The sequence below is a fragment of the Hoplias malabaricus genome, chromosome 18, assembly GCF_029633855.1.
Source record: "Hoplias malabaricus isolate fHopMal1 chromosome 18, fHopMal1.hap1, whole genome shotgun sequence".
Taxonomy (NCBI): Eukaryota; Metazoa; Chordata; class Actinopteri; order Characiformes; family Erythrinidae; genus Hoplias; species Hoplias malabaricus.
Genome location: NC_089817.1, coordinates 22,320,233 through 22,442,128, shown reverse-complemented (window position 1 = coordinate 22,442,128; position 121,896 = coordinate 22,320,233). Strand labels below are relative to the sequence as shown.

The 121,896-nt window shown below is 38.4% G+C and overlaps 1 protein-coding gene across 1 annotated transcript; it reads right to left on the bottom strand.

Moving 5' to 3' along the window:
• Window positions 1–458: 458 nt before the first annotated feature.
• auts2a (activator of transcription and developmental regulator AUTS2 a) lies at window positions 459–114,820 on the bottom strand. The gene is made up of 17 exons (XM_066650412.1): window positions 114,446–114,820; window positions 114,064–114,225; window positions 113,637–113,837; window positions 60,800–60,848; window positions 21,947–22,460; window positions 20,749–21,011; window positions 19,241–19,452; window positions 16,856–16,900; window positions 16,457–16,552; window positions 16,177–16,248; window positions 15,196–15,225; window positions 14,066–14,137; window positions 13,013–13,151; window positions 11,971–12,048; window positions 7,501–7,584; window positions 5,587–5,836; window positions 459–3,658 (listed from the first exon to the last, which is right to left on the bottom strand). Exons 1-17 carry the CDS (start codon window positions 114,818–114,820, stop codon window positions 2,452–2,454), a joined length of 3,849 nt encoding a protein of 1,282 aa, XP_066506509.1. The 3' UTR covers window positions 459–2,451.
• Window positions 114,821–121,896: the final 7,076 nt, after the last annotated feature.

Genomic DNA, 121,896 nt, shown 5'->3' with positions numbered 1-121,896 from the left:
ATCTGATACTATACCTTCTTTCAATTTTCTGCCTGTTTGCCTTTTAGCAGCCTCTTGGCAGCTTTCACTGCCAGAGGCTATTTCTTCCACTGGTTTGGCCAATGTCTTCATTTCCCGCCCCCTGACATTACATTAGGTAGAATCACGCCAAATTGACATAGTTTTCTTAGCTCGTTCCACTTTGAACACTCCAATGTAGACTAAATTCCATGAAATCTCTTCTTGTAGCTTTTTTGTCCTGTGAATACCTGAACCCAATGAAGATTTGGTACTCAACTGAATAAATAATGCAAAGTGTCTGGATAATTCTATTATTTTCAGCATGAAATGTAATGTTCAATTTCTAATTCTTTCACTAACATGTTTCAGTGCAAGTTTGTTGGGGATTCTTGCCTTAATATACATATAGTCATAAATATCCAGGCAAAGAAATTTCACATTTTTTATTAACATGACACAATTTACATAACACAAATTTAATGAGCATGCTTAAGATTCAGTACCATTTCCTTTTTTCTTCCTTTGTACATAATCTAGAAAGGACTCAATGTTTACATACATGTTAAACAGCAAAAAAGATGTTAACAATCTCTTTGCAATACATGTTTCCTACCCACTACTTATTCAGTGGACATTTTCAATGTTTGATTTATTAAAAAACAAACAAACAAACCAAAAAAAAAAAAAAACCCCACTGCACAACATCAGAAATTTACAATTTTAAAGCGCACATCTAAACCATTAGTAGACTACTAAAATAGATCTCTGCTCATCAAAAACAAACGGTCTGTCATTTTACACTTGCGTTTTTCACTTTGTAGATAACTTACGATAGCACTTTTGATACAATTTTCAACCAAGGGGAACTACAGTTCTTGCTCATTACACAATGTTTACACTCCTTGCCATAATGAAATGTGTTCTCTTGATTTTGGTGTATTCCTTTTAGTAAGAGCTGTCCTTTAAAATACAAAAGTTTACCTTCATGAAAAGACACAAATGTACTAGATTGTCACTACTGGTTCACAGATTCCCAACTGAGAAAACACCTGAACACAATAAAGTTTCTGTTCATCGTCTGAAGTAAGTTTTGAGATATGTTTTTTCATAGTACCAGGCTTAATATACACTGACCCTCAACATATTTGCTCACATGCATATCTTGCACTAATGCTTAGCAGTAAATTTCAAGCTACCTACCTACCCACATGTGATTTTCTAGTTAGAAATTCAGAAGCAGGTAGGTGTCTTGATAGATATTCCAACAAGTCATCATTCCAATCCAACTTTGAGATTTGGGTGAGGAGGACTTCTAAAAATAGATAAACCCTATATATTATTTTTATATATAATTTTTCTTCCGTTTTTGTCTTGGTGTAAGAAGAAAAGGTTGGCAGCTTTAGATTTGTTTTAATTTCTGTTTTTTTAGGAATTTAAAATGTTCTTTTTAAATTTTCCCAAATGTGATATGATTGAAAAAATTGTACGTTCTATAAAACTGCTATATGTGAGAACAAATTGACACCCAAATAATATCCACTGTGCTTGGATGATTATTCTGTTCACATGAGCCCTCTCATTATCTCAGTGTGTTTTAACTGATGCCAGAAATTCACCTGATGAACTCTGTGGCATCTTACATTGTCTTACTGTGGGTTTTCGTCCTTTAAGTTTAAAAACATCAGAAACAACAGCTGTATGTCAGTGAATGATATATGTGCATTTGTTAGGGAAATCCCTCAGCCAGGTATGGCTTTGGGCTGTAATTTAGAATTGTGTTGGGGATGTTTTGGAGAGAAAACAACTTTGAGAGTAAGAAAGGCTAATGCTGACCCTCACACACATACACACATGCGCACAGAGTATGAGTGTCAACTCATGAGTTGCATAGTTAAAAAGGGAAAAGGACAGTCTCCTGGAAAATTTGAACCGTACCAAAACAGTCTGACTGCTGTATAATGCTAACCCATTCTGAGGGGGGGGGGGAAGAAAAAAAAAAGATTCCCAGTTTATTCAAACTGTTCAAAGTAAAGCTTTCATGACAACCATTTGCATATTTGATTTTGATTTTACCCTTAATGAGTCTGCACATTCACTATACACGTGTGCACATTTTTCCAGGTTTCAATGTATTGAGGTACCTATACATTTCAAAAATTATTGTTTTGATATTAATGTTTAGAGACATATTCCTAATTGCTTAAAATCAGACCATTGAAATTATATTAACACACAAAACAGTAGCAAATTGAACAAAAGTTTCTGTACAATCTCCACTTTTGATCAGCACACTTTTTTGTTGTTTTTGTAAAAACAAAACAAAACAAAAAAAACCCCTAAACCAACTGTAATTGACAATCTACACATAGCAATAGTCTTCTCTGCCCAGTAAAAAGTGTTTGGTTCCTGGTTATTCATCAGTCCAATTCATAAGCATTTCTTGCCGTGCCTTTACCGTGCCTCAATGTCTTTGTGTGTATGTGATGGTGGTCTGTCTCTAAGGTCTGAACCTAGGGGAGTGGTCCGTCGTGGAGAGCCTGACCTTGTGCCCAAGGTGGGTATAAGAGGGGGTGGGGCACTCAGTGATGCTGTTGGTGGAGTTTTATTAAGGATTCCATTTTGATGGGCTGCAGTGGCCACAGCTGTGGATGGGCTGATGCGGGGGTAGTGCATGCTGGGTAGCCCGGGAGTAATAAGGCTAGGGTGGGGATGATGTCCATCTAGTGCAGGATGATGCATGGGGTGTAGTCGTCCATGCTCATAGTCTTCTCGCAGCATGTGCAATCTCTCACGTTCCTCCAAATGCGCCCTCTCTTGCTCCCTTCGCTGTTCCAAGCTCAGCCCATGAGGGTTGTCACGGTTAAAATCGTGTGGTTCACGGTCCCGATATGAGCGCTCGGCCTCATAAAGCCGGGGTGCAGTGAGCCGGTGAAGAGGGTCATTCCTCAGGATCAAGTCCCGAGTCAAAGGGTCCCTCCTGTGGATATCCAAGCCTCTGTAGGGATCTCGCATTGGGTCCCAGTGAAAGCCAGGATAGGGAAGCCTTTCTGTACCTGGTATAGAGCTGATGCCCATGAAGGGGGCAACCATTCGAGTCCTCTCCAGGTTGCTGATACTGTTCATGTGATGCATGCTGGCCATACCAATGGGCACAGTCATTGAAGGGGTGGGGTTTAGACTGCTAGGGGCCGAAAGAGCTTGAGGGGTGGATCTCTGTTCTGGGGATTTGTCTGCACTTACATCCTGGTCCTCCTTTCTCTCCTCCTTAACTTTGACCTCACTGTTCTTCTTTTCATACACGAGGTCACCTTTCTTCTCCCCAGCTTCCCGGTTCAGCCCACCATTCACCCTCTCCAGCCCCGTTGGTCGCATGTATGGAGACTGATTAGTTGTCTTGTCCTCAGACAGTCTCCCATCATGAATGATGGGTGTGTCTTTGCCACCATGGTGATTTTCTTTGAGCTTCTGCTCATCTGTGCTGAAGTCTTTCCACTCAGAGTGCTCTCTCTCTCGCTCTTTATGTTTCTCTTTTTCTCGTTGCTCACTGGGGGCAAGTTGGTTCCTGGAGAGGTCAGATGGCCGGGAGTGGTTCAGCAAAGTAAGCGGATTGATGGGAATAGGAGATGACTGGCTTGCTTGCCGTTTCTCCACATTGTCCCTTTCAAGAGAAAAAGAACAGAAAACATCTCCAAGTCAAATATAAAACCTCATTTAATTAAATATCACAGAAGTATATATTGGTTTAATTTATTTATTAACTCTAGTAAGCTAAATGGAAACATTTAAGGTTAGATTTTATTGTTTCAAACTTAAATTTGAATGGTTTGTTTAGGAACATTAATTTATATCAGTGATAGCGAGGTCTGTAATAAGTTTTTGAAGACTACACTTTGACATGTTTTTGCTGTTATCAGTCCTGTATTGTACGCTTAAATATTTACACCTTACTGCAGTTTAAGAATTACAATATGTTATAACAAGTGAAATGTTCAAAGACAAACCTACACTGTCCAACATTAAACATTTATTTATGCTTTTATACAGGAATAATCTAAAACCCCTTTTTATATTCAAGATCTTTATAAGGATCCTTTTGTACATAATAACTAGTTTACTGAGGTGCTCTGGTCCCCTGACTCAGTGATTGGTCTGGGATCACAGATCAGTGTTGTTTGAGTGGTTTAATATCCAAAAATGGTGTGTACTGTGCATTACACACAAAAACACACACATGGAACAACCATGTGAGTGTCATTAAAATATCACTATAGTGCAATCATTGGTGGTTTTAACAAAAACAGGAGTGGGGCTATTAAGAAAAAAAAATAAAAAAATTAAATCTGTTTGTGTAATCCACAGTTCATGTTAATCCTTTTTATCAGTAGTTCACAGGATGCAGCTGGCAGTACGCTGTTGGAAAATACGGTACAAGGTACTCAGTAAGAGCACATCTGCTTTTGCCCAAGTTTTGTCAAACCACATAAATGAATGAATGAATAAAGTATATGAATATAAACTTTGTATTGTTTGTTATAGGATTTATTTAATGTTTCTCAACAGTATGGTTTATGCAAGTCGTTCTCAAACTTTTTCTATCATTCTCCATCTCAGACAAAACGGAATTTCCGTGCCCCACCTGTACCATATTGCCCCCAAAAAATTGTGATAAAGTACACATGTAAGTTTACAATTTTCTAATTTATTTAAGTAACATAACTTCTGTCTCTAACTCAGTAGCTTAACATTATGACACCAGATACAACATTAACATCAATGTTAGAGAGTGAGGCTGTGTCCCAAACAACACACGATGGGACTTCACATACTACACTACAGAAACACTGCTAAGGGTGGTGTATATTCATACTATTTAGAACAGCAGTGTGCATTCTGGGACACAGCCAGAGACTAACGTTAACTTGATGCATGTTTAGAGCGCTTTCCCACAACTTGAACACAACTAATATTAACATTAACCAAGTCTCAGATCGTCCTCTTTTGCCCTAACAGTTATATACCAGTTGCTTTTATAACTGTAATTATCTGTCATTGTTATCTGTTGTGCTCTCGTTACTGACCTCAAGCCTAGAGCTAGTAAAAACTAAGTTTATAAACCAGACTCTGATGGTGAATCGGAGGCCAGTGAAGCTGATGGTTAGAGCAGCTTTTTATTTGAACAGGTGCATTAACGAAAGCTGAAAGTAGACCCACAGTGTCTGACTCATTTCCAAAACGAATAAACCTCAGTGGCGCATTTTCAAAGTAAAGGTTTGTGAATAAAAGCATATTTTGGTTCCAGGCAAGCTACGCTTTTCTGGGATCCCATCTAATGCTCTTTTCTTATGTTTAATGGCTATTAATGAATCCATTGTGAGTGGGTGCTTATTACTGAGTAAGCTTTATAGGCAAAACAGAAAGGCTTTAATAAAGACAGGCTCATTAATAAAGAAATGCTAATTTCTTTAGATTCCTTGCGCCTCACCTGCAGTACCTACACGCCCAATACTTTGAGAAATGCTGGTTTAAGCCAAGTAAATGTGCATTTTCACATGTATGTGTGTGCATGCATGTACTAATCTAACTTACCGCTCTTTGTCATCCTTGTTGATGTCCTTGTCCCTCTTTTCTAATTCTCTGTCCCTGTCTCGGTCTCTGTCCTGGTCTTTTTCGTGTAAAGTGACTGATGTGCTACGCTCTGAATCCCCAGGTTTGAGCCAGGGTGGGGGAGTAGGGAATGAAGGTGGGGTACGGTGCAGTCTATTCCAGGGCTCATGGGGGCTGTTGAAGTGCTGCTGTACATTAGCTGTGTCTTTATGGCCATATGGAGAGTTGGATGCTGAGAAAAGGAGGTCAAAATTAAAATAAGCAACAATTCAAGCAAAAATTTAAGTAAAAATGAACAACAATACATTTTCTGAAATTCAAACACCACAGCGTGTAGTCTCAAAAACAGCAACATGTTTAAATTATAATAAACTTTTTCTGTCTTTGCATAGAAATAACCTCTTGAAATTTGCTCTTTCCTATTTTTAGGCTGCTAATTTTTCTATTATAAATTACATTGAAAAGACATTGCATTATAATGACCTCTCTTTTGTCCATTTTATCACTGTACACAAAGCAGACATTATTTGGCTGATAGACTGTCCACAGCACAGAAATGCCAACAACACGGTGGAAGTGTTTTAGCGTGTGCTACACTCGTAGGAGCGGATCAGACACAGCAGTGCTGTTCGAGTTTTTAAACATTGTGTCCACACAGTGGCAACTGTATTAGATACACCTACCTCATTGGTCCCCCTTGTAGATTTAAAAGTGCTAACTGTAGCTCACTTTATATTATAACTCTTTATCACTAGTCCACAGGATGTTGTTTGGTAGATATATTTGATCGGTGGACCCTTCTCAGTTCAGCAGTAACAGTATCAGAGGTGTATAAATGCACACTAATGCACCACCACCACATTCATGTCACACCAGTGCTAAGGAAAAACCCTCAAATAATACCTGCTCTGAGGTATCTCTGTGTGGGAGGGATCCTTACTACAGTCTGTATTTGTAGAAGTACAAATTACAACATGCGTTGACTACAAATTGGACAATTGCTTCATTCAAGTGGTGTTGGATTTATCAGAAAAACGAGTTTCCAACGAGAAGGAACCACTATTTTCAACGTAGAGGAACAGTGCACCAACAGTAAAATATCAAATAATAATGCATGATTTGTACTTAATTCTAATATTAATGTATTTTTTTTAACAGCCACAACTAGCACATGTTGTTTTGCTGTATGTTTGTTCCAAAACACCCAAAAGCAATAAAAGAAACTCTGAAAAAGAAGCCATGCCCTGATATGTCCTACATAGGGCCATATTTGTAAATTTGCTGTGCTCATATATGTGACTGCATAGATTTCACATATGATTTGCCCTTTTACATGTGTACACAGCTGGAGAGTTTCACACATACAACTCCTTAGAGTAATGTATGGAAAAATCCTGGTTTAGTGTGCATGTGTAGAATGGGCCATTGAATTTAGCAGTTATGAGTTAAAATGTACAACTTAAAAAGCTAAACACATCCAAGACAAATTGGTAATTCACACTAAATTAATAAGTTATTTTCTAATTATGTTAATTAAAAAAAATCAGTTGACCCATTGGGTAACTTGACCAATGTCCTGTACTATGAAATTACTTAACTGAAATTTTCATGATAAAATATTGAAAGATGCAATTCAACCCTGGTTATTGTTCACTGAAAAAGGTTCAGGTTGTTTGTGCCCACTTGTGCCCACTTGAAAAGTGTTTAGTGTTTTTGTCATAAATTGTTGCTGAGTCAAGTCAAAGTATATTAGAAAAAAAAAACCCAACAACCCCAACCCCAAAAAAACCAACATCTACACATCTACTTAGTTGATTGTATTATTTTTTCTGCTCTGTTTACTGGTTTATCAATCAACCATTGATTAACTGCTTGATTAAAGTACTAGACACTCACTAAGTGCTGGGTTTCCCAGTCCACCAAATGCTGTAGTGCTTAATGCTCCCAGACCTCCAAATGATGGTGGTCTGTTGAAGGGTTCTGAAAAGGCGAACAGAATGAAACAGAATTCAGAATTATGAATTATAGAAATTTATAATGTTCAATAAATTAATGTTACATCAAATTATGTAAGCTCTAGTTTGGAAATAATTACACTTACATATTCACACACAGAATATCACTACTTATTGCATTAAGTTTATTTGAGAGAGCAACTGCAGACACAGAAGAAGAACCTGAGTAAGTGCATGCTTGTGCATTCTGTATTTATTTACCAACTCAACTGATCTTGTGGACTTCCTGTGCTGTGGCTCCAGACTGCAAGTATCAACTGAAACCCATTCTAAAGGTGTTAAGTACCACTACTGATTCAATTAGGGAAACAATCAGCTCGAGGGAGTTTCAGCTGTGACCACTCCCTCAGGCCTTTTGTTCTCTACCAAACTGTCAGTGGGCGGTCTCAGTCAATCACCAACACAGGACAGCTGTGTGAGATCTCCATTACAAAAAAAGAATGATCCCTCTGAAGCGTCAGCCTTTGTGTTCAGCCTTTCTGGGGTAAAGACATAACCTGTCTCCCAATCGTGTCCCCCGAGCGAGGCCACCAAACAAACAAACTAAGCCTAATTTTCCTCTTTCCACAATGTGTCCCTACCGCATCTCTCCTCTCTCTGGAACTCGCAGGCACTTCTACTTCCACAGACGGAAACGAAACCTTGATAACCTTCACTCTCTATATCACACATCCACACCCATAACCAATTCCTTCTCAATAGGTCTATGGAACTGTCAGTCTGCAGTAAACAAAGCAGACTTCATCTCCGCCTATGCAAAGCATCTTTCACTAGACATCCTAGCCCTCACTGAGACTTGGATCAAACCGGAAAACAGCGCTACCCCCACTGCTCTCTCCATCAACTACAGATTCTCCCATACGCCACGGCCTGGTAAACGAGGTGGTGGTACGGGGCTGTTGATTTCCAACACATGGAAATATACCCAGTTCGAATCATCAGTCTCATACAGCTCCTTCGAATTCCATGCCATCCTGATGACTGCACCAGTAAAAATGTATGTGGTCATTGTATACCGTCCCCCAGGGCAACTGGGTGATTTCCTAGAAGAACTAGACACGCTGCTTTCATCCATCCCTGAACATGACTGTCCCATGCTCATTCTCGGTGACATGAACATCCACCTTGACACTCCGGCTGCTGCTGACTTCTTCTCTCTGACCCACTCCTTTGAGCTACAGCAGGTATGCACCCCCTCAACTCACAAAGCAGGTAATGCACTTGATCTCATTCTCACCAAACACTGCCTAATTAACTCTGTAAATGTTTCTCCTCTACATCTCTCTGACCATTACTTTATTCAGCTCAATGCTTGTCTCCCTCAGCAACCCACTGTGTCCGCTCCCTCTGTCCCCTTCCGGCGCAATCTCCGCAACCTATCTCCCACCCACTTCTCTGCCCTTGTGACTTCTGCTCTCCCACCCCCCAGCACCTTCTCATCTCTTGAGGTCAATGACGCCACAGAGTCACTCTGCACAACACTGAGCTCCTGCTTAGATCGCCTGTGCCCTCTGACTACCAGACCCGCAAGACCCATGCAGCCCCACCCGTGGCTTACTGACTCCCTTCGATCAATGCGCACTAACCTCAGAGCTGCTGAGAGGAGATGGCGAAAAACAAAAGACCCATCACACCTGACACAACTACAATCCCTGCTCTCAGCCTTCTCAACAAATGTCACCATTGTAAAAAAGAAATTCTACCAAGACAAAATCAACAACACTACTGACACCCGGAAGCTGTTTTCAACCTTCAAGTCTCTGCTGAACCCTCCACCTCCACCCCCTGCAACCAACCTCACCGCTGACGCATTTGCTGACTTCTTCACCAGCAAAGTTGCTGCAATCAGCAGCCGGTTTTCTGACCCTTCTACACAGCCTCCGGCTCCCCCTTCGAATCCTCCTAAACCTACTGCTTCCTTCCCTTCTTTCACTCCTCTCACAGAAGACGAGGTATCAAATCTTCTTAGAGGTGGCCGTCCCACATCCTGTCCACTGGATCCCATTCCTACCACCCTACTGCAAACCATAGCCCCGTCCATTGTGTCTGCAGCCACTCATGTAATCAATTCCTCACTAACCTCTGGAACATTTCCAAACACCTTCAAGCAAGCTCAAGTAAGACCTCTACTCAAAAATCCTGCTCTTGCTCCTTTTATAGTAGAGAACTACCGACCAGTCTCCCTCCTACCCTTCCTGTCTAAAATCATTGAAAGAGCTGTCTTTAAGCAGGCAACAAAATTCCTCTCCCAACATAACCTTGACTCGAACCAATCCGGCTTCAAGAGCGGCCACTCAACGGAAACTGCACTTCTGTCAGTAATGGAAGTTCTTAAAGATGCAAAAGCAACAGGTCAATCCTCAGTTCTCATTCTGCTCGACCTATCAGCAGCATTTGATACGGTCAACCACCACATCTTACTAAACAAACTCAGTGACATGGGCTTCAAGAACAATGCACTCTCCTGGTTTGAGTCTTTTCTCACTGGACGATCCTTCAGGTTGTCATGGCTTGGACAAACATCAGCGCGACACCACCTCACCACAGGTGTGCCCCAAGGCTCAGTGCTGGGACCCCTCCTCTTTGCCTTGTACACCACCTCTCTAGGCCCAATCATACATTCGCACGGCTTCTCCTATCACTGCTATGCAGATGACACACAGCTCTATTTATCCTTTCCTCCAGGAGACACTTCAGTGGCAACTCGAATCTCTGACTGTCTCTCTGACATATCTACATGGATGAAGGAACATCACCTCCAATTGAATTTATCCAAAACTGAACTACTGGTCCTCCCAGCCAAGCAAGCTATTCTCCACAACATCAGCATCAAGCTAGAGTCCCTATCAGTGGCTCCCACCAAGGTTGTAAGAAACCTAGGTGTCATGGTTGATGACCAGCTGACCTTCGCAGATCACGTTACCGCTGTAGCTCGATCATGCCCCTTCTCCCTTTTCAACATAAGGAAGATTAGGCCATACCTAACTCAACATACAACACAGCTCCTCGTTCAGACGTTAGTAATCTCCCGTCTAGACTATTGCAACGCCCTCCTGACAGGTCTTCCGGCCTGTGCTGTGAGACCGCTACAGATGATCCAGAATGCGGCAGCAGGCCTGGTCTTCAACCAACCAAAAAGAGCACATGTCACGCCCCCTATTAGTTGAGCTGCATTGGCTACCCTTAGCTGCTCGCATCAAATTCAAATCACTAATAATGGCCTTCAGAGTATTCACTGGTTCTGCTCCCATCTACCTCAAAACCATCTTAAAACCATACGTTACCGCCCGCCCTCTCCGTTCCTCAAAGGAGCGCCAACTAACACGACCAACCCCCCGTACAGGTCAGTCGAGGCTATTCTCAGCTCTGGTACCATGCTGGTGGAACGAGCTTCCAAGCACTATCAGAGCAACAGAAACCCTCTCTGCATTCAAGAAATCATTGAAAACCCAGCTCTTCCGAGAGTATCTTTTGCACTGAATGTCTTTCTTTAATGCACTTATTACTTCCTGGCATATTGCACTTAATGTAAGGTATTTTGTATAATTTGTGCTGTAGTTCGAATGTTAGATCCTCTTGTGTAAGTCGCTTTGGATAAAAGCGTCTGCCAAATGCATAAATGTAAATGTATTTGTTTTCATTCTAATTTTAGGATTTTTGTTTGTTTGGAGCTCAGAAAAATGGCGTTTTAAATGTAATTTCCTTATTTGCCTAAAACCTTTGCAGAGTATTACATTTTAATATATTTCTGTGACTGCACTATGCAAAAAGTTAAAGGAAAAAAATTTGGAAAACTCCTTGTTTTCATTTGTTGCCTATGAACAGCCTATACTGTTCAGATGGAAAGACTGAACACTACATTTTGGTAAATTGCTGTGAGTGTTTAATGGCATTCACTGATAAGGGCATTAGTGAATTCAGGTACTAATGTTTAATGACAGTTCTGAATAACGAGGCATTCCTACAAATTCAAATTTAAAAGTCCAGCAGTCCAGAGAAAGAAATCCCATTGCTACTGATGTCTGACATTGGGTGAAGGTGACTCATATGGCTGCTTCAATATATAATATTTCACATACAGAGCTTTTCAGTTGTTTTGGGTTAATACAGAAACTGTGTGCAAGACTAATGTGTCAGAAATTGGGTCACTTCAAAGCACCTCAACCTGCACTAATAGGGCAATTAGGGTGTCTGGAATCTTACATATTCAATCAATTGTATGCACAATGAATGTCTAAAATATGTTTCCAACTTTAGGAAGATTCTGGTTTATCTGCATTCACACAGAAATAAAAAACAATATTATGTGCCATACAAATACAGTGATGGTTATTTGAGAGAAATACTTCACCTAAGTGGGGTGCAGGTGCAATGAAGTTGCTGGGGTGATGTGAGGGGTGTCCAAACGGTGCTGAGGGATGTGTAGAACCTTAGAGATAAAAGATTAGCATCATATTTTCGTTGTTCTTTTCCAAACATTTCTAGAATAGCAAGCAACAAACTTAAAAAACATTGTTTACAGTTACTTATAGCTAAATAATTGACAATGTTATTAGGTTTTAAAAAGTGTTCTACATTTTAATCAGTTCATCACAATAATAAACAATTTTTTGAGAAAACCTAGATTTTGTGTATACAACTGATTAGGGCATTTTTTAATGAAATTATATTCTGCCTAAATGACAGAATTCAAAGCATAACAAGGATATTATTCATTAATAAGGATAATATTCATTTATTCATTCATTCATTATCTGTAACCGCTTGTCCAGTTCAGGGTCGCGGTGGGTCCAGAGCCTACCTGGAATCATTGGGCGCAAGGCGGGAATACACCCTGGAGGGGGCGCTAGTCCTTCACTGGGCAACACACACTCACACCTATGGACAATTTTGAGTCGCCAATCCACCTACCAACATGTGTTTTTTTTGGACTGTGGGAGGAAACCGGAGCACCGGAGGAAACCCACGTGGACACGGGGAGAACACCAAAACTCCTCAGAGACAGTCACCCGGAGCAGGAATCGAACCCACAACCTCCAGGTCCCTGGAGCTGTGTGACTGCAATACTACCTGCTGCGCCCCTGTGCCGCCCGGACATTATTATTATTATTATTGTATAATAATAATAATAATAATAAATATGTGAGTAGTCTTTTTAAAAATATTTGACACAATTTAAATTATGGAAGCATGAAAACCTTTGAAGTGGACATGTAAAACTGACAACAAAAGCGGTCTGAATGTTAGATATTGATATTGTGGACAGAAAATACATTCACCAAACATTATTAACACTAATATGTTAATAATATCACTAAACATGATCGTATTTAGGATGTACAGAAAGTACGCTGTACAACAGTAATGAAATTAATGTTCTAGCTTAGACTTGCCTGCTGAGAAAAGTGTAGAAGGTCGTGCCAAGTCATGGGGGTGAGGGATTGCACCAAACAGAGGGGGACCTGGTGGACGACTCAGGAATTCTGGTTTGAGACCAAAGTCCAGCTTATGAGGATCAACCTGCATCTGCTGCTGGAGGATGAAGGGAGAGAGCAAAATGAGGATAAGTACATTTTGTAATGCTTTAATTACATTCCTTCCACTCCAATTTAACTGATCAGAAAAAAAAGTTATTTGTTCAGTAACATTGGCAATCCTTTCATAGATTTAGTGCTAAATGAAAAAAATTGTTTATTAGGACATCACTCATGTTTTGAGAAAAGTAAAATTTATATTAATATTAGCTCTCCAAATTAATTTTGAGTTCTTCATGCTGTTTCATATTACTGTGGGAATTCAACAACTAATAAGAAGTGAAGCATAAAGAAACAAGGTACGTAACAGTAAAACAAAGTGAATTAATGTCATTATTAAAAGTATTTTTGAAATACAATTGTTTTTATTATTGGACTTCTTTCTAGTTTTAAAGTTAAATATTAGTTTTCAATTATATTTACAAAAGTGAAATAAAATTGCTCATTTCAAAAGGTGAACATTTTTCTTTAACATGATGCTTTAAAAAATGTAATTACAAAGTTCCTGCACCTTTAATGTATTTTTCTTTCATGAATACAAAATAGTAAACGGCAAATTATTCAAATTATTTAAATAACTAGTATGCAAATTCATCTTGGTTCAATGGCTATTTTAAACCATTAGTAGCTACCTCACGCCAACAAATATATTCTAAATTCAATCTGATATAATACGCCACTCTTCACTTTTACATACTTGAGTATATTTATTAGATAGATATGAATAGATATTAATACAGAGCTGCAATCTTCCATTTTTGACACCATACCCAGAGATATATATTAATTTCTTTTTACTTTTCCACCCCTGGGAAGCGTATGTACAGGCATAAGAATGTCTAAAATGTGTTTCATTATGAGTGTAGTGTGAATTAGGAGTATAGGCATTTTCTGTATCATCTTCATACTCACCTTTCCTTTCTGTTGGTGGTGATAGATTTGCCAGGCAATATGAACATGCATAGCACACCATTTTCCTGGTTTCTAGGGAAAGGGGATTTTTAAGTAAAATCTTAATGAATTATCATAATAATTTTAAAGCAATTTAAACCCATTTGTTAACTGTAGATACATTTGATTGATACAAACAGTCACAGGTTTAGAATTATTAGTTTGTAAGTATGACTGAAAAACTAGTTTTTGCTTACTTGCAGTTTGCATTGACTTTATATTTTGTTAACTTAAAATGAGAGGAATATTTAATTAAATGGGAAGAGCCATCCACAATTTTATATACATCTATACATAGGGCAGAATACGCTTGATTGATAAGCCTATCTAAGTATTAACAGATAAGTCAGTCTGGGTATATGTTTTTGGATGTTGAGGACACACCATAAGATTTAGGGACTATATGACCCTATAAGTTAAGATTTTGCCTTAATCTGCATTTTGCTCTTGTCCATATTGCATCAAGGTCCCATTTTAGTCTGCATCAAGCAGTAAGCATGAAACATAGGCAATGACACACACCATGGCGTGTCTTTTTTTAAAATAATTCCCAATCCCGCCTTTTTGGCATTAGTCTAAACCTTGAAAATGTGCATGTGCCCTTCATTTACAAAGCAGCTGAACAAGTAACAGTCCAAAGGTATTGAAACATAGAGAGTCATAATGTGAAGATTAACACCAAGAATTGCAATATCCAAAATTGGGTAAAATAAAAGGACATAATATAAGTCCTGGAGATGAAATGAGACATATGAAATCAACACAATTTTAAATCTACAATTATAATAAGGTACAATTATGCTCCCTAATTAAAGTTTCTGAATATATACCTTTAAGTCTAACAGCAACTTTAAGCTTTGATAATGAATCTACTAATCCGTATAATAAGCTTACTGCTGAGCTCAGGGAGATAATTAAAACACAAATTTTGCTGCAGTAAGTGGGCCGTGGTTAGACACCAATAACAACCACTTGCATACTAATGTGCATTTATTTTCAAAATGAATACAGTATATGAACTTATACGTTTTAGAACAGGTACTAACACTGGCAAACTATATATATGTAAATTTAACTGAATGGACACTTACCCTGAGAATGGGTCGGAAAGCATCTGTCAGCTGGGTTGTGGGGTAAGGTGTTGTGGGTGGTGGGGGGTTGACAAAGGTTGTGGAGCAGTTGGGGATTCGGGGGTGAGCAAAGATAGGTACATGGTTAAAATCTGGTCTCATATATTTACTAGAATTTTATTATTGCTTCATGACTACAAATGAAAATAAATAAAATACTAAATTAACCCTTTGTAACAAAAAAAATGTTTTGTTTCTGACTTTGCCTCAATGCTGCCAACAAATTGCGTTGAAAGATGGAACAATTATATTAGACAACTAAACTAGATATTTCAGAATTTTGTGAAACTTTTTCATTTTAAAGTATACTGAGAACTTTATTTTGCATACTTTGATCAACATTGGTTTTTATATTACTGAATCAAAACAAAAGCAAAAAAGTAATTATAATCATACACAAGATATGATGTAAATATCTTATGGCAATCCATTAGAGCTTCACATAGGGCCCACCCCACTCTCTTCCCACCAGCAGCCCCACATAATTTCTATTGTTCCAATCCTACAGCTACACCCTAAGTTTGTTGTGGTCATTTATGATCTGATCAGCAACCAGCTACCATTAACATCTACGTTTACACATTGAACCAATCACATGACTACCCAAACCACCCACTGCATCAATAGCTCTTCAAAGGGGTCATCAGGTAGGCACCTCCCCGCGTCAGTTTCGCTGAATTAAGCTGACACGTCCAGAAGGCTCACCGGTACCTAGCCCCACTGGCACCGTTAGTGCATGCCCAGTCATATTATAATGTAAAAGTAAGAAAGTAAATAAAAATGCATGCCTCTGGATATTATACTACATAACCTACATGTATTTTCTGTACTGTACTGGACTGGGCTGCCAATTCTGTAGCATTCATTAATTAAATGAATTCATTAAGTGTTGAGTCATTCAGTAAGTGTTTAAAAGTGACAGTAATAGAACAAAACTCATACTCTATGGTCTTTTTGAAGAAGTGCGTGAGGGACTGCTCCAGGTCTAGCTGCCACATCTAGAGGATTAGTTGTCTGGAAAACACAGACACAAACACATTTACATGCATAAATATGGATAATGAATTATCCTCATTATTAAATACTGACTATTGATTTACTTAATTTAAAAAAACAAATGTTGTGAAGTGCCAAATATTTACCCTGTGGTACTTAGTAAAGTAAGCTAAATCTGTTGTGTCACAGCATATCATCAATGCTCCAATATTTTACAGCTATTTACCTTGGGCTGAAATGCTCCCTGCAGGGATCCAAATGGTCCCGTGGATGAGAGGACAGGTGGAATTCCAGGCACAGCGGTCGGAAAGGAGTGGAAAAGCTAAGAAAATTCCAGAAAGGAAAGAAAATCAAAGAAATGTGTGGAGTTTGGATAAAAGTGTACAGCTTCAAATATTAGATAGGACAGAGTTTAAAGAGTTCTTAATGTGACTTAATACAAATGAATGACTGAAGCAAAACTGTATGACATCCTAAACTATTATTGATATTATGAATCATCAGCACAGAAACAAGCAATAAGCAAAAAGTATGTGAAATATAAGAAATAATATCTACAATGATCCTGTGAATGTGAGCATGCGAATGCTCTACTACTACAAAGTAAAATCATGCTGCCACTTACACTCTGTCTGTAGAAGGGGTCCACTTTTGTAGGGTATTTATCAAACTGTAGAGAGAAGAAAATAATGGAATATTAGATGTTAGAAAGGAGTTTGTATTTAATTAAAAAAGTACATAAAATATTAAAGTGAATAAATGTGCCTAGACCACTTTAGCTAATTAGACTCATATGGGTAATACCAATCTCATTAAAGTGTATGACCATGAGGATGAGAGTATGCACAGCAAAACCAAAAAAGCCACATACACAGCTTGTTTAAAGTGGATTGAGGGACATTACTTTACTCATACTATTTACTCATACTAAACCTTTATACAGCCATGAGCAAATAGGTCTCAGTGGCCTTTCAGAATTGTGAAATTCAAAAGCCTCTTGAAAATCCTCTGAGTCCACTTAATGTAAGCTAGGAGGACTCTGTGTGGGTTAAGAATTGGCTGCAGGGATGCATGTGACTGTGTGTGTACACAATAATCATCCCAGCTGCCTGCCCCAATCAAAACCTCCTCAAATAAACTCTCATTATGTTCTCAAGGCCTGGTTGGAGCCTAAACAAACTGCTTGGCACCCAGTCCTGCCAAATGTGAATTAACTGCACAAAGAGCATGATCCATTTTTGGCAGCAATTAATTATTATTCCTATAATTCAGTGTCATACAATAACTGTAAAAGATGTACAGGGTAAAACAGTCAATATATACATATATAAGCATTAGTAAGGACAGATAGGAGCATTATTATTAAGTGGTGAGTATCAAAATATTAAAATCACGATATTACAATAAATATAGTACGTTCAAGAAATAAACATAACTTTGCAGTGCTGAAAATGCTGAAATTAGTTAAAATCCCATTGCAAATATTACTAAACTCAGTATGCCACAGCCAAATAGCATCACAGTTAAAATTAAGCAGGTCCAAACAAAGAATAAACCCCATTTGAATATCCCACTGAAAAGTAAGAGAAACCATTATGCAAGTGGTGTTTTTAAGATATTTCATTTTCTTTCTTGTTCAGTTTAGACCATCAGCAAAAATGCTGAAAGAAATTGCATTATTTATTTGCTGATCAAATATGCTTTTGTAGTGGATTTTACGAACACAGAGAAAAAAGGGCTGTAATGCATGGGGCAGCTATCACATCCCCATTCCTTGAAGAAGCTAAGAGGAGAAAGCTAAATGGACCATGGACAGTTCTGCTGAAGCTGCCGTTGACCAGCTGTGCGCATTCAGCCCAGAGGTGTGTCAGCTTGCACAGAAAGAGAGCTAAGCCAAGTACTGGACTGAATAATAAAAGGGCAAGGGCCAGAACGGGCTAACTGTGAAATCAAATCTCTCCCTTTGGAGAGCCACAGTTCGGATGAGGTGACACCTGGTAGATCAATTGTGGCAGATGTTGTTTCCTCATGGCCTATAGACCCAAGAGCTGAGCACTGGTGTGGGGCAATTTGGGGTCACGAATATCTTTCATGAGCTCTGCCAGCTGTCTACTGTCCCAGGTGTCACTGCAACATAGAAATGTTTTGTTTACTACTGTGACACATACACTATAAAAAAGGGCACAGGAAGCCGTCCCTGCATCTGGGAACTGGTATATTCACTTGGCCATGGAAAACATCCCAAATGGTGCTTTTCCACTTCATGGACCCTATGTGACTTGATCTGGCTGGGCTCTTTTGGTTTTAAGACCTGGTCCCTGGAAACGGGTACTTTTATAGTCCAGCCATAAACTCTGAGGTTCTGTTTTAGAGCTTTTCCATCAAGGGACTGGTTCCGTTCCTGATTCTTGTTTTACCCAAACATCTAATATGTCAATAGGAAATAAAAGCAATATACATAAACACTTCCATGATACCATTCTCTACTGCATGTTTTTTCCAATCCCAGTGCCTATTACACAATTTTATCATTCATTCATTATCTGTAAACCACTTATTCAATTCAGGTTCGCGGTGGGTCCAGAGCCTACCTGGAATCATTGGGCACAAGGCGGGAATACACCCTGGAGGGGGTGCCAGTCCTTCACAGGGCCAGACAGATATACACACACATTCACTCACACACTCACACCTACGGACACTTTTGAGTCGCCAATCCACCTGTAACGTGTGTTTTTGGACTGTGGGAGGAAACCGGAGCACCCGGAGGAAACCCACGCGGACACGGGGAGAACACAACAACTCCTCACTGACAGTCACCCGGAGCGGGAATCGAACCCACAACCTCCACAACCTACCTGCTGCGCCACCGTGGCGCCCTACAATTTTATCACAATTTTAATTATCTATTTGTCAACTCCCACCCCAAATCCCACCAATGAGTACCATGACAGATATTTTCTTAAAGTTGTGTCCTACTTATCCTCACATTTGGAGCTGGGGTACGCACCATGGGTGGTGCAGGCGTGGGCATGATGGCGTGGGGGAAAGGTGTAAAGGTGTGTTGATGTGTGTGTTGATGTGTGTGCTGGTGTTGATGCTGATGCTGGTGTTGGTGGAATTCAGTGCGTAGATATGGTGGAGGGCCCAGGGATGCACCACGGTCTGCACTTTGAGAAGCCAGAAAACGTGTGTTCAATTCCTGCCGGAGAAGGTCTTGCTCTGTATGGAATAGAAAAGGGGGAAAAAAAGAGCAAAGTAAAATAAGCCCTGTTTTAAGGAAACAAGTGAACATTCTAAAAGGCAGTTCTTTCATTTAGATGACCCATATGGTCTCAAAGCAATAAATCAAACAAATAATTTTAACCTCACAAGAAACCCTTAGCAAACAATATTTAGTGATTAAGTGATTATCAGTTTTACACAATTGCTGCTCAAATTGCTTTCCAGACCACGAATGAATCCATTAACACTGCATATTACAATATTGCATATTGTACAGGACCAGTGTATTAATGCAAGTGCCATATTCTATGCTGTTATTTGGCCAGGCATCAACAAAAGTGCTCTGAAAAATGGGAAAAAATGATTAGGAAGGCTGACTTCTCAATAAATTGCCTGAAATAATGAACAATACATCACTTTCCCTGCATACAACAGCTGAAAAACAAGAAGCGCATTCAGTTGCAGACAGAAATATTTCCTCCCAAATATATTAAGACTCAGAAATGAATCTCTTTACTGCAGGAACACTGTATAATCTATGTTTACAGTATACTGATAATGTGCTCTATTATCAAACATGTGTATGTTTTAACATTTTCACTTTCATTACGCACTTTTGCATGAAACCTTGAGAATTGCTAATCTTGGTAAAATCACTGACCACTTAAATTACCTCATATCTAATGGCTAATGTGTGGCTGCCATTGCATCATTCAGGTGTTGTACACTGGTGGTGTTTCTGTGCATAACCATAATGGATTTGAAACAAACAAATGACAGTTAGCTTTAGGGGGTTTATTAAAAAAAGGGAAAACAAAACAAAACAATAAAAAAAAAACAATTACCCAAAATTATAATTTGTAAATAAAAACAAATTTTGCATTTGTTGCCTGTAACACTCAGAGAGGTAACAGGTGAGGATATTATGATGGGGTATATAAGAAACATCAATCAAAGGCTCAATCTTTACCAACAAAAACAGATCTTGGCTCAGCACTTTGGGAGAGAATTGTCAAAGTGTTCAAAATTTTTTTTTTCCAATGCAAGATTGCAAAGAATTTAAATATATATATTTATATGTTTTAATATATATATGTATATATCTGTACCACTCCTCATGAGAAAAGCCATATTTAAAGTTGAATATAGTTTTGGATCAATTTCTCCTACTTTTTCCCCTCATTCATTACTGGGCAAGTTATTACATCACTGAGGTCCACATGCTTGCCTACCTAATAGGCAAAGTTGAAAAATTAATAAAGACAATTATGTGGAGGGTGGCAGCTGTTATACCTGAGTAAGTACTTCCAACTGGGTGTCCAGGAACTGGCAGTGTGTTTGAGGTCAGTGGAGGCGGAGGAGGCAAAGCAGCAGGAGGGGCAAACATATTGGGGTGATGAGAATGTGTTGTGGGATGCAGGGAAGGGGGGAAGGAGTGGGGTGCCCTGAGGTTGGCTGGCAGGGGCAGGGAAAAGGGTGATGATTGCCCAGGGGGAACAGCTTGGTGCTGTGGGAGATGAGGGGTAGAAGGCTTCCCTGGTGTACTACTCCGGCTACTGTGAAAGAGATACAGTGTTACCACAGCTAAGGCTAAACAAATAAGACAAACTTATTGGATGGTAATTTGATTTTGATTGTAAATATAAATAAACCCTAATATTGGTTATAACAACATTTGTGTATTAGAAAGTAGTACACATAAATGGGTAGAAACCAAACTACATATTGTTAGCAATATTCTCAAAGTTGTAACTCGATTGTAATCTTTGGCATTACAAACACTCCAATATATGTGGTTTTGTCAAATCAAGAAAACAATATACTGGACAGAGCAATATATTGTTTGTTAATCATTACAGCAATGTTGGCTTTTCGACACTAACAATGCAGTATTTATCAGTATTGAAATCTGTCACTGTTTTGTTTCAAGTGACATATAAGTCAAAATTTATCTGTTTCTTCAAGTTGTTTATTATTTTTATGAAATTGTGGAGATTCTGAAATATGGTATATATTATTCATAAAATATTTAATTCACTACAGTAATTTATATTTACATTAGCAATTTATTATAACAAAGAATTTATACATAATTTATATATAATTTATATAATTAATATATAATTGGAAAAATGAGCATGAAATTTGTAATTAAGAATATAAGTAGCCAGAAATCATCTTATCACTTATTGGCTGAAGCAAACAAACAGCATTACAGTCAAAGATTATTCTAGTAACCCCACAGTTACTTTAATTTTTTTCCCCACTGTATTATAGCGACAGCTTTTCACACAACTCAGCTTCTAAGCCTAGGGGCCAACTTATTATGTCATATTATTTATAGACATGCTGAGCATAAATAATTATACCTGTATGCTGTTATTTGATGCACCCTGTTATGGATGGATTTGCACCATAAACAGTAACATAATTTATAATGCCTACTTTATAGCATTCACGCTATTTAGCTCCAATTTAATTTTACACTCACCTCACACCATTAAAGTTGCAGGCAGAAAGTGGACGTGGGTGGCACCTTGAAGGTGACTGATACTGGATTAGCTGAGTGCGGTTCTGTTGATTGGGTAATGCAGGTGAGGCTGGATGGTGGTGTAATCCTGGATTCGGGGGGAGTCTGTAGTGAGCAGGAGGCCCGGACAGGTGCCGGGGCCTAGTAAGAGGGGCCTGTGAGGCCTGGACCCCAAGTGTGAGAGTCAGATTAGCAGGAGGTGAGGGGTGTTTAAGTGAGTGCTCTGGTTGTGAGAGCTCAGCTTGAACAGGGTTGACAGGTCTGTGTAAGGGCAGGAGGGCTTGGCTGACAGAAGGGTGTTGTAGGTGCGGGAGGTGATGTAGCTTGGGCTGGGCAGAAAGCCCCACAGTATAGGGGGTTGCCAGGGAACTGCCCTGAATTTTCTCCTGGCTACGCTCTAGGCCTGACACTTTGGGCGCAACCAGGCCTTGCAGCTCCTGGCTTGCATTGGTGGTAAGCTTATGAATGCCAAAATCTGGAACACAGAGAGAACAAGAGAAGGAAGAGACAGAGAATGAAAACCAGAAGGAAGCAAGCAAATAAAGGCACAAATAGAACTAGAAAATGAAAATGTAGTTCCTGCAGAAACTGCAGCTCCTTGAATTCCCGAGAAACTCCAGAGTATCAGGTCTGAATATGTCTGGAAGTGCACCTTTCACACATGCAGCACCAAACAGATTTTCTGTGTCAGAGGCATTCTCACAGCAGGAAACGTGCTGCATGTTTTACGTTGCGCCTGTGCAGAGCATGCAGGAGAATTTTCTGGGACATTAGCGGCTCCATTCTCACACAATCTGAATCTGACTTTACTCTGTGGATAAAGGATAAAGTCTTGTAAATTGTAGATGTGTAAAGTGTAAAGTGTAGAAAGTTTCAACTTCTGTATCCAAGGTGGTCACTAAGGTATGTGTATTGTGACTGTTAATATGTGTGTGAGCCCTGTGAAGGACTGGCACCCCCTCCACGGTGTGTTCATGCCTTGCGCCCAATGATTCCAGGTAGGCTCTGGACCCACCACGACCCTGAACTGGATAATGCCTTTTAAAGGTAATGAATGAATGAATGAATATGTGTGTGAGTCTGTGTGTACAGTGTGCGAGTTACTGTTTGAAAAACAGTACAAATGGCCCAGATATCATTTGGAACTGGTCAGCAAGTAGTACACAAAAGCGGTCCACACTTTTCCTCAAATATTGGAAAATCTTCCAATCTAGGCTAAAACATTTCCTGTTCTTCTGAGACTTTGCTTAGCACTGCTCATCTTGCCTTTATGTCTTTAAATTTCTAATTTCTTTTTCTTCTAATTAAAAAAAAATATATATATATATTTACATTATATTTAAAGTTTTGCAATATCATTACTGCACTTAAAAATTTAAGTTTTAATTTCATGTATTTATTTATTTGTTTGTATGTTCAATTTCTGATTCTTATGATAAATGTTATCCTAGGATTTAGTAACTCCTTTGAGGTTAAAAATAACTGCTAGAATGGATATCCCAAGGAGTTATAGTACGCATTAATACAAAGTAAAATATTATTTAGTTAATATGCTGCTATTCAATGGGTGATAGCGGTAACATTTTAGTGCTCCTCCCTATTCTGGCTGCTGGAAATTGTTCATTCTAAGCTTTAACAATGCCTTGGAGGTTTTCAAATGGAATATTACAAGGACTGAAAAACAGCTTAAAGCTTGGCATTACTTCAAAGTAAGATATTATTCAGTTACAGCTGTTTTTCATTTGGTGAAATTGGTTTCTTCCTCAGGGTGCTGGAAATGAGTTTAGTAAGATGTTCTGCCAAGTTTTATCAAAACTTAGAGGTTTTAAAATTTGCTAGCACTTAGTTTTCTGTTTCTTTGCTTCTTCTGATTTAGAAGAAAAATATGACCATGTCATTTATAGTGAGTGTTTCTGATCAAGCCATGTGCCAGTGTGACTCAATCCAGTCAGGGTAGTAACGTTAACAGAATTTAAATCAGTATTTGTAAATCTTGAAGACAGCGAAAACTTCAACTTTGTGTTTCTAAAGAGCAGTCTGCTGGGTGTAAAATGATCAGTGGAATATTTATAATGTTGCATAAGCAGATTCATGAAACTGTGTCATCTGTTTACAAGTGCACTTTGCAGTCTGAGGCGGAGGTTGCAAGATCAGTTAAATATATTAAATAAAACTGGTCCAAGGATTGAGCCTTGTGGGACTCCTTGGGATACAGGTTATTACGAGATCATGCCTTGTTGCTTTGTTTGTCTCTGGTCCTGTTTCCTTTTTTTCCCCATGTACTGTCTTGTCCTTGTGTAGCCACGCCCTTTGACCTAGTTACTCACACCCGTGTTTCCATATGTCCTATAGGCCTTGTATTTCTCCTTTACTCCTATAATTTGGTTTCTAGTTATGTGTCATTTGTGTATTCATATTCCTGTTTGTTATATACAGAATTCCTCCTTTTATTTTGTCTTAGTTCTCTGTTTCTAGTGTGCGTTAAGGTGTCTCAGTATAGTGAGTCTCTATCCTCTTTAGTTGGTTTTCTGTTGTGAGTACTGTTTATTGAAATGAACACCTCTGCACTTACTTTCACCTCCCTTTTATGTGTGTTGCATGACCCAGGTATTAAATCTGATTTGTGGTTACTGAGTGCGCCACATTGTTGAATGTCCAAGATTATTCTGAGCCCATTTCATTGATTCAATGTTAAAGCCAATTAGTTTTCAAGTGTCTTAGAACAAGTGCGTGGTTAACAGTGTTGATAGCTTGTGTTAGATCAATATTAATGGAGGCACAGTGCTTCTTGCTGTCTATGGCCATGTAGAGATAAATATAAACCAATAATGTAGCAGAGATGGTGCTGTGTCTTTGTCTAAAGACAGAATGGTTATTAACAAGGCAGAGTTTTCATACAGAAATTATTTAAGTTGGCTGTTCACTTGCTGCTGTTAGGTGCTGTTAAGCCGGCATCAACTCATGGCAACTCTTTGCATAGTTGTCTTAAAAAGTATCTGGTCTCCCTCCAATGGCTAAAACTCGAAAGTGATTTTGATTTGCTGTAATAATTAAGGCTGGGACAAAACATTTAGACAGTGATATATTGTATAATTTTTGTTACGTGCAATACATGGCATCAAATATCAATAATTTTACTGAAACTCAGGCCCTCTAAACTCCCCGAGACATGTCCTTCAGTTTGACTTACTAGAGTCAATGCTTCATTACTCCACATGGGGGCACTAATCAAATTATACCAAGACATGTTAATGGCAGAAGTTTTCCAATTTATGATACTTTATGGCTGTTTTACAACACTGGAATTATCACACACTTGCAAGGCAAGATAAGCTTTGCACATAATTCTGTTTCATATTGTCAAACTGACCAAAAATATATAATTCCTGGTATTTTCTTATTTCGGAGTATGTTACTCTCTACATTTACACAGATACCATGATGTATAGTAAAATAATTGTCTTGCAATATATCAAGTACGGCTGGAGCCAAATATATGGATATTTGTTCGTTGGGTAGGTAAATGGTTTATAATTTTGAGATTTGGATATTCCTTTTTTTCTGATATGCTACAGCAACCCACTTACAATGAAGCATGGCAAAGCTACAGTTCATTTTTTTCAGCTTTACACCTCAAAGAAGCTCTGGTTTATTTGTGTACACTCTGTGCTCTTAGTGGCACTGTGTATGCACGAGTTAGCGAACAACTCAGATATCAGAGCCATGCTGGGTGTAAATAGTGCAGTTTTAATTTTACAGCAGGCGCTGAGAGCTGATTTTCTGAACAATAGGGCTGGCCCCAAATATTCGGGTATTCAGATATTTGTTCATTGGGTATGTATTCGGTTTCTAATTTTGAGATTCGGATATCTATGGATAAATGTGATTATCAATAAAAGCAACGCTCCACCACATTCAGGCTCCAGCAGTAAACACATTGCTCTCCTCACTCCACCCATATTCAGGCTTATCAACATAAAAGTTTGTGCTAATGAAGCCAAAAACTTAGTCATATAAAACAGCCTAACATGCTAAAACAATACACTTATAACAAAGCGAGACGATGCCACCATTCATTTAGTCAGCTTTGTGTCTGAAATTAGAGCACCTCCCCTCAAACTGGTTAAATTGTGTATACTCTGTGCCCTTAGTTAGTAGGTTAGCAAGCTAAGTCACACTTTGAGCGCGGAGAAAGGGATATTAAAATAGGGGTAGGAAACAGATTTTTTAATGTATTCGAATATTCGCCAAATATTTCACTGCCCATCTCTCACATCCATATGATGTGAACAATAAGACCAAAGTTTGAGGTTGTTAGACTGTTATATACAAAGTCTTTATTTTATATCAAAATTCATTCATTATCTATAACCGCTTATCCAGTTCAGGGTCGCGGTGGGTCCAGAGCCTACCTGGAATCATTGGGCGCAAGGCTATATCAAAATTGCAAAGTTTAATTTACTTCCTTCCTTCTTGTTCCATTCAAACTGTTGCTTCTAGGTTTGCTGGGCATGACAAAGACTGGGTTCAAAATCCAAGGGGCAGAGTGAGAGGGGCAGTGTTATTTGCCTGAACGCTTGGAGTTAATCTCCGTCTAGTGAATCTGGAAATTCAATCAACTTCAGCAGCATCTTGTAAATGTTTAAAAAAGAGCTCATTATGAACAAATACTGGACAGTGTTTCTCTCTCTTTGTTTTTCACATTGTTTTAACCCCATGTTCTATCTCTGGCCATTCCCTTGTTTGGAATTCATGTGGTTGATGTTGTGGACAATGCCAGGTTGATAGCGATAGCACCCCTCAGCATACCTGTGTCATGGCTTGGGATTGGTTCAAGTGAATGACACCCTCTTGACAAGATGTTTCTGGGAACGTGACCTGGATGTCCGGCTGTAGTTGACAAAGCACCAATAGATATCAGTTTGCTATTTTCTTGGCCATTCTAAAATCTAAATTACATTTATGATAATATCCTTCATCCTTTGCCATTTCCTGAGGTTTGTTTGCTCTTCCAGCAGGTCCAGCTTCAGCTGCAGTCTCCACTGAAGGACCTTAAGGGATATTTTGTTGGCATGCAGGGTGATTGTGCTGTAATTACCTCAGTGAGTTGGATTACCTTTCTTTAATGCATATATAAACACAGATCTTTTCCAATATGTTGGTCACTGTGCTATATTCCAGACTTCTTGGCAGAGCATTGTTAGTATTGAAACATCTGCATCTGACTACTGCTGTAATTCAATGGGAATGTCATCAATTGCATAGGCTTTCTTATAATGATGCTTTGTATTCTTTGCAGCTGTTATTGATCTCCCCCTCATTACTGGGTAGGGGTGGGTGATATGACAAAAATACAATATCATAATTATTTTTTCGCAGGAACAAAATCTTGAATTTATCACAATATTTTTCATGCTGGTGTCACTCCAGGTATTTTAGATTTCAAAGATATTGAAATGAATCTTTAGTGCTCAGAATATGATCAAAACAACAAAACATTAACATTCAGGAGCTTTTCTAAAATTATTTGGGAAATCTTCCTGTGGAATATTGAAAGACCCTAGCCTCTCCACCTCACTCACTACCCTCCTGTGTTTAAATGGTCTCAGTAGGGAAAAGGTAGACAGTGAAAGGGATCTAAGCTTTGGAAACCTATTTATTGTTTTGATTGTTGTTTATTTCGATTGCTGTTGCCATATAAAACTGTGTTGTCTCACAGTGCGCGTTTGCTGTGTCGTCTCTCGTGGTGCATGGTTGCTTCCCCACCTCCTTGGCTGAGCATCGCCTCTGATTGGTCTACAAACTTGATTGACGTTTCGTTAAAGCTGAGAGCCCAAGCTATATGGCCATAGCAGAGATCCACATATTTTTTTATGTGTTGTACTTTATTTTGAACTGTTTTTTTTTCTTTTACACAAACAAGTTCAAGTTCAAGAAGTTTATTGTCATTTCAGCAGTATACAGTCTTTACAGTACACAGTGAAACGAAATAGCGTTCCTCCAGGACCAAGGTGCTACATAAGACAATACACAACATTAAAGTGCGACTAGTGTAAAGCTAGTGCAACATGAAACAGTGCACATGCATTAAAGTGCAAAGGACATAGAACACAAAACAATACACAACATTGAAGTGCTACTAGTACAAATCTAGTGCAACATAAAACAGTGCATACACATTAAAGTGCAAAAGATATGGCTAAGAAAAATACAAAACAATGTCCCTACAGTACAATACAATACAATGTAATACAAGACAAGGCAAAAACCATAAGTACGGAGGGGGTGAAGGAGAGAGACACTGCAATTTAAAGTGTATTTGTACTGTAAACGGTAACTGGATGTAAACATGATGTAAACCGGATATGTGAAAACAGTACATTCATTTACAGTCCAACAGACCAGTGTTTGTGTGAAGTGTGTGTGTGTGTGTGCTTCTTCAGTCCAGTCTCAGTCTCTAGTTGTTCAGGAGTCTGATAGCATGTGGGAAGAAGCTGTTACGGAGTCTGGATGTGAGGGCTCGAATGCTTCGATACCTTTTTCCAGACGGCAGTAGGTTGAATAGTGTGTGTGAAGGGTGTGTGTGATCTCCCACAATGCTGAGTGCTTTGCGGGTGCAGCGAGTGGTGTAGATGTCTGTGATGGAGGAAAGAGACACACCAATAATCTTCTCAGCTGTCCTCACGATCCGCTGGAGGGACTTGCGATCTGCCCCAGTGCAGTTTCCAAACCAGACAGAGATGCAGCTGGTCATGATGCTCTTGATGACTCCTCTGTAGAAAGTGGTGAGAATTGGAGGGGGGAGATGAGCCTTCTTCAGCCTTCGCAGGAAGTAGAGGCGTTGCTGGGCTTTCTTTTTGATGTTACTGGTGTTAGTGGACCAGGTGAGATCATCCGCTAGGTGAACACCAAGGAATTTGGTATTCCTGACAATCTCCACAGCAGAGTTGTCGATGTTCAGCGGCGAGTGCTCACCCCTTGTTTTTCTGAAGTCTACAACCATCTCTTTGGTTTTGTCCACGTTCAGAGACCGGTTGTTGACTTCACACCAGTCAGTTAGCCGCTGCACCTCCTCTCTGTATGCTGACTCGTCGTTCTTACTGATGAGACCCACCGCAGTCGTGTCATCAGCAAACTTGATTATATGATTTGAGCTGTGCATCGCTGCACAGTCATGGGTCAGCAATGTGAACAGCAGTGGACTGAGCACGCAGGCCTGGGGGGCTCCAGTGTTCAGTGTGATGGTGCTGGAGGTGCTCCTACCGATCCGGACTGACTGAGGTCTCCCAGTCAGGAAGTCCAGGATCCAGTTGCAGAGAGAAGTGTTGAGGCCCAGTATATTCAGCTTCCCGATCAGATGCTGAGGAATGATGGTGTTGAATGCTGGGCTGAAGTCTATGAACAGCATTCGGGCATATGTGTCTTTCTTGTCCAGGTGGGTGAGTACCAGGTGCAGCGTGGTGGATATGGTATCGTCCGTTGAACGGTTAGGACGATACGCGAACTGTAGAGGATCCAGTGTGGGGGGAAGTAGGGTTTTGATGTGCCTCATGACGAGCCTCTCGAAGCACTTTGTGATGACCGGTGTGAGTGCAACGGGACGATAGTCATTGAGGCAGGACACAGAAGAATTCTTAGGCACCGGGATGACGGTGGTGTTCTTGAAGCATGTTGAAACAACGGCGCTGCTAAGAGAGATGTTGAAGATATCAGTGAGGACATCAGCAAGCTGGTCTGCACATTCTCTGAGCACTCTGCCAGGAATGTTGTCTGGTCCAGCAGCTTTCCGCGGGTCGACTCTGCATAGAGTTTTCCTCACATCGGCTACAGTAAAAGACAGCACCTGGTCGCTGGGAGAAGGGGTGGACTTTCTCGCCGTTACATTGTTCTGTGCCTCAAACTGTGCGTAGAAATGGTTCAGCACGTCTGGTAGGGAAGCATCTCTGTCACAAACAAGTTCTGGTTGGAGCGGATGGTGATGGTCTTGGAGATGGTCACATCATCGATGCACTTCTCTATGTAGCTGGTCACTGATGATGCGTACTCCTCCAGGTTTATTGTGTTGCTGTAAGTTGCAGCTTCTCTAAACATGTCCCAGTCAGTGCACTTGAAACAGTCCTGAAGAGTAGAGATTGCTTCTGATGGCCAGATTTTCACCTCTTTCAGGATAGGTTTCGATCGCCTGATGATGGGTCTGTATGCAGGAATTAGCATAACAGACATGTGATCTGAGTGTCCGAGGTGGGGGCGGGGCTCTGCTCTGTACGCATCTGGAACGTTTGTGTAAACAAGATCCAGTATGTTCGCTCCTCTCGTAGCAAAGTTCACATACTGGTGGAATTTAGGGAACACTTTCTTGAGATTTGCATGATTAAAATCTCCAGCAACAATAAACAGTCCATCCGGGTGTGTGTTTTGGAAAACACATGAAGATTACTAACGTTTGGATACGATAGGATTGACGGAAAGGCTCAAATTTGGTCTTGATTTGAAGGGGATAACTTACGCAAGCGCTGGTATCCTTTGTGTGTGTTTGTAGGCTGTTCGGGCTTCATGGCACCAGATTTTTTTTTTTGTGAGGAAAATATCTCATGTATGGAATAACAATTTCTTTTGGTTTTAAGTCAGTAGTCGCACATTTTAGAGTAGTGGCTTACATTATCGTTTTCCCGAGAGTCTGCCCATTCAACTGATGTGTAATATGTACACAGTATGTAAACAACTTATAAGACCTTCTGAGGACTGTTTCTGCATTAGCACGATCCTACAATCTTCCTGTGAAAGTTTATAGTGGACAAATTCTTATCGTTTATGATCTGATATCGTGATATCGCACACCCCTATTACTGGGCATGAATTTTAAGCATTTTTCAACATTCAGGTACAGAGTTTGAAGTTCTTCTTTAGCTTGTGTAATTTTAAGAAAACCGTGTCCTACCCTGATATTATTGGTACCCTGATACGTTTTTTGACATCATTTTGGCCTTAATTCTTTTTGCTTCAATTGCCAGGTAGTCTTATAATCTTCAATCAAGTCTTTGTTGATGTATTTCCCTAGTTCTTCCAGTGCTCTGTCATGTTTTCCATGCAATAAAATAATTTTTGGGGCTTCTCTAAACACTTTTATGTTCTATTTTCCAACTAACTGGCCATTTCTTTTTCTCGGTATCAGTTTGCACTTTTGGTCAATAACAGCTTGCACTTGTTTATAGAAATTCTTAATCTTTTGCATATATTGTTGGTAATGACAGTTCAGTACAGATGCGTGTTTCTTGTAGATGAACAAAGACCAAACAACCACTGATTACTCTGTATTTCATTACAGCCTTTGTGATTTTGTTTTTCCTGACAATGAATTTGTTTCCATTTCTTTTGGTTAATCAATAATTCATCATATGTTTTGTTTTATTTTGTTTTTATATAAACAAATTTGGTAATATTTCAAAATGTACTGATTCCAAATATTTTACTGACCATTCATGCACACAACCCCCACCCCCCAAACATAACAGGATTTATAAAACCTTAGGAATTCACACCTGTAGTTTTTCTTGTTTATAAAAAAATTTGCTCAGGTGAATGAGCTGCATATCATGCCATATTACCACCCAAAAATATATATGTTTAATGCAAACTGGTAACTCAATATTGTTATTGTCTTAAGAAAAACATGTATCTCCATTTTTTTTACATCATTTGAACAGAACAGATGTCCTTCACAATGTATGAGACTTTCATGATAAACAGACCAATAGATTTTGGTGTGAAAAATGGGGGACAATTGCAGAGTGAAAAGCAAATAAGAGGATTGTCACAGAATGTGAGGTAGAAGTTCTCAAGACTGAAATCTGAGTTCAGAAAAAACATATTGTTTGTAAATACGCTCATTGACTCTTGAACATGAAAAAACATGAGCCAAAAGAAGTAGTCTATATGCAGCTACTATGGAGCGGCATTATTTAATATGGACTTTGTGTGAGAATGCTAATTTGCATATTTTGCTGTAATTACTTTCTGTACCAAAGGCACTGTCATTTCCCTCTCTCTATAAATGCTGCTGATGACTCTTTGCATATAATGGTTCTTTTTAATAATAATGATAATGGGCAATTATTTGTCACTGTACAACAAAATGCGTCTTCCGCATTTAACCTGTCTGTGGCAGTGCGGGGGCAGCCATCCGCTGTGCTTGGGGAGGAATTGTGTGTTCAGTGCCTTGCTCTGAGGGGCACTTCAGCCATGGGTGTTCCCACCAGTCTTTGGGATTGAACCGGCAACAAGCCCGGTCCTCTAATCTTCAGGCCACAGCTGACAAAGCTTCTGTAAACATGCTGTAGAGTATTTTTTTTATAAATCTTAGCTTTTGTGTAGATTGTGTGAGCAAATTTCAGACCCGCATCTATGTGAACACATCATGTATAAAAGGCCCCAGATGATTTTTGCATCATCTCCTTGGAGATGTAATCCATCAAGCTGCTGAACACTAGAGCCTCCAGGCAGGTAGGGACACCTCTATCCAGACAATCTTACTCCAGCATCAGATTAGACAGGATGAACAGTTGTTCATCTTGGCATAAAACCATGCCATAGATTTGAATATTCTAAAGTTCTGACAGCCTTAACAGAACAGAATAAATAAAAAGAGAGCCAGAAAACTAGCACAGACATGAAGGCTGCCTTATCCACTACTCATGAATATAGTTAAGGGCAGGGACGTATATAGACTGGTAAATTAATATCTTTGCTTTGGGTTTAGCTCCCTCTTCACCACTAATAATCCAGTCCAACTCCTGCATTACTGCAGCTATTTATGGGCAATCTCATGATGACCCTCTTCTCAACACTTGTAAACAAGACACTTAAACTCTTCAACTTGGCATAGGCTCTTACCCCATACCTGGAGAGAACAAGTCATCTTTTTCCAGGAGTTAGATGTACTGATCTTCATACCAACTGTTTCACTCAGCTGCTAACCCCTCAAATGCATGCTGAAAGCTTTCATATGAAGAAGCCAGAAAGACAATATCTGCAAATAACAGAGATGACACCTCCAAATGACAGAAGCCCTCCTGTCGCAGTTCATGCCTTGCCTACTTGTCTGTGAATGTCAGGAACAGGAGTGAAGGCAAGACATAACCCAGACACCCACAATGAACAAGCTTGACATACTGCTGAGAATACGAACACAAGGACTGAATAGCTTGCCTCAGTGGCCCTTACACCATATGCTCCTGGAGCATCTCGCCAGACAAAATATACTTGGGGACACTGTCAACATCCAAGGACTTATGCAAATTTAATGCTGTTTGTGCCAAACCAGATTCCAAAAAGTTGGGACACTTAACAAATTGTGAATAAAAACTGAATGCAATGATGTGGAGATGGCAAATATCAATATTTTATTTGTAATAGAACATAGATGACAGATCAAAAGTTTAATCTGAGTAAATGTAACATTTTAAAGGAAAAATATGTTGATTCAAAATTTCAGTGTCAACAAATCCCAAAAAAGTTGGGACAAGTAGCAATAAGTGGCTGGAAAAAGGAAATTGAGCATATAACGAACAGCTGGAAGACCAATTAACACTAATTAGGTCAATTGACAACATGATTGAGTATAAAAAGAGCTTCTCAGAGTGTCAGTGTCTCTCTGAAGAAAAGATGGTAAGAGGATCACCAATTCCACCATTGTTGTGCAGAAAAATAGTGCAGCAATTCCAGAATGGTGTTACCCAGCATAAAATAGCAAAGTCTTTTAATTTATCGTCATCAAACTTGCATAACATCATCAAAAGATTCAGAGAATCTGGAACAATTGCTGTGCGTGAGGGTCAAGGCCGTAAAACTCTACTGGATGCTCGTGATCTCCGGGCCCTTAAATGTCACTGCACCTCAAACAGGAATGCCACTGTCAAGGAAATAACAGAATGGGCTCAGGAATACTTCCAGAAAGCATTGTCAGTGAACACAATCCATGGTGCCATCCGCCGTTGCCAGCTGAAACTCTACAGTGCAAAGAGGAAGCCATTTCTAAGCAAGCTCCACGAGCTCAGACGTTTGCACTGGTCCAGGAGTCTTTTAAAATGGAGTGTGGCAAAATGGAAGACTGTTCTGTGGTCAGATGAGTCACAATTTGAAGTTCTTATGGAACACTGGGACGCCATGTCATCCGGACCAGAGAGGACAAGGATAACCCAAGTTATCAACGCTCCGTTCAGAAGCCTGCATCACTGATGGTATGGGGTTGCATGAGTGCTTGTGGCATAGGCAGCTTGCATGTCTGGAAAGGCACCATTAATGCAGAGAACTATGTTCAGGTTATAAAACAACATACGCTCCCATCTAGGGCTGCAACATCTAATCGATTAAATCGATTAAAATCGAGTGTTAAAATAGTTTGCAACTAATTTAATAATCGATTAGTTGGGTCTAAGTTATTATACACATAGGTACAGTTGCTACACGTGACGAACTTTGGAAGAAGGGTTTGAAAAATGAGGTCACAGCAGAGGATAATGTTAGCACAATCAGAGAGAAAAATGTACGACCCAAGTCATCAAAAGTATGGGAACACTTTACATTAATGTCTTCAAGGAACAGCGTTAGGTGCAAAATGTGCACAGCTGATCTCGCATGGCACGGCAGCACAACATCACTGCATGAGCATCTGAAAAGGAAGCCTGTTGGAGCTGTGTGTGAAAGAGATTTATGTATAGTAAGTTAATTCTACTTTTTCTCTCACTCAATGTTACTAGAGCCTGCTAGAGTATCCAGCTAGCAAGGTAGATCTGGGGCGATTCTGGCTCAGGCTCGGCACTGTCGGCTGGCTGCCGTCTCGGTGTGAATGCGGCACGCTGCATCTGGCCCAGTTCCGGCTGCACGTTGGCACTGTCAGCTGGCGAGGCGATTGCCATTGCAATTAGCACACTACACTGATTAGAGCATTTTATTAAATACTGCGTATTAATCGTATGTGGCCCACATCTAAAAATAAAAGAAAATACTGGTAACTGTCTGGAAAACGATGTAATAAATGTTAAATAAAACAATCATTATTTTAACTTGTTAAATGTCATACCGTTATAGGTAAGCTCTGTATTGTAATATTTTAGAATATTGATGTAATGACTGGGACACGAACGACAGAAATGATTATGATAAATAGGGTTAATAAGGAGACAGTGCCGTGCGGAAGGGAGGAAATTGTTATTTAAGTTTTTGAAGACGACAGCTTTAAAATGAATGAATCTGAATGAAAAAACAGAAGGTGGCAGAAGCGAACCGCTGTAAAAACACATAAGAAGACGATGAAGATTCGCGCTCTTTCCTGTGATCGCGGCGCGCGAGCAGCTCTCACTGGCCTCAGGGAACAGCTTCATCCCGTAAGTATTTCAATTTAACCTTATATTTTCTGGTACATAAGTATTTTGCTATCGCCCAAATGTAGTTAACATCGTTAATGTTACGTATGTTATTCTATAAACTGCTATACATTACATACCTAATATTGAACTGTTTTTTTTTTTTTTTCAAATGACAAACTTTATAGCTAACCTGTTTAACTCTAGCTAGCTCTTTTTTTCCCTCTGATATTGAAAACATTTAAATTACATGACAATCGCTCATACATGAGTCACAATTGTGGTTTGATGGCGTATTTTACAAGACGATGTGCGCATTTTTGTGGGTTTTTGTGTCACACAGAACCGCATACCTCAGTATAAGAAATAAAATAAGAAATAACTGCTTAAACACATTAAAGTACTAGCTAAGTTAAAATACATTCTCAATCTCAGTGCTGGTTTTTGGTGTAATGTAATGTTTTAAATATATAATTCCACATACACTAATCCTTTATTAAGGAGTAGCAGGTTTGGCTAGTTTGGGCTAGTGATTAATGCACTGTAAAAAATCTAACTTCAAATTTAGTTGATTATACTTGAAATAGTGTGTTGGGAATAGAACTCAATTGTGTGATAGTTCATCTAACTCGAAATGTATTGTTCTGCTCAACCTGTAGGCACAACATAAAAAATGTGTTGAGAAAATTTGTTTGGAAAAGTTGCTGATCAAGATAAACCTGCGCATGCTCTGTTTTAGTCATGCGCATGCTCAGTGGGAGGTTCGGGAATACGCGTGAAGGACGGTTGACTCCTCTTTGTTGTGGCTCGAAGTTTGAAGTTCAAAATTGAGGTAAATAACTAGTTCACAAAGCATTTTAAAGTTACGTTTCTAGTTTTATCTTAAAGCCATATGTGAGGGAAATTGTCGTGGCATTGTTATATTAGCTAAATTTGCCACCTCGACGGTAGCCATGGAAAGTTTGATTATGAGCTGTTTGTTTCATTTAGTATGTGTAACAAGCCTAAGTGATTTCTTTAAGTTCTATTTTGAAAATGTTAAGTTGGCATCTTGTTGGCTGGCTGTTTTTTCTGTTCCTGCACCTTATATACCGGAATAGGTAACGTTATATTGAGCCTCAGTGTTTGCTGAGCTGTTTAATGTAGAACGAAAAATTCAGGAAGCTGTCTACAACAACGCTCCTTTAGTCTGATATCATTTATATGAAGGCAGCAGGATATTATTACAAGATTAAGCCATAAAAGATACAAAAATAGCCGTATTGTCTGAATCGGTTCAACAGATGCACAGAAATGAATCGGTTTGGTAAAAACGTTTCTCATTACTTTTCCACATTAGGAATAGGCTTAAATAGTGTTCAGACCTACTATTTGTTTTTTGTTTTGCTTTTAAAAAGTTCGTAGGTGTCTAACAGCACTAGTACTATACCTAAAACTATACCTAGCAACGTCTGTTTCTCAAAACATTTAGCTAAATGTATATATGTGTGTGTGTATGTGTGTGTGTGTAAATAAATTACAAACACATTAAATAATGGAAGAAGAGAGAAAGGCAATGAGGGCTGAGATGGATAAAAGGGGTCCAAACGTGAGTTGGAGCGAACCTTTTTTTTTTGCGGCGGAAGGAGGTTGTTGAGCAGGAACCTTTGGTTGGTCTGGTTCGAGAATGATGGCCAACACTGTTCTTGGAGAGTCAGGTGAGTAGTGTGTTTGTTTGCTGTACTTGTGACTCTGGCCCATCTCAGCATATTTTTCTTTTATAGTTTTTGTAGGATTGTTTCACACTGCAAAACCTAGTGTGAACCAATCTAGTTTACTTGTCTAAAATGATACTTAACTTTTTTTTCCCCCGAACAGTTCCAAAACTCTTATAATGCGAAGTCATCAGCTGTTTGGATTATTTATTTATTTACTTTTTTTTTTTCTTATTTACTTATAAACCAAGAAGTGTACAGCATTGTCCAACCACAGTAATGTTGTTTAAAGGCAACAAGTTTTATCGCCAACACTTGCCACGAAAGCGTCCCAAAAGAGCAATTTTCCTGTGGGCGATTTTTTTTGGCCTTGGGATGACGGGATGGTTTTAGTCTGGATCCCTGCATAACTATTATCAACTGAACCAGTGTTTAGAAATGTACAGGCTCTGTACATAATGACTGATAATCTGTATTCTCTATTGTTTACTTCTCTCTCTCTCTCTCTCTCTTGATATGCAGTGAGTTTCGTAGAATAACTGCCATCAACCTGAAGAGTCAGTTGCATGGTGCACTGGACACATGTGCCAAAACTCCTTAAACTGTAGAGTGAAGGTGGCGATCTTGACTGTCCTAGATGATCATGGAGGGGCTCCATGTTCTTCCCCAGATGCGATTGACTTCTCTATTGAGCTTGAGGAAAGTGTTGTCGTGGAAGGCATCAGTGACCTGTCAAGTGCATTTCTACTCCTTGTTGGACTGTAATTAATATTTTATTAATATATGAAAATTGTGTAAATTTCAACTTTATATGTGCTGTGAGTCTTCAAAACATGATTGTCCTTGTCCTGATGTACTTGAATTCTAAATTGGCTTGAGTTTTTTAAACCTGCATTAGTAAGTCATGTCAACTTAAATAGACAAGTACTGTAGATGCAAATTATTAATTGATGCAACCTATTTAAATTTGTTTTGTGCACTTGAGAAATAAAAAAGTTTGAGTTTACAAAACTTGCATTTATAAGTTATGTAAGCTTAAATTAGCAAGTACTCTAATTTGCTGCAACTCAATTTAACTTGAGAAGGTACTTGAGCTAAAACTTTTTTTTTTAAGTTAATGTAAATTTTTGCATAAGTTCTGCTTACTCAAAACGTTAAGAGCAGAATGTTGACATTTTTTTTTTGTTGAGGCCACCTCAAATTTTTTACAGTGTGGGTTGAAGGAGGTTATATTGAAAACGGTAGAAGCTAGTTACTGAGAGGAAAAAAAAACGTGAAATAGTTTATTTTTGAAGCTGTGAAATTTTTTTCAAAATTAACTATGAACATGAACTAATTAATTTTCTTTATGTAATTAATTAGTTCATGTTAATTATTAATTTTCTTTATGTAAAGATGGACTGCAGTAAGAAAACTAGTGGGGCAGTGAATAATGCAGGTGGGCAGGGAGAAAAGCAGATAGGAGGTTAATTTATTTAGATGAGATCTTTAGCATCAGTTGTAGCATAATCGTTTGTACTATATCCTAATAATCTTTTACATTTGAAGTTCTGTAGTTAATGAATCTGCATGCATAAGCAGTTTACAGTTTTTCATTCAGTATTTTTAAAGAAAATATATTGAAGAGAAACAGAACATGTACATAATCTCTATATGTTTAATTATAGAGCTGGAATTTAACAAGGAGTACAACTGAGGTCACTACACTTGAGCGTTCTTTCACTACACTGCACGTCCTGAAGGTCCCTGTTGTCCAGGCTGCCAGAGATGAGGATACAGCTGATATTTCCATCATTGTTGAGGGCAGTGAGGTATTGACAAAGTGTGACAACACAGCAGAGGCTTGCAAACTGTTGATCAAACTGATGTGTGCCATGAATAAAGGTCAAATGTGTACTTCCACACACATTTCTGCCTTTTTTTTATTTTTTTTATACTTTTCCAAACCTATTGGTGAATTTTAAGTGATTGGTATCATAGTATATAGCATAGCATATTTTTAAAGAAAAGTCTGAATTTAAATGGCAGTTGTTAGTGTGTAAAACCAGTTGTTTTGAAAAACAGTATTTGAATGTTAATTGGATTTAGGAAGTCATGACACTGCCAATTTTATGTTTGTAAATGCCAGTTACAAATGTATTTTCTATGTGTGGGCCGATACAATTTTGCTAGCTGGGTAGTTAAACAACATTTGTTTTCTTAGAACATTGATATTACACTCGCGTTTAGCAAACAAGCCTTAGCTTGTGACCAGCAATTCCAAAACAAGCCGTAGTTTTAGTCAAGCTAACGTTAGCGACATTAGTTTCTCTCTCTCAATGTCACTAGAGCCTGCTAGAGTAGTTAAACTAGATGTCTCATTTTTAGTAAATTTATATCACTCTTGTATTTAGTGAGTTTTCCGTTCCACATTAAATGTGGCGGCAGTTACATTCAGAGTTAAAAAAAAATCCAAACATTTTTTTAAATAATATAAAATAAAATAAAAAAAAATAAAAAAAATAAATATATTTAAAACCTTTTTCAAGGTCTTTTCTGACTGGCATTGCTTGTTAGTGTTTGAGTATCACAGCCAAGTGTATATTACATTATAAGTTTATATTACATTACATACACTGTGTTAAATATTGATAAATATAAAATTAATGTAACAGTTGGGTTAATTCTTCACGTAAACGCTAATTTTTAATAATGGTAGGTTGTGTGTTCCTTATACAATTACAACATTAGTTCACAATATCTGAGCATATGTGTTAGATGAATTTCCCTTTTATTCTCAGCACATGGCAGCATCACCCAATATCCATTTATGTAATTTCAATTTGCCTGCATTGTTGTCTGCATTTTAGATAAGTAGTTATTAACTTAAAAAAGGTGTATGTTCATATCTACACTTTCTCTCTCACCTCAGATAAAAACAGCCCAGCATTGCTGACTATGTTTGGAAGAAGATCTGCACACCACAGCAAGCAGCTGTTCTCACTGATGGTATCCTGAATATGCTAGTAACAGACAGGAAACCAAATTTGGCTGGTCTTCTTTTTATCCGATTAATAATCTATGAATCAAAAAAATAATAATAATAATAATCGACAGATTAATCGATTATCAAAATAATCATTAGTTGCAGCCCTACTCCCATCTAAACGTCATCACTTTCAGGGAAGACCCTGCATTTTTCAACAAGATAATGCCAGACCACATTCTGCAGCAATCACAACATCATGGCTACGTAGGAGAAGGATCCGGGTACTGAAATGGCCAGCCTGCAGTCCAGATCTTTCACCTATAGAGAACATTTGGCGCATCATAAAGAGGAAGGTGCGACAAAGAAGGCCCAAGACGATTGAACAGTTAGAAGCCTGTATTAGACATGAATGGGAGAGCATTCCTATTTCTAAACTTGAGAAACTGGTCTCCTCTGTCCCCAGATGTCTGTTGAGTGTTGTAAGAACTTTCCAACTTTTTTGGAATCGGGTTTGTACATATGAGTTTCTTCTTATAGTTTAATCATTTATTAATTTCTTTGTACACTACTAGCGGTGGCTTGTTCGCCTGCTGGCCACATTTGTGGATCAGGCTGCATTTGTATTTGGGTCAGGTGAAATGCGAAAGGAATGTCTCAAAATCCAAAAACCCATGAGAGGAAATGAACAAACACACGTCACGGAAAACAAGTAGGTGACTTGTTCTACATACGCAGATTCGACCATTTACAAAAAAAAATTAAATTTGAGACTTTGACTTTACAAATATATGCAATGTAAATTTAAACAAATGTATTTATTTTTGCATACAATTGTGATATATCTATGAAACCCAAAAAATATGTATTTATGAATGTAACTCTATTTATACAAATTGCAGACCACGAGACAGATTGGAATGCATTCATTTGTGAATAGTGAACCATATTTGTGACTTGTGTTTAATACGTGGATTAGCATTTATGCATTTGTAAAGTATTATGAGACTAATCTCTCTCCATATTAATTGGCTTAGGTCAAATCATGAATTTCAGAGAAACTTTGTCACCAGTGGCAGTTATAAATCTGAGATAATGGCCATGGAAACATATAGAATCCCCTAAGGATCATTCCTCTGACCACTTTTATTCAATATCTAAATGCTGCCTTTGGACCAAATTTTACAGAAAAAAACATTCCTTATCATAGTTAGGCAGATGATACATTGATATATCTAGCCCATAGCCGACTACAGCCCATAGTCTCACTGTGTAACTGTTTGGAAAATATAAATAACTGGATGACCCAAAATATTAAATAGGAACAAAACAGAAAAAGTTTTAAGACAACTCAATTCCACAGCTCGAGAAACAAAAGACTAGCTTCAACAGCCATATCAAAGCAATCACCAAACCTGCCTTCTGTCATCATAAAACAATATCCAGAATTAATGGTATTCTGTCCAAAAGAGAACCAGAGCCCATCCATGCTTTTATTTCCAGCTGGTTGAACTACTGTAATGGTCTCTTAATAGGACTTGGTAAAAACAACATTAGACACTTCAAGTTTCTTCAGAATGCTGTGTATAGAATTTTAACCAGGACCAAAAAGCTGAGCCCAGTTCTAAAATATTTACACTGCTTTCCAGTCCGTTACACAATAAACTTAAAATGCTGCTGTATAGAAATAAATGGATCAAATTCAGAATTCAGCTCTGATATGTTTAGCGAATATGAACCAATTAGGTCTTTCAGATCCACAAACTCAGGTCAGCTAATCAAGACCAGAATGCAGACTAACCATGAAGAACACATCTGGAACATATTTCCAGATCATATTAGATGTGCCCCAAGCATAACATGTTAAAAATTCAGATCAAAATCTTTTCTATTTTCATGTGCTTATGAGTGAGCTTTAGAACTTGCACTGTTATACTGAACTACTTTAACTGCTAAAATTAACTTTCATGTTCTTATATACACACAATTGCTTTTTACACTTATTTTATTTTAATTTAATCTTGTTATCGTTTTCCCATCAGGCTTGTTATACCTCAAATGGAATGAAAACCAGTTGTAATCGAAAATTGGTATCTGGTTTTATCATCCCCATAAAGGAGAAAAGACCAATAACTGTTATCCACTCAGGTGGCAGAAGATTGTGAGGTTAGACTTCCTTCCTATAAAACATAACAAATTCAACACTATTGTAAAAGAGTCGTAATAAGTAATAATAATACATTATAATAAAATGTAACTCTCTTAAACACACTCAGCAGGGTTTCCCGCAGTGCTTTACAGTTAGGGCAGCCGCCTTGACAACGTCGTCCATCCCCCTCCCCTCAAACCCACAGCTCGTTACGTGCAATTCTTTCAGTTTATCAAGGCTTCTGATGTGTTTCCATGTGGCTTTCGTCTATGTCCAGTGATCTGTGATTAATCAATCCATTATAGAAGCCATGCACTAATAAGAGATCCTCCAAAGTACTTTCTGTGACTCTTTAATGCATTATTCTTCAGTTTTCAGTCACAAACACGCGCTCTGAAGTATAATCCAGTGTTTAAGGCGAGCTGTGTGTCGTCTCTTAGTTTCATCCCGTGGCTGTGTGTACACGAGGTCAGAGCATGTGAAGCCCATGTTTGTAAACAATATTTTGAATAATCGGTTTGAATTTGATTTGATTCGTGAACCAATTCATTCAATGAGTCGACTCTACACTCAACCCACCGTGTAAGTTCCTCAAAGCATCCAAACACCACTCAGAGCACATGATTCATGAAATAGCAGTGGATATTTATAACACCAAACAATGACTCGGTTCGTTTCTTGAGAAACGGGAGCATGCGTGGGGGCGGTTACAAGGATGTGGCCATGTTGTCCACCACCCACCTCGGTCACAATCAAGAACCAGTGAATCACAATCACCACCACCCCCTGCTCAACAAAAGTACCACCTTGACTAACCGGTTTTCTGCGAGAAACCCTGCTCAGTGCTAATTTAACACTAGTAGTATAGATTTAACACTGGATGATTTGCCTTTTACAGTTAGGGGTGGGAAGACCTGTAGTTTGGTTGTTTAATTCTTATAATATTTTATTGCCTATAAGATTTAATTTGAATTCTTTGACTGTTTTGTTTAATTCCTGCAGCCCCTCTGTACTTTCCTTTTGTTCCTTTTCCATATTGTTTCAGAAAAATACTTTACATTGTGAATGAAAGGTGCTCTATAAAGAAATTTGCCTTACCTATTCATTCATTCATTTATTCATCTGTAATGATATCAGTAATTTGCCCCTCACTGTGTGTAATTGTTAGATTTGTGTGACTGTCTACATTTTGTGCAAACTGACCAGTGGACACTAAAGAAATCAATAATGGTGCTTTTCCACTTCATGTAACCTATATACAACTTGTCTAGACTGTGCTCTTTTGCTTTTCCACTAGCCCTGGTCCCTGGAACCTTATACTTTTTTTCTGTGCTCCTAATACCTGGTCCTAAATTTGAGTGTACTAAATGTGATGTGTTTGCAGAGCACTGATTGTCCAGAGAGACCTGCCAATCACCACAAATTGCAGAGCTCCAGCACAAAATAGCCGCTTGTAAAATCTCTCAATTTAGAGCAGCAGTCACATTTGTTTTTATCCGAATCACAACGACAGCTCATAACATTACCACATGGTGTTCTGAAGATGTTCAAACGCTCCCTAGGCCAGTGGCTAACAAAAATCTGCCGCAAAAGCAGGATGTGCAACAAAGAAAACTGTGAGAACATGGTCATAGTCTTGGCCACTGCCATAGTCTTCAAAGCCTATGGATCCGATTAGAGATGGGGTTTTGCAACGTCACTGGCTCCATTTTGTGGGGGAGATGTGCTAGTGGAAATGTGACTAGCTAAAAGCAAGTCGAGCCATGCTGAGCAGAGCTGATCACATGCAGTGAAAAAGTACCACACAAAATGTATCACACTGAGCACCCTTAATTCAGTCGACATCTGAGAAACATGTGAAACTGAACTGAATTCAACTCAGTGTTACTTATAGAGCACTTTAAAAAACAACAACAGCTGAATCAAAGTGCTGTACAAAGATGGTTATAAAACAAAAACAAAAAATAACCAATAGGGAAAAATAAATAACTCAAATAAATCAAAACTAATAAAACAAAGCATAAGTCTCATGCTGGGATGAAAGCCAAGGAATAAAAATGGGTTTTAAGAAAAGTTTTAAAAATTGATAGTGAGGAAGCCTGCCTAATATATAATGGTAGGTTATTCCACAATTCCAGCACAGCAATTTAGGCTCAATTTAGGCAATATTAATAGGCTCTATCCCCTCTGAGCTTATGTTTCGACCTTGGAACCTCCAGGAGCATCTGATCATCTGACCTGAGGCACTGAGCAGAGAGGTGGGGATGTAGCAGCTCAGCGAGGTAAGGTGGGGCGAGTCAATTTAAAGATTTAAAAACAAATAAGAGAATGTTAAAATGTACTCTGAAATACACAGGCAACTAGTGGAGAGAGGCCAGAATGGGAGTTATATGCTCCCTCTTACGTGATCCCTTTAAAAGTCGGGCAACAGCATTTTGTACTCATTAGAGACGTTTGAGGGAGGACTGGCTTACTCCAAAATAGAGTGCATTGCAGTTATCCAGCCGGGATGTGATGAAGGCATGAATTACTGTTTGAAAGTGCTCATGTGCAAGAATTGGCTTCACTTTTGCTAGCTGCCTCACATGGAAAAAGCTGGACTTTAGAACCGTGCCAAATTGGCGGTCCAATTTAAAATCACTGTCCATCTTAAAACCCAAGTTTAAGATTGTTGGCTTCACATACAAAGTAACCGCAAATAGTTTACTATGATGAAAAAGAAGATGATGAAGAAAGAGAAACACCTTTATTGATCCCATTGTAGAGATATCACATGAACAGATATTTTGGTACCAAGTCCATACAAAAATTCTGAAAACGATACAGTTCTTGTGTCCAGAGGTACCCAAGGAACCAAGGCTTCACAGATATCCCAAACCACACTAGGTCACCATAATAAGCCTACACACTAATAAGCCAAGAAAGCTAAAACAACAATGGCAACATGAGGAATAGTATTGACAGGAGAAGCAACAGGTCAGTTGCGACTGGTTGGAAAAAAAAAGTTACATATGGAAATATTTAGTGTTTGAATCTGACGACCAAACAAAAGTTCTGCGTCATAAAGCCTGAAGAGCCCAGCAGCGACTCATACACAAAGCATACCAGCAGACTGTTCCCTTCAAAACAACTTTCCATAAAACATATTAAACTTTCCATATAAAATATTTAAAAAAATATTTATATATAATCCTCATGTTTGTGTAATGAGTTCTAGCAAAAGGTTTACAAAAAGTACAAAAAAATATTAAAAGCAATTAAAACATGATCCCTGTGTAGTTTAGGCTCTCAGTGTTCCAACGACATGTCAATCAAGTCTGTAGACCAATCAGGGGCCAAAGTTATGGTGACACGCAACCAAGGAGGATGGACAAACAGGACCATACTCTTACTGTTTCTGCACCTAACGGACCCATGCAGAGCGAGAGACAACTCAAGCGGTTTTATACAGCAGCCACAAGCTCAACAAACAATAATCAAGTGAATAAATATGTTTTCAAAGCTTAGATTTCTTTCACTAGCTGCATTTCTTCCACTGAGACCATTTAAAAATAGGAGGGGTCTGAGGGAGGTTGCCTCTCTTTACAGGCAATCAGGGTGAAGCTCCCACCTTCCAACACGTCTGGCATTTAAATGGGTAGAGTACTGGGCTAGAAAAAACAGTAAACAAAATGAATTTAAAAATGAACTAAATTGCACCTTTTTTGCTGGAAAATTACTTTTTAAATTAAAGCATTTATGCTGACATGCATTCGTTGCATTGGTTTATTTTTTGTTGTGGTTTCAAAATTGATATCGAGAATCGTAGAATTTAAGTGGTATTGGTACCTACTTATTAATTTCTGGTGTTGTGACAGCCCTATCCTCTTAGGGAAATTGCTTTGCATTTGACCCATCCATGGCAGTGAACACACTAGTGCACAATTCTGGAGCAGGGGGCTGTCAACCACCTCTGCGTACGGGGAGCATTTTGGGGGGTCTTGTAGATCTTGAGGGGTTTAAGTCATGAAATGGTTATAATGGTATATGCAAATATATTGAATGTTTTCCAAAGCTATCCAAAAATTAAGGGAAAAAATGCCCATTAACCCCAGAGGATTAAAGACAAATACAATAGATCATTTTAACAGTTTAACAGTTAGCATCATTGTATCCAAGAGAAGCCCTTTGAAAGACACAAAATATATTATGAAGTACTGGATTGGAAGTGATGTGCGAATGTACAAACGTCAGAAGGCCATTTACAAAGAGTTATGGCTTTCTAAAGAGGTTTTTAAACAGAGACCAATGCTTATTTTTATCACACATGAATATTTGTCAGCATATATACATGAATATCAGAATTTGTGCTCATATAAACAAAATCACCATAAATTGTGATGTTCCTTTTGTAATTATGCCATATGGGATAAGTGGATAAGTATCCTCACCAGCTAACCAATTAGAAAACCAAACTTCTTACTTTATTTTTTTTTTCATTCGTATACTCACATAGCATCAGTGGAATCTAGAAACCTGACACAAGCATTCACATTTCTCTCAAAACCATATTGAATGTGTGTTGCAACTGGCATTTAAAACAACTTACACTTTACCAGCATTTTTTAGCATCTGACTAAAAACGATCTTGGCTATTAATTTTGCCTTTTTTAACCGCACATACAGTGTTTTTTTTATATTAGAATTTTTGGAAGATTAATTAAAAAATACAGAATATTCATTCATTCATACATTTTCTGAAATTGCTTCATCCTATTTAGGGTCATGGTGGATCCGGACCCTATGATGGAATCATTTGGCTCTAGGAAGGAACACATTCTCTCTCACACACAAAACAATGGAGACATTTGAATAGCCAATCCACTTACTAAACACATCCATTGTCCACTTCATCACTGTGCATATATACTGATCAACCATAACATTATGACCACCTCCTTCTTCCTACACTTTCTACATTTGCCAATCCTCTCAGCTTCACTGACCAGGAGCTCTTTGCAGTTCTGAGTGTTACTAAGTTAGTGTTACTAAGGTACTGAGTGTAGTTTACCAGTTGCTCTGCATACTTTATTTCCACTTTTCAGCCAGTTTCTTGATGGTCAGAAGCCCCATAGGACCACCACAGGATGTATGTTTTGCTGGTACGTGTGGATCAGACACAGCATTGCTGCTGGAGATTTTAAAACCTGGAGTGTCACTGCTGGACTGAGGATAGCCTGCCTACCAAAAATATCCAGCCAACATTGTCCTATGGGCAGTGACCATTAATGAAAGACTAGAGGGCTAGAGCCCCCACCCCAATAAATATGCTGGAACTCATTTTGAACACTGTAAGTCATAAAAATCTGCAACGTATTGTCCAAAACAAAAAAAAAAAAATTACATTTACAGAGGTATTATTACAGGTGACATGTATTATGTATGCATTTGCCTTGCTGCACCTCTCTCCAATAGCTCTGCATCCCCCGTTTAGGGAAAAACTAGAGTGTACTTCACTTACAACTGACTTACAACTGATCTTTTGTTAAGCACTTCTCTATTAAGGTCTCCAGACATGTATATTACAGGGCCTTAGCATTTCATACTCAAGCCAAGCTCAACTTATACTTACATTCACTCATTATGGTTTCTTTCTTTGTGAAAACAATGAAAGAAACCATATACAAACATGATCCAGAAATGCTAGTGCTTTGTCTGGCCCACACTTATTAAAGATGAAGATGAGGTGAATTGGAAAATTTACCTGTGGTCTAACAAGGTATTTGGACCATTTGAATTGTTATATGCACACATTTCAATAGCCATGATCAATGATGGTATGGGGGTTCATTAGAGCACACGGCATGGGTGACTTGCACATCTGTGAAGGCACAGTTAATGCTGAACAATATATAAAGTTTCAGGAGCAACATGCTCTAATCCAGAAATAGTATTTTTCTGAGAAGGTCTTTTTTATTTCAGTAAGACGAAATCAAATCAAATTCTTCATGAATAATAAAAGCATTGCTCCTTAGTAAGAGAGTCCAGGTGCTAAACTAGTCCAAACCTGTCACCCATTGAAAACGACTTTCTGCATTATGTAATGAAAAACAGTTTAACAGAGACCACAAGCTGAAATATAGTTAGAATGTGAAAACATTTCACTTTCAATATTACGGCAGTTGGTCTTGAGTTTTGTTAGAAGAAGAGGTGATGTAACACAGTGGTAAACATGCCCGTCCTAGCGTTTTTTGTTTTTTTTTGGAACAAGTTGAAATTTAATTCTAAATTGGCATATATTTTTCAAAATACAAGAAACTTTCTCGTTTTCACCATTTCAAATGTTGCCTTTGTACTATTATCCATTTAATATAGCATGTAAATGATTTGCAACTCATTGCATTTTGTATTTTATTTATATCTGTCCCAGTCTTCCTGCTTTTTTTGGAAATTGTGTTTAAAAAAAAAAAAAAATATTAATTAATTAATTCATTATCTGTAACTGCTTATCCAATTCAGGGTCGCGGTGGGTCCAGAGCCTACCTGGAATCATTGGGAGCAAGGCAGGGTATACACCCTGGAGGGGGCAAAACAAATATTCAGACAAGTCAAATAATTAACCTTAATAGTTTAATGTAATTCCAGTGTTGGTTATCAAATTTTTGAGTCATCTACAATAAGTAGTAATGCATTTTGCAAGGTGATTCAATTTTGGCCCATTCCACTTATTTAGCACTCCATGTTTCTTATAATGGACACGCCAGTTCAAAATCCTCTTTGAATTTTAAGTGGGATTCAAGTCAGGCGATTAGTTAGGCCATGCAAGCACATTTAATATTTTACTACTTCACACTCCTGTATATATTAATGCACATACTCTGCTAATTCATATAACACAAGTAACATATAAGCCCATTTCCAAAAAGTTGAGATATACTGCCATTCCATGAGTGGACAGCACAGTGGGCCAACACTTGAAAGTTAAGGTGTTCCCTTCTCCTATAAAGTTACTATTTTTGAGATAGTATTTTTTTTGGACAGCAACAATTTACAGAATGCTACCTTATTTTGCTTTAATCTCATAATAAACAAAATTTGCCATTTGAAATTTGCATAAGACTAATAGATAAAAGACTAAATATGAATGATAACTTCAAACTGGTAAGTATGTGGAGCTAAAAAAGCCTTTATAAAGCAGAAGGTTTGAGGTACATTTTTATTAATTATTGAAGTTTTGATTATATTATTTCAATATTTTTTAAATATTGAAAAGGGAAAATAATTACATTTAAGATACCTTGCATTTTTATATTCATTTTTATACACAGTGCATTTATAAATGTCATCATACTATCAGAAACACACACTAATAATTCTGCTAGTATCAGTCACCAGGAAAAAAAATAACAAAGAACCAATGATCTTTATATTACTTTGCAGATTCCTGCTCATCTCTGAGGGATCGAACTGCATGTGCCAGTGTCCTCGTAATGCCACAAACTGACTGATGAGATTTTGTCTGGAACAGCTTACTGTTCAGCTGCCTCTCACTACACTTTACACAGCTCTTCACACAATCATAATGGATTTATAGGCTACTGTAAAGTCGTTAAGACCACAATTCTTTATTTATATAGCTATTTGCATATATACTGCTGTTTTTCTTCTGCTTTGGTGTCGACCAGAAGAGGATGTGCTCCCAAGGTTTCTTCCTTGTGCTCTGGGGGAGTTTTTCCTTGCCACACTCAGAACAGTTTGCTCATTTGTGCTCTGGATCAGGAGTTCTGTAATGCATTTAAGATAAAAAAAAATCTTAAAAAAAACATACTGTAGTGTGATTTTTCAAATGCCTAGTTTGGGCTGTTTTTCATTGTGACTGACAGGGTTCTCTCCACTCAAGGCTCTGCAAAGTTTATTTGCCAAAAGGTACTCTCTACTCTTTTACTCTGAACCACGAGTAAAAAGATACTAAAAAAGTACCCTGCTCCAGGCACGTTACCACATTTGCCCAGTGGAAAAGCAAAAAAAAAGCAGAAAAAAAAAGCCAAGTGAAGCAGGATGGAATAGGTACCATACGGCATTTGTGCTTAGAAAGGTTTTCTGTGAGCAATTTCATGTGTGCAAAAAGGTGCCAAAAACTGAACCATAGAGTATTTTTTGTGCCTGTGTACACACACACACACACAAAAACACGTTTCACATAGAGCTTAGACAGAATTAATCATGTACTACATTTATCTTCACACAGTTCAGCTGTTCTCCTCTGAGAATATTCTCGTTTTATTCAAATAGTTGGGAGTCCGAACAGTTGGTGAACCCCTATAATGTCATCCTACAAATAAACACACATTTCCTCTTTCATCTCTGAGGAATACCAGTAGAAAAAAGCAGGACAGATGCACCTGCATTAAAAAGGGCCACTTCTTTCATGCCACTTACCTCCCCAAAGCACATTAGCATATTGGGAGTCTAGGGGAGGGCACAGAGGAGGTAGAAGAAAAAGAAAAGAAGCACATTTAGATGTAAATTAACTCCAAGGCAGAAGATGCAGCCTGGCAGCCACTAAGAAGACACACTATTTATGTAGTTTCCCAAGCCAGGGCCATTCATGGGCCGTAAAGAGGACCCTATGTTGATTTAGGCAGCAAAAAAAAGTGTGGGGGGGTTAATCCTTTCAAAAGGGGTGTAATAGCCACATTGACACGTCTGTCTCCTGAAGGAAAAGCCATCTCTGTCAAGTGCTGCCATTCAGCTGCCTGCCTAGGCCCACAAATCAAGCCCTGAAGGCCATCCAAGAGCAGAATGTGGGAAATGGCTCAGGGCCCAGAGGGAGCATAGTAAAGGAAGAGGTGGAACAAGGGGCTTGTCGCTATCAATCAGCCTCTCTTTTTCAAATCACTTCCCTGGGGTCCGAACCCTTCAACATCTCACAGCAACACACACACAACTAGGATGCATTATATGGGGAGAAACGGGACAGCTCATGTTTCAGTGGCATAATGATGAATTAATAGAAAAGTCTGTTGTCTCCCACTGTAAATGATCAAAACATGAAATACAATATTTTCTGCAAATGCATGTCTTGAAATGAATGTCTTTCAATTAAAAATCACTAGCCTTACTCATGCAAAAAGTTAAGACATTGCATTTTGTACTAAATGCCATTGCCTTTGATAGGAATCACAGCTTTCAAGTGCTTTTTGTAATAAATATCTTTACATTTTTGTCTTTCGAATATTTCCCATTCACGAGGGTCCATTCAGAATGTTATCAGCAAAAGGAACAAAAGCCATTATCTGTCATGGTCTGTGGCTGAATTACTGCTCATGGCGTGGGTGACTTGCATAAAATGTACTATTTATTTGGAGATATAGTGGGCTTTTATTATTATAACCATACAGAAGATTAGATGTAAAATGTCCTATGCCAATCCATTAGCGCTTCACATTGGGCCCACCCCACTCTCTTCCTACCTGCAGCCACAAAAAATCCTGTTATCACCCATTGTTCCTAGACCTAATCACTAAGGTCGCTGTGGCCGCTTATGATCCAATCAGCAACCAACTACATCTAGCAACATTTGTGTGTACTAGTATCCTACATCTATACCCAGTAAGTTTGCTGTGTCCGTTTATGATCCAATCAGCAACCAGCTACACTTAAAAACTAAGGTTACTCACTGAGCCCAGCCCATGAGTACCAAAATACCACTGTATCACTAGATCTTCACAGGGGTCATCAGGTAGGCACCTCAGTGTTTTGCTACATTAAGCCCACAACACCGCCGTAAGGCTCCACATTGAAGTCTGCCATCCCAGACCCAGCCCCTACAAATATTACGTAGTGTTCATTTATGCAGCTGAAGTGCTGTATCAAGAAAAGATTGGCATAAATTCCACCAGCTAAACTGGAATAGCAAGTATCTTCAATTCCAAAATGAGGTAATCATGTCCCTGTCCCAGTTTTTTGTGTTTGAGTGTGTTGAAGGAATCAAATTCAAAATTTGTGTACATTATCAATAAACAATCATGCTGGCCACTGAAAACATTGCAAATCAGTTAATGTTTAATTAAAGAATGAACAAATTTAAGAATTAACAAACCAGAGATACTTTTCAAATAACATTTTACCAAATAAAAATCACTACTTTCTGGAAATTAGCTTGTGCACTGTAGTGTGCCTATCCACAGCAATGATGGATGATTTCTTTTAAACTAATGCAGCTGCTGCAGAGGAACTCAGAGAAGCCTCATCCCACTGGGTCACTTTTGAATTTGAGTCCGAGTATGATTAGTGCTCACAAAGCAAATACTTTTGGTCACAAAATGGCTCTGTGTTTGGGTTGGCTAGCATACTTTTTAAGGCAACTAACAAATACACTGGACAAAAATATTGGGAAAGATACACATTACACCTACAGGAGATTTTATGATACTTCCATCTAAATCCACAGGCATTAATCTGGAGTTTGTCCCCACTTTGCAACTATAACCACTTTCAATCACCTAGGAAGGCATTCTACAAGATTTGGAGTGTCTGTGGAATTATTGACAATTTATCTGTTTGTGTGGTCAGATACAGAGGGCCTGGCTTGCATTCTCTGTTGTAGTTCATCCCAATGGTGGTTGAGGTAAGCGCTGTCTGCAGGCCAGTCAAAGTCTTCCATACTAAATTCACTCATCCATGCCTTTATGGACCTTGTGCACTTTCCCAAACTGTTCCCATAAAATTGGGAAGAATACATTAATTCATTCATTGATCTGCAACTGCTTATCGAGTTCAGGGTCGCAGTGGGTCCACAGCCTACCCGGAATTACTGGTGCCAGGCAGGAACACACCCTAGAGGGGGCACTAGTCCGTTGCAGGGTGACATACACTTACACACACACACACACACACACACACACACACACACACACCTAGGAACAATTTTGAGTAGCCAATCTACCTACCAGCTTGTGTTTTTGGACTGTGGGAAGAAATAAAGTAATCCAAAATATCTTGGTATGCTGAAACATTAAAGTTTTCCCTTCACTGGAACTAAGGAACCTAGGCCAACCACTGAAAAACAACCCCATAACATTATCCCTCCTCCACCAAACATTACAGTTGGCATAATGCAATGAGACAGGTAATGTTTTCTTGGCATTCACCAGCTCAAGAGTAGCTCATCAGATTTTGTTTGGATACTGAAGCCAGTATTTTTAAGGGTACTGACTGAATTACTTTGGTACTACCAAGAATGATTCCTGTAAAAGCAGTCTGTGCCAAATATTAGTTCCAGCATAACACACTATCAGGGCTATGGAAAGCCAAAAGTGGTCTGATGGTTTATTACATTTTTCAAAACCTGAAACAAATAAAGCTTCCTGTAGAAACCCTTTGAACCTAAGTTAAATCCTTATGAGAATTAACTGTTTCTGTGGTGGCTGAAGCAACGTCTTGGGTGCAGCACTTTGTATAAGAAGGAAAAAACAAATGTGTTTATTCTGAACTATGCAAGTTACAATATATGTAGAAATAAACCTCTCTCTGGCTCTCAGCAGCCAATCTAAAGTTACTAAAATCCAAGAGATGGTAAGATACCTCTTTTAAACAACACTCAGTGAAAGTAAAGCATTAAGCTTAATGGTCTTAAAGTGAAAGTACACCCAGTAATTACAAATATGATGACAACAGGACAGAGAGTTACAACAAGTTTATGGTCTGTATGGTAACAATACAACTTTTGATGTGTAATTTATAATATTATAAATTAAATGGTCACCTGTGCAGTATTAATATCTATGAAAATACTGCTCCTTCTGAAGTAGCTTACACGCAATATAACAATGATGCCAAAGGTTATAAATGTTGAATAGGTTATAATAAGTACCAGACATGACTAAAATACTTTGGCTCCATCACGACTAATGAAACTCTAAGTACATATAAAACAGTTATTTTCTTTTGCGTATAAAATATTCCAAATGAAAATGAGTCTGGACTAAAATAAAGTCTGGACTATTTTTTACAACAGAGGTTACATTTTTTATTATAAAGAGAGTAAAGTACCAAAAAAATAGATGAAAAAATGGTTGAATACCGGTAGCAAATTCCACGTACTGGTATCAATGGGGTATTGGCTAAAATGTGAAATGGTAACCAACCTTAATTAGACTGTCAGATTTAGCATGATTTGTCTCTTCACAGAACATTTCAACTGCTCTAGATTCTAGTGGCAGTGTCATTTATACTACACTGTTCTGGGGTGTTAAGAGGGTAGATATAGAGCACAGCGTTTCCCTATACGTAACTACATCCGACCCTTGCCATTGTGCTTGGTGATGGAAACCCATGCCATTGAAATACTCTGCATGGTTTTTGTGCTGATGTTAATGCCAGAGGCAGTATAGAACTCTGTAGTTAAAGTATATGTTTACATTTGATCAAATTTGGAGGATGTTTCCTCACCTTTTGCTAGCTCTCCAGGCTGTCTGTGTGCCCAAATCCAGTCAGACAACCAAGTAAAACTTCAGCCACATACAAACAACTTTTTGGTTTTTTCCCTCAAACATAATGTTTCACCTTAAAAGATAAAATGCTTCTGAACGTAATCAAACCAAATAGAACATTGTTTTCCATATCAACATAGTGTGTGCCTCAGCACTCAGAACCATTACTCTGTAATTTATGTGGCCTTTTAGTTGCTGTGGTTTGTAGAGGATTCTACTTTATAGTGGTGCCACCCACAGTGGATAGAAGGGAGGGAAGAAATTTCACAAACCAAACTCTTGCATCCTATTACAGTACCACATTCAAATTCAGTGAGCTCTTTAGAGCGATCCATCATTTCACAAATTGTTGCTTGATTTTATACACCGGTGGCAATGGGGCTGCATGGAACACCTGTATTTATTGATTAAGATGTGTGTTCCAATACATTCATCAATATATTCTTCTGCCTTGAAATCCCAGACCTGTTTTCTACTTCTTCTTGTTGAATCAGAATCATAAATACTTTATTGATCCCAGGGGGAAATTGCAATTATTACAGTAGCACCCAGTTGTAAAAGAATAAACACTCTAACTCTAAAACACTTTGAGACCTAGGGCCTGGTTGTTGCAAATAAATTTTCTGCAGAATCCTGTCATTTCTAAAAATAAGGACTCCTGTTTCTTTGTGACAGGTTTTGTGAACAGCAGGACAACCATGCTGTACTATTCACACAGTGATGTCAAGTTGTAACATTTGGATGTGGCTGACACTGAAACTCTCCTGATGATAAGCAGGCTGATTAATGCACACCTTAAACTTTCCTAAGATTTAAAAAGGTCAGAATTACCTATAGCTAAACCAAGATAAATGTGAAATAAGAGTACTGGTTCAGAGGCTCAGAGAGAGAAGTAGGCCCCTAAATTACACATATTAGAACTTATCCCATGCCAATAAGAAATCTAGGAGTGATTTTAGAAAATTATTTAATTTGAAGGCTTTTGTGTGGGGTGTCACAAAAGCTGCAAAGAACTCAAAAGGGAGGACATTTCTTTCTTCAAATAACAAGTGATGCTGATGCACATGTAGGCAGGTGTTAAAAAAATCAGTAAAAAAATAAAATATAGTCACAATTAATAAAAACGGCCCCATGTGTGCTAACTCAGACCAAAAGGGAAAAAAAAAGTGCCACTATTTTATCTGTTGCACAAAAACGTGAGAACTGTAATTATCTATATTTTCAAATGTAAACTCAAAACCTGATTAATCTTTCTGGCTTTTATATGGTATTTTATATCCTAACTCTTATGTCTTGTAATGTTAAGTATGGTTTGATCAAATTCTTTTTTAATTGAAGGAGTAATGCAATACGGAATATATTGGAAGGATTGTATAATGGAAGGAATTACATTGTTATTTTATAACAAACAAACAAACAAACAACCAATCAACCACCCACCCTCAACATAGACAAGCAGCTATTATGTTAATGAAATGACATTCAATAAAACAACTGTGCATATTAACATCTATATCCAGTATTTTAAGGTCACAGGTTTATACACCATTAAATTATCAGGCAAATCGGAGTACACATGCTTGCTTCTATACCTTCAATTACTGATTCTTAAAAGTAGAACCTTAAGATTCTCAAAGTAAGATAAAATGTCCCCATATCAGGCCCCATTTCAGGTAGACCTTTTTTACCGATCCTCTCAAAGTTAACTAGTTTTCAAGTTTGAGACACATCATCAAATCCTCTAGCCAGGTAGCAGCAGATGGAGGGTTAGAAGATTTCTAAGTTAGAAAAAGTGTCTGGCAGAGATGTCACATTGTCTTTTATTTAAAGTCTAGCGCATGACGATGAGGAGTGGACCCTCTTTACTGCCTTTTCCCAATTCTCTTCAGACAGATTCACAGCCAGTTCCTCCCCCACCTGGTTTTAAATTTATTCATGTTCTGGTTTTCTAACGACATCAGCTGGGAATATAATGCAGAGATAAGCCATGTGATTTTAAAGTGGAGAGTAAGCTATTTCCATGCTGTTTCCCCTGGAAGGTTTGGAAAGGATTTAGTAAAGTAACAGATTTGTAAATATTCTTTAAATGTATTATTTGGGATGAGGTATTATCTGTGTAAGTTAGTCAAAACTATCAAAATCATTATCTGTGTATAGGTCTTTAATACACTTAATAAGGCCCATCAAGCCCCATTGTCTAAAAGTTGAAGAATGAATAGAAGGAGAGACATGGGCCCTAGGCTGAGGCCATAATAAACTTATAGTGGCAACGGAATTAATAGAAAATTGAGGGTGGATAGCACTACAGGACTAGAAGTAAACTGAAAGGGTTTTAATGGCAAGGAGGAGTAAACTAAGACTGGGAGTGTTGAACGGTTGCAAGACTGCATCTCAGACTGACACCAATTCACATTTGGTTAGTGAAGCCAAAATAGTACCTTTTGGATATTGGATGCCCAGGAGTAGAGAATGAAGCTGGGAAGGTCCAGCCCACCTACCTCACAACCTCTTTGAAGAGAATGTTTATAACCCTTGGGACTTTACCATTCCAAACAAAAGCGGACACAGATTGATTAACTGATCTGAAAAACGATTTGGGACAGAAAACAGATAAAGAAACCTGGGCAGTATTGTCATCTTCACTGATTGTATTCTCCCAGCTATAGTAAGAAGGAGACAACACCATCTATCAAAGTCATCTTCCATTTGGTTGAGGGGTATAGTTAAAGCCTTAAACAAAGATGAGTGATACGAATTCCTAGGTATGTAAAACCGTCTGGATGTAAGGGAAATAGGAAACACTCCTGGTGTATCTGTAGGGCTGAATTATTAATGGAAAAACATTCACTTTTTGAAGATTTTGTTTTTATCCTGAGAAAGTTCCAAATCAGGCTAGTAAAACGGCAATTGCAGAGCTGCTATCATTTGAGTGAGTACATACAGCAAATGGTCATCAACGTATAGGGAAACGCTGTGCTCTATATCTACCCTCTTAACACCCCAGAACAGTGTAGTTGACTTCATGGAAAGAGGTTCACTAGCTATTGCAAAAAGAAGTGATGAAAGTGGGCAACCCTGACGAATGCCACACATAAGTGGAATATAATCGACAAATCCACATATTTTTGTAAAACTCAGAATAAATACGCCTACTCTACTTGATCAAAGGCCTTCTCAGTGTCAAGGGAGTTAATGACCACTGGGCTCACAGTGGTGCTAAGTGCATAGATCACATTAGCAAACCGACAGATATAGGAAAGAGAGTGACGTTTCTTGATAAAACCTATTTAGTCCTCTGAGAATATTTTGAGAAGACAGAGTTCCAAAAGGCATGCTAGAACCTTAGCCAAGATTTTCATGTCTACATTCAAAAGAGAGATGTGGTGGTATGATCCACATTGGGTAGGGTCCTTGTATTTTTTTTAGAAGGAGTATATTCGATGCCTGTGACAAAGTTAGGGGAAAAGAACCCTTTTGTAGAGATTCTACAAATACGTCTAACAGAAGTGGAAGTAGAATTCTATATGGTACCTGTAAGGGCCTAGGTGTTTTACCACTGTGTGTTACCATAATGGCATCATTAAACCCTTCTTTCCCTATAACTTGATCTTCCGGATCAAGAGTAGACATTTCAAAATAAAAACTTAAACATTTTAAAAATAACCCATGTCTGTAGTATCTGAGGTATTAATGATTGAACTTTATTTGCAAAGCAAACATCATCCCAATTGTGGGCATTCACTAAAACAACTGGTTTCTGGAAAAGAGATCCAGAAACAATAATAAAGCGGCCATTAGGGTCACTAATTATGTCAGATGGGGTAAACTGTATTCTTTTAGATATTAATATTGCCACACCTCTGGACCTACTGTTAAATCTGGAGTGGAAAAACAGATTAACCCATGGTTTACGGAGTCTGTTATCATCCTCCAATTTTAGGTGTGTCTGTCCACTTCTAGTGGTTTTAAATGAGAAAATATTTTTGCTCTTTTTACCGGGCCATTAAGGCTTCTTACATTCCAGGATAAGAATCTTACATGATGACCTCCATCTGCTGCGCTCATAGTAACCATATCAGAGGATCTATCATAAAAGACATGTATGGCTTCTGACTTTATAATAACTACACCCGGTGTATACATATATATTTATGTTTTTAGGGGTAGAGGTTAGGAGATACAGGATGAATTAAAGGGAAAAAACAGTAGAAAAGCACAAACATTAAACAAAAACATATGCCTGTATCAATATGAATCAATGTTGATGCAAATCAGGAGTGTAACCATTAGGCTCTAAAATAAATAATAAAACAAAGGTTTGAGCATGAACAACTTAACTAAAAGTCAATGCTTTTCTTACTAACTGTATCCCCTGCACAAAATACTTTGACCGCTTCTGGGGTATCAAAGTGATGTCTTTTCCCTTCATGGAACACCTGTAGCCAATGGAAAATACAAGAGGCTGAACCTGACTCTTTTCACAGTATCAGAGACTTTACCTCCTTAAACACAGCTCGTTTCTTGTGGAAAAGAACCAAAAACCCTCTGGATCTTGTGTGTTTAGTGTTCATGGTGTTAGTCAGTTTATGACCAATTCTGTGAGCATGTGACAGCAAAAGAGGCCTTGAAAAAACAGTTGGGTCCCAGGACTTCTGTCATGAACTTGATAAAGTCTGAACCTTCCAAGTCTTCCGGGATGCCAACCACTCTCAGATTAGATCTCCTTGACCAGTTCTCTCGGTCATCTAACTTTTCTTTCAGTTGGGCATTTTCAATTTGTAGCAATGTAATGGCTACTTCAATATTCAGTAGTCGATCACTTTGGTTGTTTAAGCCATGTTCAACTTTGTGGATGTGCTCATTATGTGATTCATAATAGGACTTAACTAGATCCAGAGTGGAGTTTACAGGTGATAAAGCCCTTTCAAGTTCCCTTTTTAATGCAGACTGCACCATTTCTGTCATATCGGCAAGCAGTACAGAGCGGAGATTTTCAAGATCCTCTGGGAAGTGTTAACGATAGTGACGCCACCGTTGTGACTTGGGTTTTCTTGTTCAGGACTTCGTTATGTTTTTCGACTGGTTTCTGTTGGAGATTCAATTTGCCTGTTATTTTATTGCCCGACAGTGTACCAAGGTGTGTGTAGTATTGGAAAAATTAGTTACTTCAATTAAAGGAAAGAATGGGTAAATTTGAAACAAATTATTTCTACTTTTTTCATTATCATCATCATTATCAAGACATTAGTCTGCAAATCCATTCTAATATCTTACATTTTGTCAATCACTTGTAAAGCACTAAAATGTCTGAAATGTGCTACAAGATTGATTGATGGATGTTCTTTTCAACTTCAGCCTTCTTCAAAATTTTGCTACTATATTTTGGAACACATTCTTCCATGGACCTTATTGCCAATGCCACTGACATCAGTATGAACCCAAAGAATGATAGATCAATCTCCATTCTTAAAAGTTGGCAAGGTGTTCTTTTCATGATATATACATGAGCATATAACAAGTTAACCCTTCTCTCATGTCCTTGACAGTCAAAGGCGAGTTTGAATTTTCCTTTCTGACCAGCAAATCTGCATTTATCTTTGAGAATTTTGTTAGGTTCCAGACCTCACTCTGACCAGCCATTCCTTAATAACATTACACTTGATGTCCCACTTCCTCTTGGGTTGAACTACTAAAGTGCTTGTCAACTCTATAAGTGTAGCTGAAGTGTAATGCAATATAAAACATGTTCCTCTGACTTAGCATCAGAATATTTAAAGTTTCCCATGTAATCAATCTGCACAACATAGCGTTTCCTAATGCAACTCCAATCTGTAGTACAGTTTACATGTATTGGATGAATGCCATTATCCATCAAAATGACACTATGCAGGAGGATAAGAGGCAACTACAAAAATATCCATTTTCCTAACGTAGACAGCCACAACAGGTAATGACCAAAACATACAAGATGCTCATGATGCAGCATATCCAAGTTTAATTGTCAAGAAAATAACTGTCATCAGAACAGAGGCAATGACATCTATGTAAGCCAAAATCACTGATTCCACCATGTTGCCGTGGGTCAACACATTATAAAAGCAAACCAATAATCAACAAAGCAAGTATCATAGCGGTTTTGAAAATAGAAAATAAATGGAGAAAATATGCATACCTTTAGCTGCAGCTGTTCTAAAGGGTTTCTCGGAGTTGGCATCGGAACACTGATAGACACAGGGAAAGAGAGAGAAAGAGAAAGGTATATTGTGAGTTTGCTAGTACATCTGGTACAGAACAAACCAGGTGGCCTTCATCATCAAAGGACTGGCGCTACTACAATTAATTCCAATGAGCACTTCTCAAACAGTGCCACTTGATGGCACTGTGGGTCCATCGAAAAACATAATATTCTCCTGGAAAGAAAATGGTCTGGGCGCGTTAACATAACTGTTTTTGTGCAGACATACAATGTTGGTATTTAGAAGGTATTTAGGTAATGAAAATCTATTTATGGCAGTTTTTTAAAAGGCTTATGCTAATACAAATTAATTTCAAGTGAGAAAGTGATAAAAAAATGATTTCAATCCACTTGTAAGTAATATCATATATTGTCTGATTGCAGCTTGGTGATTGATTCATCAAATATATGATAGAGGCTATACTAAATAATAATAATAATAATAATAATAATAATAATAATAATAATAAAACAGCTGTCAAAAAATAATAATAATTAACAACTAATCCAGAATTAATAACATGGAAACATATAATGTCACTACAACAGTCATAGTACACGCCTGTGAATTTTAATTTATAAATGGATTTACACATTAAAATTACTTTTAAAACAAAATAATCACGCACATTCAAATATTCTATGTCACTTCTTGTCTTTCTGCCATGGATAAACAAAACAATCAGAGAAACTACAATAACTACTAAAATCCATGTACTTTTGATGATTATATAAAAAAGACGATCAACACCAGCAAAAGCAACTCTAATTAAATAGGGGAAAATGTTAGAGTTTCTTGTGTTTTAGGCTCACAGTTAATGTTTTGTAAGAAAATACAACCTTTATAAATAAAACCGCCTCTCTCTTTTTGTTTGACGTTGAATTTCTAAGAAAACCGTTTATATAAAAATGCGCATAAGCAAAAGTTTCTTTTAATTGAAACCAGAGCCAAGAATCTGAGCCTTCAAGGCTAAAAGTGCTTCGAGCTACAGTTCACCACCGCGGCCAACAACAACAACGTTACAATCTTAGCATGGAATAAGGGAATGAATGTAACGAGGAATCTCGGACAATTAAGGACAAACACGGTATGCAGCACTTTGGTCAGAGACTTAAAAAGAACAAGACTGTTAGAAGCTACCTTTTAATATGGCGAGGTTGGCACGGAGGAAAATAAAAAGTCAAGTAATCACTTTCGCGATCTAGTACATGTAGCCTCGTTTCACATTCTCCTTGTAAAATGTAATCCACAGATAAGCGGCAATTCCCACTCCGTGTAAACACAAGACAGCCATATGGAATGAAAAGCCCCTTTCCAACACAAAAATCCCAGTGACAGAGTCGAGGAAAAAGCAAAAAAGCTACACTGCCTCTCGGACAAAGGCAGCCATGTGTCTCGTCTATAAGAGCACACGAACGCCCACACGTCAAGAAATCCTTCAAATCGTGTATCCTCTCGTTCCAACGCGAAGAAAATGCACTCTCGAGCGATTTCGCTGAACGAAAATCCTCGAAAATCCCTGTTTCATTGCCTTTGTGTTATATTATCTCTCACAGATGGCGCAAGGCTGCGCTCAGTAGAAATCCATCCAAACGAGGGTACAGACGGTCTACAGTGGGCTATTCTCCAGGAGTACGTCTCGAAGAACAGAAATTCCAACAAGATGTATCACGTTCCGAACCGAATCGCGTTAAAATCACTCGTAGCCTTTCCAGCACGTATTTTCTCAGCGTTTCCACGGAGAATGTACTGTCGAATTCCAGTCGGTTCAGGCGCTATGGTGCACCCGCTCGTTCCGCAGCGCAGACAAACTCTCAATTCATCCAGCGGCGTGTCTCAGAGCCCCCCCTCGCGACCAGATTCTCCCACTTCCAGAAACTAACCTGACTTCATTCAGCACCTTCTCCGTGCCCCCACATCTCTCTCTCTCTCTCTCTCTCTCTCTTTTTTGTACAGACATCCAATGTTGGTATTTAGGAGGTATTTAAGTAATAAATGTCTACGTTATGTTACATAAGGCTCATATATATATATATATATATATATATATATATATATATATATATATATATATATATATATATATATATATATGTGTGTGTGTGTGTGTGTGTGTGAATACAAATAAATGAACAACCTAAAGTCCAAAATGATAAACACAGAATTATACTAAACCAGAACTAGACTAGACTTGGAAAAACCAACATACACCAGCATATCGTCTGTGCTTTTTTTTTGTGGCCATGTAAGGATTACATGTAATTACAATGTAATTTATTGTTGAATGTCAATTGTATAATACATCATTTTATTCCAAATATAATAATAATAATAATAATAATAATAATAATAATAATAAATATAGCCGCAAGCGGCAATGGCGGGTCCTAGCACGGATAAGCTACATCAGAGCACTTTGACAGTCTCAGCCAACAATGAGGCCTTTGGAAGCATGGGCCTGTTTGGCCAAACAAGGGAAAATTGGGTGTAAGATATTGTTGTAGATGTTGTTATGTTTAGCAAAAGACATGTTATGACTGGTGAGTGCTGGTTTCAATTATGATGAATATTTATGTTCATATGTTATGACCTTTCACTTGTGCAGATGAATAGGATTTCATGAATGTAGATGAACAAAGCAATATTTGGTCTTAGAGTGCCACCTGCTGGTGAAAGCGTGTACTTTTGACTCATGGAGCTGCAGAGGAGTTCATGTTAGGAATGCACACACACACTTTTTAATCGTCTATTGCTCTGTGAATATGTAACTAACATGGACATATGTGGTATCAGCGGATTCCTAAGGACCTGAACTTTAATAGTTATCAATAAAATGTTAAACTTTCATCACCATGTGGCTTATAGGCCACTCCCAATAATAGAAATCCAGCATGAACACAGAAACAGCATATAACAAATTAAAGTCTAATTGTAGCGTCACCTTTTGGTAGATTTGAGTCATATTATACACAATGCTTCAGGGTAAGGCCCTAAATACTTATGTCAAGTTTGGTCTTGATTGGGCTTAGTTTGTTTAAGCTATAGCTGAAAAGATGTATAAATCGCAGCACGGCTCAATTTATTAATTTATTGTGGCAACAGTTTGACTAAATGTTGAACTTTTTTAAATTATTGATCAACAGACTCTGCAGATTCCAACAAGGTCAATTGTTTGGGAACAGAGTGAAAATCCAGGGACTAGTATAAAAAAGTTTAATTTTGAACAACTGGTTATTGAGAAAAGATGATGCATTTTTTGACAACACTTGCAATTACAAAGTTGTTAGGCCCTGTGCAGAGTATATAAAGAAGAAAACTGCGTGTCAATATGCTTAATTTTTGCTGAGTAAGTAATGATAATATTCATCATTTTTAAGTAAAACATATGAAAAGCCGAAGAGGTTCATTTGCATATGGCGGCCATTTTGAATCGAAATTTCAAAATTTTTGGGATAATTCCTGACCTTCGAACACCTGTGAAGATTTTGGTACCAAGTTCTAGGGAAATGGACTAAAATCCACGGACTAGTTCACAAAAGTAAAATTTACATAAAGTAAATTTTAAAACATATGTGGTATCAGCGGATTCCTAAGGACCTGAACTTTAATAGTTATCAATAAAATGTTAAACTTTCATCACCATGTGGCTTATAGGCCACTCCCAATAATAGAAATCCAGCATGAACACAGAAACAGCATATAACAAATTAAAGTCTAATTGTAGCGTCACCTTTTGGTAGATTTGAGTCCTATTATGCACAATGCTTCAGGGTAAGGCCCTAAATACTTATGTCAAGTTTGGTCTTGATTGGGCTTAGTTTGTTTAAGCTATAGCTGAAAAGATGTATAAATCGCAGCACGGCTCAATTTATTAATTTATTGTGGCAACAGTTTGACTAAATGTTGAACTTTTTTTGATAATTATTGATCAACAGACTCTGCAGATTCCAACAAGGTCAATTGTTTGGGAACAGAGTGAAAATCCAGGGACTAGTATAAAAAAGTTTAATTTTGAACAACTGGTTATTGAGAAAAGATGATGCATTTTTTGACAACACTTGCAATTACAAAGTTGTTAGGCCCTGTGCAGAGAAGAAAAAGAAGAAAACTGCGAAAATAAAGAAGAAAACTGCATGTCAATATGCTTAATTTTTGCTGAGTAAGTAATGATAATATTTATCATTTTTAAGTAAAACATATGAAAAGCCGAAGAGGTTCATTTGCATATGGCGGCCATTTTGAATCGAAATTTCAAAATTTTTTGGATAATTCCTGACCTTCGAACACCTGTGAAGATTTTGGTACCAAGTTCTAGGGAAATGGACTAAAATCCACGGACTAGTTCACAAAAGTAAAATTTACATAAAGTAAATTTTAAAATTTATCAATTTTAACTCAAAGTTATTGTGGGCGGAGCTAAGTTTTGACACATTTTAGATACAACAAGATGCAAGGAATCAGGGAAAAAAAGAATTTTGTTTCTACGTTATACGGTTTAGGAGATATGGACGTAAACGCGTTTGGTATTGCTATAGTGCCACCTTGAGGCCAATAGGTATAATTTTCCATAGTTCTCTAATTGCACCTCAGCTGTACCTTGCCTTAAATTTTGGTTACTCTGGGCCTTACGGTCTTTGCTCCAGAATGAGTTTTAGCCGAGAAAAATAATAATAATAATAATAATAATAATAATAACTAGAGCCGCTAGCGGCTATCTGCGGGTTCAAGCACTAACTGGCTTAATATGGCAGTCAAGTTAAATCTGACAACTCCTGTAGTATGAATTGATTGGGAGAGGATGTATTGACATTTGTGGCTATGGCAAAATTGTTAGACATTGAGCCAAGTAGGTATGTGCAGTGTCAGATTATTTGTAATAAGTGCTTGTGTTTGTGGCTTGTGTTCTACAGTCTCTGAGGTGTGTTTGTTTCTGAGTGATGTGTGTGATGTAAGAGGGTCTTTGTGTGAGGTATATAATGTGTGAGCAGTGCTTACTATAAACTTGAATATTACAGGTGTTGGTCATAAAATTAGAATATCATGAAAAAGTTGATTTATTTCCATAATTCTATTCAAAAAGTTAAACTTGTATATTATACTCATTCATCACTCACAGACTGATATATGTCAAGTGTTTATTTCTTTTAATTTGATGATTATAAATGACAAGTAATGAAAACCCCAAATTCAGTATGTCAGAAAATTTGAATATTGTGAAAAGGTTCAATATTGAAGACAACTGGTGCGACACTCTAATCAGTGAATTAACTCAAAACACCTGCAAAGGCTTTTAAATAGTCTCTCAGTCTAGTTCTGTAGGCTCCACAATCATGGGGAAGACTGCTGACTTGACAGTTGTCCAAAAGACGACCATAGATACCTTACACCAGCAGAGCAAGACACAAATGGTCATTACTAAAAATGCTGGCTGTTCACAGAAGTCTGTGTCCAAGCACATTAATAGAGAGGAGAAGGAAAGGAAAAGATATGGTATAGGATTGTTAAATAAAACCCATTCAAAAATGTCAGGGAGATTCTCAACTGGCCTGGATTGGACTGCAGCTGGAGTCAGCGCTTCAAGAACCACCACACACAGATGTATGCAAGACATGGGTTTCAGCGTCGCATTCCTTGTGTGAAACCACTCTTTAACAAGACACAGCGTCAGAAGCGTGTGGCTTGGGCCAGTGTAAAGTTTCCACAGTTAGTTTCACAGTGCCAAAGCTACCAGTATCTGGTTTAAGGACCATGGTCTCACTGTTCTTAATTGGCCAACAAACACGCCTGACCTTAACCCCATTGAAAATCTACAGGGTATTGTGAAGAGTAAGATGCAATACGCCAGACCCAACAATGCAGAAGAGCTGAAGGCCACTATCAGAGCAACCTGTGCTCTGGACAGGCTACTATAGAGTAGTTATATCCATCCATCCATTATCTCCATCCATTATCTGTAACCGCTTATCCAATTTAGGGTCGCGGGGGGTCCAGAGCCTACCTGGAATCATTGGGCGCAAGGCGGGAATACACCCTGGAGGGGGCGCCAGTCCTTCACAGGGCAACACAGACACACATTCACTCACACCTACGGACACTTTCGAGTCGCCAATCCACCTGCAACGTGTGTTTTTGGACTGTGGGAGGAAACCGGAGCACCCGGAGAAAACCCACGCGGACACGGGGAGAACACACCAACTCCTCACAGACAGTCACCCGGAGCTGGAATCGAACCCACAACCTCCAGGCCCCTGGAGCTGTGTGACTGCGACACTACCTGCTGCGCCACCGTGCCGCCCTAGAGTAGTTATATATAAATCTAAAATATTTAAATGCAGGTGGGCATATAAATGCAGGAGGCGGTGTGGGGGAGGAGGTTGCCTCGCACTACAGCCAATCAGAGTGCCTTTTAACATGTCAGGCATTAAATGGGACACTGTACTCTGTGAGAAACAAGTGTAAACATCAGAAACTCAGTACATCAGAATAAAACACACAATAACAAAGGGTATTATCTGACTGGTGAGGGTAAATGGCCACTTGAAGAGGTATAGGAGACTTTATAATTTTTAATTATGGTATGACCATTAACCTTTGCAGGTGAATAGGATCTTAACCTCCATATAGATCAACAAATATAGTTCTATCTGGTGGTGAAAGAATTTACTACTGTAACATAGTGTTGCTAAGCAGTTACAGTCTTTCATGTTAGAACTGTTTAAGGGAGTACTACTCTATGGATATTTTCCTAACATGGACATATGTGGTATCAGTGGAATCCTAAAGACCTGGCATATAATAATTATCAATAAAATGTTGAACTTTCATCACTATGTGGCTTAAAGGCCCCTCCAAATAATAGAGATCCAGCATGAATTCTAGAAATCACAAATGCATCTATAACTCAAAAACGCTTTCCCCAAAAATTTCAAAACTGCACGTGCTTGATCAGTATGAGGATCAGATGACATGATTAAATTGTGGTGCCACTGCAATCCTAGATGGCGCTATAACACAAAAAAGCTAATTTTATCAGTTATTGTCCAATTGTAGCGCCCGCTTTTGGTGGATTGGAGTCATATTGTATATGCTTCTTCATAGTAAGGCCCTACATACATATGTCAAATTTAGTCTTGATTGGGCTTAATTTGTTTGAGTTACAGCTGAAAGAATGTTTAAAGCTCCACACACTTCGATTTATTGATTTATTACAACAAAAGTTTGTCCAAATGTTGAACTTTTTTTTGATAATTATTGACCTACAGGCTCTGCAGATTCTAACAAGGTCAATTATTTGGGAATAGAGCAAAATTCCACGGACTAGTTTGAAAAAGTTCAATTTTAAACAACTGGCGATTGAGAAAATACAATGCATTTTTTGACAACATTTGCAACTATAAAGTTGTGAGGCCCTCTGCAGAGTATACAGAGAAGTAAACTGCGTGTCGATACGCTTAATTTTCGCTGAGAAATATCATATTTTCTTGATATAGCGCCCCCTAGTGGCTATCGTTACGAACATTTTTATGCACTTAGGGAGTACTCCCAGGAACATACCAGTCAAATCCCATGATGATTGGACCTTGTTAAGGTAGTCAAACAGGTGCTAACATCTGATTGGCCGATGACGTTCACAATTTTGCCCGAATCTAATTGTCCTTAATTTTCCACTTATAGCCTTGCCCACAGAAGCAGCATGCCAAACGGCAGTCCGATCCGCCTTGCGGATGCTGAGATATGCACTTGTAGCATTTACAGCGCCCCCTATATGAATATTGGCTCCTCATTTGACATGCTACCTCAGAATCATATCTAGAAGTAGAATATGAAATTTGAACACATTGGAGTAAAGTATGAAATTGTTATAAATTTGTAAGTAAAACATACGATAAGCCAAAGAGGTTCATTTGCATATGGCGGCCATATTGAATCGAAATTTAAACTTTTTTTTGATAATTATTAACCTTCAGACTCCTGCAAACATTTTGGCACCAAGCTTAAGAGAATTGGACAAAAATCCCCGGACTAGTTCGCAAAAGTAGGTTTTGCAAATTATGCAAATTAGTGTGATAATAACGTTGGAAAAATGAAATTTTGACTGACCCGTTTTTGATTTGTCAGGACCCAAAGAATCAGTGGAAAAAAAGATTTTGTCTCTACGCCTCACGGTGTAGGAGATATGAACCTAAACGCATTTCACTTCGCTATAGCGCCACCATTAGACCAATCAGTGTAATTTTTGTTGTCCTCCGAGATGCACACAAACTACATCTACCCTCCAAGTGGGAAGTCTGTATGACCTACGGTCTCTTCCGCACAATGACTTTTACAGGAGAAAAAGAATAATAAGAAAAACTGGTACAAAAACAATAGGGTTATATAATAGGTAATAAGAAAAAACCCGACAATTGCTATAGGGTCCCCACACTACGTGCTAGGACCCTAATAAAAGAAATTCCCACTGACAAGTCAGTCATTCAGCACAGTGCTGCTCACCACCTCCTTCAATTTGGAGTAGGCCCATGATACAGGGTTGAGGAGGCAGGGCTGCAAAGCCTGAAACTACTTCTGTCTGTCCTGGCACAGGGCAGAGGCAGGCACAAACCATTTAGTCTGAATAGCTGCTTAAAACTTTGTCTGCACTGATTTAATGTAGACTAAAAGTGGAGTCACAGGCCCTTGAAATCTGGGCAACAAATGTATTTTATTTCAAACAGATTGATTTAGTCATTGCAGAATTCATATAAGAATGGGAATGGGATGTTAAGGTTTTTGAAAACAACGGGTCATTCGATAAATAATAACACCACTTGAAGAAGTGGAAATAACCTACTGTATATTTTTATTCACCAATGTAATAAAGTAGGGCATGTGATGCCCTACTATTGGTAGCTTGATTTTATTAGATGAAGTACCTCATGGAACAAACTCAATCACTTATATACATACTTATTAGAAACTGCTATACAAGGTGTGCTATTCAGTTCTTTGAATCAAATACACTTTGGAAGAGTGTCACAATTCCTTGTGAGGTAAATAAACATTTGCAAACGATATCCAGCCACATAAAGAGAAGTAACTGACATGCATCTTCTTAGACAGTATTGACAACCCCGCTCATTTCTCTGACTTCACAAAATATGCTTTTACTTCACTCAGAAGTCACCTCAAAATAGTATTTAAACTTATTTACCAACCTCATCCACACACACCCCACCACAGTTTGAATACCTCTGCTTCAGAGTTTACCCATCTCAGCTTAACAATCTTAAAGATTAGAGCATGGATTCTGCTCCTGCATATTTATTTTAATTTGAATCATATTTGCTTGTAGAAACAGAGAAGTGGGCAGGTATTTCGACATACCATGGTCAGAGGCCAAAACAAAAATATCAGAGAAGCATTACTCACTGCTCTTAAACAAATATGCACTGACATTTCCTCTAAACACTGAATAAAAACTCATAGAAACCCATAATAAAAAAATACAAGCAGGGTATTTATTAAGCAGGGTATTTAAGGTTTCTTATTGGGACAACACTACTTCAGGAGCAAACATTTTATGATATAAAATGCTGTCTATTGGTGCTCCTCAACAGCATGGACCCTACTCGATCCAAGTCTTTTGCTTTTTACATGAGGCAAATCTGGTACCTGGTCCATGGAACTGGGTACTTTTTTAGTCCCTGCTTGCGCCTGGTATGAAGAATGACTAGTAGGTACAGAATGGGATGTGTTAACCTAGCAGATCGCTGATTGGCCAGATAGACTAGTTTATACAGTGATATTCAGCCCGCCGTCAAAAACAAGCTGCTTGTAAAATCTCCAAGTTACAGCAGCGGTCACATTTGGTTTTTTATCCAACTCACAACAGCTTGTAACATTACACCATGGTGTTTTAAAGAAGTTCTAACCCTTCTTGGATCATTGGCGATTGAAGAACTCCAGCAAGAGCCAAACATGCAACAAGGAAACTGCTGTTCTATGAGAACTATGGAGCAGAGCTGCATTCAGTCCAACAAAACAAAAATAACACTCAACAAACTCGATAAAGAGGGAGAAAATCTGTGGCACCTTAAACAAGGACACACAAGGTGAACTCTCTATATATAATGCTTTTCCACTGCATTGCATTGGCTCGACTCAGCACAACACACTGTGTCGGTGACATCGTAAAACTCTTATGAGAATCAGAGGCATTGAAAACCACAACATACAAACAGCACTTAACATTACCACTGTTGTTGTTGTGATGCAGAGCCAATATGAAGAGAGCTCAGCCTATGTGTCCTTGTTTAAGGTGCCACAGTTTTTTGGGGGTTGGGCTACTATCACTATTATTGGAGCTAAAATGGCACATTTACAGAAATGTTCTTTAAAGTAACACTATGTAATATCTTTACATTAAAATTACAGCTTCAAAATCATTGTGATGCTCCACTGGGCTGTGAAAAGGAGCCTTTGTCATTGCTACACTGGGATCAGCCATGGGATCATTTTTACAGCACTGTATTAAAATCAGGATGGAGGGAGAGGAATGGGGATTGGCCAAAAAACTTTTGGCCAATCCCCATTCCTCTCCCTTCATACTGATTTTAATACAGTGCTGTAAAAATGAATTCACTAGGGGGTGCCCCAAATCTTACCTAGTGGTCCTTTAATGTGTATCGTCACTACAAGTCTTAACTAAGGGTAAAGGCTAAGAATAAAGTTAATGATGTCTACACATTTCCAAGTAGATTAACTTGACAGCAGTTGAGGGTTCTTCTCAGAGAGGAGAAAAACCTCAACTTCTGTATTGACCTGCCAAGATTTGGGGCTCAGCTGAATAAACCCTTTTGCAAGGCTGTAGACAAACTTATTCCTGCTAGAGTGTGTTGTTTATGAACCTGGTTTACATCAATAGATGGAGTGTTGAGAGAAACCACAAATGCTTAAACAGCTTTGATTGAAAGTACACTGCGGGAGACTGAGAAGACTGAAAGGAATTACCAAAAAATCATTCAGCCAAGAGCTCCATATGCTGTTCTCAATTTTAATAAACTTTTGTTACTGATTGTCATTTAACTGATTGTCTCTGTTTGGTTTATAAATACATTGGGTTGCTTTCTGATCCACTTCAAACAAATATTAATACCAGAGGTACAATCCTGCAATTTTCTGTTCTTTCCAGACTTCCCTGGAAAACATTAAATGATTTGACTCAAGTCTAATCCAAGGTCTCTGTGCATGAAAGTTACACAGTCTTTTGATCTTTGCTGTTTCCAGAATGACTGGGGAAAAACGAGCTGAACTTAACCCTTTTGAGCCAAGAAAAGTCTTTCCTACTTAATAACAGCAAGTAGTAATAAAACTATTATTAAAGTCTAAGGAACTAGCACTGCCGTAATGGGAAGCAGAATACATGTTCAGTGTAAGCAAAAATTAATGAGATACTCATACTGACAGTAAAAGAAAATTTTTTGTTTGTATTATTATGTAATTAAGTTCATCTAAGGTGAGCTGTGTTTTAGGATGACAAGCCTCTACATGCTTTAACCATGGCAGGGCCAGGTATTTCAAAAGGGCATTTTGTAGGTGTATTTTTGGAAGAGTTCATATAAATTATGTCCTTTCATGAGATAAATGTTTAATACGCTGTTTTGTGAGTTTATAAAATAACATCAAAAAGCCACACACTGATTGCAAATGGCTGCTGTTACTCATGACTAAGCTTTGTTATTGTCTGTTTTAGTTTACGTTACAATAGGGGTTTTCAAACTTTTTTGGACTTTTGCCCACTTCAGAGTTTCTACATTAAGCCTGTGCTCCCTCACCCTCTGCATACATTCGATTAATCTAAATGTATTCTATTGTATTTAAAATAAAAACACTGGAGATAATTTTGTTTAAAAAAACCTGGATATACCATTCAGACTGTTCTTAAAAACATTTAACATTAGGTCTTCTCTGTTTACTCAATAAAATAAACATACTTGAAAAATCAGATGTAGTTAGTATTTCATTTTAAAAAGTGGGTATTAAATCCAGCATGTCCTAAACCAGGTTTGTGAGGGCAGCAAGCACCCCTGTTACTGCTGTCACGCATCACTAAGCCACAGCAAACCCCTTCAAAAAGCAAATTTGGAACCATGAGGCACATTTCCCGAACCAGGAAAGTTAGTCCCAAGCTGGAACAAAAGAATATAGAATCAGTGCGGTACATTACACATCTGTGGGCCTGTCAAACTAAAGAAGCTCCAAAAAGAGCACAAAGCCTCAAATAAAGAATTATTGCACAGTGGAGTTGGACGTGATCATCTGCAGAGTGTTAAATTGTCCTCGATGATGTGCTGGAAGAAGAAACCGTGAACAATATAAGTTTGTGTATGTTTTCATTTTAAAAAAGGGAAATCAAAACAGGAATATGCTTAGTCTGTGTGTTTTCTGGGGCTGAGCATGTTGGCTGCTTTACTCTGAAGTTGACAAGCTCAGCAAGACCTTACTCTGAAATACCTAAACTTTAACTGACAGAATTCTGAATTGTTTCAACAACAGGAGTTATCATTCTCCTCTTCAACCACTCGACTAAATAGTTCTTCCAAATGAAGGCAATAAATGTGGTGCTATTGGCCTAGTGGGTGAGTGAGTCTAGTGGGTGAAAAATGAATTGCTAAGGACTGTCAAGACAGGGACATTGCAGTATTATATTTATCTGTCAAGTCTTTAAGGTTTAAAATCTCATAACCTCACCACCCCACCCCCACAAGTTTCAAAACCACTGCATTACACAACAGTGGCCGTTGCATTTAGACTGTTACAATGAAACATTCTTGTCTGCTTCATACTTGCACCTGGCATGTAGCACAAGGCCTCCCTGACTATAATGGCAGACCTGTGGTACATGGCTACCCCATCACCCAGATTTATTGGGAGGAGAAAGTAAAGGAAGATTCATTCAACTATTTGGACAGCATTTGAACTTAGTAATTTAAACTTACAGTTTGCAGCATATACAATTCTGTGGTATGATTCACAGGTTATTGCAATTACAGTGGTTAAAATCACTGTGCAGTCTGAAACACAGGCAGTTCTGATAAGATAGATCTTTTACTTAAAATGATTGGAATAATATATTACTACACTGTCAGAAAAACTGTCACTGTGGTGATGCCTTCAAGGGTACGTATGCTGTACCTTTAATTACAGAACACATTCATTTATTCATTCGTTGTCTGAAACCGCTTATCCAGTGCTGGGTCGCGGAGGGTCCGGAGCCTACCCGGAAACACTGGGCACAAGGCGGGAACACACCCGGGAGGGGGCGCCAGTCCTTCACAGTGTGACACCCACTCACAGATTCAATTACACCTACAGACACTTCTGAGTCACCAATCCACCTAATAACGTGCGTTTTTGGAATGTGGGAGGAAACGGAAGCACCCGGAGGAAACCCACGCGGACATGGGGAGAACACACCAAACTTGTGTTAGTGACTTAGTGATATTGTTGGTTGCACTGAAATGATATATCAAATATATAAAGTAGCAACATGAAGTGGTGTGAGGGGGAGGGAGTAACAGCTTCACAGCTTGTTCAGAAATCTGATGGTCTGTGGATAGAAGCTGGCCTGGATGGACTCTCCTGCCTGATGGCAGTACGAAGAACTTTGGATGACTGCAGTCCAACTGGATCTTCTGGATCTGTTTATGATCTGTATGGATCTGTAGTATTTTCAGTGTTATTTCCAGGACCCCATTTAAAAAAAAAAAGAATATTAAGGAGCTTTATTGGGTAACTCTTTAAATTACAGCTCACTAATTAAAGGGTAAGTACAGAGAAAGTACCTGTCAAGTAAGCCATAAGATAAAAATAAGTACAGTGTAAGTAAAGGGTATAAACAAGTGGTTATTATATAAGTACACACTATACGTACGTGGTTATTACTGGTTCCTTACAAATATTTTACAAATATAGCACGCCATAAGTACAGAGTAAGTACCTATTTAGTAAGGTGTCTTTGCTTTGCTTTGCCTACAACCCCAATTCCAATTTGGACGTTATGTAAAACATAAATAAAATCAGAATACGGTGAATACAATGAATACACTACAAAGACAAGATATTTAATGTTCAAATGGATACATTTTTTTTGCAAATATTCACTTAATTTGAATTTGAGGCCTGCAACTCCTTCCAAAAGTGTTGGGACAGGGGCAACAAAAGACTGGGAAAGTTGAGAAATGCTCAAAAAACACCTGTGTGGAACATTCCACAAGTGAACTGGTTAATTGGGAACAGGAGAGTGTCATGATTGGGTATAAAGAAAGCATCCCAGAAGGGCTCAGTCATTCACAAGCAAGCATGGGGCGAGGTTCACCACTTTGTGAACAACTGCATGAGCAAATCGTCCAAAAGTGTCCTGTGGTCCATATTTCAAATTTTTTTGGGAATCATGGACATTGTGCCCTCCGGGCCAAAGAGAGAAAGGACTATTCAGGTTGTTATGAGCGCCAAGTTCAAAAGCCAGCATCTCTGATGGCATGGGGGTGTGTTAGTGCCCATGGCATGGGTAACTTGCACATCTGTGATGGCCCCATTACTGCTGAAAGGTTCATACAGGTTTTGAAGCAACATATGCTGCCATCCAAGCAACATCTTTTTCAGGGATGTCCCTGCTTATTTCAGCAAGACAATGCCAAACCACATTCTGCATGTGTTACAACAGCGTTTCTTCGTAGTAAAAGAGTGTGGGTACTAGACTGGCCTGCCTGCAGTCCAGACCTGTCTCCCATTGAAAATTGGTGTGGCGCATTATGAAACGCAAAATACGACAACGGAGACCCCATACTGTTGAACAACTGAAGTTCAACTGAACAACATCAAGCAAGAATGGGAAGGTATTCCCCCTACAAAGCTTCAACAATAAGTGTCCTCAGTAAGTGTTCCCAAATGCTTATTGAGTGTTAAAAGGAAAGGTGATGTAACACAGTGGTAAACATGCCCCATTCCCAAATTTTTTGGAACATGTTGCAGGCCTCAAATTCAAAATGAGTGAATATTTGCAAAAAAAACCAAAGTTGATCTGTTTCAACATTAAATATTAAGTATTCAATTGGATATATGTTGAAAAGGATTTGTATTCTGTTTTATTTATGGTTTAAACAACGTCCCAACTCCATTGGAATTGTTAAGTCATTATATGAACATAGCTGACTAATGATGAAATGCGTGTTTCTCTTCTGCTCTTCTTCCTTACCTTTATAATGAATTGTAAGATACACAGTAATAACCACATATTTCTAGTATTAGACCCTTTACTTACTCAGTACTTATTTTTATTTTATGGCTTACTTAACAGGTACCCAGTAATTAGCAGGCTGTAATTTAAAGTGTTACCCGTTACTGTTTTTTTTTTTTTTTGCAAATATACATTTGATAAAAAAGAAAAAAAAGAAAAGAAATTAAAACAGACATAAGGGAAATATGAGAGCGACTGTAACAAAGAGAGACAATTAATAATAGCAAATCACCAAGAAACACAATACTAAATCTCTCTGACACCCCGCTGCCTGGAGCACTTGGAAAAGCTGCATCATTACTGTGGCAGTTGGCCTTCCTTTCCCCTTCTTACAGCCTAGTCAAGCCAGGCTCCAAAAGGCTGAAATGTACCAAAGTAGTGGTCTCATGTCCTCTCTAGAGGATATGAGATGGCCTTTGACTTCAAAAGTGGAGCAGATTGACAGGCAAGGGGCCCCTCACCCCCTTTCTTCATCTCTCTCCCTCCCACCTTATTCTCAACTGGCCCAAGAGGGATGTCTAATTGTGTTTTACAGGGACTGCAGCTCTAAATAAGGTCCTTGTTCTCTTTGTACCGACAACCCTGCAGGGGATGGGGCAGGTCAGGGAATAGTGAGATATATTCAGATCTTCAGTGACGGGTAGCAGCCCTTGTGTGACTGATATCTTCAAAATCAAAATCATTAAACATGATTAAGTGATTGTGTGTGTGTGTGTGTGTGTGTGTATGTGTGTGTGTGTGTGTGAGTGAGTGAGAGAGAGAGAGAGAGAGAGAGAGAGAGAAAGACATTTGGTAGACACTGGAATATTTTGATTCCACTCTGGGAGACACAACCAGGCAGTAAAAGCCAAAGGCCAAGCGAGACTGACACAAATCCGCCAAGACATATAGTTGACATGATTAAGCACTGGACTGTGTGCAGTATGAATATAAGCGGATGCCCAATTCAGAATGGCTAAAAATCCAGAAAAGCTTAAAAATGGGAATTTGGTTAAAGGTTGAGGTTATCAAGAAAGGGGGAAGGAACAGGAAATCCTCTTTGAAGCCAATAGCATTTAAATATTTCATGTCCATTTGATGTCAGTCTCAAGAGAGCTTCATGTTTGTCTGTGGTGGTCTTTCATTAATTTCTAAACAAGGACAAGGCAGTCAGCGGAGCACTGTCGCATGGGGAGATCAGAGGAATAGGCAACCCATTGCATTACAGACAACACAATTAAAACAATTACTGAGAAGCCCTGCGTTAAAGCCCTGCTGCAGACAACAACAACATTTTTATACATATAGCACACATCCACTTGCACTTTTTCTAGACACATTTCACCTAATGCCTTTCTCTGCTTGCCATGCACTGGCATGTCTCTGTCATAATGGAAATGATATAAACAATCTGATGTGCAAACCAGAACTAAACAAGGTCCTGTCTGCTTGCACCTAATTGGCTAAACACAGTGCTGCAGTCACATTCATTTGCATAACATTAAACTGTGCTGGTTTATGGTATGCATCCACTTACAACAAGTTTCCGCGCGTTCCACTGTACTGGATGGATCTATTCACATTTTGGGCAGTTCTCTGTTGTTATGGCAACAAAGTGAAGAATCTGATGCACTCCAACCACAATCAGATGAGGTAAGTCTGCATGTGCCTGATTGGCCTATGTCATGCTGGGTGGGGAGACAAGGATGTGGAAGCATATGCTGAGGTAAGAAATCATCTTAATAAACACAAGGGAAGCACAACATGAGTAAAATACACAAATACTGAGCATAACATAAATACTGACAGTCACAATGAACTGTAAGCACAGACTACAGAGACAAAGTATCTGCCTCACCTCACACAAGTGGGCCGTGACAAAGGAAGACAAGAGGAGACACAAGGCACAAGGAAAACACGAACAATATGCAAAAACATGAATGAGTAATGTTAAAAAAACAAAAAAATCTGAAAGTAAATCTCAGAGAACCAAACATGAAAGAGTCCAAGATGCCATTAGGGACAATATTCATTCATTCATTGTCTGTAACCGTTTATCCAGTTCAGGGTCGCGGTGGGTCCGGAGCCTACCCGGAATCACTGGGCGCAAGGCAGGAACACACCCTGAAGGGGGCACCAGTCCTTCACAGGGAAACACACACTCACACATTCACTCGCGCACTCACACCTGCGAACACTTTGGTGTCGCCAATCCACCTACCAACGTGTGTTTTTGGACTGTGGGAGGAAACTGTAACACCCGGAGGAAACCCACGCAGACACAGGGAGAACACACCACACTCCTCACAGACAGTCACCCGGAGTGTGACTCGAACCCAAAACCTCCAGGTCACTACCTGCTGCATGTCGCTGAGGGACAGTATGTATATTTAACATTTGAAATCAGACACCTTAATTCCATATATGCTGCCAATTTCCTCCCAATCTTTTCCCTTTTCTTTAACTAAATCTACAAAATACAGCTTTGGCATTTTTTTAAATAGACATGTGGATTGCTTTGCACTTTGTTTTTAATTATTTATTTGTTGTTTGACTATCATTATTGCTGATGGTGAAAGAACATTCCAATACAGAAAAGAATAATTTACGGTCAACTACATCTCAAAACACTGAGCAGCCATGTCATCCTTTCCATAATCACAGATAAGGCATGTAAAAGATATGGCACTGGCTGACTTTTTTATTTATTTATTTATTTTTCTATATATATATATATAAAAACTCTTTAGTGAGTGAAAACGTTACATTTGAGTTGAGTTAAAATATTGCTTCAGTGAACCTTATTAATGAATATGAATATAAAGAAATACAATATTAAGCTAAACAATTCTGTTAGTTGGTCTCAATATTTCTAATATATTCTAATATTAATCGAGCAGTTTTTAATAATAATAATAATAATATATACCCCAGAATGCTTTAGACTGTGATGGGGGGGATAATGCTTTATAAGGTATGTTAATGTACTTTCACTGCACATATTCATGTTCACAGCTTGTTAAAGGTGACAGCATAGTGAAAGAAAGTATATGTAATTTAAATGTTTTTGGCAGGCTTTAATGACAAAAATATTTAAAGTGGTCCTTGCTTGGAATTTGCCCATGATTTGTTTTGATTCCTTGTCAAGACGCACACATACACACCTTTTTCAGAATATGTAAGCATTCTGATGTACGCACTATATAACAATTCAAATGCAGTGCAGTATATTATGTCAGACTGTCCAAAAAGACACACCACAGATTTTTCCTAAAACCATGCTCAAGCCCTTGGGTGACTGTAATATGAAAACATCTTGATTTTCTAGTCTTCCATGTTACCATTGCATACCATTGCTTTGTTCTTTTTTGTTGCTGGTGCTAGTGTCTTATCAGACGTTTTCAGTGTACAACTGATGTATTTTTTATGAGGAACATGGCAAAATAATTCTGCATTAGAAGCTATTTAGCTCTCCTAGGATATAACATTCATGTTAAACTGAAGGTTATATATATATTTATATATATATATATATATATATATATAAAACTGTACACAGCATATAAACGCAATATGTATTATTTTTTAGCATTATTAATTGCTAAAATCAAGAGCCCAGCTGAGAAACAGCAAAACATCCAGACAGAACTGCAGAACTGCTGTGAGAAGGGGAAAAAAACAAGCTTGTCTTCTGATCTCGATGACAGTGTGTTGCATTAGTATATTCCCATAAAATACAGTCCTGCACATAAATACAGCTGCACTGAGTGACGGGAGAAAAGAAGGGAAAAAATGCTTCCAATCATAAATGATTAGAGCTTCACAGAGAACTGAATTTACAATCTTCCTAAGATATGATAAAAACAGAAGAAAGCAGGCCAAGGGTTGGCAGCGAAAAAACACCCAAACATGACAAATGAGGAACAAACAAAAATGAAAAATGACTGGAGGAACCATATTGAGGTACTTTACTGAAGTACTGCACTGAGGTTATATATTGGTGAGGTGTTCTATATTTATGGTATGATATGTAGGATGTATAAAGAGTTACTGTAGAGTCGTACTATACTGAGTTACTGGCTAGTGTTGCAATACTGAGGTGCTGTATTGAAGCACAGTACTATAATATGCAACAGTACTCTATAGGCTGTATATATATATATATATATATATATATATATATATATATATATATATATATGACTTAGACTTAGGCCATAAACACAATAATTCTATGTGTCCTTTTGAAATGAAAATGAGCCAATGAAAATTGACAAATTTTTATTAATAATCAGTACATATTCTAAATAATTATACAGTATTTGTATATCCCCAAGAACAATGAAGTAGTACTACGGAAATTACATGATAATATGCAGCAACTGAAAAAGAGGGTATAAAGGACTAAATTGGTATATTACTGCAGCAATAGCATGAATTTTCACAAACATATTAAATTTGAATAATGACAGTACATTATACAGTAACTTGTAATTTGAAGACATTACAGATAAGAGGCAAAGCAGAAACAAGTTAATGATTATTTTACATAATTTTAACAGCACAGATTTGTTGATTTTGGAGAAATAACCTTAATCTTACAACTATCAACAGATGCAAAAATTTGTACATTTAATTTAACTAGGAAATTGACATTTAATTAGAGGTAAATACAATTTGTTAACATATTATTACAATTGTTACCCACTGATTACCAATCCTTAGGGGATTAATTACATATTCAAAGCTATGCCATAGTGAATAAAGCCAGAAGGCACTTTTAAGGCATGCCAGATTTGTTTTGTAAATGTGTAATTCTGATGTACAGAGATGGGTTTTAAGGCTTTAATCATTGACTGATGGAGGCTTTTTATAATATAAAAATTAGCATGTATTTTTTAAGGTAAGCACAATTATATTTAACCGTTTTGTAACATACACATTCCAAATACCGCCCCCCACCCCACACCCTTGCCGCCATATATCTGTATCTTGAACTTTAATGCTGTTAGTGCAATGTATAAAATTTTTGTAATACAAAAAATAAATAAATAAATAAACAAACACGCACACACATATAAACGTTTGTGTCATTTGTCTCTATTCCGTCTCATGTTTCATTCCTACAAGCAATCCACCTTCGTTTCATTTACTTCCCCTTCCTGTATTGGGAAAGTGGATCAGTGACAAGGTAAACAGTTGTAGCACTCTACTTTAAAACCTGAAAACAGGAGCAGAGATTGAACACTAGGCACTCTTTTAGGCACTGTGTTATAGGTTAAATGTCAAACTCAAACACAAAAATGTCAAACTCATTACTGAATGACTTGAAGCATCAAACAGAGAGGGAATTTCAGCATTGTGTACTGCTAAGCACTGAAGGGATATATATAAATTAATTCAATAAATACAGTGGGTCCTAGGGTCAAAGTATAATGTATCACACAATCTCCCTCCAAGAAAGAATTCTGCCTTAAATATTTTTCTCTCTCAACTCTTTCTTTTCTTAACATTTTTCTTTTTTGCTTATGACATTGTTCCACTTTCAGGTACTCCTGTGAAGTACCACATCCTGATAAAAACATCCACACATTCTTGGGACTGGCACTAGGAGCATATTGACCAACACAACGGTGGCGGATGTGGGGAGAACACATTAAACTCCACTGAGACAATGACTCCAGATGAAGAATTAAATATTGGACAACCAGGCCCCAGAGATGTGCAGTACCGCTGTGGTGCTTCTATTGAGGTATCATTAAAAAAATCTTGGATAAAATTTAGCATGGTATACCAACTTTGACCTGCTGCCTGCAGCTAAACCACATTAAAAAATTTTACTTCTCTTTGTGCTGTATTTATATGACCACTGATTAGGGCTGGGCAATTAATTGAAAATTAATCAAAATCAAATCAAATTTTATATATATATATATATATATATATATATATATATATATATATATTAATGAACAATTTGACTGACTCATTTATCATAATAATTGCCAGCTCTTTTTTCACTTTGCCACTTGTTCTGGTGTCCATTAACCTGAAATATCATTTTGTGGTTGAAGCTCATGATAACTCTTAGCTATAAGCTTCTAAAAGGTATACTGGCTGGTTTGAAGGGGTCAGCATAGTATATGTTGTAGTTTATGTAATGTTATTTATGAATATGTAATAGAAAGATTTGGTAGGTTGTAGAAAAAGGAAAAACTGCAAGTTATAGTGAAGTCAATGTGGCAAGTAACAATAGATCTGTCACGCCCTTGTTCTGTCTTGTCTGTTGTCCCTGCCATGTGCTCATTTATCAAATGGCTCTGTTTGTTTGTTGTCCATGTCTCCGCACTTGTCCCGCCTTTGTTCCGCCTCCTTGTCCGTCCTCCTCGTTATCTGTCTCAGGTGTGTCTTGTCTGTGTCATGTATTTAAGTTCCCTTGTCTAGTTCCTGTTTGTCGGTCATTCGTTTCACTCACCAAGTCATGTTGGTCTCTTTTCCATTGTTGCAGTGTGAAGTTACCCAGTCTGGTCTGTCTGTCTCAGTCGTTTTCTGTGTCATGTTATTAAGTCTGTGTTTTCTCTAGCCCTCTTTGTTTAGTTTTAGCTTTAGCTCTCTGTGTTTACTTAACTTACTCAAGGTCTTTAGTCTGTCTGTCTTTCCTGTTTGCTTTAGTTCTCTGTTTTAAGTTTAGTCTGTCTAGCTCTTTGTATTTTAGTTTAGTCAGCTTACCTCACTGTGTCTGTCTCTGTTAGCTCCCTGTGTTTTAGCAAGTGCGTCCGCCTCCGTCAGTCCGCCCCGTGATTCCTGACAAGATCAACTCATTCAGGAGTTAAGGTCCTTTATAAAGCAGTGGAGGTGAGCAGGAAAAGAGGAAAGGGAGGGTGTTAACTTACTCCAGAAAGAGTGGGCAGTGTTGAGGAGAGCAGACACTTTGAGGAAAAGAAGGAAAAGGAAGGAACATGCTAGGTCAGATTTCTTAAACATTTTTCATTTTATGAAGACCTTATTTGTTAATGAGAAGTTTCGGAGTTTAATAACTGGAAAGAGGAAATTAGAGGAGCACTTTGGTGGTGTATATACTGATGAGGATCAGGCAAATGAGCTGGAGCTGCCACTAGTGGGTAAAATAGAGTGCTAAATGGACAATGGGCCATCAAAATGGAGTGAAGTTCAAGACATGGTGAATCATGCAAAAGCTGGTTCTGCTCCAGGGCTTAATCACCATATCAGGTGTACAAATATGCATTTGATGTCACAAAGTTTTTGTGGAGGATGATGAAGTTAGTTTGGAAGAAAGGGATCATTTCAAAAGGGTGAAGAAAGGCAGGGGGTATCCTTAACCCGGAGAGAAGTATGCTTTGGGGATAGAGCTGTTTTGACCTATAAGTCTTATAAATGTGCAGGGTAAATTTTATTTTTTTTTGGTGTGGTAGCGTGGCTGCATAGTTGACTGCGAATAAATTAATCGATATATCAGTAAAAAAAGACCAGTGTTTCTGGCATTGCTGGTGGTTTGGAACATAGCAGCCTGATTTGACATCAGATTCAGACAGTGGTTAAATAAGGTAGGGAACTACGTTGTTTTCTTAGACTTAACTAATGCATTTGGCTCAGTGCCTCATGACCTTATGTGGAAAGCCTTTGAAGTCTTCCAGGTGCCAGATAAGATTACGAGGTTGTTCAAAGTTTATTTTGATTATATTTTGTTTTAGTTCAGGAGAATTTGTTAAGTGATGTCAGAGATTGGAATATGATGGCTGGATGCAGCAATTCACCACATTTACAATGGAAATGGAGGTAATAATAAGGGTGTCTATGTGGGTTGTAGGTGGGGAGAGGGTGCATGCTGGTTGTCATCTCCCCCACTTAGAGCATACATGGACAACATGACCACCACTCACCAGTTTAGTTCAGGAATTTAAATGCGTGAAGGTGATTTGCAAAATCTAAGTTGATAGGATCTAAGGACGCAGTGGTAAAAGCAGCAGCGCCAGTCACAAAAGCAGGATGGAAATAGAATCTGCGAGTGGCAGTACAGGTAGCCAGGGGCTCATTAGAACTAAGGGATGTGATTGGCCAAGTGCAGGCCTTGGGTTAGGGGATTCACGGAAAGCATTTAGTAAGGCACATTGACAGAAAGAATGACTAGTTTTATTTGAGAGCAGGAAGAGGAGGCACTTTTGGTAACAGCAGCATCACAGGCAAAGCAAGGCCATTGGCTTTGCTGGGAGAATCTAGAGAAGTGGAAGATCATGTGGCAAGAGTTGTGGCAAAATGGACTCGAGTCATATTAAGTTTTTGCTGGGAGCAACTTCTAACGTCCTTCCAATATTGCAAAATCTTGGACAGTAGGTAGGTGAAGACCCTAGTACCCTTCTGTACAGGGGCTGGCACGCTGCAGCATATTTCAGGTTTTTAGGTTAGTTTGTTGCAGGGTCTGTATTCATGGAGACATAACCATGTGCTTAGGGTGGAAGAAATTGAAATATGCAGACTAGGCAGCTGAGGTGAGAGAAAACAGGTGGCAGGCACAGGTAAAATCAATGGAAATAAGTGTTAACGGATTTGTAGCCAAGTCTGCTACATCCCTGCTTTTGCAGTTCGGCATCAGGGGCCGAAAACTAAGGGCAGCTGTGAAGGAATTATCAGAAGTAGCTGAAAGGTCTACTCAGTGGTTGTGGGTAAGAGATCACAGAGTATTTGGGGAAACATACTGTAAATGTGTTATAGGTATGTGGAGGACAGGACAAGTGAGTGTAGTGCTTATTGTAGCTGCTGGAGATGTATTGCATAAAGTTTACAAATAATTGGTAGCACTGAGCATTCATGAACGGTGCCATTAACGTGGTGAGCTAAGCACAGCCTTAGTCAACAGGGAGGCCAGTGTGAATTCACCTTCTGAAATAGTGCAGATAGTTGACAGAGTCTAAACTTCACATGGAACTTGTGGCACTGAGCATACATTAACAATGCCAGTTCAGCTAGGCACAGCTTTAGTCACCAGGGAGGCCAGTGTCAAGCTAGCTCAAAGTGGGGTGGATCTGGGATGCCAGACTTCACTTTTGAGCCTTCTGGCGATGTCGTAGGCTTAGGGGTCTTACAACCCCGTGAAGACCTAGCAATGCGGTGTCTGAGCTTGGTACACAAGGGCTAGGCCCAGTGAGTAAGCTTGGGTGTTAGGTGTAGCTGTTTGCTGATTGGATCACATACAACAACAGTAACCCTTTTGGTTTGCATTAGGGTTTAAAAGGCAAAAGGTTACTGGAATGTTGTGGTTGCAGGTAGGAAGAGAGAAAGGGGCCCTATGAGAAGCTCTAATGGTTTGGCATAGGATATTTTACATCTTATTCTGTGTATGATTATTGTTCTCAGTTTTTTCCCATCAGATTCCCAACAATGTGTTTACAGAGCCTCAGTTTTATGCCAACAGTTTAACTCAATCATGTTCAGGACAGTGTACGGTCATTGTGGTTTTTCTAAAATATTATTTGCCATAGTTTTATGTGGGCTTATGTTATATTTGGGACAAATTTGCCTAACATTCTATTTAGAACTTTACAAAGTAAATATTAGGTTACACAAATGTTTGCACATTTGGCATGGGTGAGCTAATGTGTTAGGTAGACACCCAAATGTCACAGATGGGTAGGCAGGACCTTACTTGGTTGAAATAATTATCAGCTAAATATATTGCTTGATTATAATCAAATATAACCTCAAAATTCATAGTTTATTTTATTAATACATGGACTCTGTATGTACACTTACACAGTGCCACAAACTTGTACAGTTTAGCATGTTTGATATATATTTTAACAGCTTCGCTGACCATACAGGAACACTTTGTAGTTCTACAATTACAGATTGTAGTCCATCTATTTCTCTGCATGCTTTCCATTTAACCCTGTTCTTCAATGTTCAGGATCCCCACAGGACCACCACAGAGCAGGTATGATTTGGGCGGTGGATCGTCTGTAGTTCTGCAGTGACACTGATGTGATTGTGGTGGTGTGCTTGTATGTGCTGTGCTGATATATGTGGAACAGACCCAGCAGGGCTGCTCAAATTTTTAAAGCCCTTAGTGTCACTGCTGATCTGAGAATAGTCCACCAAATAAGAGTCAGCCAACTTCGATCTGTGGGCAGTGCCCTGTGTCTACTCCTAAAGAACTTGAGGATGAGCCAACACAAACTGCAGCAACATGAGCTACTATCCCTTATTTTACACCTACAAGGTGGACCAACAAAGTAGGTTATTCCAACAAAGTGGATAACGTGTGAACACAGGTTTAAAAAATATAACAGCACTGCATTGTCTGATCCACAAGAACCTGTGCAACACAAAATAACACACCACCACCACATTTGTGTCACTGCAGCGCTGAGATTGATCCAACCACCTAAATCATACCTGCTCTGTGGGGGTCCTAATTATTGAAGAGCAGGGTGAAATGGGGATAAGAAAGCATGCAGAGAAAAAAGGGCTTCAGTATGGACAATGGGGTTAACACATTTAATTTTCAAATTTGCTATTACAGACCACACACATAAAAGCTGAAATGGGGAAGTGAACTCAAAAGGGCGTTCAGGGTATCTTATGAATGCACATGAAGCCAACCTCTCCCCAATTGGACAGATGAATACAAGAAAAGGGTGGAGACTGGTTGGAGGTGGGATCTCACAGATGTCATGATTTAATGTATTGCAGATTTTGTACTTTGTAAGCATATATTTATTGTCTGAATTTGTGCTGTATTTGTTCTATAACATACATTACTTGCATGTACATCCGCCTCCTTGTCCCTTCATAACCATGACAAGAATGATTTTATTACTTTCTTATTGAATATTTACTTATTTTTCTCTTACTCTTTTAGATAGTTTTTTATTTATAAATTTGTAGGATTATTCTACATGTTTATGCTGTTCTGCTCCCGCAGTCAATGATTTGTTAACTTTCTGCTCCCACTCAGGGCACTGAAATATAGTCTCGCATCACATGATGTTGTGATGGGAACCGTGAGTCCCACAGGACAGCAGACCTCTAATCATAGGCACTAGGCTACACTCTCAGAAAAAAAGATACACACAGTGTAAATGTACCTTTTAAAGGTACAACAGTTTCCAGTCCACATTCCAGTTGTGTACATTACATTCTCTTCTCCAGAAGAAGAGGTGAATAATTGTAAACATTCGTTACAGAACATAAGTCCTGAAGACAAAATGGGGGTAAGAAATCAACACAATTTAAAAATCTACAATTACAATAAGGTACAACTACATTCCCTAGCTAAAGGTACAGAACATGTACCTATAAGGGTACCACCACTGTGACAGCAAAAGGTACCAACATTTACAGTTTTTCTGGAAGACTTGTAAGCAGGCATAACAGTTCAGCTGGGTTAGGGTTAGGCTAATGGGTGAAACTGACAAAAACAAAATAAAAAAATTATTTACATTCATTTGCTCTCTCACAGAAATAGTACTTAAAATTAATCTTGATGAAATATTTTTTTTAAGCAATTGACAAATGGATATTGTTGGAAAAATATCTATTTTCCTCTACTGTGCACACACATTAAATTATAAATGATAGCTCTAGAGCTGTATGCATGGAGTTTATCTTTGTTTCTGATAAAAACAAAGTACAAAAAAGCTTTTCACGTCAAACATTTGTGCATGATTGCCTGCGGCTAGTAATTAATGTGCTTTCATCTCATGGCTAATTGCACCTAATGTATCAAACAAGAGATCTGCCTTAAAGACAACTGTGGGTTAGCTTCCTACTGGTAAGGCTGCAATAATACAACATATTCTGTACAGTCGATGTTAAAATGTATGCTTTTAGTAGCAGCTTTTTGGCTTTTACAGAGAAGACTACAAAATTGTCATTACAATTTTCATGACAAGATGACAATAATAATTTGATAGCTTTTTGTTGTTGTTCTTTGATTGTTTTTGAATGTCTATACAGGGATCAAGCAAAACTGTTTTAAAATGTCAAAAATGTCAATTTTAACAGCTCCACTTACCTTATATATGCAATTTGTATGTTAACTATTACAGTCGCTAGTACATGCATTACATTGCATACTTTGTTATCCCATTTTGGTCTGTTCTTTAAATAATAATACACTAATAATAATTTATTCTGTGTATTATCATTGTAAGTGCTTTGGGTTCTTGAAAATTGCTACATATGTAAAATGCCTAATTATTATTATGAAACTCTTCAAAATAAAGGTGCTAATGGTTCTATATAGAACTGTTTTTGCTAATACTGCTAAATGGATAAAGAACCTAGTTTAGAGTTTTTTATTTATTTTTTTTTTTTTTCAGTCTAATGATGGCCATCTTCACATGCAATGACACCTTTCTGGATCATATATTGAGTTCTCATGATCAACAAAAGATAAACCAAAATAATTTGATTTATTTAAGACAGTATATAAAGTTCAGCTGTAAGATTTCCCCAAAATTATACACAACATTTACTGCAATATATTAGGTGCTTTAACTACACAAATTTCACCTCATAATGTGAATTTTGTATAAAAAACACACCCAGGCCTAATGAAAAAAGTCCTGCGGCTATAGCACCATAGCCAAGGCTGAAGCATGCCACTACTTATGAGAATCATGTGGAGATGATTAGCTGCATAATGAGGGCCATCTGACTATGCTGGCTTAATGCTACCACACAAGAGCATCAGCCAAAAAGTAGCAAAAGGGTCACTGCACTGCTTTAGAATAAAGGACCAATACAGTGTAAGTTGCAATATATTCCTATTTTTTATTTAATGAATATAATTTCTAAAGTTTTAAAAATTCCATTTTTGTAGACAACACATCCTACATTTAAAAGGGATGTCTAAGATTGTAGGGAAATACTGTTCTCTCTAATTTGTTTACATTCAGAAGCTCTGTGTCTTTTAAGGTGGAGGAAAGAAGTCAAACAGCTTCATGTGTAGAAAGCTCAAACCTCAGCATAGTCAAGCATGGAAAAACATGATATTTCCTCAACTGCCTTGTATACATAGGCATCAAATTTGATCAGCAATTTTCTGTCATTAACTCAACATTAACAACCTTAAAGGAATCCACTTGTTAAGTGTGTTTTTCCATTTCTGGGTCCAATTGCACCTTTGGTCCCATGTCATACATTCATAAGTCATGTTTATGGTTTGAATAAATTCTGTTATCTTGGTTCAGGGGTGCATTAAAAGTAAAAAGAAGTAAAGGTGTCTTTGGCAGCACAGTTTGTACATTTGCAGCTCATTCTGATCTGTGTCATCTACAGTGTCTGGAAGGAGAGGACTGCAGGGGGAGAGAATTGTAGCTGCTCCATCTCTAGGAGCAGAGAAACTGTGTAGAGAGAGCTGTGCCTCCTGCAGCTACATTTCTGTAAGCAGAGGTAACGCGGAGAGAGAGCTGTGTCTCTCACAGCTTTGTCTCTGAGAGCAGAGTAACCACATAAAGAGAGTGTCATGTCTCCCATTGCTCTGTCTCTGGATCCAGAGGAGCCACGGAGACAGATGTGTCTCTTGCTCACAGTCAGTCCCAAAATTCTAAAGAGTTGTGCTATCAATTATCTAATAAAAGTAGCTAAGGTTTGTACAGAAAGTAGCTAGATTTGGTACTAGTCATTTTTTTAAAACTTAATACTCGCTAGAAGTTCTGAAAAGTCACTAAATTTTGCTGCAAAATAACTAAGTTGGCCATACTGAGCTGCGGTTTGGACCCAGACATGAAGTTTAACACGGTTAGTATGTCACGACTTAAACGGATATTGTCTAAATCTTTGCCCACAGAGCATAAGTCAAATACAAATCCCACTTCCAAAAATGGGGGACAATGGACAAATGATTTAAACCCTTATTTGATTGAAAATTGTACAAAGGTAAAATTTAAACTGAGAAAGTATTCTGTTTTTGAAAAATGTATGCCCAAGACACAATGATGAATCCCCCTTATCTTTACTTCTGAAATGTTCTGAAACACATGTCACTGACCTGTTTACCCTTTACCTAATTTCTTTTTTCCCCCCCACCATTTGAAATAATATCCTTGTACAGTTTTCAATTAAATACAGTGTTTAATTTTTTTGCACATCATTCTGTTTTTATTTACATTTTGCAATACCCCAACTTTTTGGAAATGGGGTGTGTACAGCCATGTCCTATGCATTTTTTTCTGTATGGCCTTATGGTCCTTAATGCAGTGGAAATCTGTACCAGACTCTTCAAAAATGTAAGCTCTACTTGCTATATCCCCCTTACATTTCATGTGTTTGACCGTTTCTATATACCTAAATTACAGCACTAAAATTACTTAAAGTAGAGGGAAGTTGCTTGTCAAGTTTCAGAAAGCAGATTGAGAAAAAAAGAAAATGTCAGAAAACACTATCCCCTTCCCATCTCTCATTTTTCCTCCTACATTTTCCACCATATCTGTCATTTCACCCCTTTTCAAACTCACACCTCTTTTGTTTCTACCGTTTACTCACTTCACCCTTTGTACTCTACATCTCTTTATCAACATTATTCCCATCTCTCTCCACAATACACACAGCACTTCCTTTCATTTCATCCAGGCCTTGCTGGTTTCCTTCCTTCTATGACACTCTTCTTTAATAACTAGTTGTAAGCAACAGTTATAATCACCGTCTGTAGCTGTGGAGAGTAAAGCGAAGACGTGAGAAAAGGATGTTAATCATTAAACAGGGCAGAGAACCATTTGAATTCTACAGTCTGAAATCACTCTTCATGCTAATGAAGCAGGGTACAAACTGTAATGCAGAGCACTTATAAATGTCCATAGTTAACAGCCAATCAAAACTTTTGTTACTAGATCCAGGCACAAAAGAGAAAAGGCATCTAGAGGCATTTAAGTGGCTAACAGACATCCAACAGTTGAAAAGCACATACCGAGTCGAAGATATTGCTCTATTGTTGCTCCATAGGTGAGCAATATTGACATTTTTGCTGTTTAGGATTACTTATTGTGGAAATGTCTCCAAATTTAGCATATGGATATAGCATAACTGCCTGAAAGTAAACACTGACTGAAAGTGCTACAAAACTAAACAACCCGAGTTACAAACAAGTTTCAAGCTTCAATCAGTGAAAAAAAAGAAAAAATATATATATATATAAAAATATATATACTATGATCGGTGGCGCAGCCGGTAGTGTCGCAGTCACACAGCTCCAGGGGCCTGGAGGTTGTGGGTTCAATTCCCACTCCAGGTGACTGTCTGTGAGGAGTTGGTGTGTTCTCCCCGTGTCCGCGTGGGTTTCCGCCTGGTGCTCCGGTTTCCTCCCACAGTCCAAAACACACGTTGGTAGGTGAATTGGTGACTCAAAAGTGTCTGTAGGTGTGAGTGAATGTGTGTGTGTTGCCCTGTGAAGGACTGGCGCCCCCTCCAGGGTGTATTCCTGCCTTGCGCCCAATGATTCCAGGTAGGCTCTGGACCCACCGCGACCCTAAATTGGATAAGCGGTTACAGATAATGAATGAATGAATGAATGAATGAATCCCAACCAAGATGTACATCAAAGTGGGACTGTTCACAGTCATAGTGGATGCTTTCATTTAATCAAATACAGCTGAGCATCTTTCCCACAGAAGTAAGTCTCTTTCCACTGGATCAAAGTGGCAGCTGAAGTAGGCAATGGGATTCATGTCTGGATTTCTCTGAGTTACGACAGTGTTTATAAAAAAAATTATTTTTGGCCACTTACAGAGAAAAAACTACATGGTGTAGTCTGGGTTGGCTAGTGCAGAGTGGTTGGGTTAGCACAACAAACAGCATTCTCCTGCCTTGAAATATCACATGAGCAGACTGTTTTCTGCTTCATTGATGAGGTCTTAACAGTGTTGTAATATCATTGTCATATCTTCTACCACAATATACCTCAACATGGCTTTGAATACTTTTCATTGCACTAGGTTGGCCTCAGTTTCACGATTCTGCCAAGTGCATTCAGATTGGCCAGCTGCTTCCTTTGGGATTTCATGCCAAAATCATGTGATTGGTGCTTTTGCATGTAAGTCACATTAATTTTTTCTGAAGTAGTAGATTTTTAATTAAAAAAATTAAAGAACAACTCTGAAATTTCTTCAGATTGTCTTTGGCTTTGGTTATCAGTTTTCAAGACTATCAAGGTATTTTTTTTCATTCATTCATTCATTATCTGTAACCGCTTATCCAGTTCAGGGTCGTGGGGGTCCAGAGCCTACCTGGAATCAAGATTTTTTTTCCCTTAATATATTAGTGAGAAAGGAATGAAATTGTTATTAAATCTGTGTTAACAGTCTTTGTAAGTTAATTATATTACATCAACCATTGATTGCCTGTAACCACTTATCCAATTTAGGGTCGCGGAGGGTCCAGAGCCTACCTGGAATCATTGGGCGCAAAGGGGGGAATACACCCTGGAGGGGCGCCAGTCCTTCACAGGGCAACACAGAAACACACACACACATTCACACCTACGAAAGATATTAAAGAACTGCTGTTCGGACATTCATAATCTTGTGCAGCTTGCAATAATAAAAGAACAGGAGCCAATTTTACCACAAGGGGCAAAAAGGAAGCCGACAAACAGGCTAAAGAGGCCATCAAACCTGGACTAGAGATGGACAACAGTTCTGTATCTATATAGAAATCACATATATGGAAAATTCCTATCTGGATCCAGGCCCCATCAAAGCATAGAGAGTACTTCTTATAATAACACATGGTTGTTTTTTTTATTGCTGAGAGACATGGTGGCGCAGGGATATGGAGTTGTGTTTTTGAAGCCTGCTCTGGGTGATTGTCTGTGAGAAGTCGGTCTGTTCTCCCAATGTCTGCATCGGTTTCCTACCATGGTCCAAAAACACACGTTGGTAGGTGGATTGATGGCTCAAAAGTGTCTATAGGTGAGAGTGACTGTGTGATGCTGCTTTACCTAAGTGGGACTTTTGATACCATAGACTACACTGTGCTCTTATAATAATTAGAAAGAATGGATGGAATTACAAGAACAGTTCATACAGGTTTAAGTTCTACCAATCCATTCATTTCAGTTCATAATTGTAAATGATATACCATCCAATACTACAAATGTGAAGCACGGAGTTCCACAAGGTTCTGTTTTAGGACTGTTTTTATTCAAATAATATGTGATATCACTAGGCACAGTCGTAGATAAACATGGTGACATTGTCCACTTAACAACCTTATTCAAACTCTGATAAAACAGAGGTTGTCTGTTTCAAACTGTCAGACTTAATGTTAAATATAGCTGTTTTCTCTGTAGCACCTGGGTCAGCAGCTAAAAATCATGGCATCCAAATGGATGCAGATCTATCATTTGAGTAAGACATAGGTAATATTACTAGGACAGCTTTTCATAAAAGCCTTAACCATACCTGATGCATAAAAACGTGTGGATATCTTTATTGCTTCAATGTTAGATTGATGGTTAATTTTAAGGCTACATAACACCTATGAAGGACTAGCGACCCCTCCAGGCCCTCCCAAGTTGTAGGCACCAGAGATTATTAGATTTAAAAAGCTATTTATATGAAAAGTAATTGTTTATTTGCCAAAAAACATACAAACAAACAACAGATAACGCCCAACATTAGAATAAAAACAAATACCATTATTCCAGTGTGATATTCTGTGTGAATGTGTTGGTTTAACTTTTTCCAAATCTCTCCTTGTGGCATTAATAAATAATGATTATAATAATGTGTGTTGTTGTTTTAACAAATTCATGCAATCAAGGAGAATCTGAACAAAACATTGTTCTTCAAACTCACTCACACCTACTACTTTATATTCTTATATTTCTTATTGGTTTGATATTACTATCTTTTTTGTATTTACTGTGATTATGCAAACCGGATTCCAAAAAAGTTGAGACACTATACAAATTTTGAATAAAAACTGAATGCAATGATGTGGAGATGGCAAATGTCAACAGATCAAAAGTTTAATCTGAGTAAATGTAACATTTTAAAGGAAAATTATGTTGATTCCAAATTTCACAGTGTCAACAAATCCCAAAAAAGTTGGGACAAGTAGCAATAAGTCGCTGGAAAAAGGAAATTGAGCATATAACGAAGAGCTGGAAGACCAATTAACACTAATTAGGTCAATTGACAACGTAATTGGGTATAAAAGCTTAAAAGAGCTGGAAGACCAATTAACACTAATTAGGTCAATTGACAACATAATTGGGTATAAGAGCTTCTCAGAGTGTCAGTGTCTCTCTGAAGCCAAGATGGTAAGAGGATCACCAATTCCACCATTGTTGCACAGAAAGATAGTGCAGCAATACCAGAATGGTGTTACCCAGTGTAAAATAGCAAAGACTTTTAAGTTATCATCATCAACCGTGCATAACATCATCAAAAGATTCAAAGAATCTGGAACAATTGCTGTGCGTAAGGGTCAAGGCTGTAAAACTCTACTGGATGCTCATGATCTCCGGGCACCTTAAACGTTACTGCACCTCAAACAGGAATGCCACTGTCAAGCAAATAACAGAATGGGCTCAGGAATACTTCAAGAAAGCATTTTCAGTGAACACAATCCACCGTGCCATCTGCCGTTGCGAGCTGAAACTCTACAGTGCAAAGAGGAAGCCATTTCTAAGCAAGCTCCACAAGCTCAGACATTTGCACTGGTCCAGGGGTCTTTTAAAATGGAGTGTGGCAAAATGGAAGACTGTTCTGTGGTCAGATGAGTCACAATTTGAAGTTCTTTATGGAACACTGGGACGCGATGTCATCCGGACCAGAGAGGACAAGGATAACCCAAGTTTTTATCAACGCTCCGTTCAGAAGCCTGCATCACTGATGGTATGGGGTTGCATGAGTGCTTGTGGCATGGGCAGCTTGCATGTCTGGAAAGGCATCATTAATGCAGAGAACTATGTTCAGGTTCTAGAACAACATATGCTCCCATCTAGACGTCATCTCTATCAGGGAAGACCCTGCATTTTTCAACAAGATAATGCCAGACCACATTCTGCAGCAATCACAACATCATGGCTACGTAGGAGAAGTATCCGGGTACTGAAATGGCCAGCCTGCAGTCCAGATCTTTCACCTATAGAGAACATTTGGTGCATCATAAAGAGGAAGGTGCGACAAAGAAGGCCCAAGACGATTGAACAGTTAGAGGCCTGTATTAGACATGAATGGGAGAGCATTCCTATTTCTAAACTTGAGAAACTGGTCTCCTCTGTCCCCAGTCATCTGTTGAATGTTGTAAGAAGGGGGGATGCCACACAGTGGTAAAAAATGGCCTTGTCCCAACTTTTTTGGAATTTGTTGACGCCATGAAATTTTGAAACAACATATTTTTCCCTTAAAATGATGCATTCTCTCAGTTTAAACTTTTGATCTGTGATTTGTGTTCTATTCTGAATAAAATATTGACATTTGCCATCTCCACATCATTGCATTCAGTTTTTATTCAAAATTTTTTTTAGTGTCCCAACATTTTTGGAATCCAATTTGTATATAACTTTATACAAGCACCATTCTTACTGAGAAGTAAGAAATTTAGATTTTTTGTTTAATTCTAAACTTAGGTGTTATGTGAAAATTTCAGCAAAATTTTAATAAAAAAACACAAAACAAAAAAATGATAAAACTCTCCTCAAAATGATCAGTATTGCTACCATAGCCACGCCTCTTCTCTGAGTCAAAGAGGCAGCTGAGCTAAAGCTTAGGAGCCATCTCCTAAGGAGCCAGTGCGTGAGCTAGCTATCCAGCTATTTACTAAGCTATGCCAACATTCCATGTGTGTGCCTTCCATGGATGCCCATTCAACAGTAAACTGGACAAAGACCAATCTTATGGTCTTTATCTTAAGGTATCATTGCACAAAACCTGTATAATTTTTTTTAGTTCATGGTGGGCACAGGGGCATTGTCTACAACACGAACATCATATGTTGTAGACATTTCATTCATCAATGACTGTTTCAGTAACTTCAAGCAGAAGTCAAGTTGTTATGCTAAAAACACCATGACAACCAAAACAGTAAGATCAGCTAACAAGTTAGGTGTGTTTTTAAGTGTGTCAATTTTAATTCTACTGGAGACACAAGAAACCTACCTGTCTGTCCAGACCGTGAGCACAAGTTATTGGTTCCCGAAGATGATTCTGAATCATTTTTGAACTCCTTGTCCGTAGGTTAATACATGTATGGCTGCATAATGCCAGTTCTACCCATTTGTACTATTTATTGTGTATCTGAGGGAGTTTTTCCTTGCCACTGTCGCCCCTGGCTTGCTCACTTGGGTTTTACATTTTTCTACATTTCATGTCAAATCTTTGTCTTACTGGAATTCTGTGAAGCTGCTTTGTGACTACATCAGTTGTAAAAAGCACTATACAAATAAATTTGATTTGATCTTGTGTAGAATAAGAACCCAGAACCAAAAACCTGCCATTGATCTGTCTGCAGGTTGTGTGTTGCCGGACTGTCCATAATATATTGGACCATGCCCACACAGTTCTCAGAGAGCTCAGAGGAGCATATTTTGGTCATTTTTGAGAAGAGAATAATCATATTTCTGTTTTGTGTTTTTATTTAAACTTTGCTGAATACTACAAAAAAGTTCACAACATCCCAAAATTTTCTTTTTTTCTTTCGACAAAGAACGATATATACATACAAAACTAGACTGTGTATAGAAAATCTATAAAAATTGCCCAATGTTTATGAAAACAATGCATTATAAAAAGCACCAAAGCCACTACATAATTGAAGCCCATATTTAACATTAATATATAGCCACCTAAAACTAGACAATGTCTAACATTTCTAAATATCCAGAAAACAAAGCCTACAACACCCTATATATTTGACTGCATAATCCCTGCAATTTTCTATGGGATTTGTTTATTAGAAACAAGCCAATGGTAGTTTGTCATTAAGACCTTTAGGTTGAGGACAGTCCATGAAATAAATTCGTCTTGCCTCACATTGTAGCAGCCTCTTTTCTATGTCCCCTTATGATTTCTAGAGGGATTTTGAGGAGGTACAACATCACCTGTCAGATATGATCTACTATATTAAACTCAGGAGTGATAACTTCACCATATATTAAAAGCTACATTGATGTCATTTTGATGTCCATAGTAATACGTTAATCTTTGAAGGAAATTGAATATCTGACATTAGTGCCCAATAAGGCTAGTATTATATCTGTTTCCAAACTGAAATACAAGAAGACTCCTGTTCAACCAGAGATCATATCAAATTATACTGATTACCATTTATCTCTTCTGATGTAGCATGCATCATATTACAGGGCTACAAGTGATTTAATTAAATGGAAATATGTGAAAATTGACACAAAATTAAATTGGTAACACTTGACGTGGTCTTAAATTCTGGAGACCATTTTGGAATGCTTTTCTTGTTGACATGGCTGAGTAGGTACTCACCAGGTATATGTAGGATATGTAGGTACATATCCTTTGAAAAAGAAAAGAAAAAAAATATATATATATGCAATATGAGAGGACTTTGAATATGATTAACAATCCATAATCATATACTGACATTATATTGATCATTATATTGATCAATTAACTGGAGTATTTTGTTTGCTACTTCCCTCCATCCAGCCTTTAAGAAAATCATCTTTTTGCATATGTATGTTTGCATTTCTGACAACACTGTATATACCATTGTGTACAGAAAATATACTGACTATGACATGTGTCCTTCATGCCTCAAGCATTCATCATGCTCCACTCGGACATATTTTGTAGCCAATATTTGAGACCAATATGCATGGATTATAGCATTTGTTTACAAACTGATGATTTACAATGTTTTTTGACACAAACAATGGATGCAATATACTATCAGAAAATGTAAAATAGGCTCAAGTATATCTTCACAAACTAGAGCAAAAATGGATTCTGGACTTTGCTGCACAACCTTCTACAGTCCATGCTGTGGCCAAGTATATCATTAATAAACACTGGCATGTTTAATCAGCAGATGAAATGAGGAAACACCTATATAGAGACCCTCCTTTGTTTAGTTATAACTGAGGACGAAATGTTAGGGAACATGGAGTAAATTCAGAAAACAAAACCTTAGATCAAACCATTGTAGAAATTGCCCTGCATGTGAGAATAGTTTGAGAATAAAGACATTTTGTAGCAGTGTCACATGAAAGGAACATGAAATCAAGGTTTTCACTTGAGCAAAATCTCATGCGTTATACTTGATCACATGTAGCTTTTATGGAGTTCAACATGTTGGTAAAAAATAGAAAATGTGAGATTCAAATGAACACAGGGCCGGAACTGAAAAGGCAACCCTAACTTGAACAAAAGAAACACTACAAACGATAAGTGTACCATACCTAAATATGTAAAACAAACGTTCAGGTGAATTCTATTTTCTCCCCTTTTGCATTTTTACTTAAAGCTTGCTGTAAGTAAGTGCCAGATGGCTAGTAAGAGAACTGTGAGTGCATCTGTAATCACTTTCCATATAGATATGTTACTGAACATGCTGATCACCACAGAAAAAAAAATCTGAGAATTCGTCAGCAGGAATGAGGCTGTGCTTTAACTTAGTGAATTTAATTAATTCTTGCTTAAGTCTTTTTATAAAATCAAACCTGTTCTGGCCGTGCCCTGGGATGAGGATGACTTATTTATACCTCACCTGCAACTATATTGAAATATCTAATTTACACTGGCAGAAAGGAGAAGGGGAGGACAGAAAAGAAGAAGAACAAGAAAAAACGTTTAGCCCACTGGCTACTGTTTAGGGGTTATTTAGGTGTTTATGTGATATCTTTTTTGTTTGTGTTGTGTTACTGTTTGGGGCTCACTGTCAGCCAGAAGTCATTAATTTTAGCGATACACCAAGCCCAATACTGCTTGTTCTAGTGCTCAGCATTTACATTTGACTTCTTTTTGCTCAGTGTTGTCTTAATTAAAGTCAAGGCAAAAGACATCCAAACCACAGACACTGTGTTTTTCTTTGGTATGAGCTGCTCGAGTTGCTCAGTCGGACTTAGGTTGTTTCCATGTGACAGATTTTGGCAGAAACGCGTGACTATAGATCAGTAGCAGGGACATTACATGAAAAAACAGTGGGGACATAACAGAATAAAAATAATCGATATAGACAAGATTATGTCGATTAGAATGTCGATTTCGATTAATTGCCCAGCCCTAACTTGTTCAATTACTTCCTTTCCAAAGTGGTGCCTTTTGAAGGGTTTTGCAGCAGTATGGCTGTGTTCAATTACCCATCTCACAAAACACCAAAATATGTGCATAGGCTGTTTTGAGGAATATAGGAAAAGGCCTTTCTCATTAGCGACTCATGACGGTAAGCAAACCTCTGTATGCTTGACATTCTTCTCTCTCTCTCTCTCTCTCTCTCTCTCTCTCTCTCTCTCATTAGCAGCTGGCAGCCATGCAAAAAGAAATGACTGTACACTGGCATAGTTTGACACTGCCAGTTTACTGAAATTCACGCAAACATACATAGAAAAAAAGAAAAAAAAAGGAAGTCTTCATCTCTTTAGATTTAATTAAAATGGCTTGAACAGATGGTGGAATACAGAAAGATTTCCAATAGGAAACAGCTCATCTGTCTGGCTCGCTCATCTTTGTCTCCCACTCTTTACTTATTTACTTATTCCCTTTGTTTTTATTACTCCTCCAGTTAGATTCAATCCCCTTTTAAAATATGTTACTTAATAGTTTTCTAATATGCTCCAAGTTGAAAAATTCCCTTTCAATGAGAGGCAAAAAATGCAAATACAACCTTATTGAATGGACATGTACATAGGCACATTTTTATGCATGACTATTCATGACTTGAACTTGCTTAAATTTGGTGTACGGTGTAGTGTAGCCCTTAGGAGTCTTGCTTAATTTACTTCCGATATATAACTTCTGATTTTGCCTTTATCTGCCACATAAAGCATTGTTTACCATGCCCAAGTTCGGTATAGTTTTTTCAGTCATCTCATCTTCAGCCTTTGTGTATGTCCTCCCTAGCTCTGCTGTCTCTCCCTCTTCCAGCAAATTCAACCCTCACCCAACCTCTTTACTGTATTCAGCTTGTAGTGAAGTCAGTAGATTCCCAATTTTTTTCATTTCTTTTATAGGACAGAAAATGGCATAGGTATCAAAATAAATGCAACACATGTCCCATCTGATTTTGCTGCACTTTTACTCACGTACTCATGTCATATATGACATCTCCATTTCTACTTTGCCTGTCCTCATAAACTAACAAAGCCTGTACTTTCGACTGAATTTGGTTGCGTGACTATGTTTTGACGTGTCTTGTCTTGAAACAGAAGATTTTATCAGGCCAGCGTGATCAGTGACCCCTCAGGGGAAGAACACTAAATTTATTCTACCAAGTTGGACAGGTGGAATTGTAAAATCATAGATGGACTAGGCTTTCCTGACTGTGTTATTATAACAAAGGGTTCATGACGAAATATCACAAATGATTATGCATGGATGAAATGTGTAAATAAATATGCACCTAGGGTAAGTCTCTACTGTGCCCTTTTCACAAAATATGAATTGTTGATTGGCCATGGACAAATCTTCTGTTATGGACATGGATGATGCTCAAAATAAGTAAAGGGTGCAAATGAGGCAAATTATCATTTTAGCCATGTTAGTCGAGACTGGAGTAGATGATGACTTTGATGCATAATGGGACCAGTTTTATAAAGCACTTTATGATTATAAGACAGAGGGAGTGATAGCAACTTGATGAAAGTCATTTATCTTGGCCTTTATGAATATGTATATAAGTATGCATCTAAAAGCAAAACTAACGATAAGTTTTTTTTAATATTCATATTGGTATGTGTGGTCAAGGCTGACCAAATGTGGATCAGGGCATTATTAAACTCATTATGTTTGTGAATGACTTAGCAGAAATGTCTACTGTACTTATTTTGGCTACCTTCGTTCCTGTAAGTTATGATGGTTCCTATGATAAACTTAAGCCATCTCAAAATCCTCCATAACTTTTCTATGGGATTGCCATGCAAGGCTTTTAATCTTATTTAGACATCTTGAGTACTTCTAGCTGAATATTTGAGGTTGCTAAAAATGTGACTTCTCCTTTTTTTAATTTAAATACTCATCCAGTAATTTCTGGTACAATAATTATGTTTCCTTTAATGACTGCAATGCCAAGCTGTTAGCTACAATGCTTGTTATTATACTTGCTGTCCAAATAACAGGTAAACAGATCATTTTAACTTGTTTGGCTCCTTTCTTTATACAACACACAGTAGCATATTTACTGTACATTTTTTCAAGTTTAGCTGTTGTGTCAGAGAAGAGAAATCTACTTTTATAGACGGGACCCTGCCCTTCAGTTCCCCATAAATGGTGTGGTTGTCTGATTTCAGCCATACTTTTGGTTTTGCCATTATTCAAAAAAAATACACACTTAAATTCAAAAAACAAAATGTCTAAATCTGACTGCACATATGCCATGCCTCATTTCCCATGCTACTAAATGACATTCAAAAGAACATTACTGTGGTATAGTAGTTGACAGGATGTTTACTGTGTAGGGTATATGCCATGAATGCATAGTATATGCCAGCAAGCAAGTAAGAATTTGAGAGAAAACGGAGGCACAATAACAGGGCAAAATGCACTTGGCTCAAACAATTTTAGGGGAACACAGTTTTGCAATATAATTGCCAATGTTTTGTAAATCAGGGATACATTTTGAGGCCTCATATTTAAAAGGATATTATGAACATATGAAAAAAAATTTCAGTGCATTAACTCATTAATTTGGGGATCTGGTGGGCCTAATAAAACAAAATCTTTGAATTTTTTGTGTTCTGCCTAGGTCTGTAAACATGAAAAAAGACAAGATGTTCTGGTTTTCTGCTACATCTTGCAGAGTGCAGAGCGACTTTACAATTGGCCCTCTTCATTGTCTGAATATCTTCAGTCAAAGCACTAAACCTGGGTTTTTTTAAACAAAAAAGGATTAAACAGAGCACAACAAAAAGATTTGAGAAATGGGGAAATTTAAAATACTGATTAAATGTGACTGCGACTCTGAACTATATAAAAGGTTACAGGCAAAAAATGAATGATGAATGAATTATTAAATGTGGCAAAAATGAAAACAATAGAACCAAGCAAAATGAATAAAAACCAGCTTCTGCTCATTTGATTCTCACTCCGGGGATCTCATGTTGAAAGTGAGCCTTGGCTCATTCTCATTTAAAGTAACAGGTACTGAAACCCATCATTATAAACAGTGCTGCTCATACCCACAATTTTGAATGTTTTTATTGTTTTTCATAGTAAATCTGTTTTCTCAAGAGAAGCAACAAGCAAGAAGGCAACAGAGAGATAAGCGACTTTCTCAACTTCATGCAAATAAGTTGTGACCTGGTCATTATAAATGACTGGTTGCAAGAAATTATTTGAACCAACTGCAGACACAGTGTTTGAAATTCGGCCAGCTTCTGCTCTCTGAACACACCCTACTGTGTTTAGGCTGTGCATATATCCTACATACTCTACAGTAGGGAGTATTTTCTGGCAAACTTCTTTTTTCGTGCATTTGGACAATGTAACACAACTTGACAGAACACCGGGGTATAGTTTACCTTCCTTTTTATCAGTCATTCATTCATTATCTGTAATCGCTTATCCAGTTCAGGGTCATGGTGTGTGACTTTCGTGTGTGTTGTAATTTGTAATCTGCATGAAATATTTGTATAATATCTCCCGTTTTGAAAGTGAAACCGCCAGTGCTGCTGCCAGTTTGGCTCAGACAGAGCAGAGACAGTACAGAACAGCAGCCCTATTGGTCAAGGACACAAATTTGCATGTCATATTTGCAGACACACACTGTGTGACTGTGGCGTTATATAGAATTAGCAGTGGCTGAGTGGGCCTGAGTTTGGGCTATGCCACTTGTGAGTAGAGATGTTTGTCATGAGGTTCTATGGCTTTGTTCACACATGCTATTCATTCATTGTCCTTAACCACTTATCCTGGAATAACTGAGCACAAGGTGGGAACACACCCTTGTCCATTGTCCATTTTACATTGTCTGTGGCTGCACATGGCAGGGAGGGAACTAAAAATCTAAAGATATACATAGAGATAATCATTATCATCATCTTTCCGCTTCTCCATTTCAGGGTCGCGCTGAGAGATAATAATATTTTTTAATAATTAATTTTTAAAAGTATTAATAATAATAGGCGGCAGAGTGGCACTGTAGGTAGTGTCACAGTCACACAGCTCCAGGGGCCTGGAGGTTGTGGGTTCAAGTCCCACTCAGAAATTTTGGTGTGTTCTCCCTGTGTCTGTTCGTGTGGGTTTCCTCCGGATGCTGCGGTTTCCTCCCATGGTCCAAAAACACAAGTTGGTAGGTGGACTGGGGACTCAAAAGTGTCCGTAGGTGTGAGTGAATGTGTGTCTGTATGTGTTTCCCTGTAAAGAACTGGTGCACCGTCCACCGTGTACTCCTGCCTTGCGCCCAATAATTCCAAGTAGGCTCTGGACCCACCGCCACCCTGAACTGGATAAATGGTTACAGATAATGAATGAATGAATGAATAATAATAATAGTAATAAAATGAAACAGATATCAGATGATTTTGCGAGTGTTCCCGTGTGGGAAGGGTCCTATGCGTTTACTTTAAAAAAAAAAAAAATTACTTAAACAGATTGTTCACTAGTCCAAGTCGAGTCGGAATCATTTGAAAGCGAGTCTCAAGCTGAGTCTGAAGTTTAAGCAACTTAAGTATGACTCCCCAACTCTGCACCCGAGTGACATGTTTGTTGCTATTTTGTGTCTTGTTGAACTATTTTTTACAAAAATTAAAGGCCGGACTAACAGAATGTCTTCAAGTGATGAAGACTGCTGTTCCCAGAAATATGCAAATGCTGATACATGGTTTACAACCGACTGGAAACAGAAAGAAACCTAATCTTAAAAGAACACTGGACAGTCAGAAGCGTGAAGACTCTTGAATTGAACTCTTGGCTACTGAATTCTAAGCCTGTTATTTAAGTAATTTATCTGTTTCTGTTACTTTGAGTGTTTTTATTTCCATTTACTCTGGTGCTGGCCCTCTTCTGATTCATGGACTGTATTTTGGACTGTGTTTTGAAACCTGTTCAGTACATTTGTCTGGCATCCTGTCTCTACATCCAATTATGGGTTGTAAAGAGTGTGCACACATCTGGGCTTTTAGACATATTGTTGGCACATGACTCCAGTCTTGAGGCTTTTGAGGTTAGAGAAGTAAGACTGAGGCCGGAGGGTCGCCTTTTCAATTTTTGGGACAAGCAAGAGAAAATTCATTCATTCATTAGGTGCCTATGAGCAAGGCATCTAACCCCAAACTGCTCCCTGGGTGCCGAGGTGATTGGCAGCCACCCGTTCTGGTTGTGTGTGTGTGTGTGTCCACTGCCACAGTGCGAGTGAAAATTTGCTCGGTAGTGTGTGTTTGTGTGTTCACCACCACAGATGAGTCAAATGCAGAGAAGCAATTTCCCTTAGAGCATCAATAAAGGTGTTTCTTCTTCTTGTTCTGTATGGCTTCTCGGGGTGTATTTTCTTTCCACTGAGGAAGGTATGCAAAGATACTACAGAACTAAATCATGCTTGATAGAACAAGGCTTTAACCCTGTGTTCAAACAAATACCTTTCACCTCCCGCTTCATAAATTACATATGGTAATTAGAAGAGAGATTTTCTTGAACTGACCTTTGGTTGCCATGATCTTACTCTTACCAATGCCACTGTGAGGTAGAGTTGATAAAGCACTTACCACCTAGCTTGATAACCCTTTGTGATAAGCTACCCCCCTGCCAATTATTTTTATTTAAAATTTTTGGTCTTATTTTTCCTCAATACCCAGCTATGTGACATTTCTGAATCTTTTGCAGATTTCTATGGTGCGTCTGAAGAGAAAAAAAAAATCTTACTGAACAAACCAACAGGCAAAATTTTTATTTTACCCTAATTTATTTTATAATCATCATTGCTTATGCAGAGATTCTATATGAGCTCTTTTTAATATATTCAACTAAATTACATTTTATTTTAAGAACCACTTTTTCAACTGAAACTGAAAGTTTTACAGTATCCTCACCAAGTGAGTAAACTGATGTAACAGTGGAAAGAAAAAATACTCACAGCATAAGAAAGAAACTCTGAGAGGAACCAAGACTCAACAGTGGAACCCATCCTCCTCTGGTTGACACCGAAGCAAATCAAACGAATAGCAGTGTATCAACAAACTGTAGTGTATATATTGGTTCATGATCATGTTTCAAGCATGTTTCATGGCTTGTGAAAGAAAATCACTTCGCCTAGACAGGCACATATTGAATTAGAAGTCAACCCATGATCTTCACTAACAATTTCTGAAAGAACGCATGCCATGAACATATGGAACAGTGTGTCACGCAAAAGGCATTTTCTCAAACCTGCTCATAGAGTTGCCTGGTTACAGTGGGTGAAGAGAGACACAAATGGGACTGTTCATGACTGGAAATTTGTTTGTACAGGCTTGTATATGCCTGTATGTGAATGATGGTAGGCTTCATGTTCATCGTAGGCCTAAGAAAGCCTTTAATGAGAAAATAAATAAATTTATAATTATTTGGGTGAATAAAATGTGGTTTGGTTTGGAACTAAAATGAAATCAATTGGTCCAATGCTTCATTCACTACATCCTACTAAACATAGTCAATTGCAACAAGAAATGGGAAGCAGCCTGAGAGAAAGAAACATGACTAAAGACAAAATCAGTCTCTATTCACATATGAGTAAAAGTCTTGTAAGATTATCAAAATATTTTTATACCAAAAAATGTCAACAAGACATGCCCATTTGGTTATTGGTTCTATGAGCTAATTTAGTTTTGTTTGCCAGCTTCTAATATTTGTGTCTTAAATAATGACCTTTCTTGCATGGAATGTACCATTTCTTTTTCTTTTCTTTTTTTTGTGGAATACAAAAATTTACATTTGCTTTTGTAGTGGCATCTTGCCTGCTGCAGGTAGGAAAATATCAAAGCCAGTATAATACAAGTAATAATGTTTTTAATGTAGCTGCTGTGCAAAACTGATGCAAGGCACCTCACCCCCAACTGCCCCCAGGGTGTGGACGGTTGCCAGCTACTCCAGGTGTTTTCACTCTAGTGCATGCTGCGTGTTTTCACTGCCACAGATGGGTTAAATGCTAAAGATACATTTTGCTTTATGTTCTTCAATGACAAATGCACTGTTCCTGTACTTCACCTTTCTTGAATTGTTGCACTACTTGCCTACTCAGTCTTTCACAGAGTGATGAGCACTTCACAATATTGATTTCTGAAAGACTGTGGAATGCTTTTTTGTAAATACCCAATCATGTCACTGACCTGTTGGCCATTAGCCTAATTTGTTTTTAGTGGTATTGCAGTTAACCAATTCTTTTCTTTTCTTTTTTGCCCTGTCCCAACAGTTTTTGGAATGTGTTGAATACAAAATGTGCATATTTAAAAAAAAAAAAAAAAAAGTCCTCTGTTTCCACGTCTTTGTTTAAATTACTTGCACATCACTGCATTAATATTTTTGTAGTTACATATCTCCCTGAATCCCACTTTAACCTTTCCACTTTGGAAAGGTTAATATTACATTATTATTCAAGTTGCATGTATTTCAGTAAACTTAGGATACAGATGCCCCAGTGCCTTTAAAGTTTAGTGTAAACTTAAGATTTCCTGTTGTATCACTTATTAGTCTTTTTTCCACCTCAGTATGACAACATCCACCATAGCCTATAAATCTTAATGTATTACTATCTTCCCACCGGTAGTGTCAATGCCATGATAGTGGCATGGTTGTATTTATTGCTGGAAACGTTTTTGTGTTAGTTTAGTTGAATAAAGTAGAATGTATGCGGATTTATGTCTAATTGTCTACTGTTAGGTTTATTAAAAATGTAGATAATTTGATCTTCATATGGGCAGCACGGTGGCGCAGCAGATAGTGTCGCAGTCACACAGCTCCTGAGACCTGGAGGTTGTGAGTTTGATTCCCGTTCCTGGTGACTGTCTGTGAGGAGTTGGTGTGTTCTACCCGTAACCACGTGGGTTTCCCCGAGTGCTCCGGTTTCCTCCCACAGTCCAAAAAACACATGTTGGTAGGTGGATTGGCGACTCAAATGTGTCCGTAGGTGTGAGTGTGTGAGTGAATGTGTGTGTTGCCCTGTGAAGGACTGGCGCCCCCCAGGGTGTATTCCCGCCTTGCACTCAATGATTCCAGGTAGGCTCTGGACCCACCGCGACCCTGACCTGGATAAGCGGTTACAGATAATGAATGAATGAATGAATGAATGGTCTTCATATGAGGGGTACAGTGACACAGCAGGTAGTGTCATAACCACACAACTCCAGGAATCTTGAGGTTGTGGGTTCAAGTCCCGCTCTGGGTGAGTGTCTGAGGAGTGTCCACGTAGATTTCCTTCGGGTACTCCGATTTCCTCCAAAAACACATGTTGGTAAGTGGATTGGTGACTCTGTTTCTGTGAGTGTATGAGTTAATGTGTGTGTGTGTGTTGTCCTGCAAAGGACTGGACCCAGTGAATCCGGGTAGGGTCCAGGCCTACTGTGACCCTGAAATGGATAAGCGGTTACAGACAATGAATGAATGATCTTAATGTTCATTTTCTTCCACAGGACACAGTTATGAGAATGTATGTGATTTGGAAGCAGGGTATGGAGCCTGAATATAAGCCAGGTTACACTGGTGTCATCATCAAAAATGTGGAGATCCTCAGTGGGCCCTCAGTGCCCTCAGTGGATGATCCTCACTTGAGCTTGTCTGCGCTATGTTGTTTGACCACATATATTGTTTCAAACAGTGCTATTCATAAGAATCTTCAAAGTGCTGCAAATGTCATAATCAAATTGATGGTCAAAGATAGTCATGAAAGGTGCAGTTCTTAAAGGACAAGCTTCTAGTGTGAGTAGTTTTGCAAAAGAGTGACAAAACACACTTTTAAAAACCTTACACATAAATGACTGGCTATTTTGCAAGTTAATATATTTGTGTTCGTGCCATATTGTTGTTGTCCAAAGGAACAAAAAATATATATATTTTTATAGATATTCTATCATCTTTTTCCTTATTTCTCTATTCTCCCTGTGTCCTGTGTAATTGTTACTTTGTTTATAAGTCCTGTGTTGAACAGAATCTTCATATAAGTTTTCAGTCAATAAATGTAATTTATGTTAAAGTAAACATGTAAATTTGTGTCTTTATTAAGTTATTCCAGCTATGCCTTGCAAGTTACCCTTCCAAGTTGATTCCGGATAGGCTTTCTTATCTGGATAATTGGTTACAGACAATAAAGGAACGAATCAATATTCCAGTTATGTTTGTTTTGCTTTCTTGTGTTGCACTGTATGCAAATGATACTTGTTCTGACCATGAGTACTGACATGTTAATTTGACACAAGAGAAGTTCAGGTGAGGATTTCAAAAGAGGTCTTATTTTATGTTACATTATTGTTATGTTTTATCTTAGTGACTAAATGTCTGCATACTTCAGCATGTTATTTTGGTAAACTTTTTTTTAATCCTATTTTGCAGGTTTCATATGTAGCATTATTTTATTATTTAAAATCCGGCTGACTATGGGTATTTTGCTGCTTGTCTCAGGGTTGATGTGACTGATGGTAATATTATGCAACATATCAAGTTCAAGTAAGTTATAATCATTTGTTTTGTCTACTAATTTTCCCCCGCACCTGTTAAGGTCAGGTTAACAGAACATGTTTTGTTAAAATTTGTTTAAATAACTAGAATTTTTTTTTCTAAATATATTTTCTTAAAGACCTTCAGTAAGCATCCAGTTCAAATTAATTAATTAAACTGTTTAACATTTTTGAGTGATGCATTGTTTAGAAAATGTATCTTGAGTGAAATAAGCTGTCAAGGCTGTGTATTTTCACTTGGAATCTACAACATTCTAAAAATGGATGAAATGGGTGGATTGAGAGAGACATTGTTTCATATGCCTAAAACTAAGAAACAAATTTTGTCAAGTTGTGGAGTGGGCCTTTCAAAGTAGTGGAGGGGTAAGTAGAGATGGGGCAGAGACTAATTGCATAGTCATTGCAATTGTGAGACTTGTCAATCGCCATGAAATAGAGACCTCCAGCACAGCAACTAGCCACTTGTAAAATATCCATCATATACAGCAGTGATCACATTTGTTTTTGAGACTCACAATTGTTTTTAATGGAGTAAAATTGGAGCACAGGATTTTGTTCAGTGCCAATAAAACCACAAGCAACATGCAAATACATGATGAGTAAACTGCACTAAATATTACTTCTGCAGTAAATTGGATATGCGGTTACAAACAATGAATCAATGAATGAATGTTCCCATTAGAGATAGAATTTTAAGACATTTTGCATCATGGGCTACAATTCGCAGGGGAGCTATGCTAATGGAAATGTGACCAGGGACCAGAAACGTGTTGAGCCGCGCCAAGCCAGTTTGAAGCACGTACTGTGCAATGTAATAGTACCATAAAAGTTATCCATAATGAAAGAGGTAAATTGATGCAGCAGCTGATAAGCACATTTGCTACATATTGTAATTTAATAACAATATAAATATCTCTGTAGCGTCTTTCTTAAAACCAGGAGTCTCTTAGAGCCAAATATTTAATATTTAACCTTAAGCACATCCAACTCATGCTTTTCAAACCAGTTTGAGTTAAACACACTATTATTTCTTTTATTTTTTTATGCACTAATGCAAATGCTTTTTCCACTTCTTACACTTTTATTTTGTGCCTTAGTTCAATACATACTACATTAATCTCATTATCCTTTGAACCTTTTCACAGACTATGCCAAATGCAATTTGTTTTTTGTGGCCAAGTAAAGAGCTCTAAATTGATTATCCTAATATGAAGCGTGGCAATCCTGGATATTGTTGGGCCTGAAAAGACCTTGAAGCTCATGAAAGTGGTTCCCATGTGCACTCTGAGGTCCATGACACAATGATGCATCTGTTTGCAAGGGAGAAATTAAGCGTGTGAAAGTCTATGCAAAGCTCTCATTTTCCAGTTAATCAAATCTCTCCCTAATCGAATTAGTGTGCATAATTCCACTGGATCCATGGCACAAAAACTGTTCTCTGGAGCTGAAAAAAGAACCAGTGTGGTGTATATATATATATATATATATATATATATATATATATATATATATATATATATTCTTGGTCGTCTTAATGAACAGGCTTCAGTAAAGTAGGTTTGGTATTAATGGGTGAACCCATTGGGCTGACATGGATACAGGGAGGGGTACTCAAATGGTGGCCTCTGAAAACTCACAGATGGGGCTTTTGGGCACAAGTTTGAGCAAAAGATCAGGGTGTATTTGAGGGGATGGGGGAGGATACAAAGTTGGAAAAGCATTTTGGTGGTAAACTCTAGCCATGTTTAAATTCCCAGCTCATTAAAAGGCCCAGTTCAGTGACCACCTCTCGGGAGCAGCCAAGCTTGTGCTAATGAGGCACTTGTTTAATTTTCTTTCAAAGGGTCATACATCACAAAACCTCCCCCTCTCTCTCTCGCTCCCTCCTCTTGCACCCTTTCCTGGGCCTCTTTAGCAATTTGACACACACAAAGCCTTTCAATCAATAGGCCTTGGACCCATATCTAGTTAAGTGTTTTCATTGAATGAAACAGATAATGCATTTGGAGCTGAGTTGAACAACTGCCATTAACTACTATCTCAAAGTTCAAGCTCAACACCAGAATTCAATAGGCCTCTGAACTGAAAGAGGGATTAGCCCAGCCTTTTTTCAGATTTTTCTGTAAGATACAAGGGATGTGTTTTAAGTGAGGATAGCTTGCAGGCCTCATCTGTTGTCTAACCTGGTCGAATATTAATTTTATTATAACCCCTTTCACACATGCATGGTAACCCAGAAATGTTCTGAAGTTTACCTGGAGGAGCTGTTAATGTGAAGATGAACACCTGAAACATTTATCCAGCTGACTATCAGCTGGACTCCTGGTAAAGTCAAAGTCAGCACCTGTAAGAATGGAGCCACTAATGTCAGAAGATTTCCTGCATAAGCTGCACAGGTGCTGCCCCATGTCTAAAGCACACAGAATACTTCCTGTTGTGAGAATGTGTCTGGCACAAAATTTCCTGCTGTGCACCACATCTGTGAAAGGACCACTTCGGGACATCTCCGGTGTTTCTCTGGAGTTAATATGTTAAAAGGAGCTTATAGCTCTGTGTCAGACTGCTCCTACAATATAAGAATTTAAACCCAATACACCAACATAAAAAATAAATCTTGTTTGAGCTGACACATTAGGTAGCAGGTAACAGATGTAGGCTTTCACCACATTGTCATTCTTGTCAAATGATGCGCCTGTCACATGCTGACTTGTACATTCCTGTGCTCCCCACTGCTCATCATCCATGCACATAGAACTGTGTGTCTGTCTTCACACAAAAACAGCGGGCCCAAAATTTTCTGCAACGTCCCCATTTCATAGGTTCTAAAATAACACTGTATTGGTGTTTTTCAACTGTCACCACTCCTGGTTCTGCTGCACCACCAACCATATCGCATGAGCAAATTGTTTGGTCCACCAAATTATAAGATGGCCTAAACTGCATCTTTGCCTAATGAAATTAATACAATTGCACCGTAAAAATATTTACTGCTTGAGCACAGCCACAAAAATAAAGCCCAGTGCATGTTACAAATTGTTATAGCTGCAATAAAAGTCTACTGAAAAAAATAAATATCACCTCCACCAGAAAGAAAACAGAAATTAACTGCAATCTAATTAGCCAAACATCTGGATTTATTCATGGTCGTATAAGCAAACCTGTGCTTCTTCATACTCTTTTCTTGCTTACTCTTTATGTCTGGCCTGTAATTAGAAGTCAAAACACAAACAGTCATGTCTATGCCAGTCAGTCACTTCTAGATATTGCATAATAAGCTCCCTCACTCTTTCATTAAAAAATTGTCAAAACAAATGCATTTTGATGCTTTTCTAATGTGTCTTGACGTGTAGTATACATCCACACAGATTGAGTTCCAGCCACCTCTCATCCCATCAGATAATTGTATTTATTAGATATACAAATAGGTTTTAAAGCATTTTTTGTATAATGTATGATTGTTATTCAGATTTCAAACATTTTCCTTTTGTCATTTAATAGTAACTGTTGCATAGCATTAGAAATTACAACACAAAACTCACACATACTTTAGGACACAATATTACCCCTATAAACAGAACCAATCGATACACTGCTTTTGCAGCATGTTTTCTTTGATGGAACTCAAAGAATGCAGTTACTGGTAAATTATTTTACTACATACAATAAAATGCTTCATTTGTAGATAATTTTTTTTGTTGTTGAATAAAATGACAGTTGACATTGTTAATACTATAGAACACTGATTCTTGAGATAAGAGACAAAACATGTCCTACAATGAAATATCTTCGAGTTAAAAAGCAAGAAATGGCCAACAATAAAAATACTGTGAATTTTCATTAATTTAAATTAATCTAGTTTTAAATCACTTTCTTACAGTTTGTTAAAATGCATGCTCTGTACTTAAATAGTACATGTGACTTCACATGTCTTCAGCAATAAGTCTCAATGACAGACTGCCCAAAAAAGTCTGTAAATGCAAAAATATTCATATCAAATGAATGAGATGGTTAAAAAAGCTATCATAAATTGCATAAATTGAATTTTAAATGTTTTCTATTATAAAATGCCTATAACGTCTGCATCCTCCCTTACATTTGACATTACATCTGATTTTTTAAAATCAGACAATGTCATATTTAGCAGGGGTGGATTGAAACGGGGCAAGCCACCAACAGAGCACTAGAGAAATAGGCCTCAAGTGCAGAGACACACAAACAACCCCTCTGGAAGTTAGGAACACCAAGACAAAATGAAACACGAGAGGAAAAATTAAGATGTCAGGGGAAAACTGATCAGCTCAGAATTGAGCAAAAGTAAACAAAGGCAAGAGAGCTTCCCAAAACAAAAGGGAGGGACAAAATGAGACAAAATAAATTAAAGATAGAACACAATTTATTTCTAATTATTTATTTATACTAAAAAATGGTAAAGAAAAGAAAATATTAAATCCCAAGAGAAAAACCAGAGGGAAAGCTCTGGTGGAGAAGAAGAAGATAGAGTGACCCAGGAGAAAACTCAAGAGCCTTTACCAAATTACCGGCCAGACTTGCACGGCACTCTGAAAAGAGAAACCCAAGACTGAGCACTGAGGTGTGTGTTGGCTTCCCTTAAGTAGGAGTAGCCCAGGTAGAACCAATTGCCCCAAATTAAGAGTGTCTGTCTCCCTCTAGTGACTTGGGGTGGCTTAGCAGGCAGCCTCGCCCCAGCCCCAGGCAGACCTCTTACAGGATCCCCTCTCCTAGGAACGGCACCTGACATTCCCAAACCTGCAGCACAATCACGTCTGAAGTCCCGGATGAACTTGGGGTCCAGGATGTGACGAGTGTTCTTCCGGTCCATATCCCTCCCAGTCCACAAGGTACTGGGTGGAGCCTTGGACCTGACGTGAATCCAGAATGTGTCGGACAGTGTACGCCGGTGAACCAGCTACCATGCGTGGAGCCGGGGGATTAGAGGTAGAGGCAAGGGTAATGCAAAGTACAGGCTTCAAGCGTGAAACATGGAATGTGGGGTTGATACACATGGAACGAGGGAGGAGCAAACGATAAGAGACTGGGTTCACTCTGCAGAGAATCTTGAAAGGACCCACATAACGCGGAGCCAGCTTCCGGGATTCAACACGGAGGGGTAAATCTTTGGTGGATAACCAGACCTGCTGGCCTGGTCGAAAGGTGGGCCCAAGTTGTCTTCTCGTCTGCTGCTTTCTTTTGGACTGTTGAGGCGGCCCAGAGGGCAATTCTGGCTTTCTGCCATGCCCGACGGCATCGTCGAACAAATTGCTCAGCAGCTGGGACTCCTGCATCAACCTCCTGCTCTGGAAACATTGGAGGGTCATAACCAAACTGGCACTCAAAAGGAGACATACACAAGGAAGAGTGCCATAAAGTATTGTGGGCGTACTCCACCCAGATCAGGTGATCATCCTAGGAAGACGGATTGGAGGAGACAAGGCACCGGAGGGTATGTTCTAGGTCTTGATTGACCCTTTCTGTTTGGCTGTTAGACTGCGGATGAAAACCCGATGATAGACTTACCGAGGCTCCTAGTAGTTGACAAAAGGCCTTCCAAAACCTGCTAGCAAACTGGGGGCCCCGATCAGAGACCAAATCAGTGGGGAACCCATGGACCCTGACCATGTGCTGTAGCAGCAGTTTGGCAGTTTCCTTGGCTGATGGGAGCTTGGGGAGTGCCACAAATTTACAGGCCTTAGAGAACCTGTCGACTATGACTAATAACACATTGTTGCCCTGGGATTTGGGCAAACCTGTGATAAAGTCCAAGGAGAGGTGGGACCATGGATGTGAAGGTATAGGAAGTGGGTGGAGTAAGCCTGTCGGTGGTGTTCTGGGCTCTTTATTTCGGGCACACGTCTGACAGGCGGCCACATAGGACCGGACATCTCGTTCCATGTTAGGCCACCAAAATCGTCTCTGCAAAAACTTCAGGGTACGGATAACCCCTGGATGTGCAGTAAAAGGAGACGTATGTCCCCATTGTAGAACCTCCGGCCAGACTGACGTGGGGACAGAGCCCCTCTGGGGGCCCCCCACCTGAATCTGATTCATTCTGGAGGGCATTTTGTATAGCTGTCTCCAGTCCCCAGCATAGGGGAGCAATGATGCGAATCTCAGGGATCATTGGTTCAGTTGGTGGGACAGTGGATGGAGGATCCCACTGGTGAGAGAGGGCATCAGGCTTAATGTTTTTAGAACCTGGTCGATATGACAAAACAAAATCAAATCTGGCAAAAAACAATGTCCATCTGGCCTGACGGGAATTCAGACGCTTGGCTTGTTGGATGTAGGCCAAGTTTTTGTGATCTGTCCAGACTAGAAATTGATGCTTTGCTCCCTCCAGCCAATGCCTCCATTCCAACAAGGCCAACTTCACAGCCAAGAGTTCCCTGTCACCCACAGCATAATTCCGCTCAGCAGGCATAAGGCGATGAGAAAAGAATGCGCAAGGGTGCAGTTTTTGGTCAGCTCCAGAACGCTGTGATAACACTGCCCCAACTCCTATATCCGAAGCATCTACTTCAACCAAAAAAAGGGAGATCAGGATCTGGTAGTTGTAATACTGTAGCAGTGACCAGGCGATGTTTAAGCTCCTCAAAAGCCTTCTGTGCTGCTTCAGTCCATAGATACCTCCCTATGTCTTTTCTTGTTAGGGAGGTTAATGGAGTAGCCACAGTGCTAAAATTTCTGATGAAGCCGCGAAAGAAACTAGTGAAGCCCAGAAAGCGCTGAACTTGTTTGAGAGAAGTGGGGCATGGCCATTCAGCAACTGCTTTGATCTTAGCTGGATCCATGCGTCGTTGGCCCTTGGATACAACAAATCCAAGGAAGGACACAGATAAAGCATGGAACAGAGACTTCACGAGTTTTACATAGAGATGGTTCTCTAGGAGTAGCTGAAGGACTCTTCTCACATGAAATATGTGTTTTTCCATAGATTGGCTATAGATGAGAATGTCATCCAGGTACACAAAAGCATAGTGGTCTAATGCCTCCCTCAAGACCTCATTGATGTAGCGTTGGAAGACAGCCGGATCATTCATCAATCTAAACGACATAAGGTATGCGTAGTGGCTTGGAGTGATGAAAGCCATTTTCCACTCATCACCTTCTCTAATGCGGATGAGGTTGTAGGCACTGCGCAAATCCAGTTTAGTAAAAACTGAGGCTTGTTGGAGTGCTTCAAAAGCGGAGGTCATGAGGGGCAAGGGGTAGCGGTCTTTCAGTGTAATTTTGTTCAGACCCTGGTAGTCTATACAAGGATGAAGACCCCCATCTTTATTTGTCACAAAGAAGAACCCAGCCCCTGCTGGGGAGGTGGAAGGCTGGATGAAGCCTAAAGCTAATGCCTCTTGGATATATTCCTCCATAGCTTTCCGCTCAGGGCCGGAGAGAGAAAACAATTTTCCCAGAGGAGGACTGGTACCTGGGAGGAGGTTAATGGCACAATCATACGACTGATGAGCGGGCAGAATCTGGGCCTTTTGCTTGCTAAATACTTCAAGTTGAGGTACTCATAAGGAACTCGAGATAGACCTGGAATGTCCAAGAGTGATGAAGTGAATCTAGGACAAGTGGGGTGCTTTTGCAAACAGGACCCCTGGCACTGAGGTCCTCAGGCTGTTACCGACTGAGTTGCCCAGTCAATGCGAGGGTTATGACGCTGCAGCCAGGGAAACCCCAGTACCAGCTGCAAATGGGGGGCACTGATTAAGAACAAAGTGATCAGTTCAGTGTGTTGGCCAATTTGCAAAGAGAGTGGTCGTGTCTGTTGTGAAATGACCCCTGGCTCAAGAGACCACCCATCAATTTCTGAAAATAAATTAAAGATAGAACACAACTTATTTCTAGTTATTTATTTATACTAAAAAATGGTAAAGAAAAGAAAATACTGAATCCCAAGAGAAAAACCAGAGGGAAAGCTCTGGTGGAGAAGAAGAAGAAGATAGAGTGACCCAGGAGAAAACTCAAGAGCCTTTACCAAATTACCGGCCAGACTTGCACGGCACTCGGAATAAAGAAACCCAAGACTGAGCACTGAGGTGTGTGTTGGCTTCCCTTAAGTAGGAGTAGCCCAGGTGGAACCAATTGCCCCAAATTAAGAGTGTCTCTGTCTCCCTCTAGTGACTGGGGGTGGCTTAGCAGGCAGCCTCGCCCCAGCCCCAGGCAGACCTCTTACAAAATCTTTGTACACCTAATAATTGACTGCTTACATTATTTCATGGAATCTACAATCTGCAAACATTGCATTTACAACAAAAAGCCTGTTATCTGTTCAATACAAACATGTGCTTAGGATACACAAAGGGTAAAATGCAACAACCTCCCGATTTTAGAACAAATTCCCCCACCACAGAGACACTTTCACATGTACTTGCTAAATGACTCTCTTAACGAACACACAACAAACCTAATTCTGTGCTACAATGTTTTGATTTTACTGTCATTTACCCAGTACTTGTTAAGATGTAGCATAAATGTTGTGCTGGTAAGTGTGGATCACACACAGCAGTTCTACTGGAGATTTTAAAGTCCTCAGTGTCACTGCTGGACTGAGAAATGTTCACCAACCAAAAATATCCAGCCAACAGCATCCTTGTAGGTGGCATCCTGTGTCCACTGATGGACTAGAAACCAGCATATTGTGTAGCAACAGATGAGCTACACTGTCTGATCTACAAGGTGGACCAACAAGCAAGGTATATCTTAGAGTGGACAGTGAGGGGACATAATGTTTAAAAACTCCAGCAGCACTGCTGTGTCTGACTCATACAGTACATCATACATTAATACATCACCATGTTAGTGTCACTGCAGCACTGAGAATGATCCCTTACCTAATCATACTTGTGCTGTGGTGGTCCTGACCTTTGAAACACAGGGTGAAAGGCAAACAAAGTATACAGAGCAGCAAATAGACTATATTCTGTAATTATAAAACTACAAAGTGCTCCTGTGTGGTCAGTGGAACTCAGAGAATGGACAGTGAGCATAGAAACAAGGAGGTAGTCATAATGCTAGAGTTGTTCACTGTATGTGAAAGTAGAATTGATGTGAAGATGTACTTTTCTGGGCTTTTGCAGAGACATACCCTGGCATCAAGGCCATGTTTTTACCAGGAAAATCCATGTATTTTTTCAGTAAGACAATGTCAGATCTCATTCAGCACATGATACCACAGCATGGCATCATAGGCTCAGAGAGTGTGCGCTAGATAGTCTGCAGTCTAGATCTGTCCCTTAGAATGATATAGAGAATCAGACAATGCAACCACAGACTGTCAACAGCTGAAATATTGTGTTTAGCAAGAATAGGCAACAATGTGCAAGCATTTCAGTCGCAAAACATTTAATCTCCAGAATAAAGATCTATGATTTCCTAATTTTCTTTTCAGTGATTTGGCTGGTTTTTATGATAGTGTTTTGTAAATTTAAATACATTTTTAATTTGATACCTGCAACACACCAAATATTTGCAACAGAGGGATGTTTACCACTGTTTTACATCACATTTCCCTTTAATTCACACATTTCAGTCATTAGGGAACTGAGCTTATTAATTATTGCTATATTGCAAGTGGAATTTTTGCCCATTTTTACTTGATACATGATTAGCTGCTCAAAACTTGGTTGGTTTTGTCAGATTTTTCACTTCATTACACATCACAGAGGGAAGATCAGGCCTGCAAGCACGCGCGCACACACACACATACACACACACACACACATTGTGCCTATAAAGCCATGCTGTTGTAGCATGTGCAGAATGAGGCATGGAACTGCCTTGCTGAAATATCTATCAGCTTCTCAGAAAAAGAAAGTCATGCCATTGGCATTTATGCACACACATATCATCACAGATGTTCTCACGTTTTGCTGATAACAATTTTGATGTTCCTTTTCATCTTTGGCACAAATAATTTGATGTCTGTTTGAGATTGGGCCCAAAGAACTTGGTGGCATTTCTACATAGATTTGGTATGGATTTTTGCTTGCATAAAACAGTTTCAGGTGGTGGTCCTATATAGAGCTAAATAACAGTGTTAAATAACAGCACTCTTCACAAGTACTCCTGAGCCCCCCCAGCTAACAGGCAATGTTCCCACAACTTTAGCTAACGTTATGTAAAGGTACTCCTAATACATTAATATCAATGGAACGTTCCATAAATGTTATTTGATCTTGCTAAAAGTTCTCCCAATGTTAGTCTGAAACATTCCATGTGAACGTTACATAAACGCTCTTTTAAAAAAAATGTTTTTAAATAAAAATATTCAAAAGGAGTATATGTATGATATTCTTTAGACACATTTTAGGAAAAAGTCACTTGTTTTACAACCCCAATTCCAATGTTGGGATGTTGTGTAAAACATAAATAAAAACAGATTACGATGGATTTCAACCTATATTCGATTGCATACACTACAAATACAATGTATACACGAGATTACAAGATGTGATGTATATCGCGACCTTTTACCTCTTCCCCAGGAGAAAATTACAAATATGGATTTGAATAGTTTTATTATGCGTTTTTTTTTGTAAATAAAAATTAAATATTATGATTAGATTTGTTATTACTCAAAAACCGTTTAGTTATTATTTAATGATAAATCACTTTTTGGGGACATAATGTACAGTGGGTGGATCTTCAGCCAAGCACCCATAAGCAATGAAGTAATTTTTACTACTTAACCACACTGTATATACAACCTTCAGATGAGCACGGGAGTGCAGGAATAGAAGCAGCTCGGTAGGTTTTTCCACTTAGTGTATTCCTCACTCCAAAATAAAAGCCCTCTGATTTTGTAATTGCGGTTTAATGTAATTATTTAAATTCTGATGAATAGCCTGCAATACTTAAGCAGTGGGGGACTGCCGCAGCAAAATACACGTAGTGGACACACTGAACATACTGAACATACACTGGAGCATACAGAGACCCTCTAAAAGTTTGTATTTTTGGCTTCATTTAAATGTGATGATGATGACGATAATGATGATAATAATAAAATATTTTTTAATTCATTAAGCTTGAAATGATTTTGCATCAATATGTCATTATCATAACAGTTGAGTTTTATCTTTATTGAATTAGATCACCACAGCTAATCAGAGTGATTTGGAGAAAGTTTTTTTTTTTTTTTTTTAACAAATGGGAATGTTTGAGCCCTCTTAAGGGGGACTAACATAACTACATAATGAGAAAGATAAATGGAATATTAAAAGGACCATAATTAAAAAAATATCTCAACTTTTGACACTGCAATTCTGACTTTTCCTTGTATCTGACACAAGGTGCAAAAAAAAACAAAAAAAAAACAGCTAAATAAATTCGCCACTGCAGTGCACAAAAGATGTAAGATTATACTAAAACAATCAAAACCCTTAAAGGGAATGTCAGTGATTATGGGAAATGTCTGTTCTCTATGATTTGTTTACATTCAGAAGCCCTGCATTTTATAATGGAATGGTATATTTGAGGGAAAAACTATTACTATAGTTTAATTTGTTAAGTTAAAATAAAACTTAATTTGTAAGTTGAAAATAAATTAGTTCATACAATAAATTAGTTATACATTTGTATAAGTGTTAGACACAATTAATCTCTAATGCTTGAATCATTTTCTCAAGGTTGTTTTAAGGTGAGAAATGGGAAATAATTTATTAATAACAAAAATAATTAATTAATCAGTAAACAATTTAAGATTTTGTGTTTCACTTTTGAGTCTCTGGCATCTTTGTTCAGTATATGGCTAATGATGACCAAGAGGTTGTATACTTAGACTAGGCTGGTGAAAACTAGTTAGATGTCCAGCTAGGCTTAATAGCACACATACTACCTGATCAGGCATAAATAGACTATTAATCTAACATGTGACTTCTCTACTAAGCACAGATAAAGATAAATAATATAACTGATCTCGAATCTCAAGTCCTGCTTAAATGCTTCTCCCCTGTGTGCACAGAGCAGCAGCTCTACAGTGCTTAAGCATGCTCCCAACTGCAGTCTGCCATCTGTAGCTGATGCATTATTTAAGTAGCAAGGCCATGGATCAGCATTAGCACTATGGTAATGTGCACCAAGGCTCCTAAGAAACCCTCAGGTCTCTTCTCCCTTTCTCTCTCTTTCTCTACCCCCGCCCCCCCCCCAACACTCTATGATTTCCATTTCAATGTCTGTTTGTCTCTTGCTCTTTTCATCTGTTTCATCTATGCCTGAAATAGCCTTAACAATTCCTAGGTATTAAAAATATTGTGCGCATATTCAATGAAGATTCTGTATGTCTGGAAATACATATGGTATGTACACTCTGTCCAAAATGTAGCAATGTTTATTTCAGGATAAAAATATAAATGCATTACTAGGGTTGTAAGAGGGGCCTGTACCATGCATCTCTCAACACCCACTTTCAACTTTATAATGATTTTATTTTTCTTGTTATTTTCTAGCCCTGTGAAGGACTGGTACCCCCTCCAGGGTGTATTCCTGTCTTGCGCCCAATGATTCCAGGTAGGCTCTGGACCCACCCTGAACTGGATAAGCGGCTACAGATACTGAATGAATGAATGAATGTTATTTTCTATATTTATAACAAAAGCTGCATTGAAACATTGAAAAGAAAGGGCCAGACTTTAGCATACGTAATATCCTCCATGGATCACCACCTTAACATGGTGGAGGGGTTTGCGTGCCTGCGTGAGCCTAGGAGCTATGTTGTCGGGGGCAATAAGAGCCTGAGCTGGTGCACGAGGTTGAGAAGTTCCGGCTAGATATAGTTGGGCTCACCTCGACACACAGTATGGGCTCTGGAACCAACCTCCTTGAGAGGGGCTGGATGCACTTTCACTCTGGAGTTGCCCAGGGTGAGAGGCGTAAGGCAGGAGTGGGCTTACTCATAGCCCCCTAGCTTAGTGCCTGTACGTTGGGGTTTACCCCAGTGGACGAGAGGGTAATTTCTCTACGCCTTC

Excerpts from the sequence above, each read along its gene's own strand:
- auts2a (XM_066650412.1), bottom strand. The coding sequence starts at position 114,820 with ATGGAACGAGATGTCCGGTCCTATGTGGCCGCCTGTCAGACGTGTGCC. Across the intron at positions 16,553-16,855 it reads ACCCCTTCTACAGACAGAGT|CTTTTCCACTCCTTTCCGAC; the intron begins GTAAGTGGCAGC and ends GAATTTTCTTAG. Across the intron at positions 5,837-7,500 it reads ACTGGGAAACCCAGCACTTA|CATCCAACTCTCCATATGGC; the intron begins GTGAGTGTCTAG and ends TCCTTTTCTCAG.